This window comes from Puma concolor, chromosome B4 (assembly GCF_028749965.1).
Source record: "Puma concolor isolate L17-30 chromosome B4, mPumCon1.1.hap2, whole genome shotgun sequence".
Taxonomy (NCBI): Eukaryota; Metazoa; Chordata; class Mammalia; order Carnivora; family Felidae; genus Puma; species Puma concolor.
This window is the reverse complement of record NC_141673.1, coordinates 121,801,501-121,945,679: the sequence shown is the minus strand read 5'-3', so window position 1 is coordinate 121,945,679 and position 144,179 is coordinate 121,801,501. Positions and strand designations below refer to the sequence as shown.

Below are 144,179 nucleotides of genomic sequence, written 5' to 3'. Positions count from 1 at the left end.
ATGGGGAGAAGGGGGGGGTACAGATTGCGCTTTTAATAGACTGGGAGAGACGAGAGGAGAGGAAGTGTAAGCAAAGATTTGAAGGAGCACAGATGAAAGCTGATACATTTTTGTAGCCATCCTTTTCTTCCTCCAACGCTCTTTTTTGCCTAAGCTTCCTTGAGTTTTCGTCAGGCTTCATTCGTAGTCTAATTGTTAAAAAAAAATTTTTTTTAACCTTTATTTATTATTGAGAGACAGAGAGACACAGAGCATGAGCAGGGGAGGGGCTGAGAGATGGGGAGACACAGAATCCGAAGCAGGTTCCAGGCTCCTAGCTGTCAGCACAGAGCCCAACGCGGGGCTCGAACCCAAGAACCGCGAGATCATGACCTGAGCCAAAGTCGGACGCTCAACCGACTGAGCCACCCAGGCACCCCAATAGTTTAATTGTTTTTACATCCGGCTGCTTGGGACTCTCTCTCTCTCTCTCCCTCTCTCTGCCCCTCCCCTGCTCATGCTCTCTCTCTCTCTCTCAAAATAAATAAGCTTAAAGAAAATCAGAATGATATAAAAATATATACATTAAAAAATGTTACTCCTCATTTTGTGTCTAACCATCCTTTTTTCCTCCATAATGGAAATAGAACAGCTTGGGGCGCCTGGGTGGCGCAGTCGGTTAAGCGTCCGACTTCAGCCAGGTCAAGATCTCGCGGTCCGTGAGTTCGAGTCCCGCGTCAGGCTCTGGGCTGATGGCTCGGAGCCTGGAGCCTGTTTCCGATTCTGTGTCTCCCTCTCTCTCTGCCCCTCCCCCGTTCATGCTCTGTCTCTCTCTGTCCCAAAAATAAATAAACGTTGAAAAAAAAAAAAAAAAAAAAGAACAGCTTGTGTGTATCCTTACAGTATTACTTTATATACATACAGCAAATATAGATTTATATTCTTATACTGCCTCCCTCCGCCACCTTTTACACAAAAGGCTACATGCTGTACCCTGTTTTGCACTTTGCTTTTTAACTTAACACGAGGGGGAATCTTACCCATATTAGCACATAGCAGTCCTTTTCCGCTTCAGGCATTGGTTGTGTGACTGTCCTATAATTTATTTAACTGCTCCACTATTGATGGTTATTTGGGCTTCATCAGTCTTAAACACAAGGTGACATGACCTTGAAGTGCCTGAGGCACCTGAGTGGCTCAGTCGGTTAAGCGTCCGACTTCGGCTCGGGTCATGATCTCACGGTTCGTGGGTTCGAGCCCCGCATCGGGCTCTGTGCTGACAGCTCAGAGCCTGGAGCCTGTTTCAGATTCTGTGTCTCCCTCTCTCTCTGCCCCTCCCCCACTCGCGCTCTGTTTCCCTCTGTCTCAAAAATAAATAAACATTAAAAAAAATTAAAAAAAAAAAAAAAGAAATAGAATGTGCCTGAAACCAAATTTAAGGGACGATACTAAATTATTCCCCTGAATTGAAGTCAGTGGGGAAAAGATGTCCCACAAAACTTCCAATGACGTGTATTGCTGCTTTCAATATTGAGGGTCTTTGGGCCAATGTTTATGAATGAGAAGATTTCTTTTTTTTCTTTTCCTGTTTATTTCCCGTGTTAAGAGCGGTAGAAGTTGGTAACGGAACATTTAAAATAATACTTCACAGGCTTGTTCACAGGCTTTTGAATATTTTGTGAGTGTTTCTCTGGCCAACTATAATAGACATCTATTCCCACAGTAGTGGTAAAGGGAGTTAAAATTTCTGTGTCCTGTATTTCTGTGGCAATTTTTTTTTTATTTTATTTTTATTTTTTTTTTTTTTAATTTTTTTTTTCAACGTTTATTTATTTTTGGGACAGAGAGAGACAGAGCATGAACGGGGGAGGGGCAGAGAGAGAGGGAGACACAGAATGGGAAGCAGGCTCCAGGCTCTGAGCCATCAGCCCAGAGCCCGACGCGGGGCTCGAACTCACGGACCGCGAGATCGTGACCTGGCTGAAGTCGGACGCTTAACCGACTGCGCCACCCAGGCGCCCCATGTGGCAATTTATTTTTATCAGTCATTTCCTCAAAAGATTAAAATGAGTCATTGTAGGCATTAGTGTAAGATTTTTCTTCAAACTATATCTTCAGAAAGGTAGGTAGTACGAGGTTGCATAGAATGAATGAATGAATGAATGAATGAATGAATGAATACCAGGTTCCAGGTGTATCCTAAATCTATATCACCTGATCCTCACAAATGTGTGATGACCCATTCTTAGCCCCTTTTACAGATAAGAAAATAGAATCCCAGGGGTAAAATGTTGTGCCCAAATTACATATCTATTTCGTTTAAGAGCCAGGGTTCAGTCGATTGTGTCTTCTTCTGCCATCTGTGTGCTTATCTAGTGAATTTCCCCAACTCTCAGGAAGTTCTTGGTACGTGGCCCGTGACCATTTATTTGCTGACAATGTTCAGATGAATCACCTCCCTTTAAATTAAAAAAAGAAAAATCATTTTGCCATCTTTTAAATTAAGAAAACAAAAATCACTTAGGTTTTGTAAGCTAGCCAGGGACCTAGGTCAGCTCTCGCACACACACACGCACACACACTCTCTCTCCCTCTCTCTCTCTCTCTTTGTTTGCTCTCAAGAATAAAGTAGCTCTGAAAAGAAGTGATGCATATTAGATAGTAGGTCTTGGCTTCTAAAATTTAATAATGCTACAACAAATTTTTGTAGACAAACCATTGCCCCTTCCAAAGATAAGGTAGAAAGAAACGTAGAGAAAACCGCTCTCCAGCCTAATTTCAGTTCCTTCCACACAGAAACCAGATCTGGGGAGATAAGTATGTCATCGAACAAAAGAAAGTAAAAGAAAAATGGGGCAATTAGAATCATATCTCCAGTTCCGTATAGCATGACCATACTATAACAGCTCCCTATTGACAGAAATACGCTATCATCCACTGTTGGGAGTTGTCACTTGACACAACATGTTTTATAGAATTATACTGGAAAAGAAGGAAAAACAGGGGGAGAGACCCCTGTGATTCACATATTGGAAAAATATCTTGATATATTTTGATATATCTCGAGTATAAGGTAGTTCATCCTCTTGCCTAGGTTGTTGATGTGTTTGCGAAATGTACGGGCACTGAGATTTTTCCTTCCCATTCCATCCACCTGTCTTCCCTCTTTCTCTCAGAATTGGAGAAGTAACTTGGATTTGAGGTTCTCCCTTGTGAAGTAACTCTGGTCAGGGAAAGTGTGAATGCCGTCTGTGCCTAATAACGTCAGGGCATCCGTTTGCAAGAAACAAAGCCAAAATGATATTAATGGGAAAATAGAAATCTTTTGTGCGTAGGGAAGATTCAGGAAAAAAAAAAAAAAAAGGATTCTTGTGGTTGGTGAGAGTTTGAGTTTAAGTATTTTCACGGAGGCCTTGTTGGCCCAGAGTGAAGGCGCTCTCCCAGACACATGTCCTAGTAAATCCCAACTCTGTAGGTATTTAAACCCCTTCAGTCTAGAACTGCTGCACCCTTCATGGGTTCCTGGATGTATTCACTTCACTCTCTTGGCAGGCCCAGGGAGGTGATACCTGGGGATAGTGAATGAGGCCCATTCACCTCAGTCAGTGTTGGGCAGAGGCAGCCGCCCCTTTGTGGTCTAAGGGCAGTGAAGCACATGTCCTGGGAGAAATGACATAGCTGAAGAAATGGAAAGATCTTTCCCCCAAATTTCCTCTTCTTGGAGGAGAGCTAATGTCTATCCACCGGGAGACCAAAAGAAGGTGCCCATCACAGGGGCTACCTACACATAAAAATATTTGTTTGCCAGGAAAGAATGGAAATTTGCCATTGGAAATACTAGTCACGCTTGTACGTTGTGTATTCTTGACATATCTTCTTGGCACGCATCGATAAAATAAGTGAAGATTCGAAATAGTGATTACCACTGGGGAAGGGAATGAAATCTACAAGGGGGTAAAAATAACTTAAAAAAATTTTTTTTAATGTTTATTTATTTTTGAGACAGAGAGAGACAGAGCATGAGCAGGGAAGGGGCAGAGAGAGAGGGAGACACAGAATCTGAAGCAGGCTCCAGGCTCCGTGCTGTCAGCACAGAGCCCGACGCGGGGCTCGACCTCACGAACTGTGAGAGCGTGACCTGAGCCGAAGTCCGACGCTTAACTGACTGAGCCACCCAGGCGCCCCGACAAGGGGGTAAAAATAACTTTCAAGTGTATCTGTTAAATTTGATGTCTTTGAAAATAATCTGAAGCAGATATGACAGACCTTAATATTTGGTAAGCTGGGTGGTCTGCTCATGGATGTTGAATGAGTTTCACTCATTTTTTTTCACGGTTTGAAATCTTTTATGTGTCAAATACGTGTCGGCTTGCTGAGGATCCATACCAATCTCCTTCTGAAGTGCCTCCCTGAGCTCAGAGACTGGAAAGCTAAAAACTAGAGTCTCTCCCCCCTGGGGTCCCTGGTATGATTCAAGTTCCTATAGCATGAGACTTAGTTGGAATTGACATAATTGAGGGGAGAGGCAGGAGTGAGGCATCTATTGACAGGGTGGCCATAGAGGTAGTCTGTTTCATAGCTGTGGTGCAGGCTTCCCAACATAGCTGAGCTGGCATGATTTGGAGCTAGCAGGCTCTCTCAGACGATGGTGAGTGTGTCCGGGCTGTGTGTGTGTAACACCAAGCAGAGAACCAGCAGAGACAGAGTTCCAGAAATGTGGAAACCTGCATAGGGGTGGTCTTGAGTCTGTGGCTGAATACTAAGCTATACACATGTAAAGTGAAATACCACAGACAGGCAAAGAACAGCTACATACGCTGAGGGCCTTTCAGGTCTAGAAGATATTCAGGTCCTGATTGGCCAGAACTGAGAGACCTAGTTGAACATCCCGGGCAGTGGAGAGAAGCCTCTTATTTTAGTAGTAGGATTAAATTAGCTTTTGATTAAAGACTACTCTAGATAGCCTAAAAAAGCTTATAAACAAGCCTCAAAACGGTCAAATTGACTTGCGGGTAACTTAACTGCCAGCCAAAACAAAATTCAACGTTTTTTACAGGAAGAAAAAATTCAGATACTCAACAATATAATGTTCAAAATATCCAGCATCCAATAAAAAGGTTACTCAATATAGAAAAATGGAAAAAAAAAAAGAGGAAAAAAAAGACCCAAAAATGACAGCGATGATGGAATCAGCAGAAAAAGCCTTAAAACAACTACCATAAAAATGTTAAGTATCTAAAGGAAAGCAAGACCATAATGAGGAGGAAAAAAAGATATTTAAAAGCCACAAAATGGAGGGGCACCTGGGTGGCTTAGTTGGTTAAGCGTCTGCCTCTTAATCTCAGCTCAGATCTTGATCTCAGGGTCATGAGTATGAGCCCCACATTGGACTCCATGCTGGGTGTGGAGCCTACTTAAAAAAAAAAAAAAAAAAAAAAAAAAAGAGGAACTTTCTGGAGTTGAGAAATACAATATCTAAAATAAACATTTCATTGGATGGGATTAGCAGCAGATTAGACATGCAGAAAAGAAAACACTGCAGAAGAACGGTGGGTGGTCAAACCGAAGGAAAAAAGATGAAAGAAATGAAAAGAACCTTAGCACCCAGTAGGACAATAAATATCAATTACAGGTACATGTAACTGGAGTACACATGAAGAGGAGAAAGGAGAAAACAAAATCACTTGAAGAAAAAGGTGTTTGAAGAAGTAATAGCCTCCAAATTTCCAAACCAACTGAAAAAAAAAAAAAAATCCATAACCACACTGTTGGGAAACCATGATAAATATAGACTGCTAAAAGCAGTATGGGGAGAAGGGGTGGGAAGAATTACCCACGGGAAGAAAAATGTATAATCACTGATTTCGCACCTCTCTGCTATTATCTGGTATCTCTTAATATCAGCTGGAAGACAGAATATTTCTGTTCTGACAGTAATGAGAGAGTTAAAAAACATCAACCTAGAATTCCATATCTAGCAAAAATCTCCTTCAAAAGGACGGACAAAAGGACAGACATCGTTCAGGCAAAACTGCCCTACGGAAAACGTTAAAGAAAATTTGTTCTTCCAGCTGATGAAAAACGATCCCCGATTAAAACCTCAGATCTAAATAAGGGAACAAAGAATAGCGGACATGGTAAATATGTTAGTGAATGTTAATGACTCTTTTTCTCATTAAAAAAAATTTTTTAGTGCTTATTTATTTTTGAGAGAGAGAGAGACAGACAGACAGACAGACCGTGAGCAGGGGAGGGGCAGAGAGAGGGAGACACAGAATCCCAAGCAGGCTCCATGCTCCGAACTGTCAGCAAGGAGCCCAACGCGGGGCTTGAACCCATGAACTGTGAGATCACGACCTGAGCCGAAGTCGGACGCTCAACTGACTGAGCCACCCAGGCACCCCTCTGTTTCTCATTTTTAATTATTTTTCAAATAATTGACTATGCAGGTCGAAATGAATGAGAATGTATGTGTGGCTTTTACTACATGTAGAAGTAAATTGTGTGATGACTGTGGAAGAGGGATAGGAGGGGGTGAATGAACCATATTATGTGAAGGTGGACAGTGAGAACTTGGAGAGGCGGTGATACATGAGGGGACTGGGGAGGCACATAGGAGCTCTATATAGTCCCTCTGCAACTTTTCTGTAAGTTCAAGGTTATTTCAAAATAAGTTAAAACGAAATGATCAACTTTATACATATTTGAAATGGGTGCATGTTATCTTATGTTATTGGTATCTCAAGACAGTTGATTTAAGAAACAAAGATACCACCACGGACCCCGTGTTGTCTGCTCCCTGCGTGTCATGGAATCAACTTTATTTTCAAAGTGGTTAGTCATTAGAGTTTTGGGATAGCCGCCAGCCACAACTGGGACGGCTAGTTTCCTGTCTGTGGAGGCAGAGAGCAAGCACCTTACGCGAAGCTCCCACAATTCCTTCACAGAGAGCCCCCAAACATCTTCTCTTATGTCCCGCTGAGCCCATTGGATCTCCTGCCTACTCCTGAACAGCATGCCCTGGCCTGGGAAATAGGATCAGTCAATCAGCGTCCACCCTGGAGTTGGGGGTGGGGTTAGTCTCATCTAAACCCTGATACTGGGGAGGTTGGGGCCTTCCTAAAATGGTGGTAAAAAGGAATGTATGCTGGGGAGCTGGCCAACAATAGCCTGGAAGAGATGGCTTCTGGCTTGCTAGAAGGACGATATATTTTATTTAAAATTTTTTTAAGTTTATTTTGAGAGAGAATGAGAGTGCGCACAAGTGGGGGAGGGGCAGAGAGAGCGAGAGGGAGAGAGAATCCCAAGTACGCTCCACACTGGAGCCCAGAAGCCCAGGTGGGGCCTCAGTCCCACAAAGCATGTGGTCTTGACCTAAGCTGAAATCAAGAGTCAGTTGCTTAACCCACTGAGCCACCCAAGTGCCCAGAGACAAAATATTCTAAGTTCCCAACTAAAGAGGTTCTAAAGAGGAATTACTTAGCATGACTTAACTGTAGCTATTTCATCAGCCTACTCGCTCTTTCCAGTCAGAGAAATTTGCCAGGTTTGGGGTGAGCTTTGCACGGATACCGTTTATATCAAGCAGGAGGTAAACTCAAATCAATGCTTTTGATGACTTCCAGAAGATGCACCATTCCATTCTCTTTCTCTTTCCTCTTCCTCCCCTTGACAACCTGTCTTTCCCTTTTCCTTCCCCTCATTTCCCACCCTTTTTTTTTTTTTTTTTTTTTGGTTCTGAATACCTTGTTTATAACAACACAGGCAGAGCAATCTTTGAGTCAAGTGCAATATCCAACGAAATTTCTTTGGTTGTGTTGCCGCTTACAAAGAACATTTTGTCCTATAGATGCTTAGACTTTGATTTTTCCAACGATTATCGAATGCAAAAATAGCATTACATATACAAATGTCAAATGTTCTGTGAGCTCGGTGCCATGGAATAGTCAGCTTAAGGGTGGGGATTAGAACCTTTGCAAATGGAAGAATGGAATGACAGAGATTCTCCCCTCACCCTTGCTTATGGTACACAATTTTGTCAAACTTCCATTGGTAGATGTTTCCCCAGTGGCTGTCATGGAAAAAGATTATAATCTTCCCGAGCCTACTCAAATGCTTCTTTCTAGCTTTGACGGAGTCTAACACTTTTGGAATGAATTTCGAATTTTCAGGGAAAATATGTAACTAGTTTCAGAGTTTGCCAATAACAGGAATCCACACCAAATAATGTATTATCTGTAATTATGTTTTGGTTGGCATGCTATTATATAATTAGCAATTTTTAGATCACTGTAATAATCAAAAGTGCATATATATTTTGATAATGTACTGATTACATAGCCCACAGAATATCGCAGTTCTTAAGATGCTTGCCTCTAAGCATTTTTAGAATTCATACAGTGAAAAGTCAGCTCATCTAGCTTCTCAGCTGCAAACCACTTAACAAATCCGGAGTGAATTTGAAAATTGCCGGTCCTGCTATCTGAAGAGCCTGCTGTTGTGCTAGATTCCGCTGATGGAGGAACGTTTGTTTTTTTTTTTTTTAATATATTTTTTTCAACGTTTATTTATTTTTGGGACAGAGAGAGACAGAGCATGAACGGGGAAGGGGCAGAGAGAGAGTGAGACACAGAATCGGAAACAGGCTCCAGGCTCTGAGCCATCCATCAGCCCAGAGCCTGACGCGGGGCTCGAACTCATGGACCGCGAGATCGTGACCTGGCTGAAGTCGGACGCTTAACCGCCTGCGCCACCCAGGCGCCCCTGGAGGAACGTTTTCTACAGCTCGAGTATCAATCCTGAAAAAATATCCCGCGGCAAGCAGAAATATTAGACAAAGGGGGAAGACTTTTAACCAGAGAAAAGATGTACTATTTCCCTAGCTGGGGTGGTCTGGACTCATGATAGTCTGCATTCTGACCCTCCCGGTTTGTCCTTTCTAGAAGCGTTGCTTTGACTATTTTTAACTTCACAACATTTTCCACCATTCGCTGTTATTAATTCCCAACTCAGCTGAGTGTTAATTAAAATAAATCAAGCATAATGTGTATGTATTTAACCCAAGTTTAAAAATCAAGGTAAATAATTGTTCTTTTCCCCCAGAATATAAAATATTCTGTGCTGTTGCACAGGGAACGGGCATATCCACGTTAGGCATGAGTGTGTCAAGCCAGGGTTTATACCATCGACCTCACACTCAGCCTAATGGTAGAGTTCGAGACACTAGGGCCATTCCGTCCAAGACATATATAGTGTGAGCCACATGTGTAATATCTAATTTCCTAGTAGCCATATAACAAGCAAAAAGAAACAGGTGAGACTAATTTTAACAATATATTTTATTTTGCCCTATATATCTGAAACACATGATTTCAACATGTGGTGGATATAAAATTATTCGTAATGTACTTCACCTGTTTTTCATACTGTGTCTTTAAAATTTAGTGTGTGGAGTAAACCCGCAGCACAGCTCAGCTTGGACCAGCCACCCTTCAAGCTCTCAAGAGCCACATGTGGCTTGTGGACCCCACATTCGACAGCCCAGCTCTAGGTGGCTCCACCATGCATTAGATGTCCTTGGCTGATCAGGCTTTTGGGAGATGAATGATGTTAATGGATTTTTTTATGTTAATGGATTTTTTAAAAATATGAACTTCTTTTGAAGTATAAACCGTACAGGAAAACGCACGGGTCATAAGTACATTTGAGTGAATTTTCATGAAAAATGTAGTTGTGTAACCAGAAACCAAGAGATAGAGTATTGACAGAACCACAGAAGTTTCCTCACAGTCCCCTTGGATTTTCTCATATCCCAGATATCAAGACCTTGCTCTCCGTGCCCTCTTTCCTTGAAGTAGATCTACTTAGATAACCAAGAAGAGGATATTGCCGATGTGTTGAAAACCAATCCTTTGGTGCTCGGGGAATTTTCATCTATGGCTAGGAACCCGGATTATGGAGCCTCACAAATATGAAGAAACTCTCATGGGATCATGCCAGGAAAGGAGGCTTAGGGGAAAAAAAAATGTCCCTGACTACTTAGAGAATTGGGTGTTTCTGTATTTGTCCTGGCTCTCATTTAGTTTCAAACATACAGTGATTTATTTATTTATTTTTATGTTTATTATTATTATTATTATTATTATTATTATTATTTTCATTCTTGAGAGAGACAGAGTGTGAGCAGTGGAGGGGCAGAGAGAGAGGGAGACCCAGAATCTGAAGCAGGCCCCAAGCTCTGAGCTGTCAGCACGGACCCTGACTCGGGGTTTGAACTCACGAACCGTGAGATCATGACCTGAGCTGAAGTCAGACGCTTAACTGACTGAGCCAGCCAGGTGCCCCGAGATGGTACACATTTTGATCACGCAAAGTTTTGTCTTGGCAGAGCAAGTAGCCTAGCATTTTATGTATTTTTTTTTCTGAAAAAATTTTTTTGGAAGGCTATCTCTGAGGTCTATAGATACAAAGTCTTTCTGGAGCCAGGTTGGGGTGCAGAGGCTCACAGAAGTGGTCAGAGTGAAGGATTAAGCATAAATGCAAGGACACAAACATGGCCAAGTTAGAGAAGAAATCACACATCTCTGACCATTCCTTTAGGGGCCTGGGCCTGGAAAGGGAGAGCTACACGTCTTAAAGGCCCTTCCCAGGCAGAGAGCAATCTCCCCAACGCACAAATCAAAATGGCTCCCGCAGGAAATAGGACGCCTTGCTTGCTCCCGCTGTGAGCTGTCTCTCCTTCTCTCTCTTTCTGGCTCATTCTTCCCAGGAGGGTGCCTCTCTGGAAGAAAAGGTGTCTGGGCTATTTTCAAGCACCTGACAAATGAAGGTCATAATGAGAGCTGGATGGCCACATAGCTATTTAAGTCGTTAAAGACAGAAAATGATATTGGCTAAAATCCAGTCTTTCCATTGCTTAGTGACTATTTTGTCATGCCCTATTCTGAACAGACTGAAATCATTGTATAATATTGGTGTTGGGGGAATGAGGCTGAGAATTTCATGTTATATCACTTGTTCTGTGCCACAGAATATGATTTAACCCGGGCGAATCTGAATGTGGTGAAAAACTGTATCACTGGAGTTTCAGGATTGGGAAACGGGCTGGCAACAGTAGACCAGCCACGGGTGGAAGCTTTTTAATTCCCCACAGGACTTCTGGTTGTGTACCTTTGGGAAACTCTTCGAATAATAGCATTAGAACATTCAGGAATAAGAGGCACTTGCCTGGCTCAGTTGGTGGAGCATGTGACTCTTGGTCTTGGGGTTGTGAGTTTGAGCTCCACAGTGGGTGTAGAAATTGCTTAAAAATAAAATATTTAAGAAAAAAGAAAAAAAGAACAGGGAGCCTAGGTGGCTCAATTGGTTAATCTGCAACTCTTGACTTCGGCTCAGGTCATGATCTCACAGCTCGATTTGTGAGATCGATCCTGCCTTGGGCTTTGTAATGACGGCATGGAGTCTGCTTGGGATTCTCTCCTATCCCTCTCTCTCTGCCCCTCCCCTGCTCATGTGCACGCATACACTCTCTCTTTCTCTCTCTCAAAATAAATAAACTTAAAAAAAAGAACATTCAAGAATAAATTGGTATAGTCTGAATATTTCTGTGGAAAACAGATCTTCCCGCCCTCTAAAAAAAGAGAACCACAAAGCAAAAAAAGTTATCTGAAGTTACTGTTTTGTAAATTTCAGCTTTGTAGAAGCTTAACTTAATATAAAATTGTAAGATATTTAAAGTCTACGATGTGAGGGGGACCTGGGTGGCTCAGTTGTTTGGGCGTCCGACTCTTGATTTCAGCTCAGGTTACAATCTCATGGTTCTGAGATCGAGCCCCGAGTCTGGGCTCTGCGCTGGCAGTGAGAAACCTGCTTGAGATTCTCTCTCTCCTTCTCTCTCTGCTCCTCTCCCACTAACACACACATGTGCCTGCTCTCTCTCTCTCTCTGTCTTTCTCTTTCAGGGTAGATAAATAAAATAAAATAAAATAAAATAAAATAAAATAAAATAAAATAAAATAAAATAATAAAATAGTGTACAACATGCTCTTTGTGCACATTCTTCTTAGGTAAGTTGATCACTTTCATGAATTCAGATACCTTCTATTACACCAACAACTTCTATGTCTACACATATGGCCCAGACCTTTCCTCTGAGCTCCAGACCCATAAATGGAGCTTCCAGTAGACATCTCCAAACACATGGCTTATAGGTACATCGAATTCAGCAAGTCCCGTTGAGCTTGGGGTGTTACCCTGACAGACCTGTCCTCTTCCAGTGTTTTCTGCCTTGGTGAATGGCACCGCCGTGTCCCTCGTTGTCCAAGTCTGACACCTGGGAGTCACCCATGACTCCTTCCAGTCAATCACCAAATCCTAACTGGCTCAAGTTATTCATGTCAATTCCCAACATCAGCCAGATTCCAATCAACCACTAGATCTAGCTCCTGAAAATCTTTTTTAAAAAATAAGTTCATTTATATATTTTGAGAGAGACAAGGCAGGGGAGGGACAGAGAGAGAGTGTCCCAAGCAGGCTCCGCCTTGTGAGCATATAGCCTGATGCAGGGTTCGATCTCACAAACCATGAGAAAACGACCTGAGCCGAAATCAAGAGTTGGTCACTTAACTGACCGAGCCACCCTGGCTCTTGCGTATCTTAAATCTATCCACTTCAACTTCGAGTGCTATGTCCTCAAGGATGCATGACTCTCCCGGTGTCTTTAGGTGGCAGAACCCACAGGGAGTGTCGTCAACTAACAAACTCACTCACCTGAGTGAGTTGGTAGTGCAGAGATTTTAACGGGGTTTCGTTAAGTAGGCATGGCTGATTGAACACGCCCACACTGGCTAAGCTCCATCTACTGCCCTCTCCCCTCCTGGAGGGTAAGATGGGCACTATATGGCTCAGTCTTTATGGTATGGTCAGTGCTCACTTTAAAACTATTGGCGTAGGCGCCCCCCCCCCCCCCCAAAGGAGTTCTTGTTTTGCATTAACCTACCAGGTGCCCGCTAGGAGTCATCTAGTTAACAGAAACTGTTAGGTGTGGTCTGAGGGCCCGTTGTGAATCATAACACGTTTATTGGAATTCTTCAGGAAATTCCAAGGGTGCAAAGATCGACTCCCAAGAGCAGGGACAAAGGCCAAATCTCTCTTTGAGTAAAGTTAATTCATCACTATACAGCATCTTGGAGCTGGTAGCTTGGTGCCCAGGACAGATAATCTGGGTTCCTTCCCTAACTGTACACATAAGGTCAAAGACCATGCACACAAAAAGCAAGTTGGGGCTTGGAGAGGTTTTAGTCTTCAAATACCATTAGCACACTTTAATTCGGTTACTCTCATCTTTGGCTACTTAAACTTCACGGTAGGATTTCCTCCTAAGAATGTGAAAGGCATATTGACAGGGAAAAATTAGTGTTAGCAGTTGTGCAAGTGAGAGAAGACCTTTCCAAACAACGACCACTAGAGTAGGGCTTAGTGAAACCAAAGGTTACAATACATTACCTTACCTTTTCCCGGTGATTTATAGTTTGCAAAATGATTTACATACCTTATTCCTTTGAGTGTTAGCCATGGTGTAAAAAGAACATAAATAAAGGATTCAAAAAGTGAGTGACAATTAAGGGAACAAAAAGATTATTCAACTTAATTTATTTAAGAATTAAATTGTGCTAGAATTCATTTTGTCGGCACTCAGAAGCATCATTTACATAAGAATTGATATGCTAATGGAGATTCACTTAGGAACTCTGTTAGGTGTCAGTGTTTTGTTAATGCAGTTAACGTTTTAAGAATTTGAAAGGTCAAATTAAAAAAAAATTTTTTTAATGTTTACTTATTTTTCAGAGAGAGAGAGAGAGACAGAGTGTGAGCGTGGGAGGGGCAGAGAGCGAGGAAGACACAGAATCCGAAGCAGGATCCAAGCTCCTAGCTGTCAGAGCAGAGCCCGACGCGGAGCTCGAACTCACAAACCGTGAGATCATGACCTGAGCTGAAGCCGGCTGCTCAACCGACTGAGCCACCCAGGTGCCCCAAAAGTTCAAATTTTGATACCCAATAGTTTTTTGAGACTTTTTTTTTTTTCTGAAACCAAGCTTATGTTAGTGTGGCATGAAAAAATTAAGATAAAGCCAATAATGAACTTCCTTCTCAGAAAGAAGGTATTCACCAGTTAAGTAGAATATTTGATCCCTTGCCCCCTAAAAAGGTAGAAATTCTATCATGTGTCTTTTTGAGAACATGTGAAAGTTCTTTGCATTTAACATTATACCAGTCTACCTGTCAGTGATTTTTAGATGTGGAAAGTTATGTCTTCACCCTTTGTGTCTTTAACATTTCTATATTTAAACCTTTCACAAATCCATACTGTCCGAACTGAGGAGTCTTAGCTATAATGATGACATTTTTTCTAGGCCTTTAAAAAAAATGGTTCCAGATACTTTATTTAAAAAATAAAACAGGGGCGCCTGGGTGGCTTAGTCAGTTAAGCATCCGACTTTGGCTCGGGTCATGATCTCACGGTCCGTGGGTTCGAGCCCCGCGTCGGGCTCTGGGCTGATGGCTCAGAGCCTGGAACCTGCTTCCGATTCTGTGTCTCCCTCTCTCTCTGACCCTCCCCTGTTCATGCTGTCTCTCTCTGTCTCAAAAATAAATAAACATTAAAAAAAATTTTTTTTAAATAAAAAATAAAACAAAAACTAACTAGGGTGCCTGGCTGGCTCAGTGGGTAGAGTATGTGACTCTTGATCTCAGAGTCGTGAGTTGGAGCGCCATCTTGGATATAGAGATTACTTAAAACAAAACAAAACAAAATAATCCCCCCCTGCAAACTAACTAAAGAATTCTGGTGCATGATAACAGATGCCAGAGCCTTATTCTATACCTTTCAAACCCTAGAAATAAGATTAAATAAAACAAACTGGTAAGTTCCTAATTGTTTGTGTGTGGGGGGGGGGACAGTTGGAGACCAAAAACCATGAGATGCTTCTAAAATATGGAAAGCAGAGAAGTTCAAATTTTAATTTTTTTAAAGTTTATTTATTTGAGAGAGAGCATGCATGAGCAGGGGAGGGGCAGAGAGAGAGGGAGAGAGAGAATCCCAAGCAGGCTCCGTGCTGTCACCATGGAGCCCTATGCAGGGCTCTAATCTCACAAACTGTGAGATCACGACCTGAGCTGAAATCAAGAGTTGGAGGCTTAACCGAATGAGCCACCCAGGTGCCCTGAGAAGTTCAAATTTTAAGTCATAGCTGGAAATGTAAGAGTAATTGCTATAAAAGAACTTTTATAAATTAATAGATGTATTCCAGTGTATCAGTTAGGGAAGTAGAGAAACAGAACCAGTAGGGGGTGTGTGTGTGTGTATATATATATGTATATATATGTATGTATATATATACTGTATGTATATATATATATATATAGTATAAGTGAGTAAGTACATACATATATATACTGTGTAAGTGGATATATACACACACATATATGTGTAAGTGGGTAAACCAATTCCCTGAACAAATCTTTTTGTACGTAGAAATATATACAGGAATGTGTATATAATATATATTGTGTGCATAATACAGGGATATTATATATAAGGATTATATAGGGATATAAAAATATTTTATAAGGATATATATTATATATGGATATAGTATATATAAAGCTATATATAATATATAAAATTTAATTAATATATGTATAAATAATTGAGCTGGATTATATAGGGATGTATAGGGATCTACATGTATATTCCTGTATAATTGTGAGAGCTACTTAAGCAGTTTCTGTGAAGCTATTGTCTCTGCATTTTATTTCTTATTTTTTATCTTTTTAAATTTTAAGTAGGCTCCATGCCCAAAGTGGGGCTTGAACTCACAACCCCAAGATCGAGAGTCACGTGCTCTGCTGACTGAGCCAGCCAGGCATCCCTGGGTCTATTTTTATTAACACATCTCTTTTCCTGGATATGAGCTACCATATTCTGCTTTAATTTTTTGCATATCTAGTAATTTTTATTGGATGATGGAAATTATGAATATTATGCTGTTGGGTGTCTGAATTTTTATAAAAACTTCTTTTAAAGAGTGTTGAATTTTATTATGACTGGAAGGCAGGTTGTTTGTGGATCAGTTTATCCTTTTGATGCTTTTTTTAAACATGTATTTATCTAATTTTGAGAGAGAGAGAGAGAGGGAGTGCGTGCATGCACAAGCAGGGAAGGGGAAGGGTGGGGGGGGGAGCAAGCTTCAGGCTCTGAGCTGTCAGCACAGAGCCTGACACCGGGCTTGAACTCACAAACCGGGAGATCATGACCTGAGCCGAAGTCGGATACTTAACTGACTGAGCCACCCAAGCGCCCCTTGATGCTTCTTCATAAGCTTTGTTAAGATGGGTCTACAGTAGCCTTAGCTTTAGCACTAAGTTGTAATACTTCTATGGTCTCCACTGAATGCTCCATGTTTTCAATATGGTCTCCCCATTCTAGTTTTCTAATGAGACAATCAAGCATCCCCAGCCCCATGTGAGCTCTGGGAATTTTTCAGCTCACGGCTCCTTGGCGAGACCTCATGGGTTTCGCACCGCACATGCGCAACGTAGTATTCTGCCGAAACACGTAAACAGACTGTTGTGCGGATTTGCCTGTTTCTTGAGCTCTTGCCCTGCCCGGTTCCCATTTTCCCCAGCATTCTGCCCTACAAATTCCATTCACCTCAGCATTCCCAAACTCCAATCCCAGTGTCTTCAGGTCAGGGAGAACGTCGCGATCTGCCTGGTTCCCCCTTACTGGACTGCAGTCTGGAAAACGCCTCTAGGCAGATGCCCACAGTGATCAGCAATGTCGTCTTAGTTGGTTCATTTCTCTCAAGTATCACAGTCCCGACTTTGCATGTCTACCAACTGTGGTTTCAGAGACTGTCCAGTTTTCTAGATGTTTATGGCTAGTCTGGTGTCAGTTATTCTGTCACGGTTCAAAGAAGAAATCTACATTTTCTCTTGGTTGTATCATTGAGCCAATGAATCACATGAAAAAGAAACGACCTCTGGACATTTTAGATGCATGAGCCAATATGTTTCCATGTTATTTTGAGACGGAGTGAGCTGGGTTTTTCCGTCACCTACGACCAAAAATTGCATAAGAAGTGACATACTATATAAAGACTTATTTTCACAGCCCCAAATTAAAATACTTACTTAATATTCTATTATTTCTCCTACATGTTTTCCCCAAATTGGTCTTTCGCAATGTGAACATTGCTCTTACTTGACATTTATTGAGATGCGTCTATATACATTTACCTAAATATAATTCAGATGCTAAGTTGGACACTGAGGCTTTAAAGGTAAATTTCCCGCTCTCAAGAAGCTAACAGGTCACTAGGGGAAATTTACATATATGTAAATAAGGGTAACGCGGTTTGTTGTGTATTGAATTATGTCCTCCAAAAAGGCGTGCAGAAGTTCTAATTTCTGACACTTGTGGTATCAATTTGTTTGGGAGTAGGATCTTTGCAGAGGTAGTCAAGTTAAGGTAAGGTCATACTAGAGTAGAGTGAGACCTAATCCAATGCTTGGTGTCCTAATAAAAAGAAGGAAATTTGGGTGCAGACACACAGAGAGGAGAAGGCCCCATGAAGACGGAAGCACAGACACACAGGGGAGAAGCCCACGGGAAGACGGAGATAGAAACCGGAATGATGCATCTATAAGCCAAGGAATGGGAAGGGTTACCAGCAATCCCCAGAAGCTAGGAAGGTGCAAAGAAAAGATTTTTCTCCAGAGCCTTCCTAGAGAGCGTGGCCTTGCCTACGTCTTGCTTTTGGACTTGTGGCCTCCACAACTGTGAACCCAATAAATTTCTCTGGGTCAAGCCACCCAGTTTGTGCTACTTTGTCACAGCAGTGCTAGGAAATTAACACTGGGTTGTATACAGACAATAGTGGAATTGCACTGGGGGAGGAAGAGCACAGAGCGGGGGAATGAAAGTCCCCCAGAATTTACACTCCCTGTGATCGTATCTACTAGCCGTGAGTAGAGGGACCCATTACTAGGCGCTGGTCTAGATACTTTGTATCAGTCAGAAGCCAGAGGGGGAAGGAGGGGCAGAAACAGATTTGAAGAGGTAACAGCCAACGATTTTCCAAAAGAGGTGGAAACTGTGGATCCGCCTATGGGGGAATCTCACGTTTCAGCAACAGAAAACAACAAAGATTTCTCACGGCTCACGAAATTCATTGTTTCTGGAAGATTCTGCAGGGTATCTTTCATCCAGGGGAGGGCTTAGCAGGATCTTCCTCAGCTTTGAGTCGATACCACATCATTCTTAGGATGGCCCCTAGGCAATGAGGAACAAGGCAATGGATCAAAGGCTTAGTCCTTTCTGCCCAAGGCAGGACTTCCCTGGAGGGGAATCTCTGGTTCCGAGTCCTGCATTTTTTGTGGTAGATTCTACCTGGTCTGCACTGTGATCCCACGGCTTCCCCGACCCAGTCCAACTTCCTCGCCTTTTCCTTTGTAACTTTTATTCCACCATAAAATGTTTACACCCCTAACTCCATCACCACAGCTGCTTGCTTTTTTTTTTTTTAACATTTCTTTTTTTCTCTTTCTTTCTATTTTTAATTTTAGAAAGAGAGAGCACAAGTGGGGGAGAGGGACAGAGGGAGAGAGATAGAGATAGATGGAGAGAGAGAGAGCGCGCGAGAGAGAATCTTAGGCAGTTTCCATGCTCCGCACGGAGCCTGATGCCGGGCTTGATCCCACAACCCTGGCATCATGACCTGAGCCGAAATTAGGAGTCGGACGCTCAGCCTACTGAGCGACCCAGGCGCCCCATCGATGTGATTTTAATCTGGGAAAAGAGACACAGCAGTATTTGGGCGGGCGGTGTTTTTGATCACTTGGCAGGTCACTGCCTGAGTTTTTATACTGTCAGGAAGGACGACTCGCCAGCCTTGGTTTTGCTTCACGATCCCTCCCCAAAGAGGGTTGCAAGGGACATCCTGTGTGGAATGAGAAAGCGCTCCCGTCATACTCTAGATAAAGATAGCTATCTGTGTGTAGAATTTCCTAGATGCAAATTGGTCTATTTTAACTTTATCTCCTGTCCCTTCGCACAGTCTCTGTCAGCTCATGTCATTGTAAGTTTCTTGCGGTCTGCAAAATATATTTTGTTAATACTATTTCCTCTCCCCAAAATGAGATCCACACATTGTGTCTCTGGCTAAAATGTAATCATTTCTTGAAATTCATCTTGTATCGTCCACTCCTTGGAGCTGTCCTGCTTTCTTCTTCCTTCTCTCCTGAACGAGGCAGTGTCATTTGTTGCTTCCTTTTATTTTTTTATTTATTTAAAAAAAATTTTTTTTTCAACGTTTATTTATTTTTGGGACAGAGAGAAACAGAGCATGAATGGGGGAGGGGCAGAGAGAGAGGGAGACACAGAATCGGAAACAGGCTCCAGGCTCTGAGCCATCAGCCCAGAGCCTGACGCGGGGCTCGAACGCACGGACCGCGAGATCGTGACCTGGCTGAAGTCGGACGCTTAACCGACTGCACCACCCAGGCGCCCCTGTTGCTTCCTTTTATATCGAATCATGGAGGCTGAGAATTGGGGAGTTACTGGCAGCTTTTACAAAAGACTAAGATTTTGTAGTCACTAATTACCCTTTTTGTAAATACGGTACATCTATTTTTTAACCTGTTCATGTAATTAAAAAAATTTTTTTTAAACGTTTGTTCATTTTTGAGAGACACAGAGAGACAGAGTGTGAACGGGGAGGGGCAGACACACACACTCACACACACACTCACACACACACACACACACACACACACACACAGAATCCGAAGCAGGCTCCAGGCTCTGAGCTGTCAGCACAGAACCCGATGCGGGGCTCGAACCCATGAATTGTGAGATCATGACCTGAACCGACTGAGCCACCCAGGTGCCCCCTGTTCATGCAATTCACAGGAGTCGAAGTAGAAAACATCTGTGAAACACTAATAGCTTTAAAATTAAAAAAAGCTTACAAAAATAAAGCACTAGTATAAATATTCTAATTACTATATTCTTTACTATATGTTCCCGAGGAAGAGGGCCTTACATTTAGCTCTGTGAAATGCACGATAGGCCAAATTCTGGATAGAAGAGTGAGGTAGAAATTTTGGTAATCAAATGTGTATTTTTCAATAGAGTCTTCTTGGTATCATCAAAATTTTGCTTCTGACACTATTAGTGTAAGTAAGGACTAATTTTCTAGTTCCGGAGATGCAGTGTGAGTAAAGACATGCAAATTCTGTTCCCCCTCCCATCCCCCTGAGTTGCAGAGGGAAAAACAGGAAAGATTTTTGTTGACTCCGGTGGTGGGATGGGCGGGGGGGGGGGCGGGTAGAGAGGTGGGGACCGGTTGGTTTTTGAAATGCATAGGTTTCCAAGGGACTGAATTCTTTTTCCACTGGTTGGAGTAGAGCACTGGCATTGGTGGTCTCAGCGGCCAATGGAGTGGGCTCAGTGGAAGGGGCTGGTTATTCATCCTGTCACCCCAGACTGTCCGATAGTTGGGGACCCTGAACTCTGACTTAAGGAGCCAGCTGAATACACCTGTGCTTGTGTAAGCCTGGTAGGGCATTCGGGGTCTGGGCTGCCCAGATCCAAGTTTCTTCTTTTTCTTCTTCTTGCTTCTCCCCCTTCTCCTCTCTTTCTTCTTTTTTGCTTTAATTGAATTTATTTTTTTTAATGTTTATTTATTTTTGAGGGGTGGGGGAGAGGACATGAGTGGAGGCAGGGCAGAGAGAGAGGGGGCAGAGGATCCAAAGCGGGCTCTGCACGGACAGAAGCGAGCCCTATATGGGGCTCGAACCCACGAACCGTGAGATCCTGACCTGAGCCGAAGTCGGACGCTCAACCGACTGAGCCACCCAGGTGCTCCTATGAGTTTGACTTTAAAGAAAAATTCCACATGTAAAGGGTACCATGCAATATGTGTCTTCCACTGTGTGGCTTATTTCAATTAGCATAATGCCCTCCAGGTTCATTCGTGATGTAGCAAATGCAGGATTATTGTCTTTTTTTAAAGGCTGAATAATTTTCCAGTGTGTGCGTGTATGTGTGTGCGTGCGTGTGTGTATCACATTTTCTTTATTCATCTGTCAATGAACACTTAGGTTGTTCCTATATCTTGGCTGTTGTGAATAATGCTGCAATCGACATGGGAGTACAAATATCTCTTTGCGATAATGATCTCATTTCCTTTGATTAAATAACCAGAAGTTGGATTGCTGGATCATATGGTAGTTATGTTTTTAATTTTTTGAGGAACTTCCATACTGTTTTTCATAGTGGCTATGCCAACATACATTCTGCCAAACGTACAAGGGTTTCCATTTCTCCAGATCCTCACCAGCATTTGTTATCTCTTGTTTTATTGATAGTAGACATCCTAACAGGTGTGAGGTGGTATCTCATCATGGTTTTGACCTGCATTTCCTTGATGATTAATGATGTTGAGCACCTTTTTATGTACCTGTTGGCCATGTGTATGTCTTCTTTGGAAAATGTCTATTTGTCCAGTTTTACATTGGGTTATTTTATTTTATTTTATTTTATTTTATTTTATTTTATTTTGCTATTGAGGTGTATGGATTCCTTGTATATTTTGGATATTAACTCCTTAATGGATATGTGATTTGCCAATATTTGCTCCCATTCCGTAGGTTGCTTTTTTAGTTTGTTGATAGTTTCTTTTGCTGTGCGGAAGCTTTTTAGTTTGATTTAGTTCCACTTATTTATTTTTGCTTCTGTTACCTTTGCTTTTGTTGTCGAATGCAAAAAAATTCGTGGCCAAGACCAATGTCAATTACTCCCTGTTTTCTCCTGAGAGCTTTAAGTCATGCGTTCAAATCTTAATCCACTTTGAGTTGATTTTTGTGTATGGTGTATGGTTTTCTGGGCTCTCTATTCTGTTTCATTTATCTATTTGTTTTTATGCTAATACCATATCGTTTTGATTACTATAACTTTATAATACAGTTTCAAATCAGGAATTGTGATGCCTCCAGCTTTGTTCTTCTTTCTCAGGATTGCTTTGGCTATGGGGGCTCTTTTGTAGTTCTGTAAGAATTTTAGGATTTGTTATTCTATTTACATGAAAAATGTTGTTGGGGGGCGCCTGGGTGGCGCAGTCGGTTAAACGTCCGACTTCAGCCAGGTCACGATCTCACGGTCTGTGAGTTCGAGCCCCGCGTCAGGCTCTGGTCTGATGGCTCGGAGCCTGGAGCCTGTTTCCGATTCTGTGTCTCCTTCTCTCTCTGCCCCTCCCCCGTTCATGCTCTGTCTCTGTCTGTCCCATAAATAAATAAAAACGTTGAAAAAGAAAAATGTTGTTGGGAGTTAAATAAGGATTGCACTGAATCTGTGGATTGCTTTGGATAGTGTGGATACTTTAACAGTATTAATTTTTCCTGTTCATGAACATGGAATATCTTTCCATTTATTTGTGACTTCTTCAATTTCTTTCACCAGTGTTTCATAGTTTTCAGGGTATAGTTTTCAAGACCTTTCCCTTTCTGGTTAAATTTTTTTCTGAGTATTTTATTCTCTTTGATACTATTGTAAATGGGATTGTTTTCCTAATTCCTCTTTCTGATAATTCATTGTTAGGGTACAGACACACAGCTGATTTTTGTATATTGATTTTGTATCCTGCAACGTTACTGAATTTATTTGTTTTAATCGTTTCTTAGCGGAGTCTTTAGGGTTTTCTACATATAATGTATCATCTGTGAACAGAGAAAATTTCACTTCTTCCCTTCTAACTTGTATGCTCTTTCTTTCTTTCTATCTTAGCCGAATTGTTCTCTTTAGTTAATGTCCCTGGTTCTGCACAACAGTGCTCTGCAGAGTAGCTTTGGCCATCAAATAATTTTTTCAATGCTCACAACACTAGCACATCCATACTCACGCTTAAATATGCATCTAAATATTTGAATCGGTTACATATCTGCAAAACACTAGACGTTTTACTTGAGTCACGGGCAAATGATTATGGAAATGGAATCCAGTGACCTTGCTATTCAGGCCAGAGTAACAAATGACAGCTGATTATCTTAGCCGATATAGATCATTTTCTTGATTTTGGCTTTCAAGATGAGTTTTATCTTGATTGCAGCTACATGAAGGACCACGTTAGAACCTTCAAATCACAAATCGTAGTATTCAGAACTAGTGAGTGATAGAACATCTAGAGTGTTCTTCTGTCATTTATTCTGGTGAACCAATTAATTAAAAACTGTACAGTTAGGAAATAGAAATTGCAAATGTTTCTCATTACAAAAACTGTAATATTCTTTAACAACGTTCTTTTGACAAATTATAAAGCATAGCAACGTTCTAGTCACATTGATTCCCAGTTAGTAATGCCAAGCTTAGAATGACAGCTTTGGACTTGGATTGTATTTTATTAAGATGCTCAGAAATGTAATGAACAGAATCCAGAAGTTCTACATAAAATATAATGTTTGTGATCAATATTAATGGGTTAAAAAAAAGTCACTACTGTTTCACTTACTGTTACAATGTGAATGCTTAGAGCAACATTGGTTTGTGCTAACTTTCTCAAGGGTAAGTACCAGGTAGCATGCTATGACTTCAGTGGAAACAAATTACATGATAAGTGGGTTATATGTAGACCTACATTTTCTTTTCTGCAAAGATAGGCATGCATTTGTAAGAGGTAGAGACTAAATTTGAAATGAAGAAGTCACCCTATTTGGAATGGAAGAAAACAAAATTTATTTTAGTATCATTTTCTTTTTGGAAGATTTCCTTATTTTAATATATCAGCTCCATGGTGAAAAATTAAATTAGATTAATGTGATAGAGAAACTCATTGTATTTATGGGTTTGTATTGTTACTTAATCTTTGTGTGAGTTTGGCCTCAGTCTTCCATTAAATAAAGATTTTAGAATATATTCTCCCTCCTTAATTTTTTGATTCTTACAGAGGAATCATGGTTAAAATAAGCCCTACAATCAACCGTTCAAGAAATCATTAGCTCCTTCAAATGCCATGAAGTTTGAGGTGTAGACAAAGTTAAAGATACACTTTAGGTAATGCTACTGATTTGTGAATTACAATTTTTTTTGAATTTATAAAATTTCACTTATAATGTCATAGATTATACTCTGCTTGAAACTATAAATTATTTGTTTAATATTTAGTATTAAGACATTCACTGTAGACATATCTATCCATTATAATTTTTAAAAATATTAACAAGCGATGGGGATCTTTCCCCATCTACTTATTTCAAAATATACTGTAGGTGATTATTACCATCTTCTTTTGCTTATTTTTTTTCTGTTGTTCAAGTACTTAGATCAAACTTTATTTTTTTTTTAAAGTTTACTTATTTATTTTAAGAGCGAGAGAGCAGGGGAGGGGCAGAGAGAGAGAGGGAGAAAGAGAATCCCAAGCAGCCTCTGCCCTGGCAGCGCAGAGCCCGATGTGGAGCTCGAACTCACGAACTGTGAGAATCTGAGTGGAAATCAAGAGTTGGATACTTAACCCGCGGGGCCACCCACGCACCCCTAACTCTAGTTTAATTTAAGTAAGAATTTTCATTTGTTTTTTAAGCTGGTTTTACTTATCATTTCTTAATGTTTATTTATTTTTGATACAGAGAGAGACAGAGCATGAACGGGGGAGGGTCAGAGAGAGGGAGACACAGAATCCGAAACAGGCTCCGGGCTCCAAGCTGTCAGCACAGAGCCCCACGCGGGGCTCGAACCCACGGACCGCGAGATCATGACCTGGGCCGAAGTCTGACGCTCAACCGACTGAGCCACCCAGGCGCCCCTACTTGTCATTTCTTAAAATAAGTGATGGAAAATAAAATAATTTGGAAACGAAAGACTGATAACTCTGTCCCAAATTAGACACAAGTCTCCAATAATGTGTAGAAACTAAACCACCTGTCCCTAGAATGATGCTGCCTTGGAACCAGATCCATGTAGGGTGGCCCCGCCCTTCAAATAAGGAGGACTCAGAGGACCCTCCGGAGTCGGGATGATAGTCACCGCCTGCCATTCAAAAAGCTTGAGCTCAGCTCTTTTTCCAGCAGTAATCATTTATCACTCATGATCCAACCAAAATCTTTGGCCCACTTTGGTTAAGAAAGTCAAGGCCAGATCTGACCCAGGATCCTGGCCTCAATAATACCATGTGCTATTGGATTACCTTTCCACTCACCATAACAGGCAAAAAAGAAGAGATCAGAGAACCATTCTTTGTACCACCAACAGTCCCATTTTATTCAATACAGTTTATTTTGGTGTTTCTGATCTGAGTTGTATTTTAGATCAACCCACTTATTTTCAGTTCAAGGGATCCTTCAACTGAGATCGTTAAACAGACACAATTGTTTAGCTTCTTCCCCTTCTTCTTCTTCGTCTTCTTCTTCGTCTTTGTCTTCTTCTTCTTCTTCTTCTTCTTCTAAATAAGCTGAATGTCCGAAGCCAAACCAGGGAATCTTCATGTCAAGGGGTTGCTTAGATCACAGTTCCTACTGTTTATCCACAAACATAGGTTCCACATATGATGTAGAGAGCTGGCTAGTGGTGAAAGAGGTCATTCTAAGGCATCCTTCACAGAATGAGATGTCATCTCAAAGGGATATATTGTCTCAGACACCTTTATTTTATTTATTTTTTTATTTTTATTTTTTTTTAATTTTTTTTTTCAACGTTTATTTATTTTTGGGACAGAGAGAGACAGAGCATGAACGGGCGAGGGGCAGAGAGAGAGGGAGACACAGAATCGGAAACAGGCTCCAGGCTCTGAGCCATCAGCCCAGAGCCCGACGCGGGGCTCGAACTCACGGACCGTGAGATCGTGACCTGGTTGAAGTCGGACGCTTAACCGACTGCGCCACCCAGGCGCCCCATGTCTCAGACACCTTTAATCCATCTTTTTCTTTAAGTGGGATGCATCCTATTTTCTTTTAAACCGCACAACCTCTAGCAAACAAGCTGGTATCTCCATAGTGCAAATGACAGAAACTGAGTTCAGAGTCAAAGGATTATCAAGTCGAAACTAAGAGCTAAGGGAATATGGACCCCCACCACTAAGTGAGGCTGATTTTAAAGGCCTGGAGTCAAGTACACAATGGGTATTGTTTACTTTGAAACTCCAGCTCTCAGGCTTTTAAATGATCTTTTTAATGGTGTGGCTGTCTTTCCCATGAGGGGATCGCACCTTCCCAGTGGGTGCTCAGGAGTATTACCCTTTTGAATAGCCAACAGGGCCCCCCGCTGATTCATGACCATTTGCAGAACAGGATCAGTCTCTGGGGTCCTTAATTTTTTTTCCTCTCCTGGTACAACAAGACGAATGCACTGAAACTGTGCCCAGGTTTTACTTCAACCATAGCATGAGATAAAGAGGATTTACAGGCAAAGAACTCCCTTGAACAGCAGCCAAAAAAGCAGATAACTTTTAAATAACACGATGTGGTGGAAGAAACTGCCTTGTGGCAATCTACTTTTGAGAAAAACAGCAACTATTTACAGTAAAGTGTTGGCAAACTGTGTGCATTTAGGCTCTAGGAAAGGCGGAAGGTCACCACACTGCTTATGGGTTTTCTTTCATCGAGAACACTGACTTGAAGGTTACAGACAGAAGTTACATTTTTATTATTTATCTTCAACCAAGTTCAATTGATTTACAACAATCAGCCATATGACTCATTCACTTTGAATGGAAATGAATTCAAAGACGACATTAGAAGAAACATACAATGAGAAATTATCTAAATTATACAATTGTACCCCCTCACTTGAAACGGATTCAGACTTATAATAGATAATTGCTTTCTTGTACTGACGGGTTCTTTTCCTTTTCAGTATAAGGTGATTCATCTTCAGGTTTCCCTAAATAGTGAACTCTCTTAATGTTCTTAAAGTCTAATTAGTTTTCAAAAATCCTTTTCAAAAACATGTTTTGTGGAATATATCCACTGAATCAAATGAGGTTTGTTATGCTAAGACTCTCAAGTTGTTAACATGGGAGAGCTGACAATGTCATGTGCTTTAATTAGCATCCAACACCACAGTCCTTACGGGTGGTGCGTGAGGGTAATAACACCTAAGGACACTGATTTTTTTTTTAAGTTTGTCCATTTTTGAGAGAGAGAGAGAGAGAGAGAGCAGGAGAGCGTCCGAGAGAGAGGGAGAGAGAGAATCCCAAGCAGGCTCCGCCCTGCCAGCACAGAGCCCAACAAGGGGCTTGAACCACAAACTGTGAGCTCGTGACCTGAGCCGAAACCAAGAGCAGGTTGTTCAACCGACTGAGCCACTCAAGTGCCCCAGGACACTGATTTTTGAACACACATAATATGAAGGGACAAAACGTCTCCTAGCCACGGAAATAACCACATAGACCGTAACAGCATCCAGGGAAGAAAGATGGTGAGTCTGAGGTGAGTAATAATCCAGATGCAAAAGAAGTGTCGTCTACGCTACGGTAGGAGAATCCATTAGATGTCTCCTCTCCTCTGGCCCTAGTTCACGTTCACCCGCAATATTCTGATAGCTAATTTGCTGCTCAAGTGCCTTAAGACCATGAAAGAAAGACCACTGGTTTAGAGGAAGTGACAGTGGTTTTCGTTACAAACTGTCTAATACACACAGTTGGTGATCTCTGCAGGGGTGGACAGTGGCAAATTCCTGGACCAGGACTGTTGAGAACAAAATCCTATACATTCAACCCAGAACTTCTATCGGCCAGCAAGTCTTCAGATGAGCAGTTCTCAAACGTTTCCACATCATGGCATATGAGGAAATGATAATATTTGTAAGTCCCCCTGAGGTGAACTTGAGGGCATTTGAGGAGTCACTATGGGGCTTTGTGCAAAAACGATTGCATTCCCTTTATGTTACATATTGATGATAAGGCAAGAAAATAAAACTTAGTCGAAAATATTGAATATCGAGTTTGTAAAAAACTTACAGATAAAATGGCTTCACTCTTTGACGTGAAAAGTGGAGTTGGGTCCTGAGAATATTTTACACACACACACACACATACACACACACACACACACACACACACACCTGATTTGCAGCTCAAAACCGTTCCATGTAATTCCTGATCCGAACCTTTCACGTTCTTCATAGTTACCTTGGTCAGAAATTATGTTTACAGAAGCAGAGGTACCAAATAGCAGATTATCACTTTTTCTCCCATGAATGGAAACTGTTTTCTTGCCCTTTATCTTTGATCTTTTATTTTTTTAATGTTTATTTATTTATTTTGAGACAGAGAGAGAGAAAGAGAAAGCATGAGTTGGGGAGGGGCAGAGAGGGAGAGAGGGAGAGAGAGAATCCTAACCAGGCTCCTCCCTGTCAATGTGAAGACCGATGCAGGGTTCGATCTCATGAGCCATGAGATCATGACCTGAGCAGAAACCGAGAGTCGGCTACTTGACTGGCTGACTGAGACACCCAGGTGCCCCTGATCTTTGGTCTTTTAAAATCTTACTTTGGGGGTGCCTGGACGGCTCAGTTGGTTGGGCATCTGGTTCTTGATTTTGGCTCAGGTTATGATCTTGTGGGCCTGTGGATTTGAGCTCCACGTTGGGCTCTGTGCTGATGGTGCAGAGCCTGCTTGGGATTCTCTCTCTCTCTCTCTCTCTCTCTCTCTCACTCTCTGTCTCTTTCTCTCTGTCTCTCTCTCCCTCTGTCCCTCCTTTGCTTGCACTGTCTCTGTCTCTCTCAAAATAAATAAACCTTCGCAGGTCTTAGAAAGCTATTATTGAAAAAAAACCTTAAAAATCTTCCTTCGTAGGTTTATCATTTTTAAAGAATGGAAGTCCCTTCTCTTTGACAAATGCAACATTGAAATGTTTTGTGATAATGAGTGGATTTTGAAGCCTTTAAAATGTTCTCATACTAAATATTTCAAAGTTTTCATGAAGTTTTTCTTCCAGCATAAAGATCTTGCCCCACTGGTCTTACTAATAATTTCGAGTTCGAATTCTAACAGTTACTAAACATCAGTCATGGTATTTTTCTTTGAACGCATCAATATTGACACTACAAGTTCATTTATTTCATGGGGTCCTCCCAATCTTGGGTCAAGTTCTTTAAGAAGCTCAACAACATTAGTTAACACATTTTGAAGCCACCATACCAACCCTCATATGTGCAAAGTAAGAATCATTTACACCCACACTTACACTCACAATTTCAATGGCTCTTTCAGCTCAGAGACTCCAGACATTTTTCCTTGGTCATCCTCTTGGGTATGAACTGGTAGTATATGTTTCTGATCTCAATTTTTTGCATAAAGCTCTAAACAAGTGCGACTGTAGTGGCTTGAATTCACCGTTTTGAAAATATCATTTAATGTGGAATAGAGAACCATGGAAAATCTTCATGCCAACATTTCTCTGCATTTGTAATTGAAACACGAAGGCTTTCCTTGATGGGATTTGGGGGGACCAACATTAGCTTAACAATGAAATTGTCAATAGACATCTAAGCGTTGTACCTGATATATATTATTTGCTTCGGTACATTGACTCAGCACTATAAGTAGCTTATCTCAGGTGCTTTGGTCTTTTTCCCTTTGAAGAGATAAGCTTTGTGGAAGGGAGCTGGTCTGATGTGCTAGGCATTGTTGCTTCATTTGATAATTTTTCCATGACAAAAAAAAAAAAAAAAAAAGGCTGAGGATTAAAAGAATGAATGAAGAGCATTAATGTGAATTTGAGATAAATCCTCATTATTCTGCGTGAAAGTGATTTAAGCCTCCTGATTCCTTGGCTTTCTTGGATGGCCACGTCTGCGGTGTTTTGCCCCAGATTTACCGAGATATAATTGACATACAGCATTGTATTAAGTATAAGGTATACCACGTGATGTTTTGATAGATATACATATTGCAAAATGAATATCACCACAAGGTTAGTGAACATATCCTTCACTTCACATAATTACTATTTTATTGTGGTGGTGGTGGTGCTGAGATTGAAACTTTGTCCTCGTAGCAACTTTCAAGTACAGTTATTGTTAACTACAGTCGCCATGCTTTACCTTAGATCTCTGCCCCTTATGCATCTTCTAACTGAATGTCTGTACCCTTTGACCAACATCTCTCCATTTTTCCCGACCCCTCAACCCTGGAAACCGCCATTCCACTCTGTTTCTGTGAGTTCAATGTTTTTAGATTTCAAATATAAGTGGGATCATACAGTATTTGTCTTTCTCTGTCTTATTTCACTTGGCATAATGCCCTCGAGGTCCATCCACGTTGTCGCAAATGGCAGGATTTCCTTCTTCTTTATAGCTGAATGGTATTCCATTGTATACACTTACTTTCTTTATCCTTTCGTCTGTCCGTGGACATTTAGTTTGTTTCCATGTCTTGGTTATTGTGAATAGTGCTTTGCAACACTGTTTTGAAAGTCATCTCTGACAGTTCAGTCCAGAACCTGTCACTCCAGCCCTTGCAACAATCCTATAAATCTCTAAATCCCTGCCAACTAGACTGGATTTTGCTGTCCGCAGTAGAACTTCAAATGATACAATGACTGGTATCAGAAGTGGCTGCTGACCTCAGAAATTCAAAGACATAAATCTGGAACTGGTTGTTTAATCTGAGTGGATCTGAAAACAGTGAAGAGATCTTGAGTTTACCTTGAGAGGATGTCTTATGGGACTCACATGTGGTCTCTTAGAGAGAAGTAACTTTTGGAGACAATTTTGACAGACCAAGCCGCTACTGACATGGCACAGTTATGGCCATGGACAAAAGCACCACCAGGGATGTGAGATGGGTGAAATCCTTCTAATTATATTTAGTAGTTCTGAGACAGGAAATGACAGCCTTAGAGTTTTCAGTTTTAAGCCATGGCCAGAGAACCAGATAGTTCCAACGACTGCCATACGATGATATCTTATCTCTTGTAACCACAGTCTGGATCTGTAGATTTCTGATTTATCATGTGTGCTGAACTCATAGCTTCACCAGGTTTCTGAAAAGATCTAGAAGCAGCGACCAACCCAGTAGCAATGAGAAGCCCTCGTGTTTAACTTATGGTCTCTAAATTTAATTTTCCACTATGACGAACCCGGGCAGAAAATTTTTCCAAGTTATGTATGATAAGTGACTTGTCCCCAGAAATATAGAGGACTATTATGAGTCCATAGTAATAAGACAAACAACCCGTTATGAGTAGGACAAATGTTTGAACAAATACTTCACAAAATAAGGTATAGAAATGGTTAACAAAAACCTAGAATGAGCTCATCATTAGTCATGAAGGAAATACAAATGAAAACCAGAAGGATACACCACTACACATCCAACAGAATGGCTGAAATTTATAAATTTTTTAACGTCTATTTATTTTTGAGAGAGAGAGAGACAGAGACAGAGAGACAGAGAGAGAGGGCGAGCATGAGGGGAGCAGGGGCAGAGAGAGAGGGAGACACAGAATCCGAAGCAGGCTCCAGGCTCTGAGCTGTCAGCACAGACTCCAACATGGGACTTGAACCCACAAACCGTGAGATCACGACCTGAGCCGAAGTTGGATACTCAACTGACTGAGCCACCCGGGCTCCCGGAATGGCTAAAATGGAAAGGCCTGCCAATACCAAGTGCTGTAGAACATAGGAAGCAATTGGATGGCTCACTCATTGGTGGTGAGTATGCAAATACAGTATAGAGCCTTTGGAAAAACAGTTTGGCAAGTTCTCATAACATCAAGCGTACACATGGCATGAGACCCAGAAATCCCATTCTTGGGTATTTTCCCAAGGAAGGAGAAACATATGTTCACACAAAAACCTGTGTATAAATGTTTAGAGCAGATTTATTGATAACAGTCCAAAACTGGAAAGAACCCAAGTGTCCATCAACCAGTGATTGGATGTTGTATATCCGCGTAGTGCAGTCGTCCTCGGCGACGGAAAGGAACAAGCTCCTGATATATGCAACACCACGAACACATCTTAAAAGCTAAATTAAGGAAGCCAGACACAAGAGGTAGCATGTTGCATGGTGCAACCGATAAGATATTTTAAAAATACAAAATTATAGGGAGAGAAAAACAGACCAGTTTTTCCCGGAGAAGAGGGCTGGAGGGAGAGGTCTGACTTCAAAGGGGCATGAAGGAAATTTGGGAGGGTGGAAATGCTGTACATCTTCATTGTGATAAGTTACACAGCTGTAAACATTTGCCCAAACTCATCCAGCCATATATGTTCAAGTAAAAAGGACCAAGGCTGGGGGACGGACAGAGGCAGGCAAGGGACGGAGTTTGGAAAGTATGAGAGGAATTCAGGAGAGGGAGAGTTTTGTTTTGTTTTGTTTTTTTACTAAAGTCAATCAAAAGGTCTTGTATGAAGACGGCATTTGAGCTGGGCTTCGTTAAGTAGAAATAAAAGAGTATTCCAGGGGTTACACGAGTTGCGGATGACCTGGCAAACAGTAGGTGCTTAATAAATATTTGTGGAATAGACGCAATGATGAAGGGACAGTGAGCGAAATCCAGAAAAAAGTATGGAAAAATTGGGGGTGACAGTCGGCTTGGCTGGGGCTTGTGTTGGGGGAGAGAGGTGGGCTGCACAAATAGGGAATGGGCAGACGGTTTTGCATACCAGGCTAATGAGTTCAGACTTTATTTTTAGGAAGCCGACTGAAGTTTGAATAGGGGAGTGACACGTCTAGAATGAGAAGTTCCGGAAGGCTGATCTGCCTCTGGTATGGTCTCTCGTATCGATGCAGGAATAGGAGGCAGAGAGGAGCCGAAGCCATCAGACGCCAAAAATGGTGGCCCGGATTGGGATGACCGTAAGGATTAAAGAGGAGGAATAGATTAGGAGACAAAATGAAGAGGGCCCGTTGACCTCACTGCCGATTGGAGTGGAGGAGGGTGGAGGACGAAGAAGGGAAACTGAGGTCTTAGGCCGTTGGGAAGGGTGGCATCAAGAGGAAAGAAAGGTGGAAGAGGAGGAGATTGGCCCAACACAAGTGCCGTGAGGGCAGACTGGACGCCCTAGGGCCTGGAAAGTGGGCCACGCAGGGGTGCGGCTTAGGGGAGCCTGGACAGGGGGCGGTGATGCGGCAGCCATCGGCGCAGATTCCGGCTGGGGCCTGTCTTTGGGGGAAAGCGCTAACATCCCAGAGTACGCGAATCCAGAGCCGGTCCGCGGGCCAGAGGCTGAGGCCGGACTGCCTGCTGATTTCCAGTGTTCACCCGGACTGGCCGCGAAGAGCAGGGTTCCCGTGTCCACCCCGCGCAAAGCTCTGGACTCGGGAGCTCAAGATGCCTTCCCTGCAGACCGCTTACCCAAGGCGGGACGGGGGGCGCGCGCGCAGCCCAGCGCGAGCTTTCAGGGCCGAGGCGCGCGCAGGCGCGGCCGGTGTCGCCTAGCAACCAAGAGCAACAGTGGCCTCGGAGGCGCGCGCGGACGGCGGCGGGTGCGGTTCTCCGGGCGCGAGGGGCCGCCGCTCGGCGGGATCCGCCGGCAGGTAAAGGCGGGCGTGCGGCTGCGCGGCTACTCCCGCGGTTTGGAGGGGCCCGGGGCCGAGGTCCCCGCAGAATTGGGGCAAGGGGGAGGTGCCCAGCGCGTGGGGGCCTCTGGGACAACCGACGGAACGAATGCCTCGTTGGGGGTTGTCGGTCCCTGCCCTGTGCGTCCAGTATCAGCCGGGGATCCGGGTGGGTTTCCTAAGCATCCTGGCCTCCTTCCGTTTAACAGGTGACAAAACAGGCCCCGAGAGGGGATCTGAGAGTCTAAGATTCCGTTCCGTGCCTCCCAGCAACTCAGGAAACGAGTCCCCACTGGCTGTAGTCTTCCCCCTTCCTTCACAGTTTTTAAAATAAGGCTCCTCCTCAGAAAACATTCAAGATCGCACAGGCTGAAAGCTCACAAAGAAGTGCAAACGGTCGACAAATTTGTGGGGGGAAAGCGTGGCTCCTTTCTAATGACGGAGGAGGTGCCCATTTAAAGCAGATTTGTTTTTGTGCTCAGTGCGGTGAAGTTCATGCCTTTTCATCCAGTTATTTGCCTTTCTCTTAAAGAAGCAGTTGAGGACGTGGATGAACATTTTATGTCTAAGGAGGTTCATTGCAGCCGTATCCATAATTTCAGGAAATGAGAAACAAATGTTCAACAATAGGGGACTGTCTAGATACATAGTGGATTTGACAATAGTATTTTAAATGACATGATATGCTGATTCACTGGAGATGATTGGAGCAATGAATGGACACAGAGATTTGACGAACCTGTCCATTAGTGTAAAAAAGCAGCAGGAAAGGAGGGCACTTGTGGGGATGAGCCCTGGGTGTTGTCTCTAAGTGATGAAGCACGGGAATCTACCCCCAAAACCAAGAGCACACTGTACAGCCGGTATGTTAGCCAGTTTGACAATAAATTATATCAGAAAAAAAAAAAAAAAAAAAGAAGAATATGGTAGGCAAATGGTTCCAGGAAAGGAAGTTGAGAATAGGAGATCGAAACCCATGTAGCATGGTAAAATCCCTATAGAAAACACACAAAAAGGAACTATCCTGAAACAGTGCTAATCTCCCTGAGTTTATTCCTGAGTGATTTTTTTTTTTTTTATTCCATGTGCCCTTCCTTGTTTTCCAAATTTTCTGTAATGAAATGTATTCTGTATAACTGGACAGTAGACACAGAACTATACAGTTAAGCAGGGTTAAAATGGTAAATTTTATGTTGTGTATATTTTAGCACAATCGAAAACATCACTGGGGAGGGTGGTAAAATAGTCAAGGAAAGCAGGTGTGCTTCAAAAAGTCAAAGGGATTTGTTGGGTTTTTTTTATTTTTTTATTTTTAAAGTGTTTGTTTATTTTTGAAGGAGAGAGAGACGGAGTGTGAACAGGGGAGGGGCAGGGAGAGTGGGAGACACAAAATCCGGAGCAGGCTCCAGGCTCTGAGCTGTCAGCACAGAGGGCCATGCGGGTTCTCTGGAACCCACAGACTTGAGACATCATGACCTGAGCCAAAGTCAGATGCTTAACTGATTGAGCCACCCAGGCGCCCCAGGATTTGTTTTCTTAATGTGGCGTCTCTGGAGCTTTAGAGGCAAACAAATCTTTAAAGAATAAACGAACATAAGATAATGTGGTTGTATCGTGTTGATTTTAAGTGAAATGTTGAATTTACAACGTTAAAAAAAAAAAACACCTTACGGTCATCTTTGAGGCTCATCGCCCCGATCTATGTCAGCTAAATACTTTGTCCCCCATTAACTACTGTACTCAATTTGGTAATAAAAACACAAACTAAATGCTTCCTACTTTACGGTACTGCCTGGGATCGACTCCATTGCTGTCGTCCTGTGTTAAGGCAATTCTAACCTCTGTACTCTTCAGTATGCAGTTACTCAAAGCCACTGTCCTGAAATGGGAAAAAAATCAGTTCCTGAGTGAAAATCAGATGATGTACAGTAATTTAGTGCAAGTATAATTCAGTTCTTCTTAAACATTATTCATAAGGAGTTCTTCTGTAAATCAAAGGCTGCTCTACCTTGGAGTCGATTACGAAGCACTCTAAAATTTCTTTTTCCTAGAGATTAATCGCAAGATAGATTTGCATTTGTCCAGAATGGTTTCTGTCCATCTGCCTGGAATATCATAAACACAAAATCTAGGGTCTGTGTGCTTTTCAAACACCCATGAAAGATGTTTGAGTTTTGAAAAAAGTATTGCCTCTAAAGTCTGAAAAGAAACTTGAAAAATTAATGTAAATGTTTTAATATTAAATTATATTTGAGAACAGTTTTCTCATTTTGCAAGAAGTTTGAGGTATACAACCTGCTGAATAATTTCAAATGCTTGATTTCAAAACTTTATGTGATGAAAATCATATTTAATGGGGAATGTGGGTACACTTTAATGTTTTAATATACTGGATGTGAGGGAGGGCATCACAGTGTAAGCTTGCCCAGACCCTCAAAGATCTTGAAATTTATGTGACCTGAACTGAGGGATCTGGATGTCTTTCAGAAGCCCCTAGGAGTTTCTATGAACACGTGGCGTTTTAAAACATGTGATAAATTCTGGTTAGTGCCTCTAATGCTAAGAGTTGCTTTTGTCCCTTGAGAGACCATCTGAACCAATCCTGACATTGTAGATTCTCACCAAAGATTTTTGACTTCCCAGAATTTTCTGGAAACTGTACTAATTTCCCTGAGACAGGTTTGTAGCATCTGAGATTGCCCAAATGCCAAACATAACCTCTCACTGGAGAAAACTCGAAAGGTTTCTAGAGTTATTTATTCTAACAGTCCCCAACATCTTGGAAAGTCCTCTGTACCCAGATGGGGTTACTGCTCTGTGGTTTATCAGCTGTCAGTACCAATCCTTTGACTTTTTGTCTGCACAGTTATGGACATACGAGGGCAGGTAGAAACAGGTCTTGTAAGCAGTAACCCCAACTTCTCCAGAATACGTCTCTTCAGATTCTCAATTACTTTTTTTTTTTTTTTTTTTTTATTGAGCTATGGATTATATTAGAGAAAACTTTTGGTTATCTGGGAAAATGACACCAACGTTCATTTGGAGTTGCCTTGTCTTGGGTATCAGTCACAAAATCATACTCCCAGGAAAAACAGAGTTAATGATTTTTATACGTATCGAATAGCTACCATGTACCAGATACTGTTGGGATAGATCAGTGCAGGAAAGCAGACAAAAATCCACCCCTTTGTGGCAGAACATTCTTGGAGCTCTCAAAAGTAAATTGGATTTAGTCTCCTAAGCACCCCATCAGTGAGCTATATGCATGGTAAACTGTTTCCCGTTATGTAAGTGAAAGTTATGCCATGGATGTGTTCACCTCCTTACAAGCTGGAAGCCAGGACTGATGCCCAACAATCTTAACAGTAAGTTCCTTAAAAACTGTGGCGTTTGAAATAAGACTGCAGGTAACATATTTGTACATGTACGACCATTTCTACCTATATCACATCATCTCTTTTTTAGGTAAAATTTATTTTTTTTTTAATTAATTAATTTTTTTCAACGTTTATTTATTTTTGGGACAGAGAGAGACAGAGCATGAACGGGGGAGGGGCAGAGAGAGAGGGAGACACAGAATCGGAAACAGGCTCCAGGCTCTGAGCCATCAGCCCAGAGCCTGACGAGGGGCTCGAACTCACGGACCGCGAGATCGTGACCTGGCTGAAGTCGGACGCTTAACCGACTGCGCCACCCAGGCGCCCCATGGTAAAATTTAAATGAGGAAATAAATCTCCTTCGAAGGGCATCCATAGGTAACTGAGAGATTTGTGCATATACAAGGTACAAATGACACTTTAACTAATTACTGCATCTTTTTCCAGAATGGGTAAAAAGGTAAAGAAGGAAGCAGAACCCCCTCCTAAGGATGTGGTAAGTTTCTGATTTTAAGACTAGTAGCACGTTAACAACCAGTTTTAAAAATAAATTGTTCCAACTGTTTGGCATGTACCAGCATATACATGAGTACACATTGGCAGAAGTCCAAAGTCTGACTAATGATAAGATTAGTTAGAGAAATCTAACATTATATAAACAAACATTTACAACGTTGTCATTACATAATCAGCACAATTAGAGAGTAATTATTAGCTTTTCCAGGATGCGGATGGCGTGTTTATGGGCCTAGTTAATGACCAAATAGTTTTGGTTTGTTCTTTTAAATATTTTAAATTGATATTTGCTGGTCCCTCGTTTATGTTAATCATCCAAATGCGTTTTCAAAAATAACTAGGAGTTTATGCTATAGCTATTAGCTCTGTATATGAGGTTGTCTGAAATGACCATTTGAACATCAGAAGGCTCGTATTTTCCAGTTCTATGGAGAGAAAAGTCTGGGTTCATCATCTTTTTCTGTTCCAGATGTTTGAGTAATACATTGCCTAAAACACAAAGCCCTGTCTCTCTTTTCAAAGTATGTTTTTATCTTATTTTTCTAAGGTTTATGAATTACCAAAAGATGATGTTAAAAATAAAAAATGAACTTGGACAGTTTTCAGATTAGAAACTTATTTTGAGGGATACCTGCCTGGCTCAGTCGGTGGAGCGTGTGACTCTGGATCTCGGGGTTGTGAATTCGAGCCCCACGTTGGGTATAGAGATTACTCAAAAATCAAATCTTAGGGGCACCTGGGTGGCTCAGGCAGTTGAGCGTCCGACTTCGGCTCAGGTCATGATCTCACGGTTCACGAGTTCGAGCCCTGCGTCGGGCTCTGTGCTGACAGCTCAGAGCCTGGAGGCTGTTTTGGATTCTGTGTCTCCCTCTCTCTCTGCCCCTCTCCCGCTCCCTCAAAAATAAATAAACATTAAAATAAATGAAGAGATGAAAAATCTTTAAGAGCGAAAAGAAACTCATTTTGAAACAGACATTTGGTGTGATTTTCTTCAAGTAAAATGTGACTGAAAAAAAGTGTTTATGGTCCGTCAGTAGACTCACAGGGATTTTATAGTTTGAAGGAAGCTGGGCTTAGTGCAAGGTCTTTCCAACAGCACTGGAGCTTTGCGGTTACAAATGTGAGCTACGTCCCAGCTCTGCGTCTCATGACCTGTGTTATTTGGCACAGCGTTGCCAAATGTGGCCATGTTCTTTCAGTTCTTGTTTGAAATTTCTTCAGTGTGAATTGTGAGGCCCAATTCGTTTTGGTTGTTGTGTGAATTAAAATGAAGTAAAGCTCATCACGGTTCTCAGTGCCTGGCACATAGTTAACGCTACTAAATAAGACCTAATGTTGCAGGTCTCCTTTCGACTCTGATACACAGACCCACACAGACACACACCTATGTAACTTCCTGTGTTTGATCCTTCAGTACAGTTGGGAACGAAGACTCCAGAAGTATCTGTCTGGGGGCACCTGGGTGGCTCAGTCGGTTAACCGTCTGACTCTTGAGTTCGGCTCAGGTCATGATCTCACGATTCCTGAGATCTGGCCCTGCGACGGGCTTTGTGCTGATACTGTGGAGCTGGCTTGGGATTCTCGCTCTCCCTCTCCCTCTCCACTGCTTCTGTGCACTCTCTCTCTCAAAAGAAATAAACTTAAAAAAATAAAACGAGATGAAGGAGAAGCATCTGTCTGCTCCGGTCTAGGAACACTTTGCAGAGATAGATGGCCATTGTGGTTCACGATACAGTTTCATCATTCCAGTTGCTCTCTTTTGGACATCCTCCTAAAATGTTCCAAATTCTCTTATTTTTTTTTCATTGCCACTTAAGTTTGAATTACCCCTTTTTGCTGCAAAATAGCATTTTTAGAAAAAAGATTTTATTTTTAAGTAATCCCTACGCCCAGCATGGGGCTCGAACTCACAACCCCGACTGAGCCAGCCATTTTCCCCGGTCAATATCATTATTGACATCTTATTACCGGAAAGTGGATTAATGAACACAGTACTTGATGACAAACATTTTCTGATGAAAATTAGAATTAAGGGACCGTTAAACAATAGATATATTTGTCTAATACACTTCCTATAATTTTGTAATGTTTTGCTGGGTTGTCCTCCGTATTCCAGTCCTTGGGGGGCACAATCAAGGACTTGAGAAACAGTTTTAAATTTTTTTTTTTTCAACGTTTATTTATTTTTGGGACAGAGAGAGACAGAGCATGAACGGGGGAGGGGCAGAGAGAGAGGGAGACACAGAATCGGAAACAGGCTCCAGGCTCTGAGCCATCAGCCCAGAGCCCCATGCGGGGCTCGAACTCACGGACCGCAAGATCGTGACCTGGTTGAAGTCGGATGCTTAACCGACTGCGCCACCCAGGCGCCCCGAGAAACAGTTTTAAACCTAGCGTTAACAGAAAACTAGCTTTTCTTTCTCAGTTCACGAGAGCCTTAGGGACAGCCAAAGCATATGTAGTGGCCAACGTCAAAGAAATTGCTGTCTATGTTTTCTTCTTGGAGTTTTATGCTTTTAGGTCTCATAGTTGGGTCTTTTCATCCATTTTGGGCTTATTTCTGTGTATGGTGTAAGAAAGTGGTCCAGTTTCATGGTTTGTGTGACCATGTAAGCCTGGGTTTATTTCCGGGCTCTCTATTATGTTCCATTGATCTATGTGCCTTATTTCTGTGCCAGAATCATACTGTTTTGATGACGACCGCTTTGTAGTACGTCTTGAAATCTGGGATTGCGATACCTCCAGCTTTGTTCTACGTTCTCAAGGTTGCTTTGGCTATTTGGGATATTGTGTGGTTCCATACAGATTTTAGTATTATTTGTTCTAGTTCTGTGACAAATGTTGTTGGTATTGTGATAGGGATTGCACTAAGTACCCATCCATAGATGAATGGGTAGAGAAGATGTGGTATATATATATATATATATATATATATATATATATATATATATATACAATGGAATATTACCTAGACATAAAGAGGATGCGGTCTTGCTGTTTGCAACAATATGGATGGAGCTAGAGGGTATAATGCTACAGGAAGTAAGTCAGACAGAGAAAAATAAATACCCTGATTTCAGTCAAAAGTGGAATTTAAGGAAAAAAAGAAATAAACAACAACAACAAACAGACTTTAAATACAGGGAACAAACTGGTTAGTGGTTGCCAGAGGGGAGATAGGTGGGGAATGGGAGAGATTAAGAGTCTACTTATAGTGGGGCGCCTGGGTGACTCAGTTAAGCGTCCGACTTTGGCTCAGGTCATGATCTTGACGTTCGTGAGTTCGAGCCCCGTGCTGGGCTCTGTGCTGACAGCTCGGAGCCTGGAACCTGCTTCAGATTCTGTGTCTCCCTCTCTTTCTGCCCCTCCCCTGTTCCCACTTTCTCTCTCGCTCTCTCTCTCTCTCAAAAATAAACATTAAAAAAGAGTATACTTACTGTGATGAGTACTGAGAAATGGATAGAATTGTTGAATCATTACATTGTACACCATAAGCTAGTATAACACCGTATGTTAATTATGCTTTTTAAAAAAGTAGAGTGGGGCGCCTGGGTGGCGCAGTCGGTTAAGAGTCCGACTTCAGCCAGGTCACGATCTCGCGGTCCGTGAGTTCGAGCCCCGCGTCAGGCTCAGAGCCTGGAGCCTGTTTCCGATTCTGTGTCTCCCTCTCTCTCTGCCCCTCCCCCATTCATGCTCTGTCTCTCTCTGTCCCAAAAATAAATAAAAGTTGAAAAAAAAAAATAAACTTATAAAAAAGTAGAGTGATCCAAAAAAAAAGGACATATATAACAATTACCAATGGGCCTTGACCATGGCCTTTCCTCTTAGTCCTTCCATACTTCTCTAACTCTGACTATATGTTAATAAAGCTGGCAGATTAGTGTTAAACTATGTAACCACTTTCTATCTTGTGAATTCAAATACTTCAAAACAGTATACCACAATGTCAACTGTCTGAACTTGGCATTTGTGCCAAGGTATACCTCTTCAAAGTCTATGATATGAAAGGGTTCTTGTACAGAGTATAAAAGAAAACCAAATTTCAAAGATGGATGTATAACTGCTTTAAAAAATTAACTTTCCTGTGCCAACTAATAACAACTTGCTTCTTATTTCCAAAGATTCGTGTTGTTATTAGTGTTTTGTATACTAGTTAAAATGAGTAATGGGGACAGAAAGAAGAATGTTCAGTTATATGGTTAAAACAAAAAGCTCCCCTTGCTTTTCTTAATTTTCGAATCATCAAAACATACATTTAATGTACGCCCGTGTGGTTTATTGACCTCCATTCCTTCTCGTGAAAGCGACCACTAGCTAAGAAGATGCTTAGAGGTGGGGAAGATAACAGCTTGAACGACCGATGCAACTATAATCTACCTCCCCAAACATTTCCACGTCTGGCTGAAAGGTTGTTTGTGATGCTTTAACAAAAGGAAAACTTTCTATGGAATGATTGCATAAGAGAATTACTAATAGAAACAACCTTAGAAGGCAATATTTACTATAAGGCAAGACATTTAGGGACTAAGGATCCAGGCTCTGGAATAATACCGCCAGAGACTGAATCCTCACTCCATCTGGAGGCCAAGTTCCCGAACTCTGTATACTCCAGTGAGGATATAACGACAACCACTTCATATCTATTCACAGTGGGGAGGCAAGGTTAGGTAAATATGAGATGCTTAGAACAGCGCTTGGCACTAGATGAGAACTTGGTCAAAGTTGTTATTCTTCGTGATGTAATTGAGGGTACTGTTGATCATCCCACAAAACTTGAGAAGTTTTGCACATTGTCAAAGGAGGCAGGGTGATCAGCTGTGGAAGACCAGCTGGCCACTAAAGTTCCTGGTGGCCTGGGGTGTGGCCCTCATGCTTCATGGTCAGGTTTTCAAGTTCATGAGCATGGAATTTTTATTTTCTTGATATTTCAGAGGCAACTGAGTTTCAGCGGACTAAATCCACAGTATCTAAACTCACAAGGGACTGTGACCTGGTTCTGGAATCTCACTGTCAAGTTAACTGAATGTTTATGTATTTACGTTAATGGTTCTGCACCTTCTGTCCATAGTTAGGTGCAAATGGGGGGAGCTAAGCTCACTGAGCGTTGAGTCAGAGCATCAGGCGACAGCAGGATCTGCTTCCTCACGTGGGTGACCAAACCCAGTTCCTTGGAAGAGTGGGATGTCTCCAGTGACTTGTCTTCCCCGGACGCTCCCGTCAACCTCAGAATGCAACCCTTAACGCGTTGTCACGGGCTGCAGAACCGCCTGGACTTATTTCAGAAATGAAGCTTCATGGGAATTAATTTTCCGACGTTTCTCCTACATCACAGATTTTAGAAAGTCATGATTTAAGAAAAATTAGTATAAATTAAGAAACATGCACAAAACCGTATTCTAAAAAAATCTTGCTTACCTTGCTCTAAAAGTTTAATTCAAGTTGTAAAGAAACCTAGAGGCCATTTTAGCTGTTTTCATTTTAACCTTGTCACTTTTTACTGGATTTTAACTGATGTCTAGATGCTCTCTACGAAAAGTCCCTACTAGAGTGAGACAGTCCATTTCTGTTATCTGTCTCTCTTTTCATGTATAATTGGTTTCCCCCCTGATCTGAGACCAATGATGTAGCAAACACGCTCCAATAGCCATCAAAAAAGCCTTTTCTTTGCCCTTCTTGGTACCATAAAAATTACGAGACTCTCATGATTTATCTATTTTCACTGAGTTCAACTTTACAACTTTGTATTCTTTTAGGCCCGGCCTAATGTAGCAGTCACCAGTCACCTGCGGTTATTTAAATTTAAATTAATGATGATTAAAGGCATAGTAATTGAAATTAACAACTAAAAATAAAACGAAACATTCAGCACCTCAGTCACCTTACACTTCAAGTGCTCAAAGGCCACACGCGGCTTGTGACTGCTATATTGGGCAAAGCAGAATCAGAACATTTGCAGTGTTGAACTTTGTGCTGGACAGCATTGTTCTAGAAGGTCTTGTGTCCTTAACAGAGATGTAAAAGAATCTCTGTGAGACTATGGCTGCGCTAATTGACTGAACTTAAAATTCAGAGTTTAGCCAAAATGCTTCCCCTTTATTTCACCCTTTCTGTAAATAACTTTGGTTCATCATTTGTTTTGTATACAGCGTGAAATTATAATTTCACAACCAGCTTGCTGGTGAGTGACTGTGAGTTCCTCACGGGAAAGCAGATGGGCTATGTAATTACAGCACAGTATTATTTATTTAGTTGTGTGGCATTCTGTTCTAGCTATCATTTGATTCTCAGCACCTTTTTAAATAAAAAATTACTATAATGCTGTAGGCTCTCTAGGAGAAACAGATGTCATGCCAAGTTTTCTCCGCTCTCTGCCAAATACTGGTATTTCTCCTCCTTTAACAGCTCTTTAGACTGTAACTCTCACAGTCTGAACCTTCCCTTCAAGCTTCTGGTACCCCATATTACCTTTTTCTTAATGACGACCAGAAGATAGGTCAAAATACCAAAGTGTTTTCTCCACCACTGAAGAAGGGTTACAAATCTTTTTTTTTTTTTTTAAATTTTTTTTTTTCAACGTTTATTTATTTTTGGGACAGAGAGAGACAGAGCATGAACGGGGGAGGGGCAGAGAGAGAGGGAGACACAGAATCGGAAACAGGCTCCAGGCTCCGAGCCATCAGCCCAGAGCCCGACGCGGGGCTCGAACTCACGGACCGCGAGATCGCGACCTGGCTGAAGTCGGACGCTTAACCGACTGCGCCACCCAGGCGCCCCGAAGGGTTACAAATCTTTACGATGGGTTCGGTTTAAGTATATTTTCAGGCACTCCTTTGACAACTGCAGTCACTGTGTGGAGATCGTGACATAAGTATGTTTTAACAGAGCATATTTATTCACATGCTTATAAAATCAGCTTTAAAAATCTTGAACTATCAGTGGTCTCTGAAGTGCAAGTTCTGAAGTGGAAGGGAACTTTGTCCTGAGTGGGGGTGGATAGAGAAGACAGCCAGCAGAATGCCAGGGAAACTGTTGTGGGCGGCAAAGACGATTTAAGGCTGTGATTCTCACGGGTTGGGAGGGGTGTGGTCAGGGAGCCCTATGAGGATGGGATGGTCACTGTGGACTCCCTCCCCACAAAAATGCCCACCAAAAGTTTTACATACAATTGTAGTGGAAGGATCTATCCCTGAAGCCCATCGATGGCTCCACGAACCTCAGGTTTAGAACCTTCTTTTCTGACATCAAGAGACAGTACACGGTTAAAGCCCTTTCAGGCCACAAGCATAAAACAGAAGTTTCCAGAGGTATTTTCATGCACTTCTTGATAAACATTTATTGAGTATTTCCACATCCTGGGTTTATTCTAAGTAATGGCGGTAGAGAAATTACACAGTCCTTTGCCTGAAGAAATTCATTCACTTATTAGACAAATATTGAGTGAATGCCACGTACAAGTGTTTTTCTACCTCCTGGGCATATACATGGGAGCAAAACAAAGTTCATAGCTTATATGCTAGTTAGGGGAAGCAGTCAATTAACAAATAATAATATAATTCAGGTAGTAATAAGATCAATGGGGAAAAATAAAATAGGATATAAGGATGGGGAGGGATGGGGCTACTTTAAATAGAATCCAGGTCTGGGCAAGCTTTCTCCGTGGGGTCACATTTAAGAAAGACAAATGGAATGAGGAAGTCTGCTATGCAAATGTCTGGGAGAGAGCACCCTAGCTAGAGAGCACTGTAGCCATACTAAGACCTTACTTAGTATACTTGGGGAATGCCAAGAAGGTTGATGTGACTGGAGACTAGAAAGCAGGGAGCAGGAGATAGGGATTAAAGGTGGGAGGCTGGTGGTGATCACAGCCTTTTCCGCTATATTAAGGAGGTTGGATGTTTTCCTAATGTGCAAAAAGGGGAATCCATTGGAGGGTTACAAGTAGAGGATTAGTGACATCTCATTTATATTTGAAACGAAAAGCATTAAGATCATTCCAGCTACAACGGGAAAAGTGGAAACTGGAAGACCAATATGGAGGCTATTACGGAGGAGCGATGAGCTATGCAGCCCGGTGGCCTGAGTAAGTAGCCATGTTGAAGGCAGAAATGACAGGATTTGCTGCTGGATTGCATGTGGGGTGTGAGAGGAGAGGAGGTGGGAGATGGTTTCAGGTTTTGGGCTTGAGCAACCCAGGAAATGATGGTAAACATACTGAAGAAGACACGTAAACCCAAGAAATAACGCAATGCATTAAGTGCTGTTACAGAGAAGTTCAGAGGAATATAGCTGTGAAACAAAACAAAACAAAACAAAACAAAACCTTCAAAGCAACAACTGCCACAACCACAACAACACCCCAAGGATTTTTTTTTTTAATATTTATTATTTTTGAGAGAGACAGAGAATGCGAGTGGGTTAGGGGCAGAGAGAGAGGGAGACACAGAATCTGAAGCAGGCTCCAGGCTCCAAGCTGTCAGCACAGAGCCCGACGTGGGGCTCGGACTCTCGAGCTGTGAGATCATGACCTGAGCTGAAGTCGGTCGCTCAACTGACTGAGCCACCCAGGCACTCCCACCAAGGATTTTTAATACCCAAACTATCATGAAAAAAAGCAATAAAAAACTCATCCAGAAAGATGCAGGCCTGACAATTCAAGTAAGCCATAAGCTTCTACAGTTTCAAGCATTGTTTGTTATTTTAATTCTCTAGAAATGAGATTAAAATGTCAAGAAGTGAGAAGTAACATGGTGTTCACTGTTGATGGTCTTAGAAATATTTTGGTGAACCAATGAGGATGAAAGTCAGAGTGGAGATGTTTAGCAGGAAGTATGAGGGGGAGAAAATGGAGGAAAATCAATAGTTCCTAAGAATTTTTTCATAGTTTTTTTTTTTTTTTTAATGTTTATTTTTGAGAGAGAGACAGAGTGCGAGCAGGGGAGGGGCAGAGAGAAGGAGACAAAGAATCTGAAGCAGGATCCAGGCTTGAGCTGTCAGCACAGAGCCCGACGCGGGGCTCGAACCCAGAAAATGTGAGATCATGACCTGAGCTGAAGCCAGACGCTCAACTGACTGAGCCACCCAGGCGCCCCAATAGCTCATAAGATTTTTGACTGTGGAAGGGAAGGAGAGCTAAGATAGCACCTGGAAGATGATTAATATCTAGGGAAATATTACCTTTGTTTTAAAATAAAAGAGTTTTGAGACATCAGAGTGTAGAGAGGCTAAGGTGGTGGAAGTTTGCAGAGTGCCAGAGAGGAGGGAAATATATAGGAAAATAGTTCCAGAAATTTAGTTAATGATTCCCTTGATTCTTTGAAGTCTAAGCTGCACAGGGTGAAACTCATGTTCATGACAAAGAACAGGCATGAACAACTATCAGAGAGCTACAAGAATAATTTTAAGATTCAGACCCGCCTGGAGGACATTCTAATTTTGATCCAAAAGATTGGAGAGATCTTGTTGAACATGTGGGGCATTAAGTAGAGCCCCCGGCAGGGTCATGCCTTAGTTGTAGTATGGCTAACCCAGCCCTAGAGCAATGGCTTCCTCAGAACTGCTGGAATAATGTTTTCAAGTAGGCCTTACATAGATAAAGCTGAACCATAAATAAGACAACCGTCTAGCAGAACAAAATTCAACATCCTTTAAGAGAAGGACCCCCAGTGGTGCCTGGGTAACTCAATTGGTTAAGCGTCTGACTTAAGCTCAGGTCATGATCTTGGGGTTCACGAGTTTGAGCCCTACATTGGGCTCTGTGCTGACAGCTCAGAGCCTGGAGCCTACTTCGGATTCTGTGTCTCCCTCTCTTTCTCTGCCCTTCCCCTGCTCACACTCTGTCTCTCTCTCTCAAAAATAAATAAACATAAAAAAAATAAAAAAAGAGAAGGCCCCCAATACAATCCAGACACTCAACAACATAATTTTTTACAATGTTCACTTGCCAGTAAAAATTATTATATATGCAAAGAAAAATGTGACTCATATTCAGAAGAAAACTCAGTTGATAAACCAGTATAGGAGATAAAATTGGATACTAAAAAATTCAGTTGTCCAAAAGAAGATGGAAAAAGGAACCAGGGAACAAATCAGAAAAGGAGAAAACAAGGGCCCCTGGGTGGCTTAGCTAATTGAGCGTCAGTCTCTTGGTTTTGGCTCAGGTCATGATCTCACAATTCATGAGTTCAAGTCCCTGGAACCTGCTCTGGATTCTGTGTCTCCCTCTCTCTTTGCCCCTCCCCTGCTCATGTTCTGTCTGTCTCTCCTTCAAAAATAAATATTAAAAAAAATTTTTTTTTAAGTGAGAGATTGTCAAACTGAATAAAAAAACAAGATCCAAAACTGTAAGCTGTCTATAAGAAATCTTTAAATATAAAGATATAGCTAGGTTAAAGGTCAAAATATGGAAAGAGATATACTGCAAACTAAAATCATAAGAAAGCTGGAGTGCCTATATTAATACTAGATGAATTATATAACAGGGCAAATAATATTACCAGAGAAAAAGAGACCCATATCATCATAATGAAAAGGTTCATTTGTAAGAGGAAAAATGGTCCTAAATATTGTTTACCTAATGACACTTGTTTAAAATAGATGAAGAAAAAAAGATCTCATTTGCCATAGCATCAGAAACAACAAAATATTCAGAGATAAGTTTAACAAAATAAATGCAGTGCCTATATGCTGAAAACTATAAAACATTGCCAAGACAAATTATGGAAGACCTAAATAAGCGAAGAGATATACTATGTTGGATACAGATACATTGCTAGTGGGAACCAAGATAGTAAAACTACTTTGGAAAAACCTTATTTTTTTGGAAAGTTAAACCTGTACTACCAGTCAAGCCAGAAATTCTACTCCTAGGTATTCACTCAAGAGAAATGAAAATATACATCTACAAGAAGACTGACATGGAAAAGCCCATTGCAGCTTTCATTCATAATGGTCCCAAGTGAAATAACCCAAAGGTCCATCACTAATTGAACGGATAAACAAAAAGGAATGAACCACGGATACGTGGAATAATACGGATGAATCTCATAATCATTCTGCCAAGTGAAAGGGGCCATACGTAAGGGGTACCTGTGCCATAATTTCATATTTAAAGAGTTGAAGTTAACCTACGGTGAAAGGATGCAGATCAGTGGTTGCCTAGAGGAGATATGGGAAAGGGAATCAGCTACAGAGAGGCAGGAGAGAATATTTTGGGGTAATGGAAAGTTCCATATTGTTTGGAGGGGGTTAGTTAGAGGTATCTATACATTTATTAAAACTCATCAGACTTAAAGTTAGGTGCATTTTATTGAATCTAAATTGGCTCTCTGCAAAGTGGACTCCGAAGTAATGGGAATAATCCAATTGTTAGGAAGAAGTTGACGACTCAAGAGAAAAAAAGGATGATTAATGGTATGACGTAACTGACAATGTGTAAGTTCTATGAGAATAGGGGACTTGATTATCATGTTTAGTATGCTGTTCTGAGTGTGTGGCTTTATTAGGGTTGAATGAGTGTTTATTGAATCAATGAGAGAATTAAAGGTGAATGGGTTAAAAGTCCAAAGCACACATTAGACACTGGGCTTAGATAGTAGGAGAAACATTTTCTCTAAAGTAACAGAAGAAGATATAGATAGGTTTGAGACTCCTGTGAAATTATTGATCTTGAATTTACAGCAATACTAATTTTCCCTGTAGCTTAACATTCTCCAAGAATGCTTGGATGTCGGGGTACAAATGCAAAGAAAGAAAATTCTAGTGTTTGTCCATATTCTAGAATTGATTTGATGACAAGACAGAAGGATGAAAAAAAAGTTTATTTAGGGTTTGGCAGGAGTGTTATTAAAATAATCGATCATAATCTAAGCAAGATAAGAAATAAAGTGGAAAAAGCAAATAAAGAAAAAAAAGCAAATAAAAATAATACCAAGGATTGGTGAGGAGGTAGAACAACTGGAACTCTTTATCTTTAACTGGTGAGAATGAAAATTGATAAAAGTACTTTAGAAAACTGTTCAACAGTGTCTATGAAGGGTAAATGCGTGTCTACCCTATGACTCATCAAGTCCATTCCTAGGTATATGCCCAAGGGAAATGAGGGCATATACCCATAAAAAGACGTGTGCAAGAGTATTCATTGCAGCTTTGTTCATGATAGCCTCCAGCTGAAAGACAAGAACCTAAACTGGTATATTCATAAAATGGAATAATATATAGCCATAGGAAGTATGACTTAGTAATACAAAAATGTGACTGAATCTCAGAGACATTGTGCTGAGCTAAAGAAGGCGGACATGAAAGAATACATGTTATATGAGCCTATTTATACAAAGTTGAAGAACAGGAAAAACTAATGGATGATTTTATTTTATTATTTATTTATTTACTTTTTTTACTAAAGGATGATTTTAAAAGTCATAGAATGGTTATCTTTCTGGGGGTGTTTTTGGAGGGGAAAGGAGCGTAAGGGAAATATTCAGAAGTGATAAGAATGTTCTATGTCTTAGAGAGATAGATCTGAATTTGTATTCTGTAAGATCAGGTGGAAGACATATATATCACTACACAAAAAACAAATTTTGACAAGCTGACAATCTTAGTTACTGAGATCTATTTGCCTTACAGATGTTTATTTTGACCACTGATAATATTTGGTTTTCTTCCTATCATTTTTAGGTTTTTGGTTTTTCTTTGCTATATTTTCATGTTGTGTTTCTCTTGTTTTTTTCTTCCCTTTTTCTGAATTGAGCAACTTTCTTTTGTAACCTTGTCTTTTTGGTAAATTGGAACTTTTACTATTTTTCTGTAGCCTATTAAACACACATATTTAAACCTGTTTTTTTATATCAAGGAAAAAATAAATAATAACTAGGCAATAACCTAGTTCTCTTTACCAAAACAATCTGGTTTCCTTTACCTGAGCTTTATTGAGAAAAATCTAGAATTTTAATTCCAAATTATTTTTTCCCTTATAATGTGTTATCACTACTTCAGAAATCCTTAAGAATTACATCATGATTCACAACATCATTATCATTCAATTTTACTATATATCTCATTGTATTTATTGAGATAGTACTATTGTTTTTTATATCTTGTCTTCCCCAGTGTTGGCTGGAGCATTTACCAAGTAATTTCTTTAAGTATATAGTTAATGTACTTGTTGGGTTTGTGAGTGCCTGCTGATTTTCAAGCCTCAATCCCCAAATGCTTTCCTCCCTTAAAATTTCTCTGGGTTTCCAGGTCGCTGTGCTCTCCCGATCAGTGTTGGAGCCAGTGTCTCCGCCACTGCTCTCTGCTCTGCTAGAGGCCATCTTGTCCCATTGGTTCACGTCACTGGAAACCCACAAGTACTATAAGCTTGGTGCTTGTGGCAGACTTTCAACGAAGATTTGTCTCCCCAGAAAGAGTCTAAGAGGCTTGAGAACAAACACCATGACTTTTGTAACTCTCACAGTTTCTAGTAGAGAGTTAGACATATACAAACAATGGCTTTAATTTGGATGTTAGATAACGCTGTCCCCAAATCCAATGGCCATTTCCCCTGCAAGTGGTATTTTTATCCCAGCTGTGCCCTTTTAGGTCACAGCTTACTGCTACCTTCTCTGTCTTCTGTACTCTTCCAGCCTCACACAATTATACCTCCTTACTCAGAGTAATCTGTCTCTCCATTCTCTGCCTGAAACTGAACCCCAATGTTTGTTATATCTCCAGACACAATAAGATGTTCATTTAGAAAGGGACCAACACAAAGAGCCAGCTAAAGCTTTGAAATTCAATTTTTTTGTCTTTAACATAAGCAGAACACCCACCTTCACCAGTCTCTGGAAATGGAAGAAAAATAGCGTAACAATTTGTTTTCTCCTTGACCAAAGAAAACCCACAGGAGTTATGCATTTGTTGTTGTGTATTTTGGCTACCCATGAATTCTGAACATCTCAGAGCGGGATATAGGCCTTCCTAGAGCTCTATGCTTTTTTTTTTAGTGTTTTTATTTTATTTGTGAGAGAGAGAGAGTGAGTGCGAGTGGCAGGAGGGGCAGAGAGAGAGAAGGAGACACAGAATCCAAAGCAGGCTCCAGGCTCTGAGCTGTCAGCCAAGAGCTCGATGCGAGGCTCGAACTCACTGACCATGAGATCATGACCTGAGCTGAAGTCGGACACCCAACCGACTGGGTCACCCAGGCACCCCTACTTTTTCTTCATGGCATATTACCATTTGCCCTGTTTCAGATTTTATCCAGTCTTACACTGTGTTATGTGCCGTTTTCTATTGCTTTTTAGTGATTTCACGTATGTAATTTCTGCTTTCTCAGAAAGAGTAGTGATTAGAAGCAGGTACTAATTCTGGAGACTGTCAGGGGATCAAATATATACAGGTACTAAAGGCTTCTTGTGTATTGACTAAGAATTATGCCAATATATGTTACTTAATGACCTTCTATTATGTGCAGACAATGTGCTAAACGCTTTACACACATGATCTCTAATCCTCTCCTTGCTCCTTTGAGGAGATAGGTATTATTATGCTGTTTATACAGAAAGGGAAACTGTGTGAAATTCTTGCAGCTTAAGTAACTTGTTGGATTCCACATGGCTCAGTTGAAAAATTAGATCTGTCAGATTCCAAAATACTCTGTTCCTCCTGCCATCGTCCCAGGAATTCCAAAGCCACCAATATTGGCAACCATATCTCTGTCAGTGATGTTTTTTTAAATAAAAACTTTACAATGCACTTAGTGGGCAGTGATCACATCCTTTTTGTATGATTATGTTCTCTGCAAGTTTCTAGACGCCATTCCCTTTTTTGGTGTGATTTTTAAAGCTCGTATGTGAACCTGATCGTTTTCTCTCTACATTTCAGTTTGATCCACTAACGATTGAGAGCAAAAAAGCGGCAACTGTGGTGTTAATGCTTAATTCTCCAGAAGAAGAAATTTTGGCTAAAGCATGTGAAGCCATTTATAGATTTGCTTTAAAAGGTTTGGCTTTTTCAGTTTATTTTTCTATTTCATTAGTTTCCTAAAATATTTACTACATAATGGGCACTCTCCTTAGTCTTTAATTCACTTCTTGTCAGATGAATTCTTTCAGACAACCAGAATATCACTTAATGCATTACCTGAAAGTAATACATCTCCCTAAGTGCCTAACTTAATCTCAAGGAGTAATTTAGTCGCTGCATAGAAGAGTCATGTTGAAGGTTTGATTGTAGTCTAAAAGATTGTAAGTCACGGGAGCCGAAAGAGCTCCCAAGGGTCAAAGCTGGCACGATTTGAGCAGCAAAATAAAGTCGTGTTGGATTATAACCCAAAGCATAAGTAAATGTTTATGAGCCTATACTGATAAAAATAAATAATTGAATAAGTAAATAATTGGGAGAGAAAAGACAAATCTCCCATGCAGAAGAATTCCAAGTAATTTATGTACTCTGCCCTCAAGGACACAGAATATAACTTTTCACTCTTTAGGTATGAGCTTGGCATAGTGACTTCTTTCCAAAGGTTACAATATGGAAGCAGGGAAGAAAGAGTAAGTTGACAGTGGAGAAACTTAACAAACACTATCTCAGCCAGGTGATCAAAATCAGCATCAACAGTGATAAGTCATATTGATAATAGGTGATCTTGACCCGATGTAATGAAAGTGGCCCTTCCGTTATTTGTTCCCCCAAAACTTATAACCCTCAAATCAGAACAGTTCCAAGTCAGGGACACTCTACAAATACCTAACCAGTACTCCTCAAAATGGTCACTGCCGTCAAAAAACAAGAAAAGTCTGAGGAACTCTCATAGCCAAGAGCAGCTAAGGAAATGCGATGACTGAATGTCATAGGAGACCCAGGGTAGGATCCTGGAACCGAGAAGGAACATTAGACTAGAAGTAAGGAGATCTGAATAAACATAGACTTTAACTAATAGTAACGTATCCATATTAGTTCATTAATTGTGACAAATGTACCTACTGATGTAAAATGTTAATAATGGAGAAATGGGTATGGGATATGTGGTAGCTCTATACTCTCCTCACCATTTTTCTGTAAAACTAAAACTGTCGTAAAAAACTAAAGTTTATTTAAACACTAAATGTTACAGGTTAGATTCTGTTGCAAGGTTTATTCATAGAGGGTTTATAAACGCAAATGATAATTATATTTTAGTTCATTCCAAGTGGTGAGAAAATGAGACTTTTATTATACTGTGTAAGTTTTTTAAGTTTCTTTATTTTGGGGGGGGGAGGGGCAATGTGCAAGCAAGGGGGAGGGGTAGAGAGAGAGGGGAGAGAGAATCCCAAGCAGGCTCCATTCTGTCAGCGCAGAACCCAACGTGGAGTTGGATCTCATGAACCATGAGATCATGACCTGAGCCAAATCAGGAGTCAGATGCTTAACCGACTGAACTACCCAGTCTGCCATTGAGAATACTTGGAGAGTTTAGTGTAACTTTGTAATTAAAAACAAACAAACAAACAAAAACTTTTAAACTAAGAAGGGAGCAATTTGATTTTTTTTTTAATTTTTTTTTTCAACGTTTATTTATTTTTTTGGGGACAGAGAGAGACAGAGCATGAACGGGGGAGGGGCAGAGAGAGAGGGAGACACAGAATCAGAAAGAGGCTCCAGGCTCTGAGCCATCAGCCCAGAGCCCGACGCGGGGCTCGAACTCACGGACCGCGAGATCGTGACCTGGCTGAAGTCGGACGCTTAACCGACTGCGCCACCCAGGCGCCCTGCAATTTGATTTTTAAGGAAATGATACTTTATTTATTTATTTTTTTTTTTAAATTTTTTTTTTCAACATTTATTTTATTTTTGGGACAGAGAGAGACAGAGCATGAACGGGGGAGGGGCAGAGAGAGAGGGAGACACAGAATTGGAAACAGGCTCCAGGCTCTGAGCCATCAGCCCAGAGCCCGACACGGGGCTCGAACTCACGGAGCGCGAGATCGTGACCTGGCTGAAGTCGGACGCTTAACCGACTGCGCCACCCAGGCGCCCCAAGGAAATGATACTTTAAACATTATGTTTGGGACTTGTCGGAGAGAACAACAAATCATCCTGTTAGCAAATGGTGAAATATTCTCCTTGCTATCCCACTCTAGTCATCGTTGGGAGTCCAGATAAAAACCAGAATCATTGCTTCTGGCAGAAATGGTCCATGAGTCATTGCGTGGAATTCTGGGCTAGATTTCAGGGAGACTGGATCATGCAGTTACGGCAGCACGAGTCTCACTCAGCCACAGAGTCATCCAATACCGTCTCCTTGCATATGACATGAGGTAAAGAAACGGGTAGATTATGTGAAATCAACACAGAAGATATTGTAAGTCTGGTGTTTTATACTAGAGCAGTATTTTCTATTTTTTAAAGATAAATGATGGGACTTTCCCCCCGGCCATGAAGGAGTAAGGGGTCAAATTTACTTTCCCAATTGAAACAAGTGAGAAAACAAAAACATACGAAATAGCAGTTGGCAAAACACTGAGTATTAGGCGATGAAGGACAGTGACCATTGAGAGACAGGAAATGAAGGAAATGAACTCTATGATTACATCAGCTTATTGATTTCAGAGAATATCCAGACCGCATCACAGGAAGGGTTAACCTGTACAGAGTCTGGTAGACACGGAGTTGAGAAGACAGATCTGAAAGTTAAGGGAGACAAAGGAAGCAAGAGTTTCCAGGACGGTAACAGAGAGGAAAGAGTTGCATAGAAAGCGAACTGGAGATTGGTAAAGGGTCCAACTCAAGACTGATCAGGGTGTGTATGTATGGGAACTATTTGAAGTCAGACAAAGGACCTAACAGGATCAGTGCTCACACAGGGCCACAAATAGGGCCCGTTCCCATCAGCCAGACTGGAAAACTCAAGATTCATGGATGATTGTATGGAACATACACAAGGGTCTTACTTCAATAGTTAGAAATAATTAGTGCTAGATCGAGCTCTGTTCTAGTACTATCTAATGAATATTTAAAAAGCAAGACCTGAAGGGATCAAATTGTTTCCAGATAATTGTGTCCCAAAACAAATGTGAAGAATATAAAAATAACCACTTACCAACTAGGTAAAATTCACAGTGTCTGGCATCCAATAAAAAATTACCAGGCATGAAAAGAAGCAAGAAAATTCGACCCATAATGAGGATCTAAATCATCAGTAAATCAAAACTGATGCAACGTATGTGTAACCGGAGTCTTTGAAAAAAATGCGAGAGGGACAGAAAAAGAATTAGAATAAATAAGAGTTCCCAATTCCTCTAACTTAATGAAAACTCTAACCTTCTAGATCCAAGAAGCTCATAAAAGCCCAAGCACAATGAATATGAAGAAAATTATATACTAAGGTCTAACAAAACAAAATTGCTTAAAAAGAGTAATAAAGAGAAAATCTTAAAAGCAGTCAGAGGAAAAAACACATTACATTCAGAGAAACAAAAATAAGGATGACAATAGATTTATCATCCAAATTATGCAAGCAAGAAGTCAGTGGAGAAACATCTTTAACTAAAGCTGAAACTGAAAGAAAAAATAAAAACCTTAAACCTAGAATTCTATTCCCAGCAAAAATACCTTTCAAAAACATAAGTGAAGTAAAGTCTTTTTCAGACATTCAAGAGCCAAAGTAGTTTATTGCAACCAGAACCGTACTACTAATTATGGTAAAGTAGGTCCTTCAGGAAGATGACACCAGATGGAAATGTGGATCTACACAATACAATAACAATAAAGGTAGAACACTAGAAATTTAGCATATAAAGTTTTTCCTTATTATTTAAGTCACTTAAAAATCAAATTGGTTATTGAAAAAAAAATTTAATGAAACATTTAATAAAATGTTTATTTTAATTTTGAGAGAGAGAAAGACAGTGAGAGAGAGAGTGAGAGAGAGAGAGAGCGAGAGAGAAACAGAGCAGGAATAGGGGAGGGGCAGAGGGAGAGAGAGAGAAGGAAACACAGAATCCAAAGCAGGTTCTGGGTTCCAAGCTGTCAGCACAGAGCCTGACGTGGGGCTCAAACTCACGAAGACTTTGAGATCATGACCTGAGCTGAAGTCGGATGCTTAACCGACTGAGCCACCCAGGAGCCCCTCAAATTGGTTATTTCAAACAAAAATAATAATCATATACTGTGCAGCATGAAACATTTGTATAAATAAGGTATATGACAACAACAGAACCAAGGTAGAAAAGGGAAAAATGGAAGCATACTATTATAAGGTTCCTCTACTGTATGTCAAGTGGGATATCACCACTTGAAAGTAGACTGTGATAAGGATGTATAATACAGACCCCAATACAACACTAAAATAACAAAACAAAGGGTAATATCAAATAAGCCAACAAAGGAAACGAAAGGGAATCATAAAAATAATCTTCAATTCATAAAAAGAAGGCAGAAATGAAGAAGAGTAAAACAAAGAATGAGACACAAAAAACAAACAGATGGTAGACTTAAACCTTAAACAGATGACCAAACGAGATGTGAATGAGCACCTCAGTCACCAGCGTGAGAGTGTCACATTGGATAAAAAGCAAGCTCAGACTACATGCTGCCTTCAAGAAATGCACTTAGAATATAATGACACAGATAACGATAGTAAAAAGATGAAAAAAAAAGGTATCTGGGACGTGAGGGTGATCTGGCTGCGACATCTGTCACCCCATTGATCGCCACGGTTGAATCGGCTGATCTGGCTGGCTAGGCGGGTGTCCCCTTCCTGCCTCACCGCTCCACGTGCGTCCCCTCCTGAAGCTGTGAGCTCTGTCGAAGAGGACGACCTTCCCCGATAGAAGAGGACCGTTCTTTGGTCAAGGGTATACGAGTAGCTGTGTTCCCCTCCTGGAACCTGTAAACAGGCTCTCAAGGTCCATTTGTAGGAGAACGTAGGGTAGTCAAGTTTCCATGACTCCAGACACATCCAAATGTGACACTGCACGTGGCAGTCGGCCTTTCTTAAAAAAAAAAAAAAAAAAAAAAGATATCCTATGTTAGCACTAATCAAAAGAAAGCTGGAATGGCTGTATTAATTATCAGAAAAATAAACAGCAAAAAGAAGAGTATCAGATAAAAAACCTCATTTTATAATAATAAGGAAAGAGTCAATTAATCAAGAAGCTATGAAAAAAACCTGAGCAGTTATGTCGTTAATGTCATACCTTCTAAATACGTGAAGTTAGAAATGCAGGGAGAAATAAACATCCACAAGTATAGCTGAGGATTTTGATAACCTCTTAATAAATGAAAGAACAAGTGGATAGAAAATCTGTAAGGATATAAAAGATTTGAAGAGCAATATAAATGAATTTAGCCTAATGGATATTTATAGAATACTCCAAGCAGAATGTACATTCTTTTCAAATGCACAGAGGACGTTTATGAGAGTAGGCAATATTCTGAGCCATAATACAAGCCTTAATAAATTTCTTTTTAAGCCTGAATGAATTTAAAAGGATTCCAATCATATAAAATATATGTCAGACCACAATAGAATTAAATTAAAAATCAATTACACAAAGGACTCTGGACAATCCTTAAATAGTTAGAAAGTAAACTGCATACTTCTAAATAATCTGTGATTGAAAGAATTCAAAAGGAAAATCCAAATTGAAAATGAAAGCACAACATATACAAATTTGTGGGATGCTACTAGAAGAGTATTTAGAGAGAAATTTATTGTACTAAATGCCAGCCGGAAAATAAGGTCTTGGGGCATCTGGGTGGTTCAGTCAGTTAAGCACCCAACTCTTGATACTGGCTCAGGTTGTGAACATGCAGTCATGAGATCGAGCCTCGTACTTGGCTTCATGCTGATCATGGAGCCTGCTTGAGATTCTCTCTCTCCCTCTCTCTCTCTGCCTCTCCTCCTCTCTCAAATAAATAAATAAGCATTAAAAAAAGAAAGAAAATAAAGTCTCAAATCAATGACTTCAACTTCCACTTTAAGAAACTAGAAAAAGAAAAGCAAATTAAACCCAATTATTAGTAATAAGGATATATGAGCAGAAATCAATGAAATAGAAAACAGAATAATGGACAAAAGTAAGGAAACGAAAAGCTGGTTTTTTGAGAAGATCAATAATAATGAAACAGAGTCTTAAATGCAGAGAACAAACTGGTAGTTGCCAGAGGGGAGGTGGGTGGAGAGATGAGTAAAATAGGTAAAGGGGATTAAGAGGTAAGAACTTTCTATTATAAAATAAACAAGTGAAATGTGTGTGTGTGTGTGTGTGTGTGTGTGTGTGTGTATGACTCTTGAGCCAGATTGCTAAAAAGAGAGAAGGCAAATTATCAATACAGGAATGAAAGAGGGGACATCACTCTGGATCCTACAGATATTAAAAGGATAATATTAACATTATGAACAATTTAATGCCAATAAATTCTACAACTTAGATGAAGCAGGCAAATTTATTTTAAGACATAAACTCCCATAGCTCACTAAAGAAAGTATAGATAGCCTGAATATCCCTATATCTATTACAGAAATTAAAATTTGTAGTTCAAAACTGTCTCACAAAAAAAGCTCCAGGTTCAGATATTTTCGCTGCTGAATTCTACCAAATACTACCAGTTATATATAAACTCTTGCAGAAAATTGAGAAAGATGGAATAATCCCCTATTCATTCTGTGAAGTCACTATTACCCTGATACCCCAAACAGACAAAGTCATTATAGGAAAATAAATCTGCAGGTTAATATACCTCATAGATATAGATATAGATATAGATATAGATATAGATATAGATATAGATATAGATATATAGATATAGATATAGGTATAGGTATAGATATAGATAAAGATCATGACCAACGAGATTTATTCCCAAATTGCAAGGTTGCTTTAACATTTGAAAATCAATCAAGGTATTTTACTATGTGTGGTAGGCAGAATAATAACTCCCCTAATCCCTGGAAGTTGTGAATATGTTATGTTACATGGCAAAGGCGAAATAAGGTTGTAGATATATTTAAGGTTGCTAATCAGCTGATCTTGAGAAGAGGAAAATATCTTGGATTATCCAGGTGGGGCCTACATAATTACAAGGGTCCTTACAGGTGGCAGAAGGAGACAAGAGAGTCAGAGTCAGAGGAAAAGATGTGACAGTAGAAGCAGAGATCGGAGTGATGTGATTGCTGGCTTTAAAAATAGAAGATGCTCATTAGCCAAGGAATGTTCATGGGAAGAAATGAGAATGGGTTCTTGCCTAATACTTCAAAAAGGAACATAATCCTGTCCGCATCTCGAATTTAGCCCACCTGGCCAACTACATACTCCTGACTTCCAGACCATAGATAATATATTTGTGTTTTAAGCCACTAAGTTTTTGGTAATTTGTTATAGCAGCATTAGGATATGAATAGACTATATTTAAAAAAAGAAAAACCATATTATGATCTGAATAAATGCAAAGAATTATCTTTATAAAGTCCAGTGTCTCCTCCTGATAAAATATCTCAGCAAAGTAGGAGTAGTTACAGACTTCCTCTATGGCCAACTAACACTTAATAGTGAAAGGCTGAATGCTTTCCCCCTAAGATCAGGAACAAGAGAAAAATGTCTGCTCTTGTCTGTATGGGAAGTTCTAATTAATGCAATCAGGTAAGAAAAAGAAACAAAAGGCATCCAGATCGGAAAAGATGAAGCAAAACTATATTTGATTTATAGACTATGATATCATCTTTTGTATAGAAAAGTCTATTGAATCTACAAAAAAGCTACTAGAAATAATACATTAGCAAAGTTCCAATTGGAAGTTTAGCAAAGTTCCAATTCCAGGTTTCCAATTGGAAATCAACATGAAATTTAACACTATTTACAATAGCACCAAAAAGTATGAGGTCATAGGATGAATCTGACAAAAGGTGGGAAAAAATCTGTACACTGAAAACTATAAAATATTTCTGGGAGAAATTAAAGAAGTTCTAAATGAATGGAAAGAGATACTGTATTAATGGCGTGGAAGATGTCAATTGTTAAGATGTCATTTTTCCCCAAATTGATCTATGTATTTAATGCAATTCCTACCAAAATCTGAGCAATTTTTTTTGTAGAAATTGACAAGCTAATTCTAAAATTCATATGGAAATGCAAAGCTTCTAGTAAAAGTCAAAACAATCTTTAAAAAAAATTTTTTTTGTGTTATTTTTATTTGAGAGAGAGAGAGAGCACGAGCAGGGGAGGGACAGAGAGACAGAATCTGAAGCAGGCTTCAGCCCAGAGCCTGATGCAGAGCTCAAATTCACAAGCAGTGAGATCATGACCTGAGCCGAGGTCAGATGTTTAGCCAACTGAGCCACCCAGACACCCTGAAAGTGAAAACAATCTTGAAAAAGTAGCAACCTTGAGAACATACTCTTCCTGATTTAAGACTATTATAAAGCTACAGTAAGTAAGATAGCGTTATTGGCACAAAGATAAACAAATAGATCAAAGAAGCAGAATAAAGAAGCCATACATGGGCCCACATATATATGGACAATTTTTCAACCAAGGTAAAAAAGCAATACAGTAGAAAAAGTCAGTCTTTTTAACAAATGGTTTTAGAATGAGATATCCACATAAAATTTAAAACTATAAAACTTCCAGAACACATAGGAGAAAACCTTTCTGACCTTGGGTTCGCCAAAAATTTCTTCAGTATGACACTAAATCCATAAGAGGACAGTTGACCGGATGTTATCAAACTTACCCTGAACGCACACACCTAACCAAAAAAAGATACACAGATGGCAAATAAGTGTGTGAAAAGGTGTCGTATGTTAACCAGGAAATTAAAGCAAGAGTGAAATATCCCCACACACATATTAGAAGAATGGCTAAAATTCTAAACAGCATGAATTCATGGCAGCATGAAGTGTTGGTGAAGATGTGGAACAGCAGGAACTTTCATTCATTGCTGGTGGAAGTCCAAAATAGTACAGGCACTTGGGAAGACCATTTGGTAGTTTCTCGGAAAGCTAAACATAATCTTATGCATTTCTCAGAACCCATAGAGTTGTACCACACAGTCAGTGAACTGTAATGTACATTGCCAACTCTAGTTAATAGCAACGTATCAATATCGGTTCATCAATGGTAACAAATGTGCCACACTAATGCATGATGTTAATAATCAGGGAAGTGGGGGAAGGAAGAGAGATGGAGAGTATGCGAACTCTGTATGTTTTGTTCATTTTTTTTTAATAAACCTAAAACTGCTCAAAAAAAAAGTCTAGTAATTTTCTTTTTAAAGATAGGCTATAGATCGCGAGAAAATCTTTGTCAATCATGTATCTGATAAAGGACTTGTGTCCAGAACTCTCAAAACTCAGTAATAAAGTAAACCAAGTTTAAACATACATATGAGCAAGAGATTTGAATAGCCACTTGGTTAAAGGGCCATATGGATGGCAAAAAAGTGCCTTTGGCTCAACATCATTAGTCATGAGGGAAATACAAATTAAAACCATGATGAGATACTATTTCACAGCCACCGGCATTACTCTAATCAGAAAGAGCGACAGAAATATTGGCTAGGATATGGAGAAATTGGAACCCTCGTACATTGCTTATGAGAACGTAAAATGGTACCATCACCTTGGAAAACAGTTTGGTAGTTTCTCAAAAAGTTAAATGTACATCTACCATATGATCCAGACAAAGTGTGGTATATCCATATGATGGTGTAGGACTCAGCAATAAAAATGATGAACTATGATACATGCTACAACATGGATTCATCTCAAAATAATCAGACTGAGCAAAACCAGACAATAACAAATTCATCCTCTATGATTATATAGAGTTCTGGGAAATGCAAAATAATGTATAGTAACAGGAGGAAGAGGTCACAAAGTGTCAAGAGGAAATTTTGGGGCTGTTAGATACGTTTTTTTTTTTTCCTTAATGGTGCTGTTTGGTTTCATGGGTGTTAAACATGGGTCAAAATTTATCAAATTGTTCTCTTTAAGTTTGTACCGTCTATTGTATGTCAATGATGCCTCATAAAAACTGTCAAAAAAGAATAAAAATAGATGTAAAGATTACACAAGCTATTAATTTTGCAAATCCTCTTTTGCTGGTCATAAAATTATAATACACAGCATTGTTTATAAACTGAGAAGAAATGTATTTTGATGAAGAAATAATTCAAGTTACGTAATAAAATTCTCAGAACAAAAATTTAAAGACAAACTTAATTTTTATGACAATATGACATATAAAATATCTTTTTTATTTAAGCATAAGTATCTTAAAATTTATATTAAAGATTCATTTGACAAAATGTTTTCATCCAAGAAATTAAGTTTTAGAATTTCCTTAAGATGCAAATATTGGAAGATATGAAGAGGTTTGTGATAGTCAACAATGCATATTTCAACATGTTCTTAGCAGGCGACAAATTTGACCATTTAGAGACAGGGCAATTTCATTAGGAAGATATAGTCTGCGTGTTATCAGAATATGGACCTATAACTTAAAATATAAAATACTCTAATTTTATGAGAAAACTGAGGCAAGACAAGTGAAAGGGACTTTATTATATCTCAAATTAATTTTGAAAGTGAGATCTATGTTTTCGTAGCCTGTGAAATTAAAAAGCTGAAATTAATCAGGACCTAAACATTGTTCTTGACTTTGTAGAACGATATCCCACTCATCAAGATATAGCTAAATTGCTTCTATAGTTAAGCAAGACTCTGGCATTACGTGGCCTTCTGGGGTTTCTTGCCACAGCTAAGGAGTCCCCAGTTACCCTGGCGGCTCCCCTCTGTGCGTGAACCTTCATGCTAGCTGCAGACACATCTTGGATGACAAAATAGGTGCTGTAACCCCAGTGGGTGAAAAACGAGCCCCCTGAACTCACCCCACCATCCCACTTTAACTTGAAGTGGGGTCCGCGTATGTTAATGAAGTCTCGTGATTAATGACGCCAGTATATGACCGGCTCTATGCTAGGCGCTGAGGATACGAGAGAATAGAACAGAAAGGGTATCTGTCCTCGTGGAAAATTAAGTTCTAGTGGAACAGGCAAACGAGGCAAGGAGGTGGCTAAGTGGTATGAAGGAAATAGACTAGGGAAGAGGAAGAAAGGCTTGTACGTAGTGGTAACGTTAGATAGGGTGGTCAGGGGAGACCCTCTGAGCAGGTGCAGTGTGAACTGAGAACTGAATGACAAGAGGAAGCCAGCTCTTGAAATAAGCATCAGGAGGAAGGAAAGCAGCAAATGTTGAGGATCCCTGCGCTCTAAAGTTTATTCCGAGACAGGTATATGCGGAAGCAAAGAGGAATGTGAAAGGCAAACAGCAAATAAGAAATTAAAATGGCACGAGGAGAGTTTTGATGAGACTGATGATATCCATGCATGCTTTTTTTTTTACCTGTGATATCAGGTGAAGAAAACAAAGCTACCCTCCTTGAACTTGGAGCTGTGGAACCTTTAACCAAGCTGCTCACCCATGAAGACAAAATTGTAAGAAGAAATGCTACCATGATATTTGGAATCCTGGCTTCTAATAGTAAGTATCAACTCTCAGACATAATGTCATAACCTCATGTAATGCATTCTCCTTTTTTAAAATTTAACTTTAAGGGGTTTGTTTTTAATTTTATTTGAACTGACTTTGATGTTAACGAAATGTTAAATAAATATAATACAACAGATTATGATTTCATATTTTAAGAACATATTTTTCTTCTTTATTTTACTGTTTATTTATTTTTGAGGTGGCGGGAGGGGCAGAGAGAGTGGAAGACAGATGATCGGAAGCAGGCTTTTCACTGAAAGCACAGAGCCTGTTGAAGGGCTTGAACTCATGAACTGAAAGATCATGAGCTGAGCCAAAGTCAGATGCTTAACAGACTGAGTCACCCAGGAGCCCCGAGATATTTTTAAAATATAAAAATATATGCAAATATATCCATGTAAAACTCTCAGAGTTGGTGACGTGGTAGGTTTGAGTCTAACAAGTTGAAGGGCACTCATTGTCTCTTAAAATAGCTCTTTTCTGGAGTTAGCGTGATGTAATTTGTCCGCCCATATGTAAGCTACACTTCGTATGTATTTCATAGTGAAAGTAACCCAGGGCGAAGAGGTTTGATACATTTATTTTTCTGAAACTGCAAAATCTACTTTGCCAAAAATAATTTTAGACATGTATTTATTTCTTAAATCAGACCTATGGCTTGAATATTTTCATATGTTTAATATGGTGAAATGAAAGTATTAGTTAAAATATGCTAGTATGTCTGTTAGAATACCGGTTTGACGAAAACTCTGCCAATAAAGTCAGTCCCTGATTAATGAACAGGAGGCCTGTTTCACTTGAAAGTCATTTTCTTGTTATAATGGTAGGTTTCTGAGTTAGCCACTAAAGGCCTTGTGACTTTATAATAAAACATGACATTCTTGGTGAAGACTGAATGAACTCTAAACCGAAACCCAGGCAGTTAGGAATAAACATATCTGTCTGTCTCATGGCATGCGGCTAAAGTTATCATACTTCCCCCCCTCACCAGTCTCGGCAAAAGCACAAGCTCAGTTTCCTCCCTCAACTTCCTGACTCCCCCCCCCCCCACTTTCCTGAACCCTGGGTGAGACAGGACGGGAGAGGAAGGGGGGCTCCTTATTCCACGCTGTCCACCAGGGACGGTGGCATTAATGTCACAGACAGGAAGATGGGAAGTGACAGGGAAGGAGAGTTTTAGGTGACATCTGTGCCCTTACAGCCAACGCCGCCAAGACTGCGTGAACACTGCGTGCCGTTCTGGGGGTGCTGATGGGGCCCCGCCGGGGCTGTTAGTGGAAGGGGATCTGGAGGCAAGTGCGGGAGCTCTAATGGCGGCTGTTCTGGAAGGCAGGGGCTCTGGGGGTATTTCTGGCTGCAGGATGAGGACAGTCGTGGGGGAGTGGATGCTCTACCAACCCAGATTTTGGTAACATTAGTCAACACTCACACAGCATTTACCATGTGCCAGGCGCTGTCCTACATGCTATTTGTACGTTCAGTCATTTAATGAGGTCGGTGCTACGGTCATTCCCTTTATATGTGCGGCAACTGAGGTACAGAGAAGTTAAACAAGGTAGTAATCATTTGTATCGTGGGGCCTTCATGAATTTGTCTCAGGGGCTGTCTGTGTACTAATTCTGCCACGTTGAATGAGCCACCCTGAAAGTATTTATAATCAAAAAAGGGAACATGAAAATTTTTCTTATGTTTTATTCCGTTTACACGCCACGGAATTTGAGAAGCGGGGGTGCTTTGTAATACCTCTTATGCAACTCCTCGTTTTAAAAATAGAAAAGAGCTCTGAAAGGATTAGGTTCCTTGTGCATTCATGCGGGTGGTTAATAGAAGAAATCAGATCAGAGCTAGAATTAGAACTCTACTCTCTGGCTCCTAGCTTTAGTGGACTGGATTCATCAAGTATTCTCCGATCCGTAACATGAGTGCACATGCTAACTCAGGTTCTCCTACTACGTGATTCTGGGGGAGAATGCGTGTCCTTTGGAAAGGAAAGTCATCATTTTCTGCTGAGACTTCTGCCTTCTAACTGAGTGTCCAGGTTTCTATGACTTTTTTTTCCTATTTACTTTTGTTCTTGATTTCTCGTATTCATTTTATTTAGAATTTGCACCTTCCAATACACGAGGAGCTTATAATCTGTGAAGCCCTCCAAATTGTTTGCCACATTTTCCTGAGCAGGGTTTGTATGTTGCATTTCACGAGTTTCCAAAAGAGTCTGTGACCCTAAAATATTGAGAATAACCGTTGCATTTGAGTGCTCAATGTGATGGCTCTCAGACCCGTCGAGCCGCCCTCTGGGAGACGGCTGGCTGGGCTGCGACCAGTGCTGGGGTGCAATCTGCTACCACGAAGCATAACACTGGAAAGAGTTTTGCTGTCTTGGCGGTTTCCAGGGAGCCCGTGGGTCTTAGATATGATGAATGAACCCTCCCGCCCCCTGACCAAGAGCTTTCTTTTGATTCCACGAATTGGGTAAAAAAAAAAAAAAAAAAAAAAAAAAAAAAATCAAGGCATTTATGGGAATTGATTCATTTTCTACGTGAACTATCTGATGACACGATAACCTGCTTGGTGTCCTCAATGGCTCATGTTCCTGCTTTGTCAGTACAACCAGTACATGAATAGCTTTTGCTTCACTGTGCATCCATGTCCAAGGCGACTAAGCTAGTCGTTCACTCTAAGTGAAAAGGCCTGGGGCACCTGAGTGGCTCAGTCAGTTAAGCATCTGACTTCGGCTCAGGTCATGATCTCACAGTCGGTGAGTTTGAGCCCTGCCTCGGGCTCTGTGCTGACAGCTCAGAGCCTGGAGCCTCCTTCGGATGCTGTGTCTCCCTCTCTCTCTGCCCCTCCCCCACTCACACTCTGTCTCTGTCTCTCAAAAATGAATAAACGTTAAAGGAATTTTTTTAAATGAAAAGGCATGTATCCAGACTAATTTGTAAACAAACGCACCTCTGGTGCCACATGGTTAAATCATCTTTAGACTGTCTTAAAATAACCACTTTTTCTTTAGAGATTTGTATCTTCACATGCCTTTCACGTACTCAATGCTTTCACTATGTTCATAGTGGATGAACCAGTACGATGTTCCAACAGAATGCCCGGTGCTAAAAGGATTGCTGTGAGAGCAAACAAATTCTTGATTTTTCTTCTTTGTCTTTTTTCTAAAGTGATTGAGTTATGAGCCTATGCTAATCCTGGGTCATTCAAGACAAGCATTCAAATTACTGTGTTAAACCTTTTAATCAAAATGGAGTTGCTGTCTCTTACGCACCCCCACCCCCGGTTTGTATTTAGTTTGATGAGGCCGTATAACAGAGGCTCATTTAATGAAGTCAGCTAAAGAGAGAGTTCATTGCCATCCTTGAAGCCCAGATTTTACATTACTTATGGCGATCTGAAGACCTTGCCATCTTAAGAAAAGGTTGATGTAAAAGAGTATATAAGGTCAAAAATAAATTGGATGGTTCATATTAGGCAACCAGAAAGTGTAAATAAGAATGCAGTTACAACAGATTGCATGGGATGTCTGGGTGGCTCAGTCGGTTAAGCCTCTGACTTGAGCTCAGGTCACCATCTTGCCGTTTGTGTGTTTGAGCCCCATGTCGGGCTCTGTGCTGACACCTCAGAGCCTGGAGCCGGCTTCAGATTCTGTGTCTCCCTCTGTCTCTGCCCCTCCCCTGCTTGCTCTCTCTCCCTCTCAAAACTAAGTAAAAACATTAAAAAAAATGTTTTTTAAAAAAATCCAGATTGCATGAAGTTACTCCAGGAAGTGAAGGTGTTGGCAGTTCTGAACCACCTAAAATTGTATGTGTCCTAGAGTTTAGCTGGAACATATTTAAACCAAATTTTTAAAACTGTATTTATTTATTTTGAGAGAGAGACAGCACAAGTGGGGGAGGAGCAGAGAGGAGAGACAGAATCCCAAGCGGGCTCCACGCCATCAGTGCGGAGCCCGATGCAGGGCTTGAACTCACAAACTGTGAAATCGTGACCTGAGCCGAGATCAAGAGTCAGACGCTTAGCCCACCGTGCCACCCAGGCGCCCCCAGCTAGAACATATTTGCGTGGACCGACCACAATAGATAGAGTTTCTATTCAGTTGCCCTATATGAGCGTGTTCTCTGTGGAGAAAGAAGGGGGCAGAGATCGATATTGTTTTTCGAGTGACGAAAATAGGCACTTATCCGTTATGTTTTGCTGACTTACCCTCAGGAAAAGAAAGATCCTTTAGGGACAATTGGTGTCAAAAAGCAGAATAACAAACTGATCTGCTATGCCACTGATTTATAGGCACTGCCACAGAATCTGAGCCCTCCTCTGAGCCAAGAGAAAAATGATTTAGCGAAGAGCTCTACTGCATCTGTTACTGGACAGATTTGGCTAACTTCCTATCTAGAAGGGAATTCCGTGGCACGGGTTTCTGTGATGAAGACTTTTGAGTTGTTAGGGCAGAAGAACGTGAGGTGTCACATACGGGCCCAGCCAGGCGGCCTCGGCCTGCGGGAGCATTTCCTTCCTGCAGGAAAACGAGAGAAGCAGAGGGCACATGGAGCATCGGTGTTTTTGACCTTGTGGTCAGTGTTGTAGCAGAAACTTTGAAACATATGGAAGGTTCTTTTGGATACCAAATGGAGAATGAACTGGAGATCTAAAAGCCCAGAAATATTTTGCATCAAGCATGTAAAAATAGACGGGTGTGCCCTTCTCATTTGGAAATATAGACACTGGACTCAGAGCAGAAATACCAAGAACACAAGTTTTCTAGAAGGTGCACCAGCACACTTGGAAAGATCTGAGTAGGATGCCTTCACTTGTTTAATTCCCTGTCAAGGTATACTTTATTTATTTATTTTTTTTTAATTTTAGAGAGAGCAAGAGAAAGCATGAGCCAGGGAGAGGGACAGGGAGAGAGGGAGAGAATCTCCCGGGGCTGGATAATTGGATCCCATGACCCTAGGATCATGGCAGAAATCAAGAGTTGGACACTCACCCGACGGAACCACCCAGGCGCCCCCGTTTTTTGAACCAGTGTTGACTGTAAAATAATGCCCTCCACTTTGGGACGCTACCCTTTCCAGAAGCTCTACTATTCTTTTGTACTTCGAGCTTATTCACATACGTGTAAGCCAGCGATAAGTTTGCTGGCCCTCTTCCGCCATTTTGAACAGAAACAGAGCAAAAGGTGTCCAATAAAAGTCAAGTATACCCAGTGGTTAATGAGGAAAAATCCATCCAGAGACTCTCTGCCGCGAAGTGAAATTGTCCAAAATCCTAATGATGCTAATTTCGGCTTACAAAGATAACTGACCAAGAACCACTGCAAAAACTAAATGAGTACCTTATTTCTTATGCCTTATTTCTCCAAAAACACGGGTTAAGGATGGCAGCGGAGAAGTAGGGGCGTGTCTGCCCGGCCTTAATTAGGCTCACGTGACTAGTACAGAAGTGAACTTTAAACAAATCAATATACTTGTCTTTAATCCTTTTTGGCATCTCTGATAATCAAATGGAACACAACCAAGATATAGGAATCGAAAAGGCTGAGGATAATTCTTACTTGCATTCTGCACAAGTTTTCTTAAAATCAAAATTTAAAAATACCCTTTCCAACAAAACAACACCAAAAGGAATTTCTACTATACGGTAAACAAATGTAGGGAGCAGTAACTCGGCTTTACTGATTAGTGTTCTAGGTACACTTTGCACTTTTCTGGTTATCTTTGCTAGTGTTGTCGGAAGGTAGTATATTTCGGTGATCAAGGAGAGGGGCTAGAGTCTGTCTAGGGTCCGACAGACCTGACCATGCTACCTGGTCTCACCACTGACTTGCTGATTTTGAGCCTCAGTTTCTTTATTTGTAAAATTAGGTAATAATAAAGCCTATCTCATAAGGGACTGTTTAAACAACCTCGCTGTTATTGATAATAAGAAATATTAATACGCTGTTTCTTCTTTTGCAGACGATGTTAAAAAATTGTTAAGGGAACTAGATGTCATGAATTCCGTCATCGCTCAGCTTGCTCCAGAAGGTAGTTTTGCATCCCGCATCTGTTTCAAAAATGGGACTGGTTTGTTTTTCGCATTTCATTAAACTACTCCTCGGAAATAGCCTATGTAATATCAACTGTGAATTGTCCTTAAGGTCTTTCAAGCCAAGAGGGGCTCTCACCAAAGTTAGGATTCGTGAAGCTTTGGTTTTCAAAACGTGTTTTAAAGTAGTGGTTGCGGAAGCCTTCCGCACACTTGTGTTGTTTATCTTTGATGTGCAGAGGAAGTGGTGATTCATGAGTTCGCCAGTCTTTGCCTGGCGAACATGTCTGCGGAGTATACCAGCAAAGTGCAAATATTGGAGCACGGCGGGTTAGAGCCACTCGTCAGACTGCTGGCCAGCCCAGACCCTGACGTGAAGAAGAACTCTGTTGAGTGCATTTACAACTTGACCCAGGTGAGGGTGATTTCTAAAAGCGGGTTTTGACCAAAGCTATTTATAGAATTGATTTGCCCAATAAAAAAGGCTAAAAGGTGTTAAAAACTCCTCAGTTTTGATTCACCGTTTTGTTTTGTTTTGTTTTTCTGGTACTATTTAGGAGTTCTCGTTTGGGGAAAAAAAAGAATGGAGGTTGAGTGTAGATACTTTTCAACTTTCGCATTTTATAAGCAATTGTGTCCCGTGAAAGGGCATTTTCTTTTTTTTTATTCAGTTTTTCATTTTAATTCCAGTACAGTTAACGTACAGTTTTATACTAGTTTCAGGTATACAATATAGTGATTGAACAATGATATACGTATTCCGGGCTCATCACCAAAAGTGAACTCTTTAATCCCCATCCCCTAGTTCACCCACCCCCCACCCACCTCCCCTTTGGTAACCATCAGTTTGTTCTCTATAGTTAAGGATCTGTTTCTTGGTTTTTCTCTCTCTCTCTCTTTCTGTCTCTCTCTGTCTCTCTTTTTTGCCTTTGTTCATTTGTTTTGTTTCTTAAATTCTTAAATCATACGGTATTTGTCTTTCTCGGACTGACTTATTTTGCTTAGCGGAATGCTCTAACTCCATCCGTGTTGTTGCATTATGGCAAGACTTCATTCTTTTTTTGACTGAATAATATCTCATTATTTATATCTCCATCAACAGGTGAATGGACTGCTTCAATAAGTTGGTTATTAGACATAATGCTGCAATAAACATAGGAATGCATGTATCCCTTTATAAATTGGGGTTTTTGAATATTTGGAGTAAATATCCAGGAGTGCAATTAATGCATCAGAGAGTAGTTCTGTTTTTTCAACTTTTTGAGGAACCTCCAGACTCCCTTCCACAGTGGCTGCACCAGTTTGCATTCCCACCAACAGGGCGCGAGGGTTCTTTTTTCTCCACATCTTTGCTGACACCTGTTGTTTCTTGTATTGTTGATTTTAGCCGTTCCGGCAGGTGTGAGGTGATAGCTCATTGTCGTTTTGATTTGCACTTCTTTGATGGTGAGTGACGTTGAGCATCTTTTCATGTGTCTGTTGGCCATCTGGATGTCTTCTTTGGAGAAGTGTCTGTTCATACTTCTACCCATGTTTAATTGGATTATTTGTTTTTTGGGTGTTGAATTGTATGAGTTCTTTATATACTGTGTTTTGGATACTAACCCTTTACTGGATATGCCATTTGCAAACACCTTCTCCTATTCGGAAGGTTACCTTTCAGTTTTGTTGATTGTTTCCTTTGCTTGTATAAACTTTTTATTTTGATGTGGTCTCAATAGTTTATTTTTGCTTTTGTTTCCCTTGCCTCAGGAGCCATATCTGGAAAGGTGTCGCTATGGCCAGTGTCAGAGAAATAATTGCCTGTGCTCTATTCAAAGTTTTTTATGGTTTCCTGTCTCACATTTAGGTCCTTAATCCATTTTGAGTTTATTTTTGTGTATGGCGTAAGAACGTGGCCCAGTTTCATTCTTTTGCATGTTACTGTCCAGTTTTCCCAACACCATTTATTGAAAAGACTGTCTCTCCCCTTGGATGTTTTTGCATCCTTTGCCAAAGATGAATTGACCATATAATTGTGGGTTTATTTCTGGGTTTTCTATGCTGTTCCATTGATCTGGGTGTCTACTTTTGTGTCAGTTACCATCCTATTCGATTACTACAGCTTTGTATATACGTTGAAGCCTGGAGTGGTGGTTCCTCCCATCTTGTTTTTCTTTTACAAGATTGCTTTGGCTATTTGGGGTCTTATGTGGTTCCATACAAATTTTAGGATTGCCTGTTCTAGAATGTTGTTGGCATTTTGATAAGGATTGCATTAAATGTCGAGATTGCTTTGGGTAGTATAGGCATTTTAACAGTATTTGTTCCTCTAATACATGCACATGGAATGTCTTTCCATTTCTTTGTGTTGCCTTCAATTTCCTTCAATGTTTCATCGTTTTCAGAGTACAGGTCTATGAAAGGGCATTTTAGAAGTGTATGTAAATTTTCAAAGAATAGAATGGCTTGCAAATTAAGGCAGGATGAAAGTAGATAAATGTATTTCTTCTTGAAACGTGGAATCTAATACATTGAACGAGGTTTCACCCACGCAGACTTATTGACCTAACCTTGGTGATCTAAGCACATTGGATGCAATGCATACCGTATTCAGTGTACCAAGATTTTTGGATTAGACTTATTTATTGGTGAAGACCCAATGAGTTGAGTATGCTGAACAGAGCTCATTGTCCATAATTTCGAGGTGCTTTGTCACTGAACTGTTTTTCCTTTGTTATGGAAAGAAACAGCCTGCCTTGGCCTCTTCTACCTGTGCTGTCCTGTGTCCCCACCCCTCCCGCAGCCCCTCAAGGCACTGCCCCCCCACAGCAGGTCAGCTTCCTGACACTTTGAACAGCCTTCTCTGTTTCTTTTGCTGCTCAGGTTCCTGAACAATTCGCACACACATTTGATTAGCTTTGCTTAGATCAACTGAAAATACCAAAATGCCATTTGAAAGAGCTAGCAGTAGAATATAAAAGGAAGAGATAGTGAAGTGAAGGTAAAGGAGGGTTCACCGAGAGGTGGAGTATCTAGACAAATTATATAGAAAGAGAGACAAATGGGCTATGCCCGAAGGCGGCAAGAGCATTCCCGGCCTCAGAAGTCATTGCCCCAGGCTGGGCACTCACTGGCCTCTATCCTGGCTCCTCCCTGCTCCACTGTCCCCCTTCTCTTATCCCACAGGCCTAAATAACGCGGTCAGTGGGTTAGTACCTTTCATCCCAAGACTCCTCATAGCTCTTACTTCCCTATAATTTTTTAATCAAAGAGAAATGAAAAGACTTGCCTTCACTATTCTTCACAACAGAAGTACTGGTGAATAACAGCATGTTAATTTCCTCCCACCGCCCGTAACAAACTACCCCAGACACCCAGAGGCAGAGCGGGTTAAAACAACAGGAATTTCGGGGCGCCTGGGTGGCGCAGTCGGTTAAGCGTCCGACTTCAGCCAGGTCACGATCTCGCGGTCCGTGAGTTCGAGCCCCGCGTCGGGCTCTGGGCTGATGGCTCAGAGCCTGGAGCCTGCTTCCGATTCTGTGTCTCCCTCTCTCTCTGCCCCTCCCCCGTTCATGCTCTGTCTCTCTCTGTCCCAAAAATAAATAAAAAACGTTGAAAAAAAAAAATTAAAAAAAAAAAAAAAAAAACAACAGGAATTTCTCTCAGTGCTGGAGGCTGGAGGTCCGACCTCGAGGTGTCAGCAGGGCCCTGCCCCCACGGCCGCTCTGGGAAGCATCCTCCCGGCCTCTTCCTAGCTTCTGGTGGCGGCCGTCAATCCCTGGCGGTCATTGGTATACAGCTGCCATCTTTGCAATCTCTCCCTCTGTTGTGCCTCCTCTTATGTATTTAAAAAAATTTTTTTAATGTTTATTTCTTTTTGAGAGAGAGTGAGACAGGGAGTGAGCAGGGGAGGGGCAGAGAGAGAGGGAGACACAGAATCCGAAGCAGGCTGCAGGCTCTGAGTCCCAACGCGGGGCTCGAACTCACAAACTGAGATCATGACCTGAGCCAACATCGGACACTCAACCAGCTGAGCCACCAGGGCACCCCATGCTTCCTCTTCTTTTAAAGACCCCAGTCCTCTAAGGACACCATTAAGTACCTACCCTGCTCCACTATGACATTATCTTAACTAATAACATCTCTACTGACCCTGTTTCTACATAAGGTCATGTTTTGAGATACCGAGGGTTAGGAATTCAACATACATTTTGGGGGGACACAATTCAACCCGCAGCAAACAACTTTCTACAGTTTTTATGCCTGTAGGAAGCATGCACTGAAGGATGGATAGAGAAAAGCTAAGCTGTTAATGGGACCTTTTCCACCTTAATACTATTTGACATTTATGATATTTTGATTTTAAGTGTCACGATTAGTAGTCAGAGTTTGGGGGCTTTTCATGACTTTTTGCTTGGTTTTCTCCACTGCTCACCCCAACTAGCCCTCTCCCCACCACTCACATACACAGAATTGCAGACACACAGGGGAGAGCGACTCACCGAGACTCTAACGACCCCTTGATATTATAAACGTCTTGTATAAAGGTCGTGTGTCTGAACTCAACCTGGTATAAATTTGCGTGCACAGGGCCTGCCAGCAGCACTGTGTGCATGTAAGCGTTTCATAAATAATCCATTTGGATGAAGATAATAAGGAATTGATGGCATCATTTCATTTTATCAAATACTATTTGAAACAGGGTGTAGAGTGTGAAAAGAATTTGATTATGCGCAGATTTAGTGTAGTGCTGTTAGTAACGAAAGGACTTTGCTGGATAATAAAGAAACAATAGGTACTGCAAAAACCATAGATCACATCTACTTCCTGTTATTGACAATGTCTGCATAGTTAAAATGAATATTTAGGTGTTGTCGATGGAGGGTTTTTCTTACTTACTGTGTGAGTGACTTTGGAAGGGAATCTGGAATAAAAGATGGGAAATATAAAACTTACAATGTCCTTTGTTAGACCATAGAGGTTCTCCATTCTTGTGACTGACTGTATTTTGCTTTAAATTTTACTTATTTGATCATTTGTATCTCATGGCAGGATTTTCAGTGTCGAGCTGCACTTCAAGAACTAAATGCAATCCCCCCTATATTGGATCTCTTGAAGTCAGAATATCCAGTTATTCAGTTGTTGGCTCTCAAAACCTTAGGTATTATTACAAATGATAAGGAGGCACGAACAACGCTGAGAGACAATCAAGGAGTGGACCACCTTATTAAAATCCTAGAAACTAAGGTATTTGAAACTTTCATTCAACTTTCTATGAGGAAATGTGTCTCTCCTACATGTTGCTATAAAATCCGAATGTAGAATGCTTTTTAAAATAAAATTTTATTATATTTAAGCATAGTGTTCAGTAAAATGGATTAATTTGTTTATCGCTACATTGTTTATCACATGATTAAATCAGATTAATGATAGAGGCCATTATAAAAGACTTTTTTGGGGGCGCCTGGGTGGCTCAGTCGGTTAAGCGGCCGACTTCGGCTCAGGTCATGATCTCACAGTCCGTGAGTTCGAGCCCCGCGTCGGGCTCTGTGCGGACCGCTCAGAGCCTGGAGCCTGTTTCAGATTCTGTGTCTCCCTCTCTCTCTGCCCCTCCCCTGTTCATGCTCTGTCTCTCTCTGTCTCAAAAATAAATAAACGTTAAAAAAAAAATTAAAAAAAAAAAAGAAGCAGCCAAACTGTTTAAAAAAAAAAAAAAAAGACTTTTTTTGAGGGGCACCTGGGTGGCTCATTGGTTAAGCGTCTGACTCTTGGCTTCAGCTCAGGTCAGGATCTCACGGTTTGTGAGTTCAAGACCCGCATCGGGCTCCATGCTGACGGTGCAAAGCCTGCTGGGGATTCTGTCTCCTTCTCTCTCTGCCCCTCCTTTACTTGCTCTCTAAATAAATTAAAATTTAAAAAATAAAATAATTTTATTCTTCTGGTTTAGAAATTTAAGATTTTTAAATTCTTGTTTAGGATCTTCTTCATGATTTCCTGAAATACCTAGAATTAGTTTTAGGCTTTATCAGCCATAGTTTTCTCTAGGATAAAGCAGGAAGGGTTATTTAATCCCCATTGGGGAGAATCATCTGCTTTACTTAGTCTACTGATTTATATAGTATGTTCATCTAGAGAAATACCTTCATGGAAACATCTAGAATAATGTTTAACCAAATATCTGGATACCGTGGCCTAGCCAAGTTAAAACGTGAAAATTAATCATCACGAGTCAATTTGGCATCCCTACATATCTCCTTAAATCCTACTTAATCTCAAAATCAAGGCAATAGCAAGGTCCTTGCATGCCTAGCATGATGTAACTATCCTGTGTACAACTAGAATATACTAACCCTTTCCCCAGAAGAGGATGCAATGTCCTTGGGGGATATTTAGTCTTCTCCTTGATATCCTGTAACTTAAATACTATGAAGTAAAATTAAGAATAACTACTAACTTGTAAAGTCAATACATCTTATGTTGCCTGAGGGGATAAGAGAGGGAAAAAATACCCACACTATTTCACAGACACACACACACACACACACACACACACACACACTCATAACAAAATAAGGAAGAAATACTCATGGCGGTTATAACCCTCTTGTCTACAAGTGGCCACATGGTGGTAGTTGGTATGGATAACTATCTTCCTCCAATACCCATTCCACATTTCCTTTTCTTTCAGCAAGGACTTCAACCGGATGTGGTTCTTCACCCGGTGGGGTGATCCATATCTTCATACCTGAGGGTCTGGGCCATTCAGGAGGCCTGCTTGGATTAGGTTATTGTAGTTTTCTTTCAACCTTATTCACAGAGCATGGTAATACTAAGAGATACCCGAAGGACTTCCTGTATTCCAGATATACTCTTCTTCCTGTATTCCGGATACACTCTGGTGTGGAGTAGCAGTCCAGTTTCCCCTTGGTAGTTGGGATCAGCCACCCTAGCAGCACAGTAACGTCCTTCATTGCCTGCTTATGTGGAGGCCAAAGTGGCTGGGGGAAGTTTTAACTTCTAGTCCAGTGGAATCATTGTCGTGCCTCTTGGTGGAAGCATTCTCTCCTTTGGAACTAAGACCTCTAGGCCAACAGAGCATGAGTTCTGGGAGAGAGCAAGCAAAGATATCGCTAATGGGCCACTAGGGGGTAACAATGCTACCACACCTGTTTCCACCCCCTGATTCCTGGACCCACCATCACCGGCTATGGGAGATCCAGCACCGTATATTGGCCACTGATTCAGAACGTATATAAAGTGGAGAACCTTGCCCCGGCCCTGCCAGGTATTGCCACCCACTTCACTGGCACCGTAACTGTCTTCAAAAGGCCACTCTGTTGAGCCAGCTGCTTCGGGATGGTGGGATATGGGCATGGACCCACTGTCACCCTTGGTTTGCTGTGAAGAGAGCTCCTTGACCAGAAGCATTGCTGTGTTGGAGCCCATGATAGTGGAGGCAAGAAGTCACAGACTTCCAACACCTCCCTCTACCAGCTGGAGATTTTAGGTAATATGCTTTCCATCAGCTCCTGTCTGCTTTTTCAAAGAATATTTTCTTCGGATTTTAAAATCGTTGGCGGTACGAGGTTGTATGAACAACTTCACTTGGCTACTATTGCTTCAAGCGTCTTTATCTGTGAAAAAATGATCCTGTATCTGTGAAACATTTTGGAGCAGGGGAACAAGAAGAGATGGGGCAAACTGTGAGGGAGAGTGATGTTATGATAATTAAACAGAACTGTTTCCTTGGGCATCTGTCACAACAACGTTAACAAGGTTATGTTCTGACTGACCTTCGTCTTGTAGTAAAATTTGGGAAGTGTCAATTTCTTTCACTACAATTTTCTGAAGTTGTATTTGCTTTTATTATTAGGAATTGAATGACCTTCATATAGAAGCTCTTTCCGTGATAGCCAATTGCCTTGAAGATATGGATACTTTGGTGCTGATTCAGCAGACCGGGGGTCTTAAGAAGCTCCTGTCCTTTGCAGAAAATTCTACAATTCCTGATATTCAGAAGAATGCAGCAAAAGCAATTACTAAAGCAGCTTATGATCGTATGTCTCATTTTATATAAACTAAGCACACATGCTTCCTCTTGTATTCTTGATTTTGATTAGTACTAACAAGCACTAGAGTATTTGTCTGCTTTTAATTAATTTTTAAAGTTTATTTCTTGTGAGAGAGAGGGAGAACGTGTGCGTGCGTGCACGTGTAGGGGAGAGGCAGAGAGGGAGAGAAAGAATCCCAAGGAGGCTCCGTGCTGTCAGCACAGAGCCCGACGCGGGGCTTGATCTCATGAACTATGAGATCATGACCTGAGCCGAAATCAAGAGTGGGACGCCTAACCAACTGAGCCAACCGGGCACCCCAGTATTTGTCGGCTTTTAAATGAGCGTTGGAGAATAGTGCTTACTATTTAAGGTCAAGATTCATCTCAATGCCAATTAGTAAAAGTAGAAATTGCTTTGTCAGGGACATAATTAACTCGATATGATTTAATTATGAATCTTTTTTTTAAAGCAATTCATTCCTAAGTTAAGCCTTTATTTCCCCTTGATTCTGCAATTTTACAGAATCCATGCCTTGCTTGTGATCCTGAAAAACGTTGTTTCAATATACCCACATTCAGAATGGTATCTGTACAGTAATTTCAACTTCGGCTGGAGACAGGCAGTGATATAGCCATGTGATATGGCTGGGAAAAATAATATGCTCACACTGTATACATAATACAATTTTCATTTCAGTGGCAAGCTATGTTGGCATAAATCTGTAAAATATGAGAGATTAATTACACCACAAGCACTGAAGATGAAATTATAGTTTTAATTTATGTATATTTGGAGTATTTTATTTAATAAAAGATGTGATTTTATTTTCCTCCTTCCACATCACTCCTCTTCTAAATGATGACAGTTTTGACTAGTTTAAATGATTTGTTTCTAAACACAGACACCCACATCTGTACACATATATGCCTATGTGTATATTATGGGACCCACTTCCTTTTCAATCCATACTGAGTTCTTCAAGGCAGAGTTTTACAGCAGTAAGCCGAATGTCACCGTCCAGTATGGAGTTGATACAGAGGGGACTTGTGCGTTGCGTTATGAATGCCAAATCTAGACAGGTTGTAAAATCAAGGTTTTTAATATCGGCAAAAGTGGCTTGGCTCGGTGTTCTATCAAATGGAACTTCGACCTTATTGCGCCTGGTCAGTTCTGTTTTCCAGCTATCCCAGGTCTTCTTAGCTGTCTGAGACCGAAAGAGAGGACGATGGCAAGAGACAGACGATATCAAAGCCAAAATTTTTGCGACTTCTCTTTTGTGTGGTTGGACCATTTAAAGCCGGTCACAGCCCCTCTTGGGATAGTGAGTTTCATGAATTTATGACCCATCGTGTGACGTAGCAGTGGGAAGATCCCTGGGTGGGGAGTCCCTGGTGGTCTAGTTTTACCACTGGTCCCGCTACCTGCAGTGCGATGACCTAAGTTGTAACTATGAATGAACCACAGCCTCTCTGGACCTATTTACTAATTCATTTACTAATTATTTATCGAGCCCCCCACTTTGGGTCAATAAACCCAGAAGGGGCAAGGAAGCAGATGATCACACTGTGCTTGATGGTGGAAGGACAGGATCACCTGGGAGGGCCACCTAAAGTCAGGTTGGATCAGATAGGTTTTCCCGACATGAGTAATTTACCAGCCAGGACATAAAGTAAATAATAGAAATTGTCTGGGCAAAGAAGGTCCTGGTGGGATGGGGAAGGATCACCAGTGCTCTAAAGGAGAAGGAACAGGGTATAATGGCCAGAGGAGGGACAGAGCATGGTAAATTCTAGAACTGAAAGTTTTCAGAACGGCTGGTGAATAGAATGCAGCAGAAAATTGAAAGTGATGGCTGTGGAAGTAATGAGGAGCCAGATGCTAATACGCGATATAAGCCAAGGAAGGACTTTGGACCTTATTTTGAAGGCAACAAAGAGCCATTGAAGTGGCTTAGAAAGGTGGGGGACCATTGCAGATGCTCACTTTTAAAAGAAAGAGCTCTCTTGCTGCAAAGCGGGGGAGAGATTCGAAGTGTGCTGGACCGGACCCAGAAAGACCAGGAAGAGGACTGCTGTGGTCATCTAGGTGGAAGGTGAAAGTTTCCTGAAACAGACATTTGCAAGGAGAACCCCCATGACAGTGCTCGGCACATCGGGAGGGTCCATAAGTGTTCGATGAGTGACCACGTGGGTTGGAGGAGGAAGAAGGTGATGTCAAGGACAAGACCAGGTTTCTGGCTAGGACAGCTGGGAGTAGAATGGTGCCATTCACAGAAATGGGGAACTCAAGAAGAGAAGCTGGTTTTGATTAAAGGAAAGGAAATGAGTTCTACTCTTTAAAAAAAAAAAATGGTAGCAAGATATACATAATGTTAAATTTAGCGTCTTAACTATTTTTAAGCTCAGCGGTATTAAGTACATTCACGCTGTTGGGCCGCCGTCTCCACCATCCATCTCCAGAGCTCTTTTCGTCTTGCAGAACAGACAGCTTGTACTATGAAACAAGAACTCCCCACTTCTCCCTCCCTGTAGTCCCCGCCAACCACCACCCTTTCTGTTTCTGTGATTTTGACTATTCTAAGTACTGATACAAGTGGAACTGTAAAATATGTGTCCTTTGGTGACTGGCTTATTTCACTCTGCGTGACCCATCTCAGGTTCCTCCATGTTCCAGCATGCATCAGAACTTCCTTCCCCTTCGGGGCGCCTGGGTGGCTCAGTCGGTTGTGCATCGGACTTCGGCTCAGGTCATGATCTCGTGGTTTGTGAGTTCGAGCCCCGCGTCGGGCTCTGTGCTGACAGCTGGGAGCCTGGAACCCGCTTCGGATTCTGTGTCTCCCTCTCTCTCTCTGCCCCTCCCCTGCTTGTGCTCTGTCTCTCAAAAATGAATAAATGTAAAAAAAAAAAATTAAAAAAAAAGAACTTCCTTCCCTTTTAAGGCTACATAGTATTCTGTATGTATACATCACATTTTGTTGACCTGTTCATCTGTTAATGGACACTTGGGTTTCTTCTACTGCTTGGCTATTGTGAATGATGCTGCTATGAACATACATATACAAATAGCTTTTCAAGTCCCTGCTTTCCGTTATTTTGGGTATATACTCATGACTGGAATTGCTGGATCATATGGTAATTCTGTGTTAAATATGTTGAGGAACTGCATACTGTTTTCCACAGCAGCTGCACCCATGTTACACGCCCGCCAACAGGGCACAAGCGTTCCAATTCTCCACATTCTCACCCACACTTGCTGTTTTATTTATTTAGTTAGTTAGTTAGTTAGTAGCCATACTCATGTGTGTGAAGTGGTGTCTCACTGTGTTTTAATTTGTATTTCTCTAATGATCAGTGACGTTGAGCTTTTTTTTCCATGTGCTTATTTTCTTTGGAGAAAGGTCTATTTAAATCCTTTGCCCCCCCCCCCCCCCGCCTTTTTTTTTTTAACCAGGTTGTTATTGAGTTGTAGGAGTTCTTTCTATACTCGGGATATTAACTCCTTATCAGATGTATGGTTTGCAAACATGTTCTCCCATTCCGTGGGTTGCCTTTTCATACTATTGATCGTGTCCTTTGACGCACTGTTTTTAATTCTGGGGGAGTCCAATTTCTCTCGTTTTTCTTTCGTTTCCTATGCTGTTGGTGTTATATCCAAAAAATCATTAACAAATCCAATGTCATGAAAAATTTCCCCTATGTTTTCTTGTAAGAATTTTATAGTTTTATCTCTTATGTTTAGGTCTTTGATCCATTTTTGAGTTGTTTTTGTGTATGGTGTGGTAGGGTCCAACTTCATTCTCTTGCGTGTGGAAATCCAGTTTTCCTAGCACCATTTGGTGAAATCCATTCTTTATTTGTAATACAAAGAAACTCAACCAGATAGTCTTTAAATCCCATCTGGCACTTAATGTTTTATGAATCTACTTCCTTATGTTAGTTCTAAAATGACTACATCCCGGTTGCAAATTGTGTCTCCTCACTATTTTAGAATCAAATGACTAAATCTGTATTGATTTCATCTATGCCATTTGTGATTTTTTTTTTTCATGTTTCCTTTAACCATTATTTTTCCAGACTGAAGAATCTTCAGTTAGCCTTTCCCCATACACCATGTCCTTATGCTATCCTGTAATCATTCTCTTACTTTTTCTGGATTTTCTCTTACTCATGATATCCTCTTTGAAGTGGAGTGATGTATATTACGAACAGCATTTTAAAAACATGCACCATCATTTTATGTAATATAAAGATTTGGTTATCGTAGGATTATTTTCAATTTCAGTTTTATGAAGCAAGGATTTTAATCAGCATTTTGACCATATCAGCAAACTGGACCAACCCTTGAGTGAAAGACCTACAGTGAGCCCCAGATCCCATTTCTCCAGCAGGACCCAGAGTTCAAAGTCTCCCATTTTAAATTCTAACATTTTTTTAATTTGTAGTTTAAAAAATGCAAGTTTTGCTTTGAAAATAATATTGCATTGTCACCGAGGCCTAGTATATGATCTATGGATACGAGTCTTCTATGAGATCTTGAAAAAGTATGCTCGGGGCGCCTGGGTGGCGCAGTCGGTTAAGCGTCCGACTTCAGCCAGGTCACGATCTCGCGGTCCGTGAGTTCGAGCCCCACGTCGGGCTCTGGGCTGATGGCTCAGAGCCTGGAGCCTGTTTCCGATTCTGTGTCTCCCTCTCTCTCTGCCCCTCCCCCGTTCATGCTCTGTCTCTCTCTGTCCCAAAAATAAATAAACGTTGAAAAAAAAAAATTTTAAAGAAAAAGTATGCTCTTTGCCCACTACTTAGCAAATATTTATTGTATGCCTGCTATATGCAAGGCACTGTTCTAGAAGATAAAGGTAAACAATGAATAAAATAAGGGAATAGATACTTGTTGACTAGACAAAAAGGGGTACTACCAGCTCTTTAAACTCCAGATGAGTTAAATAAAAGGACACATGAAGGGACTACTTTCAGAAGTACAGTCAGGGTTAAGGGAACAAACAAGGGATAGCGAGGTCCCCACAGATTAGCAATGTTGTGAAACCATCACTCGCTAGATCCAGAGGCAAGGGGATGAACCATTGTTAGGTTTATTTCCACAACTATAGTATTTGTTTCACCTTCTTCCTGACCGTGTTTGCTGTTTTCGGCTTTTCATTTTTCTATGTTGTCTTCTTTGCTTTCCTCCTTTTTTTGTTATATAGATGAAAGGAAATTTTAAATGATTTTTTTAAAGATAGAGTGGCTATAGTTATTGAAGACATTTAACTTTTTTGCTTCCATAACTCTTCCCTTTCCTGATGTTTGTAAATTTCATAGTGGGGTTATAGATTCTCCTCTCTAAAAATCTATGTAGTTTGGGGGCACCTGGGTGGCTCAGTGAGTTGAGCATCTGATTCTTGATTTCAGCTCAGGTCACGATCGGGTTGTGGGATCGAGTTCCGCACCAGGCTGAGTGTGGAGCCTGCTTGAGATTCTCTCTCTCTTTCTCTCTCTCTCCTTCTGCCTCTCTCTCCCATGCATTCTTTCTATAAAAAGTGAATACATAAATACATTTTAAAAAATCTATATAATTCTCTTTTTTATGGATCATTTTGCCATTATACACTCAAATTTTTCCACACTTATTGTTATTTACATATTGAAATCCACTTCAATGTACATTGTAAATTTCTCATGATAAAACATACCCATTCTTAAGATTTTATTTAGGAAAAAAGCACATAGGACAGTTTGGCTGGGTCTGGAACTGTTATATCACAGCATTTTCTCCAATTTTCTACGAACCTTGTTTTTGTAGCGTCTGAGTCTAAGGGCAGTCTGATTTCCATTCTTCTTTATAGAAAATATTTTCTTTTTGTATTTGTGCTGAATCCCTTATCCTATAAGTTAAAAAAAAACTTTGTCAAAATGTGTCTGACACATACCCACCCTCTCTCTCTGCCTGAAACAGAAAAGTCTTGTCATCTACTGAATCGTGGTTTGGGATTTGTTTTTTGTTTTCTAACTCAGGAAACTTTTTTCCTATTATACTTTTGGTTATTACTTTTGTTTTATTTACTGTTTTTTTTTCCCCCCCAGGAATATTTATTATTTTAGCCCGTCTCTGTTCTCTTTCTTCCATACCTATTACACATTCCCAATTGTGGTTTTTAATGTTTTGATGGGTTTTTTTTTCATCAACTAGGCCTAGTTACAATAATCAGACAAGACCTGCAGGATGCCCTTGCTTATTTACCCCGCCAACTGAGACGGCAATGGAGTCCTTTAGCCCAGTTTTGGATGATGATGAGGCTTTCCCACTAATGTGGCATTACAACACTGGGGTGCTATTTTCTCCTGGTCCTAGTGGTTATATAGAAGGAAACTGATACAAATTTAGAACATTCTGAGGAGCCCATAATTGTTCATTGACCAGGAGTAGTTTACAGAAATTTGTTTCTTCCCGACTTGTCCCAGACCCACAGCCCCATCTTTCCCCCCTTTTCTTCTCAATCAACCTCTTTGAAAGACTAGTTAATTTTAAATAACTTCACCCCTTCGTCTCATCTCCATCCCTCGACTGACTGCATGAGACTTCAGCTTCTCCCATTCTGCCAAAACAGTCCTTGTAGGATTTGACATCGACTTCCCAACTCCTAAATCCTACAGCCGCATCGTTTACCTGATGATCTCTTCTATTTGTTGTTTATTTACTTCCTTACGCTGTTTACTTGGCCAGATCGACAATAAGCACCTCTTCTTCCCTGCCTCCCTTCTATACTGTGCCTTCTTTTCAAGCCCTACCTGTGTTTCTTGTCTACCCCTCTTTATACCAAATGTTGCCTGCCTTGACTTCTTTCTGCCAGACCCAGGCAGATCTAGGATGCTTTATTTTATATTAACTAGTGACAATGAAAAACTAAAAACTTACTAAGGAATAACAAAGTTCTCTCCTAATATTTCTGTATTGGAAGTAAATAATCATGAAGTCTCAAAATAATTTTCCACAGTTAGAAAACCCCAGAAGAGAGCACAGGCAGTAATTTCTCTGACATCAGCTGTAGCCACATTTTTCTAGATGTCTCCGAGGCAAGGGAAACAAACGCAAAAATAAGCTATTGGGACTACATCAAAATGAAAAGCTTCTGCACAGCATAGGGAACAATCACCAAGACTAAAAGACAACCTACTGAATGAGAGAAGATATTTGCACAGTTAGAGAACTCCATTTATAAGTAGGTTTTCACAAATATTGCTCCTTATCCTGTTATTAAGAATAATGTAACCATCAGTATTCACGTAAAACTTTCTTTCTTACTTTTTCATCATCAAAAATGTTTTGTAAGTTAGGGAATGCATTGTCATTGCACGTCAAAAACACACAGACACATAATACATATTCTTTAAAAAAAATTTTTTTTAATGTTTATTTATTTTTGAGAGAGAGAGAGCAAGGGAGGGGCAGAGAGAGGGAGACACAGAATCCGAAGCAGGCCCCAGGCTCTGAACTCTGAGCTTCAGCACAGAGACCGATGGGGGGCTCGAACTCACAACCGTGTGATCATAACCTGAGCCAAAGTCGGACGGACGCTTAACCCGTTGAGCCACCCGGCGCCCCTTAATACACATTCTTTAAGTTTTGTTTGTTGAGTACTTTTTAACATGCATCCCCACAGTCGAAAGCCCAGATCAGTCAGTTTTTGACCTGGGACCGGGAGGAGGAAGGTGTTAATTACCACGTTGCCAGGAGGTTTATGAACTGACATTAACATCTCAGCAGGAGCAAAGGTGGCGCCATAGCAACTTCCCGAGAGCGGGTGAAGAAAAGCATCATTACGTGCAGATTTATTTCCAGTTACAAAGCCTCACGCTTTTTATTTTAGTGATACTGCACAAATGTTATCTTTAAAGGACATTACTCTATTAGTAGCATAATTACCTTGCCATCTTTATTATCTGTATAATTAAAACATAAATACTTTACTTCTCGGTGCAGCAATTCAGTGAAGGTACTTGGTTAATATGTTAATTCATCTTTTAAATCTATTATGGCCACACTGCAGTCAGCACTTTTGAGGTTTGGTGAACGCAGCTGGATTTTGAGAACACTCCCAGCAGGGCTCAGAAACTAATTGCCCGTGGTATTTAGATTATTTTTAAAAAAAATATTTCCAAGAATTGTGTATATACTGGTTTTTGAATGCGACAACCACATACTCCAAAGTTAGTCTTGACAAATTAATTCTTCTGGCTGATTTTCCTGGTAGAACTTATGCTCAGAGTGTTCTGTTTAGTAAAGTTAATTTAGAGCTATCAGGGAAATCTTAATTATAAATCTAAGCATTTTAGGTCAAAGACTCTAGAAGAGTTTCAGATCTTTTTTATTCAGGGAATACTAATCAGGACTACATATATTTTAAAACCTTTCAGAAGCCACATACTTGAGATTTAAGTATTAATCGCACCATTTACAAGAGTAAAACAGTCATGACCTGCCTGAATCCTCAGTTTTTTTTTTTTTTTTTTTTTAAATTTTTTTTCAACGTTTATTTATTTTTGGGACAGAGAGAGACAGAGCATGAACGGGGGAGGGGCAGAGAGAGAGGGAGACACAGAATCGGAAACAGGCTCCAGGCTCTGAGCCATCAGCCCAGAGCCCGACGTGGGGCTCGAACTCACGGACCGCGAGATCGTGACCTGGCTGAAGTCGGACGCTTAACCGACTGCGCCACCCAGGCGCCCCTGAATCCTCAGTTTAAGTAAAAGGAGCAAGGGATTAAAACGATAGGATTACAGGACATGGTTCATAATTGGTTTAAGACAAATGAACAGAAGTGTTAGTGATGTAGCCAGTGCCAGTTGTGACCAGGTTGCTGTGTTTGGAATGAACAAAGGCCAAAAGTGATTGCCAAGGTGGTGACATGTGAGTGTGGTTCCGCTTCCGCGAAAAAGGGGGCAATTTGAAAAAACTCACGGTTAAAAGAAGACAGAGATCCTCTATTAACTTTAAAGTGGACAAGCAGTTATGATAAGTTCTGAGAATATTCCTAGAAACACAAGTTAGTTGTAATATATGTAAACGATGAATTAGTTCCTCGTGCAGAAGTCACATACGATCGAAATGAGTAGGGCGGTTTTTGCAGAGATTTTTTATTCTAACAGAATAGTCTCCTCTTATGTATATCAACATCCTAAGAGCATATCTTACACGTCCTTCTATTTTAACCACGTAAATTGACTTCAAAGGGTAATTAATGGAAAGTCAAACCTACGATGAGGCTTTTTGGAGGACTGTAAACAAATTAGCAAAGAATTATTTGTAAGCTGGTTCTTTTCAAACTAGTCTCTGATTCCTCTTACGGCATTAAAATTGAGTTTGGTTTAATATATATTTTTTCTAGTACATGCCTTTAATAAAGAGTAACTTACGGGATGCCTGGATGGCTCAGTTTGTTGATCATGTGACTCTTGATTTTGGCTCAGGTCATGATCTCATGGTTTGTGAGATCAAGCCCCACATCGGGCTCTGACCTGACAGCATGGAGATTCTGTCTTAAGATTCCGTCTCTCTCTCTCTCTCTCCCCCTCTGCCCTGCTCTCTCTCTAAAAATAAAAACGGTCTCTCTCTCTCTAAAAATAAAAACATTAAAATAATAAAAATTAAAATTAAAAAATAGCTGGAGAACACAAAACAAAAAAATGAAGTTTTAACGTTCTAATTTAGTTTAATGCAGTGCTTGCTTAGTATAGTAATGAGGTTGTCATTTATTTAAAAAAAATGAAAGGAAATCAAGAGAAAAACAGTAAGGAACAAAAAGAACATTGAAAATACTTTGATTTTTAATTAAGTGTTTCATAATGGGGTGAATATCATGGTATGTTCTTAGAGTCACAATTTTATTTGTTTTCAAATAAAAAAAAACACGCTAATGTATGTTTAGGTTATATCAATGGTAATTTAGCAATTAAATATTTATTGTAATTTTTGCTGCAACAGCATTTATTGTAACTTGAGATAAAAATGATTATGATTTTTTGATATAAGATTATAAACCCCGAAGACTTGGGCTCATTCTCTTTTACTCTTTTTTACTTTCTCTACTTCTCTCCTTTTCTCTTGAGTCTCCAGCATGCCAGTTTGTATGTCTAGGCATTCTTCAAATGTTGAGTTTTGTATTTAAAATAAACATCAGGGGCGCCTGAGTGGCGCAGTTGGTTAAGCGTCCGACTTCAGCCAGGTCACGATCTCGCGGTCCGTGAGTTCGAGCCCCGTGTCGGGCTCTGGGCTGATGGCTCGGAGCCTGGAGCCTGTTTCCGATTCTGTGTCTCCCTCTCTCTCTGCCCCTCCCCCGTTCATGCTCTGTCTCTCTCTGTCCCAAAAATAAATAAACGTTGAAAAAAAATTTTTTAAATAAACATCAAATAAACAGGGTTTTGTCCTTTCTAAAAAAAAAAAAAAGTCTTTATTCATTTACTTTGAGAGAAAGAGAGAGACAGAGCTGGGGAGGGGCAGAGAGAGGGAGAGAGAGAATCCCAAGCAGGGTCCACCCTGCCAGCACGGAGCCCCGTGTGAGCTCGAACTCATAAACTGGGAGATCGTGACCAGAGCCCGAATCTAGTATTAGGCGCTTCACCGACTGAGTCACCCAGGCGCCCCAAACAGGGTTTTGTCCTTAGTGAGAAGACAGCATTGTGTGAACACGGCACCGTGACAGGCAGCATGACTGGCGTTAAATAAATTTTCGCTAAATCTGAAACTTGCCTCTTTCTTATCGTAGAATTTTCTTTGCCCTAGTACTGATATCATACAAGGGAACAGGAACTTAAGTTTTAATATTCATAAGTCACTTTGTATAGTCACTGTGTTCTAGAGGTCGAGTGGGGGAATATTTTATTTAGTGTAGAGCTTTGTGACTGAGGCTAAGAAACAGTTGGAACCTCCTGTCACATTTTAGATGAGGAAGTAGTTACCCTTGCATGGTTTTTTGCGGCAAAATCCTGATTAATTTTTTTCCTTTTGGTTTATGAAAGCTGAAAATAGAAAACTTTTTCACGAACAAGGGGTTGAAAAATGCCTCGTAGCCCTTTTGGGCTCTGAAAACGACGGAACTAAAATTGCCGCTTCCCAAGCGATCTCGGCAATGTGTGAGAATACGGGCAGCAAGGAATTTTTCAATAACCAGGGTAAGCAAAGCAGAAAAAACCATTTCGAACATTTTTAGGTCCCCAGTTGTAGTTTAGCTGGGTATTCACAAAACCACATCTTCCCCCTCTTTTTCTGTAGGGATTCCACAGTTAATCCTGCTGCTGAAGAGTGACAGTGAAGAAGTGAGGGAGGCCGCCTCCCTGGCCCTGGCCAATCTAACCACATGCCATCCCGCTAATGCAAAGTAAGGAGAAACTCAACGCTGACTTGTTTAGGGGTGTCTAACAGTCCAAGATGTTCTCATTTTAATATTTTGGCTTTCCAGGCAATTTACATATGCTTTCAGATGTTCTCTCTTGGGTTACTCCTCAGGAATCCTTATGAAAGTCAGAGTCATCAGATGGCCCTGATTTTCAAAGATGCTACAAAATCTTGACTCTTCTGGGCCGATTGGGAAAATGGGTGAGCCATCTGGTTCAGCTCACAGTCTAACTTTTGTGGACGATTCCAGAAGAAACAAAACGGGAAATATTAAAGGCAACTTTGTAGAAACATTTGATGAATCTAGAGAAAATTTAAAAGATCCGTTTTATTTATTTATTTCTTAGAGTTTATTTATTTATTTTTGAGAGAGAGAGAAAGAGGGGGAGACACAGAATCCAAATCCCAAGCAGGCTCCAGGCTGAGCCGTCGGCACAGAGCCCAACATGGGGCTAGAACTCACGAGCTGTGAGATCATGACCTGAGCTGCAGTTGGACGCTTACCCGACTGAGCCACCCAGGCGCCCCTACAAGACCCATTTTAAAAGGACATAAATATTAGGTAAATCTAGAAACATTTTAAAAAGTCAGTAGAGGGGCACCTGGGTGGCTCAGTCGGTTAAACGTCCGACTTCAGCTCAGGTCACAATCTTGCGGTCCGTGAGTTCGAGCCCCGCGTCGGGCTCTGGGCTGATGGCTCAGAGCCTGGAGCCTGCTTCCCATTCTGTGTCTCCCTCTCTCTCTGTCCCTCCCCCATTCATATTCTGTCTCTCTCTGTCTCAAAAATAAATAAACGTTAAAAAAAATTAAAAAAAAAGTCAATGGAAAACAATATATTTATGGGTAAACACTATGTGGAAAGATTGGAAAGGAGTGCCCTCTATATTCTAAGCACTGTGGTATGTGATCTATATTCAGCACAAACTTCAATTACCAAGATAATCTGTCAGCAGATGAGGAAACCGAGGCTCTGCAAGGTTACCTAATTTTCCTGGGTACGCACATTTATTAAAATGGCTGAGCTGGAAATTAAATCTGGAATCTGTGTTCTTTCCTCCATAGAAGATTGCCTTATAAAAGAGCGAGAACTTCTTGAAAGAAACGTTCATAAATAAAATAATTATTTACCCTCCCTGTATCTCATTTGGTATGTTTATTATTAAAGATTCTCTAGAGAAACAGAACCAATAGGACATAATATACAGTTATGAGAAGGTTTATTATAGGAACTGGCTTATGTGATTATGGAGGCCAAGAAGTTTCATCATCTGCCATCTGTAAACTGGGGAACCAGGAAAGATGATCTCTTGGTATAATTCAGTGTGAATCTGAAAGCCTGAGAGCCGGGGAAGCCAGTGTCCCAGGCTGGAAAAGATGAATGCTCCAGCTTAGGCAGAGAGCAATTCACCCTGCCACCTTTTCATTCCATTCGGACCCTCAACGGATTAGATGATGCCCACCCCCATTGGTGAGGGCCACCTTTACTCCGTCTCCTGACTCAAATGCTAACCTCTTCCAGAAACACCTTCACACATGCACTCAGAAATAATATTTTACCAGCTATCTGGGTATTGTTTCGCCCCGTCAAGTTGACACATAAAATCCACCATCACAATACGTAAGTTATTAACTTTTGTGTATTATTGCTTTATGGCATTGTGGCTGAGATTACTCTTTTCTAACTTGAAATCAATCTACCTCTACCTCCATCATATACTTAATCTATTTCTTACCCTTCCTACCCTTTCTTTCCCTTTCTCTACTCCCACACAGTATTTTATGAGATCTTAATGGAATGACTAAAAATCTAACAATGCCCGATTAAAATACAGCCAAAATAGGATAAGCATCAGAACAAAACTGTGTTCCTTTAATAGCTCCAATCTTTGACATAGCAATCTCCTAAATTCAGGGTCATCATTATCTATGTGAAAGTACACAAATTTCTAGAATATTGAGTCATAATAAGTAGCAATTTGAAAATAGCATTGTTCCAGGATAGTGGTGCCAGTGAAAAGTCTTACCAGTGACATTAAAACACTTCTATCTTGGGTGCATTTAGATTGATATATTATCTAAAATACTTTAATAGGCCTCCAGAGTGTATAGATGTCTTAATTTGATGTGAGTTTGCCTGGCTTATATAATTTCACAGTTTTATACAAAATCATAGAAAATTAGGATGTTAAGTAGCTTCTGAAAGAGGCTGCTTCAGACTTTCTCTTGCAATTCAGTCATCTGTTACACAGAACTTTGTCATCCGACTCTATGGTTCCATGTTGTCAACATAGAAAGGTCAACTAAGACTAAATGATGCCACGCATCTCTTTATTTTTGTGATTTATTTTTATTTTTATAAAATTTTAATGGCAGGTGTTTCTTTAACCTATTATATACTGTCCATTCTGATCATTTTTTTCAATATGTGTTTGGAATGGGACATGGGATGTGAATGAAAATGGTTGTCTCTTGAGATATCTCTTATGGCTATGGATATCTGTCTCTCTTGAGACCTATATACTTTTTACTTTGGACTTTTTGAGCTAAAAGATACTGAAAATGAATGTTTTGGGGGAGGAAATGGAGTCAGATTTGACATATTTGTGCCAAATGCTGAAGACTGGAGTTGGCAAAGATTCTGCAGTCAACCAAAAGGAATGAAAACAAGTAAACCACATTGCCCATCCTTCTAGCAAGCCTCCTAGAGCATTAATTAGAACCAAAACAGAAGAGACAATAACCACGATTGATTATTTTTAATCAAAAGTGTATTCTACTCAGATTGTCTTTAAAAACATATTAGCTTAGGGGCGCCTGGGTGGCGCAGTCGGTTAGGCGTCCGACTTCAGCCAGGTCACGATCTCGCGGTCCGTGAGTTCGAGCCCCGCGTCGGGCTCTGGGCGGATGGCTCAGAGCCTGGAGCCTGTTTCCGATTCTGTGTCTCCCTCTCTCTCTGCCCCTCCCCCGTTCATGCTCTGTCTCTCTCTGTCCCAAAAATAAATAAACGTTGAAAAAAAAAAATTAAAAAAAACAAAAACAAAAACATATTAGCTTAAACTCTGCATTGGTGACTATTTCTGGCATCACGTTTTAGAAGCAGGGCCTTGGATCACTTTTCCTAGCTGCTGGGGGGCACGTGGGGAAGGGGAAGGCCTGAGTTGTGACTGCTGCTGCGGGGGTGAGATTGGGGGGTAGAAAGAATGTTGCTTTTCTGCCACACCTAAGTAGTAAGAAAAGGCAAAAACCCAGAGCTAATGTCTTCCAGGTGCACTGGGTAGCTGTTCGGATACCTGATAATTGCCAGCCTAATTAAAAAGAAAAATTTGCAATTAAGCATTGTGAATACTAATTTTGTTTGTTAGAAGACAACCTCTTCTCTGACATTCATATCTCAATGTGCCTAAAGTGGATTTCTAATTATTTTTTTTTAATTTTTTATTATTCAAGTTTATTTATTTATTTTGAGAGAGAGCAGGGGAGGGGTAGAGAGAGAGAGAGAGAGAAAGAGAATCCCAAGCAGGCTCTCTGCTGCCAGTGCAGACAGAGCCTGATGTTGGGTTCAAACTCACAAACTGTGAGATCACGACCTGACCAGAAATGGAGAGTCACATGCTCAACCAACTGAACCACTCAGGAGCCCCTGGATTTCTAATTCTTAAAGTCAGGGCACCTTCTGGAATTGGAGGCCCGTTTTATGCATTGAGTGATCTCTGGTATGTTGTGATTACACGTAATGCTGGCATAATTTCCTTTATGTAACAACGGATTTTGGGGGGAAAGTGGACTTATACCGAAAATGCGACGGAAAGTGAAAGGACAGTGAAAAAACAGAAGGTCTGACATCAACCAATGCCCATAATTGAGAACAGAAAGTGATCGTTTGTATTGTTGTGTTTTTACATGATTTGGATCACAGAAGCAACAGTGGAAACTTACCTCTAAGACTTTTCTATTTGTACTATTCATTCTTTATTATCTGCAGGGTAAAGATCACTTAAAGTGGATAAAAATATGGAAAGGCCATGAACACAAATAAAATTAACAATTTGAGGGGCCCCTGGGTGGCTCAGTTGGTTGAGTGGCCGACGGGCTCATCATGATCTTGCCATTGGCGAATTCAAGCCCTGTGTCGGGCTCTGTACTGACAGTGTAGTGCCTGCTTCAGATCTTCTGTTCCCCCTCTCTCTCTACCCATTCCCCACTCGTACACTCTCACTCTCTCTCAAAAATAAACAAACATTTAAAAAAAAATAACAATTTGAAGGCATAGGAAAAAAAGGACAAGAACAGCCAGATTAACTTATTTTATTTAATGTTTATTTATTTTGAGAGAGAGAGAGAGCATGAGCGAGCACGTTGGGGGGTGGCATAGAGAGAGAGGGAAAGGGAGGGAGAATCCCAAACAGGCTCTGAACTGTGAGCCCAGAGCCCGATGTGGGCCTCAATCTCAAGGTCTGTGAGATCATGACCTGAGCTGAAACCAAGAGTCAGACGCTTAACTGACCGGACCACCCAGGTGCCCCTAACCATATTTGCTTATTTAAAATTTTTTTTTTTCAACTTTTATTTATTTTTGGGACAGAGAGAGACAGAGCATGAGCGGGGGAGGGGCAGAGAGAGAGGGAAACACAGAATCGGAAACAGGCTCCAGGCTCTGAGCCATCAGCCCAGAGCCTGACGCGGGGCTCGAACCCACGGACCGTGAGATCGTGACCTGGCTGAAGTCGGACGCTTAACCGACTGCGCCACCCAGGCGCCCCCATATTTGCTTATTTAAAGTGATAGAAGGAGAAAGAAAAGTGAAATCATTTTTAAGCGAATAAATAAAAAGTGAGAAGGCTAAGACAACCCTTGTAGGAAGAAATAGATGAAAAAAGAAACCTAAGAGCAATAATGAATTCCATATGAAAAGGTAACCCATTTAGTCACTTTGGGCACTTCTCCTTGCTTCGTTCACTGCTAATCTTTCTGACAATTCTCCATTTGTAATACTTCTTGGAAAGGAGAAAGTTGTTGATTTTTGGTCCAGGAAATAGCATCGCAGCGAAATTTCAGGTGATCTTTACTTGCGCTCTCCTGTCCAATTATTCATATTAAAGTTGTACATGATTTACGCAAATAGTGAGGGAATTATTACCCGTGGTTGACATTCTTCTGAGGAGCAGATTCCACACATTACAAGAATATTTTAAGCTGTTAATTTATAACATCACTGCCATCTGTTGGATCTGATCAGAATTAGAGGTTTTGAGTTATCTGAAGACTAAAAAGACTTTCATGTTTTTCATTTTCCTTTCCAACACGAAGTGAATGTTGGCTATTAGTAAACTAGGAAAAGATTAGAAAATAGTATGGTTGTTGGCAGGATAGCTTTCAAACGATGCAGTTATTTTAGGAAATAAGACAAGGAATAAAATAAAAATACAAAAAGTAGGGGCGCTTGGGTGGCTCAGTTGGTTTAGCCTCCAACCTTGGCTCAGGTCATGGTCCCACAGTTCGTGGGTTTGAGCCCTGCATCCGGCTCTCCGCTGTCATCACAAAGCCCACTTAGGATCCTCTGTCCCCCTCTCTCTCTGTCCCTCCCCCGCTTGCACTCTCTCTCAAAAAATAAATAAAAACATTTAAAAAAATATGAAAAGTAATAATACAATTAATACCCATAGATAAGTAGGTAATAACTGGTTTTGCCATAGAAAACACATAATCTATAGTCTCCGTTGTTCACAGATCATACTAACTCCTGATTCTTCCTGCTTATTCTGTGTTACCTCCGTGAAGAACCAGGTGATTTCCCTTAAGCTTAGAGACCTTCTTATCTACATTTCTTTTCTTTTCTTTTTTTTTTTTTAAATTTTTTGTACCCCTTCTTGGGCTTTCCACAACAGCAGTGACTTAAGAGAGTTCTAAATGACAGCACATATAATGGTTACCCACCCCTCCTTCCCCCCCCACCCAAAATGATTGATTACTGGGCCACTGCTGGTCTCCATGACACGAGGGTCAAAGAGCTCTTCTGTGGGGACCCTTCTACTGCTGTGTGACCTATAAGTAAGGAGTATACCCCAAAGGGATCCCAGAAAGAGCCACAGTGCCCCCAAGTTGTACGGGTGTATGTTTGAGTAGTTTGGGAACTTTTGAATGTTTTTTTTATTATCTGTGGATAACCTGTCATTTCGTATTACTCTTCGCTAATGGAAAAATAAAGCATTGACTGAATAGTTTTAAGGCCTAGCAGAATTATTCGTAGAGTACCGTGCCTAAGAAAGCCATGTAACGTGTAGAGAAACCATTTAAAAGGTATGTCATGGACAGAACTTAACACAGAAATTCAAGAAAAGGACTTCATTTATTCACAGTGACCCGACTCCCTGTCAGTCATTTGGCATTGGCGTTATCGGGGAAGAGTCTGGCCCAAAGTGATTTTCTTCTTGGAATGTTAAATCTCTGTAGTGTGTATAAAAAGCACTTTCAAAGCTTTTTTTTTTTTTTTTCCATTCCCATCCCATTAAATAGAGTGAGGAGAAGGTAATACATATTTATTTTTATAAATACCTCTTTATTTGTAGACTCAAGTATAGACCAACGCTGTTTCTTAGAATGGCCTGTGTTGTGCATGTGGGGCTGCACCGAATGACGAGAGTCCTTTTGAAGGAGGAAAAACAGTCTCTCTTAAAGTTGGCAAAACGCCACAAAGTTCACCTCCATCTCCGCCCTTCTACAGGAAGAGGTGGGATGTATGGCTTTGAGATGGCTGGAGTTGTGTCATTCCACCCTTTGAAATTTAAAAAAAAAATTTTTTTTTAATGTTTATTTACTTGAGAGAGAGAGAGAGAGAGAGAGAGAGAATGTGAGCGGGGGAGGGGCAGAGAGAGAGGGAGACACAGAATCCGAGGCAGGCCCCAGGTTCAGCCGTCAGGAAGGAGCTCGACGCGGGGCTCGAACCTGAGCTGAAGTCGGCGCTCAACCGACTGAGCCACCCAGGCGCCCCTCACCCTTTGAAATGTTAACGTCTGTTCTAGAGCATACTTTGTGCCCAATACAGGTTCACTTAGAAGAAGTAATCTTGTCACGGTGACTGCTTTGTTACTAAAGAAACATTGACTATAGAACGAATCCACTGTGATTTACAAAATTAAAATGCGGTCTCATGAAAAATGCAAACTCATGTCATAGACTCGATGTGTCCAGTCTAAGATAGACTTAAGAATGCTGCAGCTGTACAGTTATTGTCTTTATTGCGCGAGGGTTTTTCCCTGGGAAAATGTTTCCAGGGCTCTGTTTTCCCTGCCGAGCAGTGAAGGGAACCGTGTCTTTATACTGACCCCTAGTGGTGCTTAAGGAGGAAGTTGGGGGAGGGGCAAAAAATTGGCAACGGAAAGATTGCTCTTTATTTTAGTGGAAGACACATTAATTTAATTTGAAACACCCTCTGGTGTGTCTAAAGTAATAGCTTAAGGCATTATTAAAATATTGTGATCTGGCAAGCATTTCATTGTGTTGCTTTTAAAGAGAGAATATTCTACCACTAACAGAGTGTTCATGCTTGAGTTTGTCTTTGGTCCTTTGTAAGGGGCAGTCGTTTAAAAACGTTCTGACACATTCATAGTTCTGGTGGCTGAGTATGTGCCGTGCCATATAACCACACAGGATTAATATAATATGCTTGGACAGCATCAGTTAATCGCATCGTTATCATAATTACTCTAGAGTTGATTTTTCGCTCTTGACTGTGTACCCTGGAAAAGAATATTTTGTTTTAAAATGCCTGTTAGTATCACTTTGTTGTAAGATGCTACCTCCTTTGAATTAGAATGCTCACAATATGAGCGACCTACAAGATAAATAAGCTAGTTTCATAACCTTTTAGGAAATTCAGTTTTGTGCATAAGGATGTTTTAAACTTTTGTATTAAGGCTGATCCCTCAAAGAACTAAATGTGTTATTTACCATTTTAAAAGACTTCTGAAGTTAACAGATGAAATAAATGGGAAGAGTCTTTGAGGTAAACTTAAAATTTCTTCTTTTCTTTTAAAGTTTATTTATTTATTTTGAGAGAGAGAACACGAGCGGGGAAGGGGCAGAGAGAGAGAGAGAGGGAGAGAGAGAATCCTAAGCAGCCTCCATGCTGACAGCACAGAGCCTAATACGGGGCTTGATCTCAGGAACCATGAGATCATGACCTGAGCTGAAACCAAGAGTTGGACACTTAACTGACTGAGCCACCCAGGCGCCCCTTAATATTTATTCTTGTGTTATTTCCATCCAAGTTTACTGAATGGATACTTTTCTTTTCTACCTTGATTCCTTCTCTGGCCGGAAAAAAATCATACTGGATTTGAAGAAAGAATGAAAAGTTGGATTTTGCAGTAAACCAAGTTGATGCCATATCCCCATTTTGTGTTCGTTGTCGTCTAGTCAACTTTCACAAACGGTTTAAACTTTATTGGCTACCAGTTTTGTGAAGCTCTGTGAATCCCATGAAGTGATCAATTAGAAAATTATCTATGCTGCTTTTATTACCCAGAGAGCAGACGCTAACATTTGCGTTAACCTGATTTTAAAGTTGCTGGTACCTCTTTCCAGTTTAATTCCCAGCAGTACTGATTTTCCTAGGAAACTATCAAATTATTGTGCGATTTTTTTTTCTCTTGCCCTCTCAGTTTGAAGCAGTAGTTAAAACCTACATAAATTCCATTTTTACTTATCCTTGACGTTTCATATTAATCATTTTCTGTGTGTTTTCTTCTTCTCTGGAAATGGCTTTTCTTGATCATTGACTGCACCTAACTGGGAAAGGCTTGGGTGGGATCCCGAGAATGTCCCAGCTCCAGCCCTGCAAGTGTTGGAGATTTGACCACTTAGCCGAAAAGTTGTTTGAAAATGAGAATTTCATACACACAGGCAAATTTGGAAATATGGTGTTTTTCCGTGGTCTGAGAAATCGAGACAGGATATGGGAAAATCCCTGCACCGAGGCTCACTGAACAGGAGTAGACAATGGTGGTGATGACCGTCGGGCCAGGCATTAAGCTAAGTTCCTGAAATGGAATATATTACTAAATCCTCGAAGCAGTGCCATGAGGCAGGGATTATTGTTAGGTCCACGTTGCAGATGAGGAAACAGAGGCACGGTCTTTGCTCAGGGTCACGGCGGTGGCGTCAAGCTATGCCGAGGCGGACTGCTCTGTACATCCCTAGGGAGTTTGCCACAGTGGAAACTTCTAGTCTGCACTCCTGCAACTGCTCTTTCTCTCTGCCTCCTGCTCAGTATCCGAGTCTGAACTTTTCCAGATTGTCACTGAAATGCTTTTCTTTGCTTTCCTGATCTCTTTGAATTCTTCCAGACTGGAACGGCCATGACTCCTTGAACTCCAGTAGGGCGCTTGGGAGGCATGAGCTTTCATTTCCTCCTTTCCTTCCTCCCCTCCTTCCTCTTCTCCCAGCTTCCTTTCCCTGTTATCCCCCCTCCACTTCCTCTTCTTCCCCCTCCTTCTATAAAGGGAATAAAGAAAAGGGAAAAAATATATCCAATGGTCACTAAGAATTTCCCACTATGCTACATATCAGAATGGCCCATGGCCCACCTCATTTCTCATTCTCTGAGGAATGATGAAATGAACCAGGTAGATCTTGGCGCTTTTTTTTTTTTTCCTTTTTCCTGGAAAAAAATACCCCACCGTACTTTTTTAAAGCTTCAGAGATCGATGGTTATAAAAGGTTATAGACTATAAGTCAGACCACCATAGTTTTAATCCTGTGTTGGTTGATTGACTTGCCTGGTAGTTAAGTCTCAGTCTCTCTAAATTTTCTCTCTCTTAACTATAAAACAAAGAAAAGTGAGCCTAGATTACCTATTATATTTTGGGTATCTGAATAATTACCCTCTGTCTAGTATCCTAGGGCGTTTGGAACAAAGCTTCCACTAGGAAGGATGGGATTGCTCTTGACCTCTTTTATTGTTTTATCTCAAAGGTGAAGGAGGTTATTACTTATGAATTTAGGTTTCTTTTGTAATTCTCTCACCGGTACCCAAGTGTTCTTTATGTCTGTTCTTAGCTGCAGGGATACCGTAGGGAACACAACAAAGTTTCCACGAAACTGCTGTCATGAAACTTACGTGTTGGATGGGAGACAGAGACCATATACGAGTAACTTTAAGAAGGTAATTTCAGAAGTGATAACAGCATCAGTTAAATAAAACAGCACAATGTCAGAGAGAGGGGCACACATGACACCAGGGTTGTGAAAGGGGTCGAGGGAATGACATAATGCTCGTCAAAGATGGCCTCTCCAGAAGAAGGTGACATTAGAGCTGATGAGAATAAGGCAGCCCCAGCAAGTGCTGTCACACGAAAGCACGCAGCGTCTTTATGATTTAGTTAAGAAAACCAACAACATGGTACCTCTAATTACTTTGGGATTGCATCCCTTGTCATGTGCAGATATGCAAAGAGACTGATTTCCAGGCTAAACAGAAACATTTGGTAACCGCAAAAGCCATTTATTGCGAATATTCGAACACCTTGACCATTATTCCTATTTTATCAGGAGACAAGTCAGCCATGTAAAATGAAGACAGTTGTTCTTTCCTGATGGCAGCTAGTTAATTATTGGCAGCCATTCCAGCTTTTGAAACAGAAGGTGGCATGTATGGAAGGAAGTATTGTGATTGGACAGATAGGTCAATAAGGATTCCATGTCACTCGTAAGAAAATTGCATTTGAAATCCCTAGACTTTGGTTGACTGCCTCGTAATTGGTAACAAAAACCTGCATGCTGTTTTGAAGGTGCTGGGTCAGCCTCTACTAGGTGCTTTGCAACTAGCCATTATCTCTTTGGAAACCATGATGTCATAGCAACTAGAGCAGAAAAGCACACTCTGAAGGTCTCAAAATTATGCCACTCAGATACACCAACGTAATAGAAGCAATTTGGTTTCGCATCCTTTAAAAAAAATTTTTTTTGCGTTTTTCCTATTTTGCTGTGGAGTGTAAAACGTCGTGCATTTGTTTTTGTGGCTGGGTTTTATTTTAATAATTGTATGTTGCTTAAAAACCCTTCACTTTGAGCATTTGCCTACAATTCATTGTGATTCTCTCCCTTACTGCTGATAAGCTTCTTTAAATAATATTCCTTTAAAAGGAGAACTCTCTTGGCTACTTTTGTCTATCCTGGAGCTCAGCCAGAGCTGGGGCACGTATCCCCAGCTACGTGCAACCGTGCAACCCTGCACCGTGCAACCGTGGGGCTGCAGCGGGGTCTTAGTTCTTTTCGATGTGCTCAGAAATCGATCAACTTCACGAATACGCTTCGACTTCTTGGATCATTACTTTTGTTGAAAAATTGGCTGGAACCAGAGTCAGGAATCCTGTTCACAGCATTCCAGATCTGGCTGTGATACCCGAGAGACCCATGTATCATAATGGCCAGCGTCCCATCCCCAGGCACCTGTACAGCCTCACTGGGAGCCCTCAAGGCTTAACCGCGCCAGCCCTGAGCCAGCGGCATATGCACCTCTCCTGACCACTTGCGGTGTGTCTGTTGCCAATATGTCTTCCTTGGTGTGACGAACCTCGCAGAGACATATGAAAAGTCACGCTGGTGAGAATGGTTGTAATCACTGTTAACAAACAAGGTTCTGATTGCCAATATCACCATCTGTTCCATCGGGTTCCACATATTACCCTGTATGTGGGCTCTGTTAAACAGATTTCTGCACTGCCCAAGGTCACCCTTGATTCACGTAACCAGCCTTCGCAGACGGGTTAAACGTGAACCTCCAAACTGCAGTGAGGGTTTTCTGAGAAGTACCAAATAGCGTCATCTGATGATGGGACCCGAGTAAACAGGTCAACAATGTCTGCAAAGACAAAACGTAGACATCCTTTGGCACATGAAATGGATATATCCCTAAGAGGTTGTCTAAAGCGTAAGAAGCCATGTGCTAAACCCCACATGATAATTACTTCATGGAAATAATTAGAGTAGCATTGAGGGTGGGGAGGGCAGCCGTAGGTGATATGAGCAGAGACCTCAACTTGGTTGGGTCCTATGCCTTCTTGCAAACTTAAAGCTGAGCCGGGCATTTTCCCCTCACCCTCTCGCGACTCCTACTGAGGTTTTCTTCATTGCTCCCCTTGAGCTGAGTCAAGTCAGTTTAGATATATTGATCTTCTCAGCCCTGGGGATATAAATAGGACTCAAGCCCTGCCTCTAAGAAGGGGGAGCCAGGTGCAGACATAGCAAGAGGAGGGAGTGAATAACAAAGGGAGGCAGCGATGGACAAGAACGGACAAGAACGACTCCACACAGGAAGGGACAGTTGAGCAGGTTTTGAAGGGTGAGCTACAGTCCCCCAGGCAGAGGTGCGGAGGGATAGGGACCCGCCTTTTGGGCAGAGAAAACATGACTACAAAGACACACAGACATGAAATAGCATAGTATTTTCAGGGAGCCATAAAGAGACACTTATTTGAGCACAACGTTCTTAGTGCCCATGCCCGTAAGTGCTTTTTCATCTTGGGGTTCCAGGATTTAAATTTTTATTTTTAATGTTTTTATTTATTTTTGAAGGAGAAAGAGAGACAGAGCATGAGCAGGGGAGGAGCAGAGAGAGAGGGAGACACAGAATCTGAAGCAGGCTCCAGGCTCTAAGCTGTCAACACAGAGCCCGATGCGGGGCTCGAACCCACAAACTGTGAGATCGTGCCCTGAGCCAAAGCCGGACGCTCAACCGACTGAGCCACCCAGGCGCCCCAGGGCTCCAGGATTTAAACGAGAAACTTTGTGCTAAGCTCCTTCCCACAACAAGCTTCTATAAAATAGTATTTCAAGATTGCTGCTGTTCTGTGTGACCATTTGTGCCAAAACATCATTTTTTTTTTTTAATTTTTTTTTTCAACGTTTATTTATTTTTGGGACAGAGAGAGACAGAGCATGAACGGGGGAGGGGCAGAGAGAGGGAGACACAGAATCGGAAACAGGCTCCAGGCTCTGAGCCATCAGCCCAGAGCCTGACGCGGGGCTCGAACTCACAGACCGCGAGATCGTGACCTGGCTGAAGTCGGACGCTTAACCGACTGCGCCACCCAGGCGCCCCAAAACATCATTTAAAAAAATGTGTCTATGTTTAACAAACAAATGATCTTGAGCTCACGTGGAAAAGAGCGCTGATCCAGTTGGGGGGTTATGCTTCCTAGAGGAAGAGGCATTTGTGCTGAACTTGGCAAGGTGAATAGGAATTTTCCGGGGGAAGAGTTTGATAGGAAGTCAGAACGGCGTTCTGGAACATCCAGAGGGGTGACAGAGCCCGGTGGCGGTAGCGTGATGCAGGTCCCCAGTGAGGCCCAGAGCACAGAGCCACAGGAAGAGGTGAGAGGCCTTGGGCGGCGCTGGGGGAGGCAGGTTAGCTCCTGCAGGGACTTGGAGGCAAAGTGAGAAATTTGGAACTTCATCCTGAGCAATGGGAAACCAGAAACATTTTAAGTAGGGGAGACATCTGATTGTATGTACTATATATTTCACTGTATATATAATTATAATAACCTGATTCTGGGGCACCTGGTGGCTCAGTTGGTTAGGCGTCCGACTTCGGCTCAGGTCATGATCTCGCGGTCTGTGAGTTCGAGCCCCGTGTCGGGCTCTGTGCTGACAGTTCAGAGCCTGGAGCCTGTTTCAGATTCTGTGTCTCCCTCTCTCTCTGACCCTCCCCCACTCATGCTCTGTCTCTGTCTCAAAAGTAAATAAACGTTAAAAAAGAAAATTAAAAAAAAATAACCTGATTCTGATTTTATGTATTATGTATATTACTGTATGTTTAATTATAATAATCCGATTACTTATCTAGTTTTAAATGTTCATTCATTTTTTTAGAGAGATAGTGTGAGTGGGTGAGGGGCAGAGGGAGAGGAGGGGAGAGGGGCCGAGGATCCGAAGCAGGCTCTGCGCTGACAGCAGCGGGCCCAGGGGGCTCGAACTCAGGAACCGGGAGATGATAACACGAGTCCAAGTTGGTCACTTGACCGACCGAGCCACCCAGGTGTCCTGGATTATTATTTTAAAAGCTCGCTTTAGCTGTAAATTGGAGAAAGGATTGGAGGGGGAGAGGAGAGACCGCTTAGAAGAGATCAATTCACAAGAGGGGATGTGGACTGGATTGGATCGGAGAGACACAGCTGGAGAAAAGAGAGAGGTTCGAGAAATATGGGGGAGGAAACCAGTCAGGACTTGGTAATAAATTGGATACACATGACGTGTCGAACTTCACTTCTGTTTACATATATCGAGTGATACAAACAGATGTTTTTATACATTCCCACATTTGAGTTTTAGTTATTTTTTTTAATGCCCATTTTAAACTCTTACTTGATTAAACTCCAACTGGTGGAGGTTAATGATAGTAAGAATCAAAATATTTTCGATTATCACGATGACATATGGCCCTACAATTCTGGATTTTGTAACAAAGCAGTTTGACTTCCGTCCCATTCATTTGGAGAATGCTATAGACTATCTAGGAAACGGAAATGGGTTTTTAAAATATGACAGGCTTCAGCTTGTGTGCACATTAGACACAGAAAAATAAAACAGAACGTCTTGGGTCTGAATCACAAAATTAATGCCATTCTTTTTTTTTTAAGAAAAATATAAATTCTGTGCTCTATTTCTATAAATGAAATTAAGGTTTGTTTGGTTTTTTTTAGGTAAGAATAATAAGCTGGATTTTTTTTCACCATAATAATTTCATCTCGGTTACGCTTTTTACACTTGAACGGAGTGCACGCAGCACATTACAGGCAGGGATCTACCCACAATGCAAGTAGTTCTCCCAGCTGCACGCGTGCGATTTGTCTCTCAGCGTTGGCAGTTATGTTCCATTTAGTAAAAGCTCTATTCCACTGTGTACTAGAATCTTTGGTTTCTTAAACAGCTAGGATTTTATGTACTTCTCTTTACTGGCTCATAAAGAGCACAGAAAAGAGCAGAAGATAGAGATACAAAGGAACCAAGGCAACATATGCCTTTGTCCAGGAAAAAGGAAGAAGCCAAAATGAAACACAAAGGCTGTGGGCAGAGGTACATCCGATGAAAATTCCTGTATCTCGTAGCCCTTTTTTTTTTTTTTCTTAAACAAATAAGAGAAATCGAAACGATGGAGTGTGATCCTATGTATTTACTTAAATTTTCCATACAAAAGACAAAGCCCTTGAGAATTGACTGGTATGCGTTTACCTAAAACACTCATACCTTCTGTCTCGGTTGCCATTGAAATACCTCCACCGTGGGCTCCTCCTTTATTCTCCGGGATGTTTTGAAAGGGGAATCCCGTCAAAGGAAAAATCGCCAAGTGGCAAAGGAATTGTGCATTCTCACCAAGGCATAGTTTGCAATGATTAAAAACTACAAAGTAATTCGGCTGAAGGGACTGAACGATTGCATTAGGTGCCTGAAAAACAAGTCATAGAAATAAAATGAGTTTGGAGCAGGTTTACGTCTCTAATGATTAGAAAATGTGCGTAATTGGGGCGCCTGGGTGGCGCAGTCGGTTAAGCGTCCGACTTCAGCCAGGTCACGATCTCGCGGTCCGGGAGTTTGAGCCCCGCATCGGGCTCTGGGCTGATGGCTCAGAGCCTGGAGCCTGTTTCCGATTCTGTGTCTCCCTCTCTCTCTGCCCCTCCCCCGTTCATGCTCTGTCTCTCTCTGTCCCAAAAATAAATAAACGTTGAAAAAAAAAATTAAAAAAAAAAAAAAAAAAAGAAAATGTGCGTAATTGCAAATGCTTGCTGGCAGTAAGAAAGAATGGGAGACACCACAAGAAGGATTAAATATGTACCAAGGACTAGAGCATGGGCAGAAGTGGAAACAGACACTCTTGACTTTGCCTTCGTATCAATATGGCGTGTTTCCCGGATGGATTTATTCACACCAGGGGTGGGAGGTGCCTTGAGGGTTAGTACCAACCGACCCGGCATTCTCCAGAGCCTTAGTCATTTTGTCCCCACCTAGTTGCTGTCGGTTCCGTCCACCTCTGAGCTGGTCTGTGTGACAATCATAGCTTCTTTTCTCCTCGGTGATATTTCATTTACATTCTGTACTCTCTTGGGCAATTGTGATAACTTCCATTCTTTTTTTTTTTTTTTTTTTTTTTTTAGTTTTTTAAAATATTTATTTATTTATTGGGAGAGAGAGAGAGAGAGAGAGAGAGAGAAAGAGAGAGAGCAAGCTAGGGAGGGGCAGAGAGAGAGGGAGAAAAATCCCAAGCAAGATCCACACTGTCAGCGCAGAATGCGACACAGGGCTCAAACTCACAATCTGTGAGATCATGACCTTGACCTGAGCCCAAACCAGGAGCGGGATGCTTAACTGAGTCACCCAGGTGCCTGGATAACTCCTATTCTTGAGGTTGTCACTTCTTCACAATCAGCAAATTTAAGTGACGACCAAATTAAATTTAATTCATCAGAATACAGGGTGATGGGCTGAATCATATGGCCTCACTTTTTTTTTTCTTCCACTTTTGGTTCTTAATATGATTCTAAGTGGAATGTGTCAAATATAAACCTTAAAGAGATGTTCATATTATTGAAGTCTCAGGTATGTTTTTTGTTGTCTTGATTACCTCCATTCCCACGATGATACAAGCGGATTTTTAACAAGAATTCGGGGTCTTCCTTTGAAACTAGGATGCTCTGTATATCTTATTGTTTGGAACATCTCTCGTCTGAAGCAGTTCCAAATATTAAGGAGCATAGTTAAATCATCGTCCACTTGTTAAAATGATTTCTTTTTTTATTTTTGCTCCTTTATGAGCTTTTTAAGTAATTAGAAAGCAAAGACTATAGAAAGTATGGCATTCTTAAAAAGAGATTTCGGCTTATTACTTGTCAGACTGTTAATATCGTTACGGATGACTGTGGTCTCTTTATAGCAGAAATAGGAAAGTTACCAACTGAATATGCCAACATTACTGACAGCAGTTAGTAGTTATCATGTCAGGAGTATGACTTTGATCTTTGATGTTTAATCTGTAAAAGCAACATTCACCTCCAAAATGTTTTGCTGGCTCCAAATGTGTTACCCTCTGCCCACAATTAACAGCCTCATTTAAATACGGGGAAGATGAACTAAAGAATCTTAACTTAAACCAGGAGCATTCCCTCCACACTCATTCCTACTATTTATTTATTTTTAATTTTTTTTCATGTTTATTTTCGAAAGAGAGACAGGGCGTGAGTGGGGGAGGAGCAGAGAGAGAGGGAGACACAGAATCCGAAACAGGCTCCAGGCTCCGAGCTGTCAGCACAGGGCCCGACACGGGGCTCGAACCCATGGACCGTGAGACCATTCCTACTATTTAAAGCTTTGCGGGGCACCTGGGTGAGTCAGTCATTGGAGCATCTGACTTCAGCTCAGGTCATGATCTCATGCTTCATGAGTTTGAGCCCCGCATGGGGCTCTGTGCTGACAGCTCAGAGCCTGGATCCTGCTTCGGATTCTGTGTCTCCCTCTCTCTCTGACCTTCCCCCACTCTCTCTCTCTCTCTTTCAAAGATCAATAAACATTAAAAAAATTAAAAATTAAAAGCTTTGCTTTCCTACCGGATGGGAATATCTTGATCGACTTTCTCCGAATCGAACTTCCTGATCTTACAAGTATCACTGAGTTAAAAAATGAACAGCGGTAAGAGGATTTCTAAGATGTCGTCATGCCTTTTTCTCTAACTGCAAGCTGCAGAAGTAGGAAAGGGGTAATTAAAATTCATTCTTAACCGACATTTTCCCGACATCACTAGCACCTCCATGCCGGGTTCAGCGCAGCGCAAATTAATTTCTTTCCCAAACGGTATGTATCAGGACTCAGTTGCGGCAGAGGTTCAGGTGTACACGCCAAAGACAACGTCCTGAACTCGGATGAATGACGCTCATTTCTCCTCCGTTTCCCCAGGGCTGTTGCTGAAGCTGACGGTGTTGATCCGTTAGTAAGCATCCTGTCCAGCAGACGGGACGGAGCCGTCGCCAACGCGGCTACAGTGTTAGCGAACGTGGCAATGCAGGAGCCTCTGCGCGCCGGCCTCCAGAGCCACGGCGTCCCGAGCGCCCTCCTGGGCCCGCTGCGTTCCGCTAACACGGTCGTGCAGAGCAATGCGGCGCTCACCGTGGCCGCAACTGCGTGCGATGTGGAGGCCCGGACAGAGGTGAGAGCTTTTGCTGACCTGGAGTCTCTCATTTTTCCACCCATCGGTGGATTATTCTGAAACACTTTCAAGGGTTCGAACCTACCCATCCTTTAGGTCCTTCAAAAGTGGTGCAACCCTTCAACCATGGACTCTGGGTGATAATAACGCGAAGGTGTATGTTCGCCGGTGGTAACCAATGTCCCAATCCGGTAGGGGACTTGGTAATGGGGAAGCCGCACGAGTGGGGGCGGCGAGTGTGGGAAATCTCCGTCCCGCGGCTCAGTTTTGCTGTGAACCTAAAACTGCTCCACAAAGACCAAAATCTGCTACATCGGGGCAATACTTTGGAAAACAAATCGGCAGTATCTAGGCGCCAGGAAGCATTGTTTATAATATCTACACGACGGGAAACACACCAGTTGTCCAGTTTTGAAGAGAATGGTCAAATAAATTTGCGGTATATTCACAAAGCGGAATTTCACGTCAGTGAGAATGAATGACCTGTAGTTACAGACAGCAACAGGGATGCATCTCAAGCACAATGCCGAGCAAAATCAAATTGCAAAAGAATACACGTTCCAGATTCTATTTATGTGGCATTCGGAAATATGCAGATCTAAGCAATACGTTGTTTAGGTAAACAGACACGGAAGTTAAAACTATAGAGACAAGCTAGAGAATGATTAACCCCCAATGCAAGAAATCCTCCTGGGGGCTCAAGGGAGTGGATGCACTTCAGAGGAGCAAACAGGGGCTCGAGGTCATCTGAATGTGTCATTCCTTAAGCTGAGTGTTAGACAGGTGAGCCTTTACTATGATGCTTTATATCGTACATATGGATTCCACACACTCTTGTGTTTCTTGTATATTTCAAAGTTTTAAAACCTAGAATTTCATTTTTTTACAAGTGGATCGTATTTATTTTTCTCTTGCTTTTCCCATATTTGCTTGTCACCTGGCACTCACTCAAACAGCCTAAGACTTTGTTGCTCTCCTGCCAATAATATAAATAACAACAGCTAACACTTGCTATGCGGTGGGCACCGTGCTCAGCACTTGACAGACATTTAGCCTCCCTCATGACAGGCTGATTCATAATCCCCATTTTACAGATGTGGAAAACGAGGCTTAAAGACGTAGTGGGCTCAAAGAAGAGTTCATAAGTTGGAAGATCAGGGATGCGATCTAGACCCCGAGCTGCTGCACTGTGCTCCCTGCCCAGACAACTAACAAATCTTTTCTCCTCAGTCCCTTAGGTATCTATTCTATCCTGTGTCTTTGTTCCCATTGATTCGGTTCATTTGTATTCATCCATCAAGGCACTAAGATTACCGAATATTTATTTTATGTCTACTGTGTGCCGGGTACTATGCTGGGCTTCGGCAACAGAACGATAAAAGCATATTGGTCACACCTCCATGCGGTCTGCAGAATAGTCCATCCATTTCCTGGAATACCGCAGATCAGTCTACCGCTCCCCGCCCGCCCCCCCCCCCCCCCCCCCCCCCCGCTCGCTCCGGGCTCCTGCTTCCCACACTGCCTCCAGGCTGATCTTTCAAATTTGTGACCCTCACCACCTCATTGCAAGTCCCCACCGCCCCGGGGGGAAAAGTTCAGCTGCTTCGCGGGATGTGCAACGGCTGTCACTGACCCGCACCTACCCACCTGCGCCTAACGCCTCTTCCCAGGCAGAACCCCATACTCCAGAAACACCATTCCATTTGTAATTCTGTCCATATGCTCTGCTCTACTAGTTTCACCTCTTTGATTTCTCCCTTTGGAAAACCAGGGTCACTTTTGTCCGCCTGCTAAAATCCTGCTTTTCCCGCAAAACCCATCTCCGCCATCCTGCCTTCCGTGACAGCCCTCGAACCCGGGAGTATCCTCTGCTATTGTTCCCGTTACCCCCATGTATGCGTCCCTTGTCTGTTGCGCATATATGGTTCCTGTGTGAAAGACTATAAGCTCCTCGAGGCTGTGGGGAAGGAAACTGAGAGTTTTTCTTTCCCGTGTCGACGTCATTAACACATATCTGACGCAGAGTGCATGCTTAATAAGCAGTAGTTGAATGAGTGAGGAAACGAATGTAGGAATTCATAAATGAGATCTTTGCCGAAAGAACACACGGACGCAGGCCATCGTGTGTTACACTCGGAAGTAAAGATGTTCCGAAGTTTGGCTTGCGTGAGACGCTTCAGGGAAACTTTTCTAAGCCGTGCATGTTGCACGTGCTAAAGTATCATCTCTGAGAGGAAACTACCACTGGACACTGACCGAAAATGACCGAATCAAGTAGCTCTTCTCCCACAAGGGCTCTCGTCTTCAGATACTGCACACAGAAACTGATAGACTATTCTTTTTCTTTGGTCCTCTAGGCTCAGATAATGCAATATTGCATTTCAGGCAGTAGATAAGAGCTCTGTCGGATCTTTTTTTCCCCTCCTTGGACTAATTCTATACATGAGTAATTACCTTCAGTACCTGAATTTCCTTTTAATACCGTGATTAGTTCTGCCCGATTTTCATTCTATTCTTTTCTTCGTCTCTTTTTCACTCTTTGGAGAAATGACGAAAAGACGCTGTGCAGTGATAGCAAAAATTGCTCTTTTTCTAGGGAATTGCTACAACACTGCCCTGGCCACACTGATGGTCTGGTGGTAGTATACAGTGGCCCGTAGTGTATCAGTTCCCCCTGCCCAGCCTTAGGGACCGTGTTAGTTTCCTCTTGCCGCTGTAACCACCACGTTGTGGCTTAAAGTAATATAAACCTATCATCTTACAGTTTACAAAGCCAGAAGCCGAAACCGGGTCTTAAGGGTTAAAATCAAGGTGTTGGCAGGGGCATGTTCCTTTGGGAGACTCTGGGGGGAAATGTGTCTCCTGGCCCTTTCTAGCTTTTACCATCCACCTCCATCCCTGGGCTGTGGCCCCTTCCTCCGTCTTCAAAGGGTATTTGTCCAATCGCTGCTTCTCCACACCCCCTTTCTTGCCTCCAGGCACCCTCCTCTCCATCCTCTAAAGACCCTTGTAATTAAATTGGGCCCACTTGTTGATCGGGGACAGTCTCCCCATCTCAAAATTGTTAGCTTGTCACATCTGCAAAATCCCTTCCAGGGAAGAGGACACCTCTGGGGGACCATCATCCTGCCTCCCCCAGGGCCACGTGAACATTCAGGTTGAGGAGCAGAGTCAGTGAAAGTAGAGCGGCGAGATAATAGGCTGTCTGCCCAGTCTCCATCCCACCAAAGATCAGGACGCCCTCCCTCCATGATTTCCCTGGGGGCCTCCTCTTGACCTTGCACAGAAATCTGGGCTCCTGTCTATAAGGTTTTACAGGAGATCTTTCACCCCGGGATGTAAAAATTCCAATTATGCACAGATCCTAAAATGCTCGTACATAGTTAAAATCTCTTCACCACCAAACAAGGCGATTACAGAAACAAACAAACAAAAAACCCCACGAATGTTTATATTGTGTCCTCCCAACGCGTACACTTGCAGTTTCTACTTTCAGTTAAGGAATTCAGGTGGCCTGGAGCCGCTGGTCGAGCTCCTGCACTCGAAGCATGATGAAGTAAGAAGGCACGCCAGCTGGGCCGTGATGGTCTGCGCCAACGACGAGCTCACGGCTGTCGAACTTTGCAAGCTCGGGTGAGTGGGGCTGCCTCGAGTTTCTGGCTCAGATGGAGAGCAGAGGAGGAAGGCGGACAGTCTTCAGGCCCAAGGAAGGGCAGGCAGGGCCCTGGGGAGCTGGGCTGGGCACCGCGAGCCTTCCTCCCAGAAAGGACTGCCTGGTGGGAGCAGGATCATCTGGGCTCCTCCCAAACCCTGGAGACCTCCCTCCCCGCCCCCCTCCGCGACAAAACCATCTTGACTGTCCGTTTTTCATCCTGATAAACACCTCTCTTCCACTCTGCAATCGCGAAACGACACCTCTGCCTGGCTACTTTTTTTTTTTTTTTAAGTTTCTTTTTCTTTTTAAGTTTATTTATTTATTTTGAGAGAGGGGGAGACAGAGGATCCCGAGCAGGCTCCTCGCCGTCGGTGCAGAGCCTGACGCCGGTCTCGAACTCACCAACCCGTGAGGTCATGACTTAAGAGCAAACCAAGAGTCCGTTTCTTACTGGACTGAGCCGCCCAGGTGCCCCTGTCTCTCCACTTTGGAAGCCAAAATAAAATGCGCGAGCCGTGACCGCCTCAGAATTCTGCGTTTAACCAAACCGACAAACAGGCTTTTTAAGGTTCCACTGACAGGTTTCCCCATTTCTAACCATCTTTATTTATATTTGTATTTATATTTCTGTTTGTATTTATATTTATATTTACATTTACGTTTATATTTATATTTAATATTTATTTGAAAACATTTTATTTTTTTAAACATCTTTTAAAAAAATTTTTTTTAACGTTTATTTATTTTTGAGACACAGAGAGACAGAGCATGAACGGGGGAGGGTCAGAGAGAGAGGGAGACACAGAATCGGAAACAGGCTCCAGGCTCTGAGCAGTCAGCCCAGAGCCCGATGCGGGGCTCTAACTCACGGACCGTGAGATCATGACCTGAGCTGAAGTCGGACGCTTAACCGACTGAGCCATCCAGCCGCCCCTAAAAAACATTTTATTTTTAAGTAACCCCCACATCCAGTACAGGGCGTCAAACTTAAGATCCTGAGATCAAGAGTCACCCACTTGACAGACGGAGCCAGCCAGGTGCCCCCCTAACCATCTTTATTTTCGTATGTATATATTGCCTGCGTAGCTGGAGCAATTGGAGCCCGATACTGCTTTTGCTTTAAGTGAAGACCTTTCTCCCCCTGCAGAGTATCCTTTTCAACTGTTTGAACATGAGGCACTACATGGCATACGTATTCTCAGAAAGGACTGATTTGTCTTAATAATTCTGTCAACATTACTTTATCTAAAAGGGTGAGATGTCGGGGCGGCCTGGGGGGGCTCAGTCGGTTAAGCATCTGACTTCAGCTCAGGTCATGATCTCAAGGTTTGTGTGTTCGAGCCCCACATCGGGCTCTGTGCTGACAGCTCGGAGCCTGGAGCCTGTTTCGGATTCTGTGTCTCCCCCTCTCCCTCTGCCCCTCCCCCACTCATGCTCTGTCCCTCTCTCAAAAAACAAACAGTAAAACATAAATAAATAGAAAAAAGGGTGAGGTGTCTTTAACCTTTCCATCTCAATTCTTCACTCAGGGTCTTAGCTACGGATATACATGGGAATTTAATGTTGGATTGCTTGTTTAGAGCAACTAACGCTCTTTTCTTTTAATAACAGGGCTTTAGATATCCTTGAAGAAGTTAATCTATCAGTAAGTCGAAAAAATAAATTCAGTGAGGCAGCTTATAACAAATTGCTCAACAACAACCTGTCTCTGAAATATAGCCTGACTGGCTACTTGTCATCGAGTAACATAATTAGTGATGGATTCTATGATTACGGTCGGGTAAGTGACAGCACTAATTTGTATCTCAGTATGTGCGATCGTTTCTTTAGTCACGATGCCATTACATTGCAATTTTATAACCACCTAGCAGAATGTATATTTTTATAGACAGAAACTTGGGAATCAGAGCTTTACTCTTAACTCTGTCTGCTATAAGATTTTGCATTTATGTACAGTTTTACCTAGAATCTGATTACCTGTAGTAGAAATCAGCTTGCTAATGCTACTCTCGAGTTTCAGAGAAAATATAAAAGAAGGAGCACTTTCTGTTTGGGGGTTCTGCTCCCCAGGAGCACTTTCTGTTTGGGGTTGAGCTCCCCAGGGCTCAGCTCAGCGATAAGAATAGAAGTATAAGTGTTTTGCTTTAATTAAAAAAAATTTTTTTTAACATTTATTCATTTTTGAGAGAGTTAGAGACACAGAGCGTGAGTGGGGGGGGGGGGGGCAGAGAGAGAGGGAGACACAGAATCCGAAGCAGGCTCCAGGCTCCGAGCTGTCGGCACAGAGACCAACTCGGGGCCCGAACACACAAACCTTGAGATCAGGACCTGAGCTGAAGTCAGAGGCTTAACCGACTGAGCCTCTCAGGCACCCCTTGTTTTATTAGTCATAATCTAATTGAAATTAACCAAAGTGTATTACCAGATTTTAAAATGTAATATAGAAGAATGTTATTTAAGCTGCATTTCTGATTCTGATTTTAAAACCAATATACAGTGTAATGCAGTGCGGACGTCCGGAGAAATGGGAAGCTGAAAATTAGAATCTTGAGGATTTTCTGGCATTGCGGCTTAAGTTAGCATCTTCCTTTCTTCTGGAGGCCAACAGCAATGAGAATAGGGGAAATTTTTTAAATCTACAAATCCCATATTAAGCAAACCTAGGAAGCAGATATGATCCACACACTTCAAAAAAAAAAAAAAAACATAAGGGGGTGCCGGGTGGCTCAGGCAGCTGAGCGTTCTCCTCTTGGTGTGTGTCCAGCTCATGCATGATCCCAGGGTCATGGGATTGAGCCCCGCGTCAGGCTCCGTGCTGAGTGTGGAGGCTACTTGGATTCTCTCTCTCTCCCCCCCCCCCCCTTGCACCTGTGTGTGTGTTGGCACTCTCTCTCTTTCTCTCTAAAATTACAAAAAAAAAAAAAAGTAGGAGTTGCTGAAATTCCCTGAGATCAAGCAGAAGGGGTGCAGGAGAAAAATGAAAAGGGGAAAAAATAAGCACAGAGAGGGAACGAGGGAGCCAGCGGTGGCAGGCACCCTCAGAAAGCACCATCAGCAATCCATACTGCCTCAGGTGATGGGAGAGCTCAGGGGTGCACAAGCCAAATGTTGTGTTTGCGGGCAGGCGCAGGACCCGGGCACCTGGGATGAACAAGGCAGGCAGCGGAAGCCTTCTTGGATCAGTGTGGTTCAAAAAGGCAGAGGAGACAGGGCCATGAAGGAATCACATGGCTGAGCCGTATTTGCAAGAAACACTCTGTCATGCTAACAGTTCTAGAGACCTCAAACATTTTTTTTATTTTATTTCATTAAATTTTTTTTCACAGTTTATTTATTTTGCAGGGAGGGGAGCAAACAGGGGAGGGCCAGAGAGAAGGGGAGACAGAATCCCATCAGTGCAGAGCCTGATACGGGGTTTGAACTCGCGAACCATGAGATCGCGACCTGAACAGAAATCTAGAGTCGGTCGTATTTTATTTTATTTTATTTTATTTTATTTTATTTTATTTATTTTTATTATTTCATTTAATTTTTAATTATTTTAAGTTTATTTATTTTGAGAGACAACACAAGTGGGGTAAGGGCAGAGAGAGAGGGGAGAGAGAGAATCCCAAGCAGCCTCCACGCTGCCTTCCCAGAGCCTGATATGGGGCTTGAACTCACAAACCATGGGATCATGACCTGAGCTGAAACCAAGAGCTGGACACTCAACCAACTAAGCCACCCAGGCACCCCTATTTTTAAAGTAATCTTTACAAAGTGGGGCTCGAACTCCTGCTCCTGAGGTAAAGGGTCACGTGCTTTACCGGCTGAGCCAGGCAGGTGCCCCTGGAGGCATTTCGAATAACGAAAATGGCTAGCCTAACACCGGACTCTTGACCCTCCTTCTGACTTCCCCTAGCACATTATTCGTACAAAGATGCTTTGAGAAAAATGAGGAAATGGGCAAAAAAACCAACAGAGAACACTTACCAGGAAAATGTTGCCATGGATCAGAGAAAACTGTGACAAGATGTATTTGCTCACGAGTTTTAAAAAAAATTTAACGAAACAATATTTTTTATAAAGGAGAATTCTCTGGGGCGCCTGGGTGGCTCAGTTGGTTGAGCGTCCGACTTCGGCTCAGATCATGATCTCGCGGTTCACGAGTTCGAGCCCCGTGTCGGGCTCTGTGCTGACAGCTCGGAGACTGGAGCCTGTTTCAGATTCTGTGTCTCCCTCTCCCTCTGTCCCTCCTCCGCTCATGCTCTGTCTCTCTCTCTCTCTCTCTCTCTCTCTGAAAAATAAATAAACATTCAAAAAAATTTATTTTAAAAATAAAGGAGAATTCTCTGATTCATTCATTCAGTAAATATTAAGTTTCTAATATTGTAGGTTGGAATAGTCAGTGAGTAAAAGAGACATATCTCTACTTCCGTGGCACCGGTGAGAGGAAAGAGTCAATAAATAGGAAACATAACAAATAAATAAATTATATCACACGATCAAAATGATCAGAGCATTGGGGGCAAAAATAGATCAGAGGCGAGATAAGGGGGCTCTATAGTGCTGGGGGTTGCTGGGGTTGATGTTCATAATTTTAGAAATCGTGATCAGGTAGGCCTCACAGGGAGGGTCATACTTGAGCAAAAACTACAAGGTGAGGGATTGAGCCATGGAGATGGCTCGGGGAAGAGCTTTCCAGGCAGAAGAAACAGCTTGCACAGAAGCCATAAGATGTAAACATGCTTAGCAGATTTGAGAAACAGCAAGGTCAGTATAGAGCTGAATGAACCAAGGAGCACGATAGTGAGGACTAAATCAGAGAGATACAGAGAGACCAGATCATGTTAAGTCTTGTAGACCATTGGAAGGATTTTGGCTTTTACTTTGAATGAAGTGGGAAAACTTGGCAGACAGAGTTCTGGGCAGAAAAATGACATGATCTGTCTGATATATATATGTTTTTGTTTGCTTTCTGAGAGAAAGAGAGAGAGAGAGAGAGAGAGAGAGAGACAGAGCATGATGGGGGAGAGGCAGAGAGAGAGGGAGACACAGAATCGGAAGCAGGCTCCAGGCTCTGAGCCATCAGCACAGAGCTCGATGCGGGGCTCAAACCCCCGAACCATGAGATCATGATGTGGGCCAAGGTCGGACACTTAACCAACTGAACCACCACGGCGCCCCATGATCTGTCTGATCTTTAAAGGATCCTAAAAAGTGTCTTGGATGAGAGAGGGATCTAATTATAGTATGATTGGGAAAAGACCTCAGAAAATGGTGTGGTCTAACCCGCCTCACCAGGCTGGTGAAATTGCTAATATAGGACTTTGTCTAGCCTATTTTTAGATATGCTCGCAATATTTTTAGTGATCTCTTTAGTAATTAGTTGCTCTGACAGACAACAAATTCTCCCAGAGTGATCAGTTCTTAAATTATCTACAGATAAATCCTGGCACCAAACTTTTGCCTTTGAAGGATCTCTGCTTACAAGAACCGAGTGATCAACGTGCTGTACTTTTAGTGAACAGTAAATCATCTGATGTGTGAGTCTCTCGGGGGTGGAAGGATGCAGGGAAGCATAATGGTTTTTGTTTGTCCATCATCACGTGGATATGTAAAGATTTGCAGGATGGCACCTTTTTGTCCCCTGTATTTAGCGTCACCCTGAAAATCAACACTGGTCTGTAAATTTGTAGCCTGACATAGTAAAGACCATGAAATCACCACCAACGTGGTTTTTCCTTTGACTCCCCGTTACCACTCAATTCCAGATGTATTTCTGTAGTCAGTGCCTGTTCCCTTCCCGGTAACATGAAGTTAATTGAGGAAAGTATAAATAGACAGGAGCAAACCGAAGCGAGTTGTGTTTACAGGGCTCCAGAACTGTATGCAGGACTATAATGCTGCCCAGGGCTTTTAAAAAACATAAAATAAGAGGTAAATAATAAAGCTAAAAATGCAAGCTTCAGAATTTTAAAAAATGGTCATGGATACTTATATATATCTATATATTTTATGGGACACATTTTATAAAATATTTCCTATTCCAGTTCATGAAAACCTTTACAATATTCTTTGTCTTACCTTTATGCGTTTATTAGGTCACTGTTAAAAGTCAGCTCCAAATATGATTTTCAAAAAACAAAAAAAAAAAACAAAAAAAAACCTGTCTTTTGTAGCCATATCCAATATTGACAAATCAAGTATTTTAACTTGTGTATAATTTCAAATATGTAAAATTTTAGTTCTCCGCCTCCATCTACGGAAGATAAATCATCAGATGTTGGTTATGGTCGGAGCATTTCTTCTTCGTCTTCCTTTAGAAGAGCAAGCAAAGAAAAGACCAAGTAAGAAAATGGTATTTTGTCTGGACTCAATTCTCCCCTCAATGTGGGAGTAAAAAAAAAAAAAAAAAAAAAAATTTAGGTTTTAGATCTTGGCAACGTAATTCTTTTCATCCTTATAGTAATATAATTCCATCATTGCTTAAAAATTTTTTTTTTAATGTTTATTTATTTTGAGAGAGAGAGATAGAGAGCAAGCAGGGGAGGGGCCGAGAGAGGGAGACAGAGAATCCCAAGCAGGCTTGCACTGTCAGCGCAGAGCCAGGTGCAGGGCTCGAACTCACGAACTGTGAGCCAGGCTCACGACCTGAGCCGAAATCAAGAGTCGGATGCCTAACCGACTGAGCCACCCAGGTGCCCCTCATAATTGCTTTTTCAAATTGCCACGGAAAACATCTCTGGAAAAGTAGCTAGTGAGACTGGCTTTATGTCCTGTGTGCCATGAACATACACTGAGCTCTGGACCACGGGACACAGTGGCCGTGGGCAGGCTTTGTGTTACTATTTGTAGATGGAAGAGTGCCTCGTGCCCTGCTTCACCCCTGCCTTGACGGGAAAGGGATCGCGGCATGTCACGGCAGTGACAAATGCCTTCTAACTTATGAGACGCCTTGCACATGTAATGTTTTCTTATTTTTCATGTGACTGAAATCGATCATGAGTTTTTTCATACAATCAGAAAAAATAGTTATCATTTTAGTACCGGATTTGGATCTCCCACAGAAGAGAAATCTGAGCCTCCTTCTGGACGAAATACTGCTCTTAGCAAAGGCACCACAAAAGAAAGAGGATCAAGGTAGGGGATGTGTGATTACGTTCTCTTCCTAATTGTGATCATGTCAGGCTTTGACTCCCCAGCAGAGTTGGGGAATGGAAGGGGTGACTTTTAAATAGGAAGCTTTGCTTCTGGAATCGGCATGTTGTGCGAAGCGAGACTCAGGAGCTGTAATTAAAAACTAACTTCCTTCGTTTTTGTCTCTTGCAACCTCTTTAAAACTTAACCGGAGGGAATTTCTTCTTCTGCCTCTGGGTGAGAACTCGGGTCACTTTGATCACTATACAGTCCTACAGGCACTTTAATTCAAAAACGACCACAGAAACAGCAGTCCTAGTGACTCATTTACAAGTCCAGCCCGGCGTAGTAGAGATCGATGTAAAATGAACCCTGTGCCCTCCCCCGCGGCTGCCTTTGTGGGTGGTGAGCCACACACGCTAGCGTGTGGTTCTCTCTCCCTCTCTCTCTCTCCGTCTTCCTCTCTCTCTCTGCCTTATGCCTCCACCTCCGCTCCCCATCCAGCTCACCCAGAGAAACCTCTGACCCTTCAGGAGGCAGCGAGAGGGGGGAGAGGGACATTGGATCAAGTGTTTACATGATGGAACGATTACAGTGTGGTTTCATGCTTTTTAGGCCTGGCATGTTTTAAACATGCTTTCTGTATGTGTACGTATTTTTAAACATATTATTTCTCTAATGAGCACTTTCCTGGATTCCTCAAAAACCCACGTGGACCTCTTGCCACGCTCCGTGACCCTTTAATTATTGTTGACTTAAGCCCTTCAGAACCACTGTGGTATTGGAGGCCATCTAGCACACATGTCCAGCATCCGCTTTCTAAACGGGGACTGCCGCCGAAGGTCTCCCAAGGTGCAGACAGCGGTTTGCTCTCTTCCTCAGACCTCAGAGCTGTTTATTTTCTGTTTCGGACTTCATTCTCTACTGTGAGTCTCCGTGGCTCATTCTTCTCATTGCTGCTTCTAATCTGCGCCTGTCGTTCTAGGCCTGATATTTTGCCCTTCCCTCTCCTCCCCTCCCTTTTTTCCCCCTCCCTTCCCTTCCCGGCTTTCCTTTCCTCCTTAGGCTTCTCAGCCTCACCTCTACTGCACAGGCAGCTCCTTGAGGACAAGAACATAGGCTGATTGGAGTATTTCCCTTTTCATCCCCAGTGTTTAGCCTAGCGCTTGGTTGGTACACATAGGCCTCCGTGTTTATTCAAGAGAACAGAAATCTGAAATTGACAGGAAAGGGTTATTTTTGACAAGGTCCACCCGCCTAAGCCGTGTGTCTTGAACAAATTGGGTACCTTCTCTTTGCCCGAGTCCCCTCATCGGTGAAAGGGGCGTAACCTAGGCTATTGTGACGATTAAATAAATTAGCACATGAACAGTCCATGGAGCAGTGCCCGGCACAAAGTAAACACTCAACAAATGCTAGTACTGTTGTGCGAAACAGTTACAAGGAGCCCAAATCCACTCAACCCTTGCAGGGACCCTGGGAGGAATCTCCAGGGTCCAATGTGGGAAATGCAGCCATCCCCAAAAGGACAGGAGCTGGGATGAAGTCCATAACTGTAGGGTCTCTCTGGCTTTCTCCCTCTCGTTCTCTCTCTCCCTCTCTCCACGTGCGTGGTATCTTATTTACAGACCCTTTGTTATCCTCCTTGACCCTCTGTTGGTTATTGCCTCACCCATAACTGTAGCGTATGTGACTTTGGTTTGCCATGGGACAGACCTGGCTCCGGTTCCAAGCAAACTTTCCGTCCTAAAGCCCAACAACTATCAGGTGCAAATTTGTAAGAGGGACCACCTTCTCTTCAGTGGCCAAAGCATTGGCTGGCTTTGGGGCAGGTGTCTCCCTTTGGTCTACCCAGCCATGGCCCTAGGGAAAAATCGGCTTTCTGCCCCCTTGATCGGGGAGGGTAGGCACTTGTCTGATGAGTGACTGTCATGCGTATACTGTACCTATCATCATCAATCAAAGTGTATCTTCCCTCTGATATCTCTGATATCACATCAGCTTAAATCTTTGCTGATTCTGCTGTTCTTGGCTCTTTCGCCCTATCTTATTTTTCTTACAGCCTGTCTGGTTCTTTTTTTTCTTATTAATTAAAAAAAACATTTTTTTTTTTTTTTTTAAATAAAGCTACCGTTGACATTTATGTGCCCCTTTCCCGAGTCCTGGCTTCTCTATCCTGCTGGCTCGGAAACAGTGAGTTTCTAGCGAAACTCATTGTTCCCCCAACTCCCAAACCTCCTTCTCCTCCTCCGTTCCTAATGCTGATGAATGTTACCTCCCATGCAATTGCTCAAGCTTTGGCATCATCTTAAAACCCTTCTTCTCCTTACTCCCCTTCACTGAATGAGCCTCAACCCTAGGCACTCGATGTCTTCAGTGCCTCTTAAGTCATTGTTTCCCTTCAGTTTCACCTTTACCCCCCCCCTCTTCGGGCCTCTGTATTATATCTCAGCACACTAACCCCCTTATTGTAAGATCCTCCTGCATTTTATTTAGCCCTCCAGAAACCCATCCTCCGTGCGACCACCCCCCCCCCCCGCCCGCCACCGAATCAACTTCCCAAAGTGAAAGGCTGATCATATTACTCTGCCCAAAACAACGATTTCCTATCATCCTCCAGATGAAGTCCAAACAGCAATTGTGTAGGCATGGCAGACGCCTGAAAAGATAAAAATAAAAAATAACAACCAAAAAAAATTTATAGATTAAATACTCACAAATTCTTTCAAATACTGAAGGCTTGTTGTTGAAAGGAATAGCGGTCTGACTCCCTGGCGATATGCCCCGGGGAGAATAAGTATAAACAGGTGAGGATCATTATTTCTTCTCACACCATTTCCGGTCTCCTCCTTGTCTCTGCATACTCTTGCCTCTTACTCCCCATGGAGAGATAAGCCCTGACGTGCTCCTAACATTCAGACAGGTTGTTAGCATACAGGAGAACATACATTTGGATTCGGTCAACACTGGTCCTTGGTTTTCTCATCTCCAAAATGGAAGTGATGATTCCTTCCTCGCAGAGGTGCCGTAAGAGTAAGTGAAAGTGTTCGTCGAGTGCCTAAACCATTGCCTGGCATACTTAAGTGACCCATATACGTCCAGCCCCTTTCCCCTCCTTATTCCTGGGTCCACTGGGGGGATAGATTGGTCGTAATCGTGTTGCCCTGTTGTCTATCTTTTGGTAAGCCCTTCTTGTCTTGTTCCTATGAGAACTTTGGACCCCTGACGATAGAGTAACACATTTTAACTCTACTCATCTGATAATGTCGTAGAGAATGTGCGATGTTAACAAAAAGTTACTGAGAGGTACTGTCGAAAATGACGAGACATCTAGAACCACAAAGTGGCCAAAGTCTTGAAAGGAAGAGAGGGGACAGGAAAGAGACAAACCAGTTATGTGTGTGGTGGCCCAATACAGACAGGGGAAGTATGATTTGTCTCTTTCTCCTCATGAATATTATTATCACCATGTACCATGTAAATTAAAATCCTTAAGCCACAGTCTCTCGCTGGGTGACTAGCAACTATATTGTTCTTCTGTGCGAAGCGTTCAGCTGTTCCCTCCTTCACGGCAAAACACTCATAGGAGACATGATTGGTTTCGCCTTTATCCAGCCGCCATCTTGATACTCTCCTAGCCTTCACTGAATCCGACCAACCTAATATGCCCTCTAAAGCTTTTCTTTATAAAGACCATTCCCCTCACAATAAACACTTACTATACCTATTTGTGAGTGTATCAGAAGTTCTATCTGTAGCATATTTTTGTATTCAGACCAGATTTCATAAATATTTAAGTTGATTGCACATGAGTTTATTATACACACTTAAAAGTTTATTGCTTTCCTGTCTCTATTTTGTTTCCTTCCAGTCTGTTCATCTCTGGAGTCTTTTAGAAATTTACAACATATACTTAAACATTTCTGCCACTCAATCTTGATCCTCATCATAACGACTTCCTAAAACATTGTTATTTTTTGAAGAATTTCCCTCAACCGCTTTTTTTTTTTAACCTTCGCTTAGCCGTTTTTTCCGCCTTCCTCCCAAATCTTGACTAACTGCAAAAGTCTTTCAGAAATAGATATTGTTTCTTAATCACATTTAACATCTTAATCACGTTTAAATACCTTCTCACCTTCTTTTCTTGAATTTTTTCATTCGTTCAGCAAATAGTTATCGTATTAGGTATCAGGAGTTGTTCCCACGTTAGAGATACAGCAGTGAACATAAACCTTTGTTTTCATAGGACTTACATCCTACTGGGGACACTGACAAATAAGAAAATAAACCACACACATGCACACACACACACACACGTATGCACACATACATCCTTCTAAACCCGGAATACATTGTGTGTCCACTTTATACAATACTCTCTCCTCATCTTTTTGGAATAGACTGGGGGGAACAGGACACCCAACTGGGATAGATTTCTGGAACATCTCGAATTTCTTATTTTTACCACTCATATGGAATTTATCGAATACTACCTGGTATTGTGATAATTTTTCATAGACCAAAATCTTCCTGCCTAAATTGAAACCCCACGTGGGCCAGCTTCATGACTTCCATTTCTCCCAGCAGCCTTGCCTTATAACTTCTATGTCCAAATAGTTGACGGAATCAAAAAGGAGCAAGTGATTAAACTTTGAAAATGTCAGTACACAGTTTGGAGCCAGACAAACGTCTCTTTCTGTTTAGCTACCTGCCTTCTCATCCACCGATGAACATAGAAAATATCCTTATTGTTTTGGATTCCCACAGTAACTCTCTGTATTCTGAGGTAGTTTTGCTGAAGTCTTGGTAAGAAAGGTAAAAGTTCCGCTATCTTTAATCGCAAACTGGTGTTCTTTCTGAGGGTTAATTTTACGAGAGTTAATTTTGTAATTTCTTAGCACTTGTCTCCATAGTGATTTAGAAATGGAATTCATTTGGGGTGCCTGGGTGGCTCATTCGGTTAAGCATCTGACTTCAGCTCAGGGCATGATCTCATGGTTCATGATCTTACGGTTCGTAGGTTTGAGCCCCACATCAGGCTCACTGCTGTCAGTGCAGAGCCCGGAGCCTGCTTCAGACTCTGTCTCCCTCTCTCTCTCTGCCCCTTCCTTGCTTGCGCTCTGTCTCTCTCTGTCTCTCAAAAATAAATAAATGTTTAAAAAAAAAAAAGAAGAAGAAGAAGAAATAAAATCCATTTAAATATTGAAGCCCTTATTGACATACCCAGGCAGGCTTCATGGGAAAGAGGTCCAAATGAAGTACTTCTGTTTGTAGCAGCAGAAACTACAGTTCAGAGGCTCCTATAAATTATCCCTTTTTAATCACTCAATAGGATTGCCCTCCATGATGTGCTAAGTCCTGCGTGCTGGCTCTCGTCTGCTACGTACCAAATGATTCTCCTCTCTCACCTCAGCACACTCAGAAATACACCTGCTTTGTGTTATAGGTGCTCTGAGTCAAGCTGTCCAATCTTATAAAGCTACCCTGTAACTTTAGGAGCAGGTAAATCTAAATATGCTTTTCGCCACTCTAATTGACCTTTCTCGTGGTGGCTCCCAATTTACTAAAATCTTACTATGTATGTGAAGATGTTCTATTTATTTGTCTTGCAAAAAAAGAAATGTGTTCAAAAATTTTTGTGTTATTTGTTTTTGAGAGAGAGATAGTGCAAGCGTGAGAAGGGCAGAGAGAGAGAGAGAGAGAGAGAGAGACACAGAATCTGCAGTGGACTCCAGGCTCTAAGCTGTCAGCACAGAGCCGGACGTGGGGCTCAAACCCACAAACCATGAGATCATGACCTGAGCCAAAGTCCAACGCTTAACCAATTGAACCACCCAGGCGCCCCAAGAAAGGTATTCAGATGATAGAGCTGGAAATATTAATTTTTGCTTAGAAATTTTATCATAATATATGGGGAGTACATTTTAGACCCTACTTAGCTGCAGTAAATAGAATATTGAATTAAAAAATACAAAACGTTGGGTATTTGTGGTGATTATAGAATTTTGTGTAATGCTCCAAAAGCAATTAATAAGATTATTTTTTGTATTTCTTCCTCCAAATGAATTAAAGAGAAAACTCACATGGCCTTTGGTTGACCACCCCCCATCCTGTACTTCGAGAAATATTTAAAGATAATTCCTGCTTCTAATTTACTGCTAATGGAACAAAATGCAAAATAGTTGCAAAGACACAATTTAGGAGATTCACCTGGCCGGGCCCCATTTTCTTAGCTAGGGGATGGGTGTGTGTCTGTGTGTGTCTATATATAATATATGATATATGATATGTGATATGTGATGTGATATGTAATACATAATATATAATATATAATATGTAATACATAATATGTAATACATAATATGTAATATATTGTCTATATATAATGTTATATAATATATGTTATATATAATATATGTTATATATATGTTATATATAATATAATATAATATAATTATGGCTAAGGTTTATTTTAGTAAAAGATACAATTCAGGAACAGCAGGAAAAAAATAGACGTAAGCAAAGGCTATAGAAGTTCACATGGAGGTTTCCTCGTCCCCCCCTCCAGTTCTGCTAGCGTAACAAGGGCTGCAATTTTCTCGTGAGGTAGCTCCACCCGAGGAAGTGCACCTGAATCGTGGGATCTGAATTCATATCGGGAAGTTCCAATTTGAATGACGGTGCATTTCTCGGAGGCCACAAGGAAGTGGCACAACGTGTCTCAACTGCCAAAGGCATCAACCACGTGATCTCTCTCGGGCGAAACTATCCTTTAACAATGAAGAGGGGGAGGTAAAGACATTCCCCAGTGAAGGAACACAAAGAATTACGTTTCAAAAACTGGTTAACGGCCTCCAGGAGAATAAGCTGTGACCGCTGGCAATGCCTTTTCCACTGACAGGAACCATTTGCATCTCTGCTACACACGTTAACTAGCAAATTCTCTCGGGTTGAAACTATTAATTAAGAGTAGATTTTAATTAAGCAGTATCTTTACTGTTTATTAAGTACATTTCAGTTTTCGTAAGTGCAGAACTAAGTACGTTTCTTTAGATAAACTTCAGGTAAGTCTTCGCCCCTGCATGACATGGAAATTCTGTGCTATCTGTATTTTGGTTTGCTTTTTTCCATGTTTTGGGTAATTTTTAAAAAAAATTTTTTAAAGTTTATTTACTTTTGAGAGAGAGACACACACACGGGAGTGTGAACAGGGGAGGGGCGGAGAGAGAGAGGGAGACATAGAATCCAAAGCAGGCTCCAGGCTCTGAGCTGTCAGCACAGAATCCTACGCGGGGCTCGAACTCACAAACCATGAGATCTTGACCTGAGCCGAAGTCGGACGCTTAAGGGACTCGGCCACCCAGGTACCCCTGGGGAATTTTTCTTAAAAATGGTGATGCAGGGGCGCCTGGGTGGCGCAGTCGGTTAAGCGTCCGACTTCAGCCAGGTCACGATCTCGCGGTCCGTGAGTTCGAGCCCCGCGTCAGGCTCTGGGCTGATGGCTCAGAGCCTGGAGCCTCTTTCCGATTCTGTGTCTCCCTCTCTCTCTGACCCTCCCCCGTTCATGCTCTGTCTCTCTCTGTCCCCCAAAAAAAATAAATAAACGTTGAAAAAAAAAATTAAAAAAAAAAAATGGTGATGCAAACTCTTCTTGCTGAAGGGCCCAACTGAAGCAAGAGATGATGTAAGACTGGCTTCGACTCCCTGAGGAAGCAACCTATTTTCTCCCAATTCAATAAATGCTTCTTGCATACCTACTGTGCACCAGACATCTTGCTAAGCAATTATACGGAAGACCAACGTACGATTTTCGTATGTACCAATCAGGCAGTGTTACCTTGAAAGTTAATTTCTCCTGCATAACGTAGAGGCTATAAAACTCCATCCCTGTCATCGAAAATTTGAAAACGGCATATGATGTGGTCATCGAGGTTTAAAATAATCTATTTCTGTGGGGTTCTTTAGATTACTCAGAGCACAGTTGGTGTGGTTCATTTTGTGACGTTGATTGCTGCCGTGTACTCTCAAAGGAAAGGCCGAGGGAAAAAAGAGGAGGAAAAAGTGAAGGAGGAAGAAGAGGTTTCGACATTACCAAAATTGATGGGAGAAGGAAGCCCCGAGAAAGAATGGTATCCTCCCTTCGATCCTGACTTCCGTGTTTACGTGTATGAAGTGACCAAATCAATATTTCCCATAACCAATATTAAGGAACAGATTGAGGTCCTTGCAAGGTAAGTCAGTTGTCTCTGTCTATGCATGCACATTTTCAGTTTCTGAGAAAAAGTTTCTGATGTTAGCGGTTTGCATTTTTTAGCCAGTTTTCAGGTGACTCCGTCATAATAACTGCACCCCACCGCTGACTCTGAAGCAGAAACACAATCAATTGAAAAAACGCTCCATTTCTATTTTACGTCCTATTTCCGCCAAGAATCAGAGCGAGGAGCTGGAAATTGCTTCAAGAAAAATGCCTTTGCTTTTGTCATTTTCTCCAGCGAAACCACTAAAGCCATCCTTCAATGTGATCCTAAGGAATGAATCAAGTGTGAAAATTAAATGACTCCGTAGGTAGATGGGGTGCTCACAATTTAAAGGAATCGTATTGTGAATTATTTGTAGACTCAAAAATTATGTTCTAATACAAACAACCATCACTGATTTTTATGTCCTATGTCTGATATTTTGCACTGCGCGTTGCTCTAACGTGGGGGTGTGAGTGTTCTGAGGGATGGCTATTTGGGCAGGCTCAACACCCTGCAGACGCCAGTGAGGCTGCCTTCTTTTCCTTAAAAAAAATTTTTTTTAATGTTCATTTATTTTTGAGAGAAAGAGAGACACACAGCAGGAGCGGGGAGGGGGCAGAGATCAAGGGAGACACGGAATCCGAGGCAGGCTCCAGGCTCCGAGCTGTCAGCACAGAGCCTGACGCTGGGCTCGAACTCATGAACTGTGAGATCGTGGCCTGAGCCGAAGTCGGACGCCCAACCGACTGAGCCACCCAGGCGCCCCCGATCCTGCCTTCTTAATTGGAGCATTTAGTGTGAGTCCGCTAAGAGAAACCTGAGAACTTGACGTGGTAGCTGTGAGGGGTTAGGAATCACTTCAAGTGGAGGGTGGCCTTCGCCACTGGCACCAAGAAGGAGCAGGTGAGTTAGGTGAGCAGGTGGATCCTGCAACAGCTGGGGCCTCCGCGGGAGCTCGTACCCTCTCCAAGTTGAAGTGCACTGCACTCATCAAACCTGGATGTGACAACCGCAAGAAACAACAGCCGCCAGATCATTGACTTCTCGTCAGCCAGAACCGGAAGAGAACATTTTTGGCTGCTGGCGTTTTTTCGGGTGTCCTTGAGAAGTGATGACTCAAGCAGAACTCTGATCTAGCTCATTTCAGCATTTGCCAGACGCCCTCGTGCTTTGTTCCTATCGGGAATACTTTTCATCACTCCCAAATAATTGTGGGTTTTTCGTTGTTTTTTTTTTTTTAAACCTGAGCCTGCACCAGGACGGGGATGCTGAGATTTGCCCCCGAGCTGCTGGTCCCCAACACTGAGCACGGTCTGCCTGGCTGGGTCGTGCGACAGCTTTCTCCCCCACCTTTCCTCCTGTTTTCGGCCGTTGTTCTTCCTCGCTTGGTTCTCTGCACAGCAAGACGAAAGTTTTTCTTAAAATGTGCAACTCTGCCTCTACTCCAAGATGCGGTATAGCCTTAGTTGACAGAGGATTTTTGTAGACGTGTTTACTGACCTCTTCAGGGAGAGCCTCCAATGAGGAGAAACCCCCGGGCACATCCATTCCAACTCTTCACCCAACTTATTTTGTCTTCTGCCTTCTTCCTCTCTTCCTCTCACTTTAGTGTTACCTAAACGCCATCTTTCTCTAAATCAAAAAAAAAATTTAATCAAATATATCTATATTTTTAAGGTTATGTTTTTATTTTGAGAGAGAGAGAGAGAGAGAGAGCCCCACCAGGGCAGGGGTAGAGGGGGGGGGGGGAGAGAGAGACAGAAACCCAAGCAGGCTCTGCGCTATCAGTGCTCAGAGCCCAATGCAGGGCTCAAACCCATGAACTGTGGGACCGTGACCTGAGCAGAAAACCAGGAGTCAGACGCTTGACCGACTGAGCCACCCAGGCGCCCCCCAAAATAATAAAATTTAACAGGGAAAAATTAGAAAACTTGAAAATATTTGGGGATCCAAAGGAAAAAATTCCAATGTGTGCATGTTATCTCTAAGTTCAAAGTCGTTAAAAGAAGGACCGTGTATGTTAGCACGATGCCTTGGATTTCAGATTGAAGCATTTGTGAGTCTTTTGTCAAGGGCAAGGTAAAGCTTTAAAACTGTGTTGATAGGAACTTTGTGTGATATGATTTGTTTCTTGTTATAAATACTGCGAAGATTAGCATTCATTTCTTCCTTTGTGTTGAATGAAATTGTGAGAGTTTCAGTCTCTATATGATAGTTTGAATACAGTGAGCCTAATGTTAACCCACTTATAGTAAGTTTAAAAAGTAAAGCAAATAAGAAAGCCAGAGGAAATGCAGCTTTTACACATACAACTGTACGTAGAGTTACACCCAAAGCATCTAAAATGGGATATGAAACTCGATTGATTTGATCTCAATGTCATTGACACAGGTACGTGGCAGAAAAAATGGGAGGTAAAATGTCAAAGGAGAAACTCCATAATTTCAGCTGGGAACTCCATATCAGTGAACTAAAATTTCAACTTAAATCCAATGTTGTGCCAATTGGACAGATCAAAAAAGGAATCTTCTATCATCGAGCGTTGCTTTTCAAGGTATTTGAGATATTTTGCCTCATTTGCCTTTAGATAAAAATGTTTGTCTTTCTCATAATAGTGTGAGCCACTTGCTCACATTTAACTGGCTAATATTAATCCTGCCACCTAGATTTACTTATTTGTGTGTGTGTGTATACACACACTTATTTTTGTGTGTGTACACGCACACACACACACACACACACACACACACACACGCACACACGCGTATATATTTGTCAGACTACCGGAAGCACATTCATTCAATATTTATCATACACCTACTACAGGTCAAGGGCTCTTCTAAGGTCTGGGAATATGGATCTCCTAAAGCGATAGCCCCTGCATACACACAAGGGCTAGACTTGTGGGTTCTCAGGTGATGTCAGGGAAAGTTTCAGGGGAGGAAGTGATGTGTAGCCTGAGTATTAGAGAATACGTAGGATTTCATCGGGTAAAGAAGGAAGACAAGAACATTCTAAACAAAGCAAACATTTTATACAAGATGACAGGAATGAGAGTCCATGGTCGACTTGAGGAATGTAGCATAGTTTGTCTGGAAAAAGGAAAGAGGACGGGTCAGATGCAGCTAAAGGGCCAGAGTATAAAGCTCCATGTGAGTTTGCACTTGATCTAAAATCTATGAGTGGCCACTGAAAGTTGTTAAGGGGAGAGCATGATTTAAAAAATACTTATATAGGGGCACCTGGGTGGCTTGGTCGGTTAAGCGTCCGACTTCCGCTCAGGTCATGATCTCACGGTCCGTGAGTTCGAGCCCCGCTTCGGGCTTTGTGCTGACAGCTCAGAGCCTGGAGCCTGTTTCAGATTCTGTGTCTCCCTCTCTCTCTGCCCCTCCCCTGTTCATGCTCTGTCTCTCTCCGTCTCAAAAATAAATAAACGTTAAAAAAATTTTTTTTAAATAAATCAATCAATAAATAAAAAATACATATATGTGTATATATATGTATCTATATGTATATATTTCAAGTTTATTTATTTTTAGAGAGAATGAGCAAGTGGAGGCGGGGGGAGTAGAGAGAGAGGGAGAGAGAGAGAATCCCAAGCAGTCTCCACACTGTCAGTGCAGAGCCGGATGCGGGGCTTGAACCCACGAACCATGAGAACGTGACCTGAGCCAAAGTCACTTAACCAACTGAACCACCCAGGTACCCCGCAGTAACGTGATTCTGAAAGACCATTCAGGCGGCCGAATGGGGAATGAATTAGAGCAGGGGCAGGACTGGAGACAGGAGGACCAGTTGGAAGGTCAGTGGAGCAAGAAATACAGGTGACCTCTACTAAAGCCATAGCCATAGCCATGGCCGTGAGGATGTGAAAGGAGTTGTGAACTTACAGAGAGATTTAAGAGCTAAATGGAAAGCAATTGGTGTCTCCCTAGGTGCGGTGTGAGGGACTGCATGAAAAGAACAAGAAGATTTACAGGCTCTGGGCGGGGCAACTGTTAATGTTGGCGTCGTTCACTGAGGGGGACACGAGAGAAGGGTCAGGTTCACGAAAGAGGGGGTAATTTTTTTTCCTCCATTGTATCAAGCGTCTGGAATATAATAAGAGCTGCAAAAATGGTTTCTGAACCGTAGACTGAATGTATACAATTCCTACCTCCTCCCAAATACCTACAAACCTCTTTACATCCATGTGTATCTTGCCTCCAGCTCCAAGCTAATTCTATATATAATTGGAGGGCCAACTTTCCCTAGTTTCTTTTTTTCCTTAAGTTTTATTTATTTTGAGAGAGAGAGAGAGCGAGGGAGAGCGTGTGAGGGAGGGGCAGAGAGAATGGGAGAGGGAGAACCCAAGCGGGCTCCACTCCATCAATGTAGAGCCCAACTCGGGGCTTGAACCCACAAACTGTGAGATCATGACCCAAGCCAAAACCGAGAGAGAACGGGACACTTAACCAACGGAGCTCCCCTTGTGCTCCCCAATCTTCCTTATTTTCTTGGATTTCTTGCTCTAGCAAATTCTTCTCTTCTGCCTTAAGTCTCTTTCTCTCTCTGTTTCTCCTTTAAAATCTAAACTTAAGTCTACAATATTTAAAGAGGAAATATAAATCTTTTCTCGGAATAACTACAACTATTCCTGTAGCTCCTATCATCATGACCACCACCATTTTGAGCCACGTGACAGACACTTGGTTAATGCAATTGTGAAAACTCTCAAAAATACCAAAAGTCGAAATGACGATCCTTGTTTGAAAGACAAGAAAACTGAACTGAGAGAGGGGATTTAACCCAAGGTCAGCGAGAGGCACAGCTCGACTCTGAACCCGTGTCTATCTGAATCAAACCTACCATATTTTTTCTATCTAGATAATTCCCAGTCTTGGTCAAAATTCAGAGTCATCTCGGTACCTTGTCCCTCTTTGGCTCACCTCATTCTTCTTCAGGCCACTGCGGTCTCTCGCCTTGGCTCCCTCTCAGGAAGAACCACAGGAATCTATTGTCTGTCTTACTTGGTATGCCAAAGACTTTGTCACTCGTCCTTCTTATTCCCTGACACCACTCTTGAGTAACTTTTGTTCTCTCTTTCCACCTCATCTCAGTCTCCTCTGGTGACCTCTTTCCTCCAACGCTCTTTTAAGTGTTGGGGTCCCACAATGTTCCAACACAGACTCTTCTCCCTTCTCACTTTATGTACTTCATGTGGTGAGGTCATGCTCTCACGTGGCCTTAAATACTAACTGAATGCCGCGGGTGTCCAGATTCTTCCCTCTGTCCCCCAAACCTCTCCTGATTCCACATCCGTGTGCCTCTTTACCCTCCAGGCTGCACCTGAGTGTCTCACAGGCACTGTATTAGTGTGATCATCTGCTCAAACAAAATACCGTACATTGGGGGGCCTAACCAATAAATAGTTATTTCTCACGATAATGGAGGCTGAGAAGTCTAAGCTCAAGGTGAGAACGGAGCCAGCGTCTGGTGAAGACCCTCTTCCTGGTTTCCAGTGGCCACTTTCTTCCTTTGCTCTCACAGGATAGATGAACCGGGGGCTCTGGTCTCTTCCTCCTCCTACAAGCCCTCCCAATACCTCCACACTGGGGGTCAAGGCTTCAACAGATGAGTTGGGGCGGAGGAGACATAAACATTCAGTCCGTAGCACTATGCCAGACCGGATCCATTACCCTCACACCTCGGTTGAGCCATCCAATTCATCATTATCCTGATCTTTCCCACCGCTGACATCCCAACCACTGATAAATACCCACTGATAAAATCTCTTACCCTCTACCTCCGTAAATCATTCACTCCTCTGAATACTCTTCATCTACCCCACTTTCTTCCAGTTTGTTGCCTCCTTTTTGGTTTCGCTTTCCCACCCCAGCCGCCTAGAGAAATCATCCATAGACCTTAGAATTCGCTCACTAACTTCCCTCATCTTCTTGACCACATCCTTCCTCTCCCCTGCCTCGCCGGTCCGCCCTGGGCCAGTCTGATGGCTTGCCCTTTCCACTGTGCCACCCAGGCTGTGGAACAGGACAGTGGGGGGACGCCACAGCCACCTCAGGGTGCCCAACTCAGGTGGACATTCAGGTGTCACCCTTTTCCGTCTCCTGGTCACAGGCTTTTCTCTTTTTTCCTCAGCAGCTGTGCCCCACATCTGTCTTTCCTCCTCTAACACTTTTCATCTCTACCTCTTTCTCTGAGCAGACAACCTTGTTTCCCACCTCACAAAGAAAATCCAGACTTTCAGATGAGAACTCATTCAACTCAGTGGGAGGCAGCGTCGCCCTGAGGTTAGGACTCAGACTCTGGAGACAGATCCCCTGCCTTCCACGTTAGGTCACCACTTACTGTGACCTCCTTGGGGAAAATTATCTGACCTTGGTTTTACTCTCCATAAAATGGGAAATGCAGTAGTATCTATTTCACCGGATTATTGTGATGATTTAAAGTGCCTTGCCGTGGAGTTTAAGAGATCAGTAACCATTATTTTGGAAAGCATGTTTATTTTTGGCTCTCTACCCCGCAAGACAGTGAATGTAAGAGGATTCTGGTACCAATTCCAATGGGGGAGGGGTGGCGGGGATCGGGGTGGGCAGTTTCTATACATTCAGGTAATCCTCCGACCTCAGCTGGGTCAGTTCAACTCGATTCTGACACTACCTGCCTGGAGATGATGTCAGATCCCACAGGTTAAGGGCTCAGTCCTACAAGACTGTCCCCTCCCGGCCACACACGCTTCAGCCACCCGTCACAAGCCCAGGTTGTCATCTGTGCCTCTGACCAACAGATTGGAGGTTCCCCTGGACACAGCCCCCTCAGGGTTGATTAATTTGTTAGAGCGGCTCCCAGAACTCAGACACATTTTCCTGACTTGATCGGCAGTTTATTAGAAAAGGATGTAACTCAGGAACAGCCAGATGGAAGAATTGCATGAAGAATGGTATGGGGTTGGGGCGCCTGGGTGGCTCAGTCGGTTGAGCGTCCGACTTCGGCTCAGGTCACGATCTCGCAGTTTGTGGGTTCGAGCCCCGCGTCGGGCTCTGTGCTGACAGCTCGGAGCCTGGAGCCTGCTTCGGATTCTGTGTCTCCCTCTCTCTCTGCCCCTCCCCCACTCATGCTCTGTCTCTCTCTCTCTCTCTCTGTCAAAAATAAATAAACATTAAAAAAAAAAAAAAAAAAGAATGGTATGGGGAGAGGGCTTGGAGCCTCCATGTCCCCTCCAGGCACACCACTCTCCCCAATCTCCATGTGGTCACCAACCCGGCACTTCTCCAGAACCTCTCCTTTTGGATTTTTATAGAGGCTTCATTACATAGTCATGATTGATGAAGTCATTGGCCACCGGGGGCTGATTCAACCTGCAACCCCCTCCCCTCCCCAGAGGTCAGGAGGTGGAGCTGAAAGTTCTAACCCTCCAGTCGCAAGATTGGTTCGCCTGCCAAACCATCCCCACCCTTGGGGGTGGTCCAAAAGCCACCTCATTAAGAAAAGACACTTTTATGGTGCTCATCACTTAGGAAATCCCAAGGGTTTAGGAGTTCTGTGCGGAAACGGGCGAAGACCAAACGTGTATTTCGTATCATAAATGACAACACCACAGAGTGCCATACATTTGGATACTGTCACGTGAGAGTTGACGGTTTCCCAGGCAGGCTCAGCCTAGATAGGAGGTAAGGCCCGAAGAATGACGACCATGTGTTAATCGTCTTGGTCCACCCAAGATCGCCTGGTGCCATCACGACACAGTACGTAATCAGTGAGTCACATGAATATATAAACAGGTGATTAAAACAACGCGATTCCTGCCTCCTCTGGCTAGGAGCATTTATTGAGCACCTGCTCTGTGCGGGGCTCACAGCCCTAAGCACTTGACACGTTTTAATCCACTTCATCCTTACAACCTGCTAAGCAGGAGGCTCTACCGTTATCCCCATTTCCCAGACGAAGAAACGGAAGCACAGAGAGGCTGAGCCCTTTGTTTGCGGTGACAGCAGCCAGGGAGCGGCTGAGCCGAAATTCAAACCCACGCAAGTCTGAGCCAGCTCTCTCAATCCATCATGATGTGGCAAAGAAGTTTCCAGATTATTATTTTTTAACGTTTGCTTATTAATTTGAGAGGGACAGAGAGGGAGATGGAGAGTGTGAGCAGGGGAGGAGCAGAGAGAGAGGGAGACGCAGAATCTGAAACAGGCTCCAGGCTCTGAGCTGTCAGCACAGGGTCCAACGTGGGGCTCGTACCCACCTTACGGTGAGATCGTGACCTGGTCAAGAATCGGATGCTTCACCAACTGAGTCACCCGGGCGCCCCAGTTTCCAGATTATTTTGAAGGTACTTTGTAAATAACCTCAAAACCGGGACGAACTGAAGAGACCACTTCCAAGGAACATTACACAACTCAGGAAGTGGCAGCAGGCAGCCCCAGCAGAGCAGGACCGTCCCCGGCCAACCAGCTCCTCCTGCTCACGGCACGATTTCCATCACACAGAACAAATCGGCAAGAAATAGGTTCCCACCAATTTGATCCCTCCATTCAATCCCACTGCATATCACACCCCCAGAGCAGCCTAGAAGCATGGAAAGATTGATGGATGCACTAGCGTTGAAAACCCGCGGAATAGCTTTTCTCCAATGACGTTATCAATCTTGTGCTGATACAATGCCGTGTAACTGCCTGAAAAATGTCACTTCCCAGCAGGACCTACACAGAGATTTTTGAGGCTACAGGATCTCGAGGAAGAAGGGAACTTGTCACATTGTATTGGCTCCTATCACAATATTCCACGTGTTTTTTGTTTTTTTTTTTTCTTCTAGCCTCCTTTCTAAGCACTTCTTTGCAAGAGTTGTAGATTTCACCTTCAACAAGATGGGTCTTAGAGCTCAGGATTTTTTTTCTCCCCTCCTCTCCCTCCTCACTTTTGGTCGATCTTGTGTTTTCTCCCACAGGCTCTGGCTGATAAAATTGGCATCGGCTGCTCTCTGGTTCGTGGGGAGTATGGCAGAGCTTGGAATGAAGTTCAGTTGATGAATGAATCTCGTAAGGGACTGATCGGGGCTCTCCCTCCTCCTGAGGTCTACATAGTTGACCTCATGTTCCATCCAGGCCGGCTGATGAAGTTAAGGAGTAGAGAGGCAGATCTTTACAGATACCTCTAAACGATCAAATGACCAAACAGGGGTTCACCGGAGAAGTTCATTAGATACGCTTTCTCTGAAGTTCACCAATTGGTTTTATTTCTTTAAATAAAAGTATGAGAAATGTTCTTTCTCTCTGCGTAGAAATGAGGACACTGGGATTGAACTTGGTTGTGTTTCTGATTTCAGTCACTTTTGTAAAGTAGGATTATTGATAGTCCGAACATTTCTAGATTGATTTTAGTACTACAAATTCCTTTCTAAAAATTTGTGTTCATATTTTTTAAAGTGTATGTCTGTTAAGAACACCATTTAATATCCTTCACTGACCCAAAAATCTTTCTCAAACCTGTTCCCGTGAACTGTTTGTCTTCTGTCCTGTCTCGGATTACTTGAAACTATACCTCCAGTTCAAAACAATTCTGATGTCCTTTTACACGTTTAATGCTGGGTCACGAAAAGAGTACTTTAAATGTATTTAGCTTAAAAATTCTTTCTTTAGAAACTTTTAAATGTAGAAATCGAGTCAATCTTTGTCAGAAATTGTGTTTTCGGTATTCAGAACAAAATGGGGAACAGACACACATTTCAAATGATGAATAAAAACTAGTAATGGGATGACTCTCATCAAATATATGTATCTTAGTCTGGCTTTGAGTCTCACGTTTATTGTAACCGTTTTACTCGAAGGTTTTTAAAAGTCAGCTTGATTTCAGAAGTGAAGGCTGAGATGATTCTGTATGAACCGATGTGTAACTTCAAAGAATTTGTATTTCCTTATTTCAAAATAAAGCTCTTTATATCAAATGGTGGGGTAATTACATTTATCATGCCATTTCATGAACTGGAGCATAGATTATAGGATGCAAACCCGTCTAAGCATTTTCAAGTCTGTTTTGATCCAGAACGCATTTAAAGTGGATTACAGAGATATATAAGATGTAACAAGGTAAAAATAAATGAAAAACAGGCCTAAGTGTCGGAAAGAAAGTTCACCGGGGCCAGGAATAAGCTTAGAATTCAAACGCATCCATGAAAATCCCATGCATTTGTTAGCAGTGGGTGAAAATTTGACGCTAAGCTCTCCAGCAGACAATGCAGAGGGAAATGCTATCAGTTACATGATTTATAATAGGGTCCGCTCGCTAAAAGCACAAAGCGGTTTCTCAGGAGGAACAAAGACCAGGGAATTTCCTCTTTGGGAGTTTCATACAGATGACAAATGTAATATAGAAAATAACATCTTTGAAAAACAACCTCCTAGTAAGTTCTGAAAAGGGTTTTCGTAGGCGATGGCCTAACATCAAAATGGATTCCATTCAGAGTCCCTGTGCTATGGTCCAGGTAGACATTACATTTTCCAGCCTGGTACAGGCCAAGGGTTGCCCCCCTCTCCCCTTTTTTTCATCTTTGAAACATTTGTGTATAATGTCTCTCTCAGCGAGGCTCTAGGTAATTACTGAACAGGAATGAGTTTCAATTATATTTTCAGACAGTTCTTTGAAGTTTATCTATTTCGTGTTACCACGAGACAATACATTCACAATAGCCACACACGGCATAAAATACCTAGAAATAGATTTAATAAGAAATACACAAGAAAAACTATAAAATTTTAACGAGATCTGAATTAATGAAGATACACGCCATTTTCCTTGATGGAAACTCAGCAGTACAAAGATTTTAATGCTTCCCATATTAATATACGCATTTAGGATCTCATTTAGAATCCCGACACATTTTCTTTTCTGGAAACTGACAAATAGCAAACTTTATCTGGAGGAATGAGTGCATATGCATGCCAATAATATTTGAAAGTAAAAAAAGAAAGAATTGGTTTCATCATATACCAGGACATATATTAAAAGGCAGTAATAGGGGCGCCTGGGTGGCTCAGCCGGTTGGGCATCCGACTTCGGCTCAGGTCACGATCTCACGGTCCGTGAGTTCGAGCCCCGCGTCGGGCTCTGGGCTGATGGCTCAGAGCCTGGAGCCTGCTTCTGATTCTGTGTCTCCCTCTCTCTCTGCCCCTCCCCCGTTCATGCTCTGTCTCTCTCTGTCCCAAAAATAAATAAACGGTAAAAAAAAAAAAAAAAATTTTAAAAAAAGTGTTGCCACTGCCATTAAAAAAAAAAAAGGCAGTAATAAATTAGTATGGTATGGACATAAAAATAGAAAAATATTAAGAGTACAGACACAGATACATATATATATGTATATATATATACGTATATACATACATATATATATATATAGATTTAGTATTGATAAAAATCGCTTTTCCACCAGGAACAGGGCACAGTGATAGCCTATTCAGTAAGTGACAATGGGAATAATTTTCCCAAGGGAAGATCCTTTCTATAATGACAGATAAATGAGAAGCCACAGAAGAAAATATCTGACAAGTTTGGCTCCGTAAATCTTTCAAATTCCTGTGTGGAAAAATACAGCATCAGCAAAAATATTTCTGTTCAGCAAAATAAAATGTAAGCAAAATCATAGGGAGTAAAATATTTGCAGCATATGTATCAGACATCATGTCAGTGTCCTTAACAAACAAAGAGCTTCTATAAACCAATGAGCAAAAGATAATCCACTCGGAGAATAGTCAAAGACAACGGTGTTTAAGTAGGGACATCCATACAGTGGTAATAAACAGTCGCCAGATCTCAGTAGCCTGTCCGTTGTCGTATTACATGTCAAACACAGGTCAGTAAAGGAGGCTCTGTTTTCACACAGTCACCGAAGGACCCACGCTGACAGCAGCCCTTCTGCTTTATAGCAGTATGACCCAGAACACATGACTGTCTAAGCCACTGCAGTGGGGGCAGAAAGTGCTGAGGATCTCTTTCAGGAATTAGGTGCTTTGGGCTGAAATAACAGGTTATTTGGTCAGAACTAGACCCAGGAAATATGGGGAAATATATGGAACCAAGGAGATGTGAGTTGGAATCCTACTCTGTCACTTAAAAGCTGTGAATACCCCACAGGTGTTGTGGTTGTGAGGTTTCAAAACAATGTATTATAAAGTAGCGTGTTGTTCTCTTCTGGAGGTCAAAGCATTTCATTAAAATTAATACCTAACTTTTAAAAGCAGCTATTAATTGAATACAGAAATGGACAGGTAAATAGAATCCTCTCCCCAGGCTTCCCTCCCCGGCTCTTGAGCAGGTATCCTAAATGAGGATTCGAGTCTACACTGCACTTTTATGAAGTACACATCAGATTTCAAATGCACTAATTCCTTGTCAAAGAAGCACCATTGTCGTCCATGAAAAATACTTTTCCAGATGCTCAAAATACTATGCGAAGTCAAATGGATACTGACCTTTTCTTTTTATTGCCACAGAATTCTTCAAATATGGTAACTTGTTTCTCAACAAGATTATCACCATGATATTCCTCTGCAGAAGGTGTAATCTGGAGATACGATGCATCAGGAGATGATGGTGTGTTTTCCTTTAGAACTCTCGATTTATTTTAAATTTTTTAATGTTTTTATTTTTGAGAGAAAGAGAGAGAGACACAGAGACACAGAGAGAAAGAGACAGAGCATGACTAGGAGAGGGGCAGAGAGAGAGGGAGACAACAGAATCCAAAGCAGGCTCCAGGCTCTGAGCCATCAGCACAGAGCCCGATGCGGGCTGAACTCCCGGACCGTGAGATCATGACCTGAGCTGAGGTCGGACGTTTCACCCACTGAGCCACCCAGGCGCCCCTCCTTTAGAACTCTTCAAAGAAACGCTGTAATACATATACTAGTTGCTTTCTTTCTTTTCCTAACTCAGCACTAATAAGGTAGGATAAACAGGCTCTATGAAAATTACATGGAAAATATCACTGCTTGGGGTGTAATCTTAAAGCAATACAATAGTAACAAATCACTTATCTACAATTTAGTATTTAAAAGTACTAGTCTTTAAAATTACCTGAATATTTTTATATTGATAACTAGCAAAAGCTTTGCTTGGGCTTATACTCTTAAAACCCTGAATATAATTATTTTAATAATAAAAGTGGACCTGACTTCAAAAGACAGCCATCAAAGTGTGAGATGGGAATATATTAATATAATGAATTCAAATAAGGCTCTCACGGAACTCAGGCTGTACAGGAGACCTGTACTGATCTGCCAATAAACAACCCACAAATAACCATTTTTAAAATATTAAGTATTGTTGGAAAGGGTAAAGAAATTCTGCTGTGATTTTACTAATGAATTCAATAGGCCCTTATTATCGAGAAGCAATATAATAGCGGGGGTAAAGGCCCAGATTTTCGGGTCAGAGCTGAAGTTAAGTTGTGCGTCTTTTTCTACCTGTGTGACCTGGACAAAGTTACTCAACCTCTCTGTTCCTCAGTTTACTCTTTTGGAAAATGGGGAGACACAATAACAAATATGTGCATATTGTTTCCTATGCGTCAAGAGAAGCTAAGTAACTTATCCAAAAATCACTCGGCTAAGAAGCAGCAAAGTTTTAAATTTGAACCTGATTTGTTTCCAGAGGCTGTGCTCCCAATAGTATGTGCCTAATGATCCCGCTGTTCAGTTGAAAGGCGACCGTGGTGCAAATGACCGATGTGTGTGTGATTAGGGGCAGGAAGGGGTGTGGATATGGGAGTACACGCCCGCGTGTGCGTGCGTGTGTGTACGTGGGTGTGTTTATAGCTCGTTTTCCTCACATTGCTCACACAGTGTTCTGTTCACACCTCTTCCTTTAGCACATTTTGAGGGAATTCTTTATTCTATTTGGCTCCCGGGCCGGTCCGTCAACCCTCACTTCCAGTGACGTGCATTTTGAGGGTATGGACAGGCAAGCAGTTATGCTTTACCTCACTTAGTCTCCGAGCACCTGGCTAAAAATTTAAGGGAGACGCTCACGCTGGCATTTTGTCTTCCTTGGTTTCTTTAGGCTGTAAGATGGACCTACTCGATGTTAATCCAATGGACCCCAGAGCAGTGGCCTTAGTTTTCTACAAGGATGAGGACAAACGTGGCCCGTCTAGGAAAGAAATGTTCCTAACTTCTGGAGGGTCAAGGGTCTGAGGGTTTACTCCAGGGGCAAGCTAACTGCCACAGTTTCTTGGCTGCTGGCATCAGACATGAGACTCCTGGGTCAAAGACAAAGGACTTCGTTACTCACCGCACAGCAAGCAGCATGAGCCAAGCACAGTGTGTCCGTTCTCTCTGCTCCCAAGTCTCGTGGGGACGACCTGGATAGACCCAGACGCATGCCGGCAAGTGCAGCGGATTGTGCGTCGGGAGAGGGACCTTGCTCTTACAGAACCCAGTCTTCTGTAATGGGCAGTAAGCATAGCCGCCCTTTCACCAGAGGGAGACGCTATCTCTATCTTCCCAGGCTGTGTGCCAACATCCTTGAAAAGAGAGTCAAGGCAGAACAAAGGCAGTCAGGAAGCCTCTGAGTGTAAGACATGCAGAAACAAAGGAGAGTCACGGAGAATTCTCTCCCAGGCACTTGATCAATTCTTACGGTATAAAAGGCGTTATGGAATTTCTTATCTATAAAATAGAGAGATAGTCGACACATGGTTATGGAAACCTACCCTAGACATTATCTCTATAGTTATATATATATGTTTTTTTAAATTTTTTTAAGTTTATTTGTTTTTGAGAGGAGAGAGAGTGCGAATGGGGGAGGCACAGAGAGAGAGAAAGAGAGGCAGAGAGAGAGAGAGAGGGAGAGAGAGAGAATTTCAAGCAGGCTCCGCGCTGTTAGCACAGAGCCGGATGCGGGGCTCGAACTCGCGAACGGTGAGACCGTGACCGGAGCCAAAACCAAGAGTCGGACACTTAACCGACTGAGCCGCTCAGACACCCTGAGATACACCCCTTTATAACATTTTATATAAATACATAAAACTTTATTATGTACCTGTAATTGTATATCAGCTCAATGACTTATATATCAGCTCGATGACTCGTGAGTCCAATTTTCTTTCTAAAGGAGTGTTGGTGAGAGAGTGTGGTAGTTATCCTCCGTATCATCCCCCCTAATCTTTTGTTTACAAGTTCAAATTCAGAGAAGCCTCACTTTCTCCCCTGAGCTTCCCCGGATGCCTTTTGCTCTTCTGATGACCTCTATAACGCTGTCTTTGGCACTCACTCTGGCTTTTCCCTGTATGCCCACTGCCTGGGCCCACCATTTTCGTAAACCAAGTAAACATCAGGTACTGTTTCCGAGCAACAGAGAAACTTGGGAGTCAGAGGAACTTGGGTGTGAGCCCTCCTTCTACCATTCTCAACTGTGGGATGTTGAGCAAATGTTTTGGTTTTCTTGTCTTTAAAATGAGGATGTAATAGGGATGCCTGGGCGACACAGTCGGTTAAGCATCCGACTCTTGGTCCGGGCTCAGGTCATGATCTCAAGGTTTCATGAGTTCCAGCCCCACAGCAGGCTCTGCCCCGACAGTGCTGTGGAGGCTGCTTGGGATTCTCTCTCTCTCTTCCTCTCTCTCTCTCTGCCCCTCCTCGATTGTATGCTCCGCCTCTCTCTCTCTCAAAATAAATAAACTTAAAAAATTTTTAAATGAGGATGTAATAACACCAGCGACCTCACCAGGTTGCCCTGCGGAAGAAATAATAAGAAAGTGCCTGTAACTTGCACAGTGCAGGGCCAAACACGGTAAGCAGACAACTGTTAGCTATTATGCTTTGATCTCTCCCAACGAAACGGGAGATTATTTCGCGTCTGGCAAACACCTTACTGGCAGATTTACTAGCACGAGATGAGGTGAGCGATATTTGTTGACTGTCTTGATGCCTGAAACGAGCTGACTTTAAAAACTAAAAATGGGCTTTTCACCTGTTTTCATTTTCCCCTGGATACTTTCGAAAATAGCGGTGTGGTCAGGAGGAGTACTCTCATTTCCAGGCAAAATGCCTTCTCCCCTTCGGTGCAGGGGAGGCAATGACCGCACAGCCGCTTGTGAATTTGTGCAACAGGAAGTGAAAATTCAGAAAGGCTCGCGGTCTTTGGAGAGGACGCCCCCCCACACCATCGTCATCACGCATGCGTGCATCCCCACGTAACCCGCCCCTTGCCTACCCGCAGGATGCAGCCTGTCGTGGCTGCTTCGTTAGGCGAGAACAGAGCGTGGCTTCCACGGCTTAATGACTTTGTTTTGCTGCTTGGCCCAGCTCGTCTGCGACTGCGAGTGATTCATCTCGCACGTTTCCCTTCCAACGTACCGTTTGCGTCGTGAGGACCACTCAGGTCCTTGTTAACTTGCTAACCGTGCGTAGAGCTCCAGATTGGCTCAGGTCTTTCCGTCATCGGAAACCTGCACAGGAGAAGGCCCTTGTTCTTACACGTCCCCAGTAATCGGCATCTGCTTTGGGTCTATTTCAGGCACGAGTGTCTGGGTCTGACCTCAGGGCGATGAGCTGAGAGCCATCAATTTCCTTTTCCAGCTCCTAGGTATCAGCCCCCAAATCCTGCAGACAGTCGGACTCTGATTATCTTGAGAAAGTCCCAGTTTGTTTTACACAACAACAGCTGGCATACAAATGGAATCAAGCACTTTTAAGTAGTCATTAATCATACTGATGAGAACAGCTGAACCAAACAGTGTTCTAAGTACTTACACATCTGACATACAAATCAAGTGATCGTCCAATTAGTTATTTATAGGTTCCTTTCTTTGAAAAATCTTAATGTCTGTCTTTCCTTTTTGATATTCCATAGTCTTTACTTTTAGAGGAAAAAAAAAAAACCTTGAAAAACCCAGACGAATGCATTTATATCTATATTATCAAGTCATTTATCTGCTAAATCACTGAGCGATTTCGTTTGTTGGCTTCCCAGAAAAAAAAAAATCTTTAATCTCTTTTAACTTTTTTATTTATTTTTTATTTATTTATTTTTAAAAAAAATTTTTTTTAACGTTTATTTATTTTTGAGACAGAGAGAGACAGAGCATGAGCGGGGGAGGGTCAGAGAGAGAGGGAGACACAGAATCCGAAACAGGCTCCAGGCTCTGAGCCATCAGCCCAGAGCCTGACGCGGGGCTCGAACTCACAGACCGTGAGATCATGACCTGAGCCGAAGTCAGACACTCAACCGACGGAGCCACCCAGGCGCCCCTCTTTTAACTTTTTTAATACGCATAAGAGAGAAATGCGGAAAGAGAGGTACATAGGATAGCCGCTTACAGAACAGAAAGCTTGACTTGTATCCCTTCTATGCAATTATTTATTCCTTTAAGAATTAGGATGAGAGAGAAAACTTGGCTGAATGAGATGAGATTTTCCTTATTCAGTTTGAATTTTCCCTGGCTAAGTAGGACAATCATAAAATAAAAAGTAAAACGGGAGCTCAGAATTGCCAGAGAGGGACATCAGTGCCCCACTCAGAGGTAATAATATGGAACCCACCCTAGCAGGCTTTAGGGATTAGCACAAAATTTAGCATCAGGAAAGCCCTCTC

The 144,179-nt window shown here is 41.9% G+C and overlaps 1 protein-coding gene across 15 annotated transcripts; it reads left to right on the top strand.

The window, feature by feature from the left end:
- The first annotated feature begins 33,428 nt into the window (after nucleotides 1–33,428).
- Nucleotides 33,429–135,860, top strand: ARMC3 (armadillo repeat containing 3). 15 transcript variants are annotated; one of them, XM_086714759.1, is made up of 20 exons: nucleotides 33,561–33,705; nucleotides 37,361–37,409; nucleotides 45,410–45,509; nucleotides 52,292–52,409; nucleotides 63,804–63,929; nucleotides 69,902–69,970; nucleotides 70,211–70,386; nucleotides 75,006–75,200; nucleotides 77,827–78,010; nucleotides 89,017–89,169; nucleotides 89,270–89,375; nucleotides 107,336–107,585; nucleotides 111,082–111,218; nucleotides 112,852–113,020; nucleotides 116,665–116,765; nucleotides 117,468–117,569; nucleotides 118,246–118,362; nucleotides 126,390–126,590; nucleotides 128,991–129,153; nucleotides 135,544–135,860. In XM_086714759.1, the coding sequence occupies exons 4-20, from the start codon at nucleotides 52,340–52,342 to the stop codon at nucleotides 135,751–135,753; spliced, it is 2,529 nt and encodes an 842-aa protein (XP_086570885.1). In that variant the 5' UTR covers nucleotides 33,561–33,705; nucleotides 37,361–37,409; nucleotides 45,410–45,509; nucleotides 52,292–52,339; the 3' UTR covers nucleotides 135,754–135,860. The 15 variants fall into 15 exon arrangements, with proteins under 15 accessions (XP_086570883.1, XP_086570882.1, XP_086570878.1 ...); XM_086714758.1 differs by lacking the exon at nucleotides 33,561–33,705 and adding an exon at nucleotides 33,731–33,745; XM_086714757.1 differs by lacking the exons at nucleotides 33,561–33,705; nucleotides 45,410–45,509 and adding an exon at nucleotides 33,429–33,515 and having other exon boundaries at nucleotides 118,267–118,362.
- The last annotated feature ends 8,319 nt before the right edge of the window (nucleotides 135,861–144,179 follow it).

Coding starts and splice junctions, on each gene's coding strand:
- ARMC3 (XM_086714752.1), top strand. CDS start 37,362: ATGGGTAAAAAGGTAAAGAAGGAAGCAGAACCCCCTCCTAAGGATGTG. Junction 37,410..52,291: donor AACCCCCTCCTAAGGATGTG/GTAAGTTTCTGA, acceptor TCTACATTTCAG/TTTGATCCACTAACGATTGA. Junction 126,591..128,990: donor CAGATTGAGGTCCTTGCAAG/GTAAGTCAGTTG, acceptor TCATTGACACAG/GTACGTGGCAGAAAAAATGG.